General features: G+C 44.5%; 2 protein-coding genes across 2 annotated transcripts; one reads left to right on the top strand and one right to left on the bottom strand.

Annotated features, from left to right (window-relative positions):
* Window positions 1-63,980: 63,980 nt before the first annotated feature.
* On the bottom strand, window positions 63,981-130,986 carry EIF3H (eukaryotic translation initiation factor 3 subunit H). The gene is made up of 8 exons (XM_081012754.1): window positions 130,828-130,986; window positions 117,562-117,718; window positions 78,575-78,742; window positions 75,858-75,957; window positions 72,075-72,224; window positions 69,259-69,379; window positions 67,106-67,238; window positions 63,981-64,266 (listed from the first exon to the last, which is right to left on the bottom strand). Exons 1-8 carry the CDS (start codon window positions 130,948-130,950, stop codon window positions 64,169-64,171), a joined length of 1,050 nt encoding a protein of 349 aa, XP_080868880.1. The 5' UTR covers window positions 130,951-130,986; the 3' UTR covers window positions 63,981-64,168.
* A 972-nt stretch (window positions 130,987-131,958) lies between these two features.
* UTP23 (UTP23 small subunit processome component) lies at window positions 131,959-137,879 on the top strand. Its single transcript, XM_081012851.1, has 3 exons — window positions 131,959-132,179; window positions 134,816-134,990; window positions 137,358-137,879. Exons 1-3 carry the CDS (start codon window positions 131,992-131,994, stop codon window positions 137,748-137,750), a joined length of 756 nt encoding a protein of 251 aa, XP_080868977.1. The 5' UTR covers window positions 131,959-131,991; the 3' UTR covers window positions 137,751-137,879.
* The last annotated feature ends 6,300 nt before the right edge of the window (window positions 137,880-144,179 follow it).

Here is a 144,179-nt window from a genome sequence, read left to right as displayed (position 1 = left end):
GGATGAGAACAGAAATCGTGCAGCAGCGGCGCAGCAGCAGCAGGAGGCCCCATTAGCTAAAGTGGTGCTTCAGGTTAAGAACAGCTTCAGGTTAAGAACGGACCTCCGGTTAAGTACTTAACCCGAGGTACCACTGTAGTGAATAAAAGGGGGAGAAGCAAAGAAAGAAAGAAAGAAAGAAAGAAAGAAAGAAAGAAAGAAAAGAGAGAGAGAATGGGAGGGGAAAGAGAGAGAGAATGGGAGGCGAAAGAGAGAGAATGGGAGGGAAAAGAGAGAGAGAATGGGAGGGGAAAGAGAGAGAGAATGGGAGGGGAAAGAGAGAGAGAAAAAATAAAATAAAATACAGATCCCTCTATCAGGGGTAGATCTTAACCCTCATCTCACACAAAAGGGAGTGGACCGTCCCAGTTTTCACCTGGGAGCTTCCATTTCTTCTCCCAACCTCCCTCCCTGGGAGTTCGAAGAGCACATTCTTTTGCAAAATCCAGCAAAATCTACATTTCCATCATGGGCTGCCACATGTCCAGATTTTCCCAGACATTTCAGCGATTTCTTCCTAGACACTGTTTACTGAGATGTCTTTTACAGAATTAACTTCTGTCACGGCCCCAGCTTAGGTGTCACTTTTCTAAACTAAAAGCCCATGAATGCAAAGGTGCTCCAATAGACTGATTGTTGTGATTACCCACTTCTGCTCTAAAACATGTGTTTTGAGAAGGAGTTACCAGAACTGCACACAGTATTCAGAATACAGTGGCACCGTAGATATGTAAAAAAAAATAAAGTGTCATTTCTCATGCAGTTTATGTACTTATGGATTGCTCAGTCTATGACAGAATCGTAACTTTGTGTTGTTGTTATCTAAAGGCTGTTGGGCTCCTAAAATCACAGAACTGGTTTGTGATATTACTGGGAGTAGAACCCAAGACTTACTGACACTCCAGACCACACTCTCCACATAAGAGGAAAACTCAAACTAAGCAGGAGCAGCAATCAAGTGTGCTTGTTTTCTGTGATGAGAGGGAAGAAATGCCACGCTTCAAAGGCTTTAGTCACAACTCAGATTTGCTGCATCGGCACAAAAGTTCTTGGAATGATGTCAAGGTAAAGGATGCCAGATGCCACTGGACACCTCAAGAGTCCTGGGGGTAGTTTTGTCATCAGGGACCTTATTTTTGGAAGTGTGGGGACTTGGAGGGGGACCTTTTCCTCCTGGAGGAGATGACCTCATCATATGCTTCAAGGCATGCAGTCAAAGTTGCCAGAATGTACAAATTGGGAACCCTGATGTCCAAAACCTTCCACCATTCATGGTCCCAGCAGAGAATAAAAACATCATTCTTCTGCTTCAAATATGGGGGAAGCCAATCATTGCATGTATTCTTCTTGCAAAGTAGCTAACAGAACCTCACTTGCACATCTACTACCACCATTTACACTCTATCTTGTTGGTGACAAAGTGCAGAATCCATCCATCCATTTATTTTTTCTCTCTTCAGATGTCAGCGACTGGTTGGACACAAAGGGATAGTGGGAGAAGCCAGCTGGGCAACCACCAAGAGTATCATAGATTTGTAGAGTTTGAAGGGACCATGATGGTCATCAAAAGATTGCACACTGTTTTTTAGCATTTTGGTTGACCCACAGGTATTTCCCTAATATGGATTATGGGTTTTGTGTTTTGTTTTGTTTTTTGCCTTATGGGCCAAAATTTTCTCTTTTTTGTTATTCTTTCTTCTAGCAGACTGGAGCATCCCCATTCCAAGGGCTCTTTAAACATGCACATGCGGATAAATGCTTACCTAGGAAATCTATGCCCTGTGGTTTCTTTCCATGCATAGATCTAAAAGCCAGCTCCAGCTTATAAAAGGCTGAAGCACAGGAGAATTCAAACAAAAAGTAGGCAGAAGGAAAAGTTCTTCATGTGAGACATATCTGTGCCAACATCGTGTTTATATTATCCATTCAAATCCAGGTCTACAGCAAACTTTTCCAGCACTTGCAGAGGCTGAGCACATCTGGGAAGCCTTCCCAGAAGTTGGGGAGGGGGGATAGGCACTGTCCCCCCAGATCCTGCATACATTTGTAGACCAAACACATTGCAAAGCTCTTGTGGAAAGCCTAGCTTTTCGGTGACTTTTATGAATCTGTTCAGGCTATGCTAGTTGGACACTTATCACTTCTTCAGGCATCAGCTTGAGTCAAAACAACCAGCCACCCTCTTGGCTGACATGCAGCTCCAAGCTGAAAGTACAAGGCTGCTTAAATCCCTGGACAAATGATGCATGGAATGTGAGTCTAATTGTTGCCATGGTGATGCCATTCGGATATTGCTTAACATTCTGTACTGGTTGGCACAGGTCTCTCCTGGTACCCCACTGAGACCATGCTGGCAAGTGACAAAATCTTCAACAAGTTCTTGCTGCATTATGCAATGCCCCATTGAGAAGAATATGTACAGTGTCTCATTTGTTCCAAAGCAACTTTGACTGCCTTGGTGATTTTTCCTTCCCGCCACTGCAGCACGACTTCCATGATGGACAATCTCATACGACCTCAAAAGAACAGCTGCTGCAGCACCTTCTGGTTGTTGTTTTTTAAAGGATCCTGGCAGGGTCTGGCTGAAGCAACAGTGTTCTGAGTTTGGAAACAAGTACCTGGGCCAAATAAGATGGAGCATAGCAGGCAACCGATGACATCAACCATGTAAGACTCCTGCCAAGGAGGCAGAGAAAAGAAAGGAATGGACAGCATAAGAATATAACACACACACACAAAGTTGATGTAGCCTTCACAATTCACAAACATTGCATGATGGAGATAGCCATTCTCTCTTCCTTATTCCCAGCTTCTGATTGGCTTCGCACGGTGAGGCCATTGGCTTAATATGTCCATTTGGCATTATTTATTTGTAATGTGTTGTCTTCCTTCAACAGCGAAGCTTGGCATGCATTTTTGCAACACACTTGCCTGATTGAAGTTGAAATACTGGCTTGCCCTCCAACTCATTGCCAAGGTGGTGGGAAGGAAGACCCAAGATACATTGTGATGCGGAGCCTCTTGTGCTTAATCAGTACATGTTTCTTACATTTTTAGCTCTTGGTGCTAATATGACTTTCCCTCCATGAATTTCTCTCATCCTTCCTTAAGTCATTGAAACTAGCAGGAGGGATCCGGTGATGGTCAACAATAGTAGCTACATACCATCCAATTTATGACCCTTAAATTCAAGTCAGATATTGTTTTGAGGCAAGACAAAGAAATCACATGGTGATATTAACTGCCTTGATTTCATGTGGTTAATAAAAATGAGCAATTGCTTAAGAAGAGCTGGTTCCTAAACTATGGACTCCCTTCATAAATTGGTCCCGAATGAAAATCTTTTTTAAAAAAAACAACGAAGCAAGATTTCTCTTCTTAGGATAATCTTTGGGGAATTCTGGGATCAGAGGCAGCAAGTCACTAAATATCAATCACTGGAGAACAACAGTGTGGGAGGTCTATTGCCCTAATGTCTTTCATGTGGGCTTCCCATAGGCATCTGTTTGGCCAGTGTGGGAAACTGGATACTGAATTATTGGTTTGATCCAATAGGGATCCTCTTATTTCATTTATCTAACTAGCCTAAGCCCATGATTTTATTTTATAAATGTAGTTTGTAGGTTATTTTATAATGTGCAGGGGTGTTTATTTATACCCTACCCTTTTTCTTTAAGGAATCCCAGAGTGGCAAACAGATACACAATCTTAAAACAAAGCAAAAACAGCTAAAGCATTTTAAAAACAATTACTGTATTTAAAAAACAAAACAAAACCCTAAAACCAGTTATCGTTAAAAGAAAAGGATTCAATGATCTTTGGGTTGCCAAGAATAGTATTTTTCAGCCACCAAATGCCTGGGAACACAGGAATGCTTTCAGATTCCTCCTGAAAGTTAATAATGATGGAAACAGGTGCATACCACTAGAGAGAGCATTCCACCACCAGGGAACCACCACTGAAAAGGCCCTGTCTTGAGTCAGTGGCAAGTAGGCAGCCCCCAGAGATGGTGGCACTCACAAGGCACACTTGTTGGTTGTAGGGTACTGGGGAAGGCACTCTTTTTGGTACTTTAGACCCAAGCCAACAACAAAACTGTTGTCCTCCTATGGCTTATTGTTATCATAACAAAAATTTAGATGCCTCCAGACTGCCACTGTTTTGCAGGAAGGATTCAAGTGCATAACAGAAATTTAGGTTTACACAAATAGTGGATTAAAGCATTCTGCCACCCTACTGAAACAAATCCATTAAAAAAGTGACTTTTTGAAGTTAGGAAAATGACGAGGAAATGTACCAATAGATGTGGGGTGGATAAATGAATGATTAAAGGGGAGATGTGCAAACACCCCACAAGTAAATCAGAATGAATGTTCATTGTTGTATAACCACCTTGTAAGCAAATCAGAACAAATGTTCATTGAATATTGGACATAGCCTAACCACCTTGTTGGTTTTTTGCAAGCAAAACCAGGATAAATGCTGAATGAATGTTCCCTGATGATTTATAGTTTTAAGATGACTCTATTTTGGTAAGGATTTGTAAGCTGCTTTGAGTAAATGCAAAATGTCATGCAATAAACCTAAATCACAAGTCCTATGTGGAAAGTATTGACTCATTGTGTACAGAGGGAAGGGGACTGCTTTAAAAATAGACATAGTTCATAGATTTCATAAATCCTAGAAGTAAATTATTGCACATCAATCTTGGCCGGAGAAAATAGCGTAACATCTGGTAAAGCAGGATCAGAAGTGAGTTGATCCAATGGGTTGGCTGAGTGAAAAGACATACTTGGCAAAACAACAATAATAATTTCAAGGCATGCCTAACATTTGTCTTTACCCTGAACCATTTTATCATCATCCCAATAATTTGATTAGGAAATCACTAAGGGATGGGACATAGCTCAAGGGAAGGGCTATATCTCTCTGGAAGAGCACATTGAAGAAGAAGAAGAAGAAGAGAAGAGTTTGGATTTGATATCCCGCTTTATCACTACCCAAAGGAGTCTCAAAGCGGCTCACATTCTCCTTTCCCTTCCTCCCCCACAACAAACACTCTGTGAGGTGAGTGGGGCTGAGAGACTTCAGAGAAGTGTGACTGGCCCAAGGTCACCCAGCAGCTGCATGTGGAGGAGCGGGGAAGCGAACCCGGTTCCCCAGATTACGAGTCTATCGCTCTTAACCACTACACCACACTGGCACCACATTGAAAAGGTCCTAGATTCAATCTCCCTGGCATCTCCAGGTAAGATCTAGGAAAGACTGCTCCCTGAATCCCTGGAGATCAGTATGCTAGTCAGTCTGGAACTAGCTGGGTCAATGGTCTGGCTCCATGTAAGAGAGCTTCTTAGGTTCCTATTTATGAGAAGTTGCTTATGGGTTCTGCTGAGGAACCTGACACACACAAACTGGATGTAGCTGCACAATAAACCACAAAGATGAAGATGAGCATGTACTTTGCATGTGCAGACATCCAAATACACATGGAGAGAGCAGTGGAGATGGGAGAGGAAAGCAGCAGCAGAGAAGGTGAACCTCATCAGGTGACACAATCTCTTGCTCCATCACTGGTGGCTAAGCAATGGAAGTTAATAGATGTGTCTGTTGACATGCAGAGGACTGGGAGGCCAGGTGGCTAGCCCCAGCTGGGCCGTCTCCTTCCAGCCGTCCCGCTGCGTAGACCCATCGGCCTCTGCTCCAATGTAAATCAGCAACCCGGGCTTCAAAGCCAGGGCACACTATCAGCAGATCGAACTGCGCACACAGAATAGGCGTGAGGCTTGTGAAAGCATACTACAACTACAGATTTATTGATCATAAATCAGGACAAAGAAACATGTCGTCTTTCTCTCTTTGTCTACTCAGAGAGACAGGGAAAAGCAAAAGCAATACACACAATGAAAGTTCCCAGCAAGCTGTGCTGGAATGTAAACAGACATGTGACCCACAACAGTTCCACACGTCTGCTCCTGAAGGTGGAATGGAAATCTCAACAGTGTCTAACTTAGGTTCATTAATTAAAATGGGTCTGCTGTGAGGAAGACTTAGCTGAATACAACCCAATGAGTCAAGGTCCAGGGAAGCTTGGGTATATATGTGTGTGTGTGTTTGAGAGGTGTTTAAAGGTTATTACCACCTTGGTCTCATGAACTGCCCAAGGGAGGACATTCAAGAGATTGGATGCTCTCACTGAGAAGGCCTTCTTCCATGATGTCACTAAATGACAATCCACTGGCTGTGAACTGCCCAGCAGAGTATCCTTAGAAGATGTTAGAAACCAGCTTGGTCTGTACCTGCTAGGTATCCTGGACGCAAGTTGCTTTGGGCTTGAAACTCTGACTTGCCATCCTTTTCCACAGTTGTTTTAATTGGGGCTTGAGGGCTTACGATTGCATTTTAAGAATCATGGCCCTGGAGAAATCAAAGCCAAACCTAGATCTCGTTATGGCAATGCAAAGAGTTCAGAATGACATGAAGAATAAGTAAGAGGAAGCAGGGTTCACTTAGAACATCAGTCAGAGAAGGTCCAGCAAAGTCCATAATTGGCATAAAATGAAATAGTTAATGAGCATATTAGATTTAAACGTTGGACCGAGGTTAGCCATGGATGATGGCTTAACTGATTATAATGGCTTCATTGATGCTAATACTTGAGCCTCTAACAAAGACCTATTGCCTTTTTGATTTACCCAATTTTATTGACTGAGGTTAAGAAAGCATTACTTCAAATGAGAATTAAATAAAAGCATAGTAGCAGGCAACCTTGACCTCCAACTATTTAAAATAATTGCTTTGTCCATAGAAAAATTAGTTGCTGATTAATGTTACCTATCTCTCTGGGCTGGTGGATTTTATTAATCACTTCGCCATAAAAATCAGATCGTTCGACCAGGGCTGGGTGTTGAGAAAAAGTCTGTTTTTCGATTCCCACCAGAGAAGAGATTCTTCCACAGGCCAGATTCCCATGGCTGTAACCTGGCACAACAGCAGAAAGATGCTTTTAAGCTTATTATACTTCCCACTGAACGCTGGAGATAGTGTATCTACAGGACATGCATCTGTTATTTTCCCAGTCATGGAACCTAATTCTAAATAAGTGCTAGAAATAAAAAGAACTCAGAATGCACATTACCCAGAATGAGGTGATGGGCTGCAATGTAGGATGTTGGCATAGCATAAAACTCTTAATCTTAGGTCATGGGTTTGAACCCCACATTGGGTAAAAGACTCGTGTATTGCAGGGGGTTAGAATAAATGACTCTTGTGGTCCCTTCCACCTCTATGACTTTATGATTCCATGTATGAGAAAAGGGCCAGCCGCCATGTTGAAGGAGAAACTGAAATGCCTTTCCCTGAGGAAATGGGCCTTCCTTTATTGCAGTCTGCTTTCTGTTCTGTCTTTAGCTCCTAATGGGCCACGTTGTCTCTTCAGTGCTGTCTGAAATCCTTCCTCTTTCAAAAAGCCATTTTTAAATGTGTGTCTTTTTCTCAGTCTGCACTTGTATTAAAATAGCTATTTTGACTGTTTTGGGTTTTGGGGGGAATTCTTTTTAAATGTTTGCATTGTTTTATAGGCAGAAACGTTTTTCATTGTGTTTGCACTTTCCTGGTCTTATGTTGTAACCGTTGTACAGTGGTACCTCGGGTTACATACGCTTCAGGTTACAGATATGCTTCAGGTTACATATGCTTCAGGTTACAGACTCCGCTAACCCAGAAATAGTGCTTCAGGTTAAGAACTTTGCTTCAGGATGAGAACAGAAATTGTGCTCTGGCGGTGCGGCGGCAGTGGGAGGCCCCATTAGCTAAAGTGGTGCTTCAGGTTAAGAACAGTTTCAAGTTAAGTACGGACCTCCGGAACGAATTAAGTATTTAACCCGAGGTACCACTGTATTTATATTATAACAACAACAACAATTTATTATTTATACTCCACCCATCTGGCTGGGTTTCCCCAGCCACTCTGGGCAGCTTCCAACCAAAGATTAAAAATACATCAAAACATCAGTCATTAAAAACTTCCCTAAACAGGACTGCCTTCAGATGTCTTCTAAACATCAGATAGTTGTTTATTTCTTTGACATCTGATGGGAGGGCACCGCTACTGAGAAGGCCCTCTGCCTGGTTCCTTGCAACCTCACTTTTTGCAGTGAGGGAACTGCCAGAAGGCCCTCGGAGCTGGACCTCTGTGTCCGGGTTGAACGATGGGGTGGAGACGCTCCTTCAGGTATATTGGGCTGAGGCTGTTTCTAATTGCATATTTTATTGTTATAACCCAGCCTGAAGAAATCTAAAATAAATAAAATAATAATAATAATAATAGTAATAGTAATAGTAATAATAAATAACAACATCATACCACGTCTTCCTATCTTAGTTGCAAGTTGTTGTTTTAAATCATTTTATTTACATTATATTAATACATGGTGTCAGGGCTGCCTCAAGTCTCAGCTCACAAAAGACCAACGCCTATCTCTTCTTATATACAAAAGTGTTTATTGCAGTTCATTGTTTGCTTCACATCCGAGGCGCGCAGCCCTACGTCTACTACACTTAGACCGCTGAAGTCCCCTCTGAATCAGTCCCTCCCCTGCACCAGTTTAAGAGGCTTGCGCTGCTCCACCTCTTTCTCTCTTTCCTTTTCCGCAGGGTCTTCCTGCCCGCTGGGGTTTCGCCCCTCCTGGATTCCTCTGACGCGGAATCCCCAGACTGCTCTTGCCCCCTCCTGCGGGCTTTGGGACCTGGCCCCTCCTCCGGGCTCCCTGTACTTCCGCGCGCCTCTACATTTGAACTTGGCGCGCGCGCCCAACCTCTAACCTTCCTTTTAACAGCTACACTACTCCCTTCACTACTCCCCTCCCCTTCCGGGAGGGTGGCTTGCTCCGACCTCCCTCCCTTCTCTGCTGCCGGAGCTGCTTCCCCTGATACACTGAAACCTCCACCCCCTTCGCTGCACTCTGGCGGGGAGGCTGGTCCTGACGCCCAGCTGCCACTTTGGGATCCCCCGCTGGCCCCCTGCTCCTGACACGTCCCCCCTGGGGCTCCCCTGGCCTTGACCACCGGCGCACCCTTCTGGGAATCCTCTGATTCGCTGGAAAGACTCATGGAATCTCTTGAGTCATTGTCATCCTCTTCCTCGCTGTCCTGGGATTCATCCCCATCGCTCTCCATCTCCTGCCTACCCTGTGCCTCCGTCCCTGAACCCCTGACACATGGCTACAACATAGCTGTAGCAGAATGTTAACTCTCTCTTAAGCAGCTATGACTGAAATAAGGATCCTTTCTTGCCAAATTATTAACCAAGTTAATTTTAAAGGTCAACTCTCACCACCTTAACAAACTACAGTTCCCAGGATTCTTTGGGGGAAGACATGGCTGTTTAAAATGGCATGATACTACTTCATTGTGTGGTTGCAGCCTACAGCTCCTATCACACCTTACCATTGGCCATGTTGGCAGGGGCTGACAGAAGCAGTAGTTCAACAACTTCTGGAGAGCACCATGTTGACAATCCCTGTGGCAATCTACACGTAACAGAAAACAATTTCTGAAAATTGCCTTACACTCCTAACAACCAATAAATTGTGTTGTCCAGAATGGTCTTGGCTTCCTTCTTTTAATGATATGAGTACATATATTGTCCCATATATCCTAATTCCCAGAATGCTAATATGACTGCAATCTGTGCTCCCTTCAGTAAGCTATTTCCCATAAAGAGACAGGAATTATCAGAAGTAAGCACATGAATCTGCTAGGTAGCATGGAAGACCCTTCATAAAAGCTACAAGTGCCTATTCCTTTGGAAAAGCTTCTTTCCAGAAGGTGGGATGACTCTCACAAGACAATTTTGTAGGCAAGGAATGGCTCATGGGAGCCATCTTGTGCCTTTGAAGCATAGCATTCAGAACCAACCTCAAGTCTTGTTTGCTTTAAAGACCACTGAAGAGCTACCCATGAATAAAAATTAACGATGTGAAGCCAGGAAAGCAGACATTGTCCCTCTGTCACCAGAAAGATAGGAATGGGATTGGAGAGATATCAGCCTCTCTCCCTCCCTCCCTCTCCCACTTTTTATCTCCCTCAAATAAGTGCTGGTACCATAGACCACACTAAAAGTACTTGATAGTTTATGGGAAAGAATAAAAAGGCTGGGCATCTACATAATTCTTCCAGGGATGTTTTCAAAAGCGAGTGTGGGAATCATTCTCAGAGGCTATTTTTGCATTATACTGCACAGCTAATATGAGGCATTTAACGTCATCGCTTAATGGGCATTCCTATGGACCTTCAGAACCTTGCGCATGAGATAGCGACTCTTCTAAACTCCCCCAAACAAAACAGATCATCCCATATCACTCGGCGCAACAGTATGAAAAGCAGCACGTGCTGATAGTGTGTTTTCATAACTACTGGGTTTCCCTTGGGAAGAAGCTCTGAAGGAATCTCTTTCCATTAAACGGAACTACAAACATGCTAGAAACTAATCTCCATTAATAGTGCAATATTTTGTGTGTAAGGGGGGAAAAGGGACATCTTTTCCTCAGGACTGTTTTGAAGAACACTTCCCTGCTCTCTGCAAGGAGAGAGAGAGAGAGAGAGAGAGAGAGAGAGAGAGAGAGAGAAGGAAGGAATACCCTGCAGTGTTTCCTCCAACTATAATAAAGTCTCCAGCTATAATAAAGTCTTCCACTCTACCAGAGTGGAAATAAAAAAGAATCAGGTATCAAAAAGACATGTTGGTAATAAGAGAAATGCTGACTGATTTTTCAGTGGTGCGTTACGTTTGACCGTAAGCCTAGAAGCGCACACTTTTGACTTGTGTTTGAAGGCATGAGACCAACCACTGTGTTTATGGGGCTGGGGTGGAATACAGACACACACACACCCCAGTTAGGGATGGATGGATGGATCAGCCTCCTTCCAGTCTGTGTCAGTTTTTCACATGTTTCTTCACATCTCTGTTCCATCCCCTTTCTGCGTCCATCTGCGGTTTCTTTTAATCCATAATAAAATCCCTAATTAAATACTTTTGTTTTGTTTTTACTTTATTACTATTGCATTTCCACCCCACCTTTCCTTCAAGGTTGTGCAGATTCTTCTTCCCCTTCTGCAGGCTCTGGAACATCAGAAGATCTTCAGAAGAATCCTGCTGGTTCAGGCCAGTCATCCTGCTGTCACATTGCCTAACTAGATGCCCATGGGAACCCAGCAAGCAGGACCTGAGCACAAGGGTACTCTCCCTACTTGCGATTCAAATGGAGCATAATGGAGCATAGCCGTTGAGGCTAGTGGCACTGGAGAACCTCTACGATGGCCTTGGCAAGTGTGCAGTGGTACCCAGATGCTCATTGCAGATTCAGTATCCTGCATAGCTCCCTTTCCCAGACCAGCAAACCAGTCCTGGGATTTATTTGTCCATTTATTTCAGCCTTTCTCAACCTGTGGGTCCCCAGATGTTGTTGAACTACAACTCCCATCACCCCTAGCTAGCAAGGCCAGAGCTCAGGGATGATGGGAGTTGTAGTCCAACAACATCTGGGGACCCACAGGTTGAGAACCGCTGATTTATTTTGAGCATTTCTCCCCCACTCTTCAGCCAAAATATCTCCCAGAGTGGCATGCGTACAAGCAATGAAAGCAAGACTGTCTCTGTCTGCAGGGGACAGGGAGGGAAGAGGACAGGAAGTAAAATCAGGCACCAGTACTTAACAGAGGCATGTCCAAAGTCTGTTCTGGGGGCCTAATCCAGCCTGCTGGTTGATTTAATCTGGCCCCACGGCAGTAAAAATCCTTTAAAAAGCTCAGCAACTCCAAAAAAGGTCAACTTTGGGGGTAAAATTGTAAAAAAAAAGGTCAACAACTTCAAGCCTAAAAAAAAAAGCTCAACAACTTAACTTTGGTTGGCCCTCATCTTCATCAAATCTGGCCCTCTTTGAAAAAAGTGTGGGCACCCCTGACTTAAGTAAAAGCTCTGCTTCTTTCTCTCCATCCCTGGTGGAACTGTTACTGCCTGGTGACAGTTGAATGAGAGGCACATCTCAGTTACACTGTGCAAAAAGAATAATAAAAAGCAGCATATGATAAAGTAACATTGTGCAAATTTTCCAAACGCACATAATTTATGCAGGTTGCAGGGTTTTGCTTTCCTTGGGGCAGAATCTGGATTGCCTAATTAAGGGGCTTTAATTTTTATTTCCCTTTGCAGGGGAGACATAGTTGTAATGCATATCCCCAATCAGTGTCTCTTGTATACTCTTTCTTTACTGGAATGCTGTTTTATACCACTTTACATAGGCTGGCATTTGAAAAAGGATTTTCAGCTTCCACAAAGGAGAGCGCATGCTTCTACGTGCTCACTTAGCTCCTCATCACATCTTACATAAGCTGTTGGGAAGAATTTGCAAGAGAATCTGCTTCAAACTGATTTCTCAGCTGCCCCGAGTTCAAAGCTTTCGTTATCTCTTGTATTAAAAAAATGTCTGGCTTGTCCCTTAGGATGATTTCTCCCCCCCCCCCCCCGCCAACTCCTGATAGGCTTCTTGTCAAATAGGAATTGCCTCTAAAGAGGAGCCTTTGAAAAATGATATGTTTTATGCATTCCTTATTTTTCCATGTAGCGTTTCCAAAGGAAATCAAAGGGAAGAATAGCTTAGTTATAAGGAAAGTGTGAGGTGGATGCCGTACATTCGAAGTTTTATTTTTAATAATAATAATAATAATAACCAATACTGTACATTTTGTTTGCTCTAACAACCCGATTTTAATGAGGAGAGAATGGCTTTAAATAGTATGCTGTAATAGCCTGGCCCAGATCTCTTGGTATCTCCTCACCATGAATGGCAGCCATACTGAACTATATGGTTCAGGATCACAGTGAGACACAAACATACACACATTTTTTACATATGTACGTTTCAAAAGACGTTCCACCTCCTGCCTGCCTCTGAGGATGCTCCACAGCTGCCAACTCAGTAGACTGAAAGCAAAGGCACCCCAAGGCAAGGAATGTTTATTCACTGTACAAATATCTACAGAAATACTGCTTCCTATAGGAAAATACCATGGCAGGGAACAACATTTTTGAAAAGCAAAATAAGAGCTGAAGCAAAATAAAAGGTTCAAGTCACATTGATCAATGGTATACGTAGCTGGGGTCAGACTTCAGAAAAAGGCTTGTGAGAACAAACAGGTACTGAACAAGTCTCTAAAGAGGACGATGGTTGGCACTTGCCTGGTATAAACAAGGAGGGAATTCCTCAAGGCAGGTGCTTCAACACTTAATACCTTGTTCCCGGTGATCAGGGAGAGATGTCAGGAACACTGGAAGGAACTTTATACTGAGTCAGACACATTGGGGCCTCCAGCTTAGTATTATCTCCCTCAGGTGAGGTGGGGGGCGGTCTCTGGAGGCTGATGAATTACAGCTCCTGTCAGGCCCAGTAAGCATGGCCAAAGGCCAGGGAAGTAGGCAGTTGCAGTTCAGCAACTTCTGAAGGGCCAAAAATTCTCCACGCTTGGTATCTACACTGACTGGGAGTGGCTCCCCAGGATTTCAGTCAGGTTTCTGTCCCAGCCTTATCTGGTGATTCTGGGAATGGTATGCAAAGCTGATGCTCTACTATTGAGTATCTCACAATGACTACAGTGTCTGAGGGGGATGCATAAACTGTGGTCTCTAAAGTAGAAGAGTTTGGATTTGATATCCTGCTTTATCACTACCCTAAGGAGTCTCGAAGTGGCTAACAATCTCCTTTCCCTTCCTCCGCCACAACAAACACTTTGTGAGGTGAGTGAGGCTGAGAGACTTCGGAGAAATGTGACTAGCCCAAGGTCACCCAGCAGCTGCATGTGGAGGAGCAGGGACGTGAACCCGGTTCACCAGATTACGAGACCACTGCTCTGAACCACTACACCACACTGGCTCACAAGTTTTTAAGGGCTTTGTATACTAACAAGGAAACCTGAAACTGAGCTGTGTAACATATTGGCGTGTTTCGTTTATTGTGCAATGAAGACTAATGTGTTTCCTCATATTTTGAGCTTGTCTTGTGGCACACTTACCAAAGAGGGGTTAGCCAGCAAAGCCACACAATCTGAAGCAGAATAGCATTTTAAACCTACAGCTCCTAGGTGCATGGGCAGCTTGCTAAGTTTCCCAGAAGGCCTCACTCTTGTGACATCAACAACCTAGTGGTAATGTATACCTACCTACCGCAGAACCAGCTGTTTAGCTGCTGAGCTCATCTGTTTGCCGTACACCTGATAAGACCCACAGCTTGGATAATTTCATAAAAATGCTAAGTTATAAAACTCACTCAGTATTTTGAACATAAGCTGGCCGCTTTTATTTATTTACTTGTCTGTTTGTTTTAAAACATTTCTATGCCACTCTCAATTATTTAAAAAAACAACCTCAGATCAGCAAACGATAAAATAACCAAAAGAGTGCTTTTTGTAATTTACAAAAATAAAAGAGCAGAGGCATCAATCCCTACAATTCAGTAGAATGGATAAATCAATAATCAAGGCTGTGAACAACAGCAAAGAGCTTCTTTGTGATCTCCCTGGCTTTGAAGCTCAAGGCACCTCAGAGCTATGGGGTTTCTTGAGAGCAGGGAAGGAATGCTTTGGAAGCCCGTCTGTCACCAGCCAAACAGACTCTATTTTGTTATTTCCTAACAAAATCTATGGCATTGACCCAAACAAGTTAGACAAATCCTAAGCTAGCACCAAATCAATCAGCCTCGGGCTTTTTTTATTTCAAGATACTTCATGGGGATACGGGTGAGGGGAAACCAGAGGTTGTGTTAAAATAAAACTCAATTTACCATTAAAACCAAATCAGGGGTGGCCTTCTAGATGTTGTTAGACTCCAACTCCCATCATCCCCATTCAGCAAGGCCAACAGTCAGGGAAGATGGGAGTTGTAGTCTTGCAACATCAAGAGGGCCACAGGTTCCCCATCTCTGACGTAGACTGTTGCAACATAAATTATTCCACTAACCTTTATAATTTATATAATCCAGTAATGGCTATATTTCAGTCCTTTGAAATAAGATAGTATGAGTATTCTACTTCTACAGCTCAAGCAAATGTTTAAAAAAAGAGACTCTTTTGTCTAAGGGTACCTACACATCTATGAGGTGAGATACCAGGACTTCCCAGGGACGTGGGTGGCGCTGTGGTCTAAACCACTGAGCCTAGGGCTTGCCAATTGGAAGGTCAGCGGTTCGAATCCCTGTGATGGGGTGAGCTCCTGTTGCTTGGTCCCTGCTCCTGCCAACTTAGCAGTTCAGAAGCACGTCAAAGTGCAAGTAGATAAATAGGTACCACTCTGGTGGGAAGATAAACGGCATTTCCGTGTGCTGCTCTGGTTCACCAGAAGCGGCTTAGTCATGCTGGCCACATGACCCAGAAGCTGTACGCCGGCTCCCTCGGCCAGTAAAGCGAGATGAGCGCCGCAACCCCAGAGTTGTCCATGACTGGACCTAACGGTCAGGGGTCCCCTTTACCTTTTACCAGGACTTCCCAGCTCATAAGAACATAAGGAGAGCCTGCTGGATCAAACCAGCATCCCATCTGATCCCTGTTCTCACAGTGGCCAACCAGAGACTCAGGGGAAAGCACACAAGCAGGACCTGACCACCAGAACAATCTCTTCCCTGTGGTTTCCAGGAACTGGTATTCAGAGGGATCGCTGCCTCCAACTGTGGAGCCAGAGCATAGCCATCATGACTAGTAACTATTGATAGCCTTCACCTCTATGAATCTGTCTAACAGACTTTTAAAGCCATCCAAGTTGGCAAGTATTGCTGCATCCTGTGGAGTTCCATAGTTAGGTCTGTCCTAAATCTTCCAACATTCCACTTCTTTGGATGTACATGAACTCTAATATTAAGAGACAGGGAGAAAAAAACTTTCTCTATACACTTTCTCCAACCTATGTGTCATATTGCCTCTTATTCACCTTTCCTCATTGAGGAGTTCCTGCATCTCCTTAATCATTTTGGTTGCCCTTTCCTGAACCTTTTCCGATTGCACAATATCCTTTTTGAAGTGAGGTGATCAGAACTGCACACAGCATTCCAAATTCAGTTGCACCATAGATTTGTATAACAGCATTATGATACTGGCAGTTTTATTTTCAATCCTTTGCATGGGATTTGCTTCTTTCGCAGCCACCTCACACTGAGTCAACATCTTCATAAAGCTATCCACTACAATGCCAAAGTGTCACTCCTGGTCAAGTCATCATTGCCATTTCAGACCCCATGAACATATATGTGAAATTAAGATTTCTTGACCTGACATGCATCACTTTGCACTCATTTACATTGAATTACATTTGCCATTTTAGGGTCCATTCAGGCAGTTTGGAGAGGTCCTTTTAGAGCTCTTCACAATCCATTTTTTATTTTAGCAAACCTGAACAACTTAGTTTCATCAGCAAACTTGGCCACCTCTGCTCACTCCTAACTCTAGATCTTTTATAAACAAGGTGTTATGTACTGAAGTTCTCACCCTGGGCCAGCAGGGGGATACTGTAGATAGTTTTCACTCAGGTCCACGTCAGTTATTTTAGGCGGGAAACCCTGGGTTGTTGTTGCTACAATGTTGACAGGCGGCTGCCTATAAAAGCAGGCCGGCTGAGCTGTTTGCTGCTCAGTTGTGTTCCAGCTTACAAGATAAAGAGCTGCTTTGGAGAAATCGCTGTGTCGTCTGCTATGTCAACCCACAACTTAACACTGGCGACGAGGATGGGATCGATGGACATCAGAGCACAGCCAGATGCGGCCATCCTCTGAACTGAGCTGAATCACTGAGCTGAATCACAGAGCGAAATCACTGAGCGAAATCACTGGACAGAACCAATTCAGAGCTGACTGTTCTGGCTAGAGCACTGTGTTCCATCCATCGCCCTTCACGCCGGCATCGGAATCATGGCTTCACTTGTGCCTCTACCGCCGTTTGCGCCAGCCTCTGAATCGTGGGACTCCTACCTCGCTCGGTTCGACTGCTACCTCCAAGCCAACGAGCTGACATCAGTATCAAATGAATGGAAGCGGGGCCTATTCCTCAGCCTCTGTGGGCCTGAGGTGTTTGAGACGGCCCGAGCATTGGTTGCACCTGAAGCAGTCCAGGCAACACCATGGGACACAATCCAAGAGAAGCTCCGCAACCACTACGCGCCAAAGCCGTCCAAGATTGCTGCCCGCCATGCGTTTTACCACCGGAACCAGGCAGAGGGGGAGTCAATCAGCAACTACACCACTGTCCTCAGACAGGCTGCAATGCACTGCGAGTTCCGAGACTTAGACAATGCCCTGATGGATCGAATCGTCTGCGGGGTCCGGGACATCCATCTGCAACGGCGTCTCCTCGCCAAGTCAGACCTCACGCTACAGAAAGCCATTGAGGAGGCTGTGGCCTCAGAAGCTGCTGAACGCTCCGCCCAGGAGATCCGCAAGTCCAGCAGCCCGCGTCTTGCTAGGAAGCCAGTTCCAGTGCATCATGAAGAGGCCAGCAGTGATGAGGCATCCTCCAGTGAAGACGATGATGTGCACCAGACAAAGCGGGAGCGCAGGAAGTTCCAACAGAAGTCCAAGGGCCAATCAGAACGTGCCAGCTGCGGAGGCAACCATTCCCGTGCCAAGTGTCGATTCAGAGACGCCATCTGTAGGAAGTGTTCCAGAAGGGGCCACATCGCTAAGGTCTGCCGATCGGCTCCGTCTGACACCCCCCCTTCACCGACTCGCAAGTCCAAGTCTTCACTCCAGTCTGCCAAAGAAAGTTGTTTCACTCTCACCAACTGCCGCTGTCCGTCTGGAACCACGATTGGCCAAACCGAGTCACCTACGCGACGCAAGCTGAACGTCACGGTGCTCATTGAAGGAGCTCCATGTGACATGGAGATCGACACCGGGTCTGCCCTGTCCATCGTGTCTTGGAGCACCATCAAAAGACTGGTACCCAGAGTGTCCAAAAGGCAACTCGACTCTCACCGTGTACACCTGAGAGACTACCAGGGAAACGACATTCCCGTGGTAGGCGTTGGCCGGTTCCGGATCGCCTTCAAGGATTTTTCAGGCCTGCTCCGGTTGGTGGTGGTCGAAGGTCAGTGGCCAAGCCTCCTAGGGCTGGACTGCTTTGATGCCCTCGGCCTGGAAGTCACCGGCATCAACTGCACCGGCATCAACTGCATCTCTAACACAGAGACTGAGGGTCTGGTCAAAGACTTTGCCGAGGTTTCTGACGGCACTTTGGGGCAATATACAGGTACGCTCATCTCCTTTAGCCTTGATCCACAAGTCGCCCCCATCAAGCTAAAGCCACGCCGGGTTCCCTTTGCTCTCAAGGCTAAGGTGGACGAACTGGACAAGCTGATCGCCCAAGGAGTTTTGGAGCCGGTTGACCACGCCAAGTGGGAAACCCCCATCGTCACGCCTGTCAAGCCAGACGGGCCGGTGAGAATCTGCGCTGACTACAAGTGCACAATCAACAAGGCACTTCAGCAGCACGCTTATCCGGTTCCTGTTGTCCAACACCTGCTGCATTCCCTGGGTGAGGGTAAGGTCTTCGCTAAGCTGGACCTCACCCAAGCCTATCAACAACTGCCCGTCGATGATGCCACTGCTGAAGCCCAGACGATTGTCACCCACCGAGGGGCATTCCGTTGCCGCCGGTTGCAGTTCGGGGTGAGTGTGGCTCCTGGCATCTTCCAAAGCCTTATGGAGCGTCTCCTGCAAGGGCTTCCGGGCGTGGTACCATATTTGATGACGTCTTGGTGTCCGCAGACTCACACCAGCAGCTGTTCGAGCGCCTCCGTGCCGTGCTGACCAGGTTCCAAGAGGCCAGGCTCAAGGTAAAGAGGGAGAAGTGCCAGATCGCCGTTCCACAGGTAGAGTTCCTGGGCTATCTTATCGACGCCTCCGGCCTTCACCCGACCACATCCAAGATCCGCGCTATCCAGCAGGCCCCCATCCCAAAGAACAAGACGGAGTTGCAGGCGTTCCTGGGGCTGCTGAACTTTTATAACATGTTCCTGCCCCACAAAGCCATGGTGGCTGAGCCTCTTCACCGACTCCTCAGCACAAAGACGCCTTGGTCCTGGGGTCATTGGGAGACAGCGGCCTTCAACGCGGTCAAGGCTCTCCTTTCATCGGACCGTGTGCTGGTACAGTACAGTGAATCCAGGCCGCTGGTCCTTGCCTGCGACGCCTCACCTTTTGGCATCGGCGCTGTCCTTAGTCACCGTTTTCCAGACGGAAGAGAAGCACCGCTCGCCTACTTTTCCAGGACGCTATCTCCGACGGAACGGAATTACAGCCAGCTCGACAAGGAGGCAGTGGCACTTGTGGCTGGAGTGAAGAGGTTCCATGAATACCTCTATGGCAGGACTTTTGACCTCATCACTGACCACAAGCCGCTCCTGGGCCTCCTCGCTGGTGATCGTCCAACTCCACCGGTCCTCTCGCCATGCATGCTGCGATGGACTGTTTTCCTGGCTGCCTACCACTACCGGCTCGTCCATCGCCCGGGGAAATCGATGGGCCATGCCGACGCCCTCAGCCGTTGCCCTCTTCCAGCATTTGTGGAAGACCCGGCTCCAGCTTCATCGCTCCTCCTGATTGAGGATCTTCCGGCAGCGCCTGTATCGGCTGCCACTGTGGCCTCCGCATCTGCCCAGGATCGCACCATCAGCCATGTGCTCAACTGGGGGTGGAGGGGGTGGCCACAAGGGCCTTTTGCATCGGAGTTCCAGCCCTTCGCAACCAGACAACATGAACTCTTGGCTCATCGCGGCTGTCTGCTGTGGGGAGACCGCGTCGTGATTCCCCAAAGACTCCGTCAACACGTCCTGGAGGCTCTGCACGTTGGCCACCTGGGAATTGTCAAAATGAAGGTGTTGACTCGGTGTTATGTCTGGTGGCCTAACATGGACAATGGCATCACTGCCTGGGTGTCCGCCTGTCAAGCGTGCCAAGAATCGAGGCCTGCACCACCGGCAGCTAAGGGACACACCTGGGAGACGCCAAAGACACCCTGGTCAAGGGTGCACATTGATCTGGCTGGCCCCTTTCACGGCCGGACCTTTATGGTAGTGGTGGACGCCTATTCCAAATGGCTGGAGGTGGCCCTGATGCCCTCCACCACTACCGAGGCCGTCATCCGGGGGCTGCGAGGACTGTTTGCGACGCATGGGTGTCCTGATGTCCTTGTCTCCGACAACGGACCGCAGTTCACGTCAGGCACTTTTGAGCGGTATCTTTTGGGACTGGGCATCCGCCGTGCCCTAACGGCACCCTTTCATCCATCCAGCAACGGGCAAGCGGAGAGAATGGTGCGCTCGGCAAAAGAGGCACTGGCGCGCCTGGACCGGGGAGACTGGCACGAGCGGGTCGCCGAATACTTGTTCGTGCAACACATCACCCCTCATGCGACCACAGGGCGGAGTCCTGCTGAACTGCTTATGGGCCGCCACCTCAGGTCACCGCTCGACCAGCTGCACCTGGACTTTGCTGTGGCCGAACCCCCAGGCTGTGCCAACGCGCCACGATCATTTGTTCCAGGAAACCAGGTCTTTGTCCGGAACTATGTGGGGGACATTCCTTGGGTGCCAGCCACAGTAGTGGGAGTCACTGGACCTCACTCGTACCAGGTGGCACTCGAAGACGGACGCTTGTGGCGCCAGCACATAGACCAGCTTAGGCGCAGGGTTGGGGACTTGGACACTACCGTGGTGCCCCCAACTGCGCTTGTGGCTCCAGAAGAGACACTTACAGATGGCGAGGCCCCACCTACACCTCCCTCGCAAACTGCCAGCGTGGAGCCGAACCAATCCGCTCAGAGGGTCTGCCAGACTTACCACAGACTCAGACCACTCCACTTGCGGAGGCTCCACCCACAGCAGCGGATCCAGGGGATTTGGTTTCAACACCACCTAGGGTCGCACCACAGCCTCAGCAAGAATTGGGTGGCCCCCCGGACTTGGCTACCAGTCCCCGGCGGTCTGACAGAGTTTCCAAGCGCCCAACTTATTTAAAGGACTATGTTGTTGGACATGTATCACTGTTGGTCTAAGTATGGGAAATGTAACCGATATGCTTTTGTGCCTAATTGAACCATTACGTGTAGTGCTGTATATAAGGAAACCATTACGATTGTAACTAACGCCTTATCTCGGTGGGGAGGGGTGTTATGTACTGAAGTTCTCACCCTGGGCCAGCAGGGGGATACTGTAGATAGTTTTCACTCAGGTCCACGTCAGTTATTTTAGGCGGGAAACCCTGGGTTGCTGTTGCTACAATGTTGACAGGCGGCTGCCTATAAAAGCAGGCCGGCTGAGCTGTTTGCTGCTCAGTTCTGTTCCAGCTTACAAAATAATGAGCTGCTTTGGAGAAATCACTGTGTCGTCTGCTATGTCAACCCACAACTTAACACAAGTTATAAAGCAGAGGTATCAATACTGATCTTTGGAGAAGTCTACTTTCTGCCTCCCTCCATTGGAAGAATTGTCCATTTATTCTCATGCTCTTTGCCTCTGTGCTAAACTAGCTCACATTTCCCTAAAAACCTCTCTTTGGGTATCTGTGTATCTTCATTGAAGTGTGTCATGAATCTCTGTCTGTGTAGTGATATGTTCCCCAGAATTCCCCTCACAAGCAACTTAAACATCATTTGTCATTTACATATGTTTTCACTTGATTGAAAAGTTTTTAAAGTCCCCACATTTCATTTCATTTCATTCCAGAAATAAACAATAAACAGAGTCACATATATCTCCCGGGTCTGGTTGAAGAAAAAGAAAAAAAGCCTTTGCCGCAAGATCTCTGGGCCTCAAGAAAGTGATATGTTTTTAATGTTGAAGGGTTAAAAGAGGACACTCTGGGATCATCTGGAAATCATTAACGTTACAAAGCCCCAAGAAGATAAAAGTTTCCATTTTCTAAAATGTAAATCAAAAACATATTCATTAGTATTGCAAAACAAACATGCAAATCTTTGCCACTTCAAGAGCCTGGCTAAATATGTACAAGGGCAAAACCCAAAAATACATCTGCTCCTCGGTTAGGAAACTTGCCTATTCGGTTTTATCTAAAGAGCTTGTCTGCCTTCCACGGTCGGCTTCTTGGAATATAACAGTTCGTAATAAGCATTTGAACTAAAGGATGGAATAAACAAAGATAAAGCCTGTGTCCTGGTGGTGTGGGTGTCTGTGTGCCTATGTGCGTGTGTGTTTATGAACAGTCCTGATGAGATTATTCTTCCATAAGCCTTCATGCATACCAAATGTTTAGGAATCATTTATTACAGGGCTTAGTGGAGATTAGAAGAGTTGTATAATGGTGTCCAAGGACTAAGACGTATGGTTTGTATATAATTGCCGCACACCTTTTTAATCTCCCATTATTCCAGTGTTCTTCTCATTCACTTGCGTCCGTGTGTTATAAGACAGAGGAGTTCCATTCAGCAAGCTGATCAAAGCAAAGGGCTTGTTGTGCCCAAATTTGGATACAGCGTTGGGCACAGGCAATGCCTGACATCATAGCAATGACAATGAGGGGAATGGTTGGCAACGCTTGACTCATTCCCCTTTATGATGATTTACTTACTGTCTGGCAATCTTCTCCTCACATGATGTTTGTTTCCCGTAAACAGTTTCAACATGAGGGAGCGCGGCGTCAAGATAACAAGGGGATCATCCATCATGGCAGAATACCAACCAGGACTGGCAAGAGAACAGGACTATTGGTGGCTTCTCAGAGAGTGTCTGTGAGAGCAACCGTTCCTCAACATCTCACACTGTTTTGCTTGAAGTCCGACAGTCACTTTTTGAGCTGTAGCCCTAATTGACACAAATAAATTGAAAGCAGGCTAAGGTTGAAGACACGCATGGAAAAGTGTCTGCTTCCATGTGGGGAAATGTTCCTCTGAGCACATCAGAAGTACTTGTGGGACGTCACCAGGGTTAAGGCTCCCAATTGTATAAAAACAACCATGCTGTTCTCTGTCACAAAGTAGAAAGATAGTCACCTCTTTAGGCTTCATATCTCAAGGTTCTTGCTAGACAGGCACTGGTGGTTAGCTGATAGTTCCTAGTACAGAGGACAGGAGGGTGACCACCGGTACTTTTTTCCTAGAAAAATAAGTGCCAGTACTCACCATGAAGTTGTTACAGTAAGTGCCACACTTTTTAACAACAAAAAAGAGGTGTTGTTACTGCGTATCCTTGAGTACCTTCTGGGGGGGGGGGACCCACCACTGCTGATCTATATTATAAACTACAGCCACTGTCTAAACTAGAGGTGGAGAACCTTTGGCCTATAGACCACTCCTCTGCATTTGACCCACCAGGCCATTTTGGGGAAGCCATACCACTCGCTTAACATGACATGAGGTTTCAAGTGGGTAAGAATAGGACCTCAGTGGAAAAATCAGGAGCTTAAAGTGGACTTTCAGTTGTTCCATTGCTGTAGCAAGGCATGCTCAGAAGGAAACAGAACGCACCAAAGAGTTCACTGGAAACAGGCAGCATGAAATAGTATGTTAGGCACGTAGCAGCCACCCTTTCCCCATCCTGCTTGCTTCTCCTTTAAGACTGGCTCCTTCTGTAAGTTTTTCCAGTCTCCCTTGCCAACTGTTCCATTGCCACCTGACCCTTCCCCGCAACTCATTGTCAATTGATGAAATCTTCCCCATCATCTACGGAAGACTGCAAGCCCTAAAATGCAAGAAACAGATCGTTTCTGTATTCTGAACCGTGTCTGGCACACACATGATCTGAGATAAGCATTAGATAGGAATACTAGTTGTGGGACCGCCAAAAAAATCAGCCATCAAGAGCTGGAAGGAGCCACCAAGAGTCCCCTGTGGAGGTGGTGTTCTCGCTGTTCATATCTGACACTTAGAGAGGACTATGAGAGATCAACTCTGTGCTAAGGCTAACCTGGGGCTGAGGGCATAAGAAGGTAAGAATGGCCTGTTGGTTCAGGCCAATGGTCCATCTAGTCCAGCAAGCTGTGGGAAACCTGCAAGCAGGATTCAAGCACAATAACACTCTCCCCTCCTGTGGTTTCCAGGAACTGGTATTCATAAGCATTGCTGCCTCCAACTGTGGTGGCAGAGTATAGCCACCATGGTTAATAACCATTAATAGACCTCTCTGCAATGAATTTGTCAAATCCTCTTTTAAAGCCATCCAAGTTGGTGGCCATCACTGCCTCCTGGGGGACTCAGTTCCCTAGTTTGTCTATGCTCAGTGTCAAGAACTACTTTATATTATCTGTCGTAAATTTTCCAGCATTTATCTTCATTGGATGTTTATGAGTTCCATTGTTATGAGAGAGGGATAAAAGCGTTTCTCTCTCCAACTTCTCCATGTCGTGCATACTTTTCTAAATCATGATGCTTTCCCATACACATCTGGGTTGTATCCAGTGTTGGTCCTACTCAGAGGAGACCCATTGAAACTAATGAACCTAATGTAGTCCTGTTCATTAACACTGATGGTTCCGTTCGTAGTAGAGATAGCATGTTCTCCAACCAGAATCCCTGTGGTGGGTTCCTTGATGCCTGAAATATAGGATGTGGAAATTACAGCTCTGTTGGCCAGAGAGATGTAGGCATTTCTATACTAGCCCTGCCAATTGGGAGGTTTCATACTGCCAACCAATCAGAGAGGCTGATGTTGCACACCACTATCCCCTTCTGTGCCTGAGCATCTACAGTCCATGGGAGATTAGCAATTTTAAGCCCAGACTCAGAGCAGAACAATCTGTCATAGTCAATACCCCACTATTGCCCACTGTGACTTGCTTTGGCTCTCCAGAGTGTTTGGCAGAAGTATTTACCATCGCCTGCTACCTCTGGGGTAGGGGCCTGAGATCCTCTGGGTGTTGCTGTATTCTCCCATTGGGCCAGACCACCATGGTCAATGGTCAGGGGTGATGGGAGTTGTCATTCAGGCCAGTATGGTGGGCCGCATGTTCCCTACCCCTATGCTGACCCTATCCTTTCAGCTGCGGATTGGAAATGTCCTCTGGCAGTGGCAGTGGGTGCCCATTGGGATTTGTAGGACAGAAGGCTGGGAGCCCAACAGTAGGTAGCACCAGAACCAATGAGAAGCAGAGCCAACTAATCCTAGTTTTGCTGGCAACATCCTCTCTGTTGAGTCCTATAATGGCGACACTGAGACTAAAGAATAGAAAGCAAGGCTGGTAGAATAGTGTTCCGTTTACCCTAATGGACCAGCATACCCTCCAACACCTAGAAGGCAATAACCAGGAGGCCATCTTTTTGTACGGCATCTTCCTGCTTTTTTCTCACAAGAGAATGGGACTATTTTGGTGCCACAATGTTGTGTGATTTTGCACGGCAACACACACACACCCCAGGAAAAAAGCACTTTTTCTGGCATGGCACCCAAAAATGCATGTTGTGGGAAGCCGCACAAGATTGTGACCCTGTAAAAAAAAAAAGCACTTTTTTCATCTGGGAATCGCAGAGTGAAATCACGCAAGAGCTCAGTGCCCAAACTGGCTGCCGTTCTCTTACAAGAAAAAAGCAGGATATCTCAGTTTTCCCGGGACACTTGCGGGGTATGCTACTGGGCTACAGCCTCTCTTCAAAAGTGTGACCTCTCACAGCAATTCCAAGTGACCTGAAGCAAGAGGCACACACAGGACTAAAGAACAGAAAGGTCCTACCCCATATCCCCCCAGTGATGTTGCTGCCCAGGCGTCACTCCAGAGACAACCTAAGGAAAGAGGCAGAAACAAAGGTATACATGCGGATTAACATACAACTTTTAAGCAAGAGCCATGGGAAATTTGTGGCTTAAAAACTGAGTTATCTGTGTGAGTCCTGGGTGGTCCCGCTACACTTGAGTGCCCTGCTCAGCCCTGAAGAGAACTGTTGATGTTCCCTGCTGGTTGAGGCTTTGGAAGGGAAAAGATGTGGAATGGATTCGTTCACGTATATACCATGCAAAGAGTCCCGGCCATGACTTACGACAAAGCGCCCACAGAGGACCATATGTGCACACAGTTTTAATTTAATTTAATCTAATCAAGAAAATGCAAAAAAAAAAAAAAAAAGTTTTTAAAGAAACAGGCTGCCCAATCATTTGGGGACTTTTGACATTTCTCCTAAAGATTCCTTGGCAACAGCATGCCATCACAATTATTTGTTAAGTCCTCATAATCTTTCCCAGAGACTCAATAATATCCAAGCTCCCTGCAGCACATGGGAAGGCTATAAGTACAGCAGCCAAGCAGTCCTTTCTGGAAAGGGGTGGGAGGGAAATGGGGTCTCTCACACCTGGGTCGGAAGGAGAAGGTGGGCCACTAGCTTAAAACATTTACTGGTATATCCCACCCTTCTTCATTAAACAAGAACAGCCACTGCAGTGACGGTTAGAAATCACGGCATTTTAGAAAGCACTTCCATAAAATGCACAGAAGCCCCATTGGGACTGTGCTGAAGTTTCAGAGATAGAGAAAAAGCAGTTCCTGTGTTCGGTGCCATGTAAGCAGGAACTAAAGTGATTTGGAAACGGTTGCATGGGGGGAATCAGTTCTGGGTGACACTGTCGAGTAAAGGAAGCTAAGAAGACCTGACTAGTTTCGATTTTGTATGAAGTTTGATAGCAGCACACTGCTAAACTAGTTCCCATGATTCTCCATGTCTGTTAAAGTGGTATAAGGGTGCTTTTAATGTGCGGTGTGGATTTGGCCACAGACTGTGAGAATCTCCTTGTAGGAGAATACATGCTAACCAACAGAGAGCTTACAGGGGACCAGTGTTTACTTCATCATCATCAACTGCCACATCAATGCATGCAGCTGATGCATGCTATTTCATTTACCTCCCCTTTACTGGGACATACATACATACATACATACATATTGCCCCTATGTAGGGAAATTGCAACAGGCAAAACAGGTCTCAGGCAACAAGGATGAGATAATTCATCATCAAAGCTGTAGAGAGATTTCACTCTGAATCCTTGCACGTAAGGCACCCAGTAGAATATGGCCAGTCATTCATCGATGCATTCAGTAGGAATGGTGCAGATCCCAACCTTGAGAAGCTTTTGATCTAAAAATTGACACAAGGGAAGCAACAGATAAAGAGGAAGGAGGGGGGGGCAGGAATAAACAGCTGAGCAGTATGTGCACAGATGTGCTCTTCAGCCCCTTCAAGGAACAGGAACCTCAGGCACTTTCCGTAATCTCATTTCTGCAGTTTTGCATGATGTTACTTAATCTGCACATGTACTAGATGATGCTGTGAATGTGCTGCAGAATGTTACATTCTGGCCCCTCTCCCCAGTTAGAGGCCAGGAACAAGGCTACTCATAGGAAAATGCAGAGAATGGGGGGGGGCACATATCTTCATAAATGTCTGCTCTTTTTTGTTCACAATCGTTTTAGGTCTTTTTTATGCATTTTCAAGTATTTTTATTGTTGGTTTTTGGCAGATTTCATGCTGTTTGATAGTCACCATGGGAACTTCAAATCCAGGAAAAGAAAAGGCAGCATAAGAGGGCAGTTTAGGATGCAGCAGAACTCCAGCTCAGCTGGCTGTAAGTCCACAATTCAATCTCCAGATACACTGGTGTACAGGGGACTCCCCTTTTACGTGGGGGTTACATTCCAGCACCCCATGGGCATAAGTGAAAATCACGTAAGTGGGGAGCACCCTCTAAACACCCCCTAAATGCCCTCTCTGCCACTCTCTCTCCAATCCATATCAAAGACACTGTATCAAAAATATCCACAACTGGAATTAAAAGTTCTGAAGCTGGCAGGAGGCTGGAGGATGCACGGAAAAGGGGCTGCTGCCGCGCTACCCCACATATCACCTGTTAGCTGGGGAGGCTGGGCAGCATAAACAAAGTCCTGCTGCAGCTCCAGTTTCTTCTCTACCCTCACTGAAGTCCTCTTTAGGCTCTGGGCATGCCATGAGGACTTTCCAGCTCTCTCCCTCCATTTCCCAGTATGAATTAATGGGCATTTCAGGGGTGTGGCAGGACTAGAGAGGGGGAACTTAGGTTGGATCCTAAGCCCGTTCAGCTCAGTCATGTGACCTGGCGACCTGGCATAAAACACTACTTTGAGGCTTGTATTCACTTTGTGGGCCTTAGGCAGAGCAGCAGCAGCCCTGCTGCTGAACAGAGATTGGATCTGCTGTAACTTTATGCCGGCGTAACTTACACCGGCTTGCTTTCCAACAGTTTCTTGTGCAAAGGATTGTGTGAATGAATAAATAACAGTAGACTGGCAGGGACTGAGGAATGGTTTATTTTATAGTTGTTGCTCATGTGTCTTTTTCTCTAGGTTTTCAGCAGAAAAAAACATATTTTCTGCATCATCTCTCTCTCTCTCTCTCTCTCTCTCTCTCTCTCTCTCTGGAAAGCTGATATTCCCAGGATTCCAGTTATAGGTCATGTGGAGCCTAATTTCCAGGTCCTTCTGCAACCAGTACAAATCATGGGAACTCACATTCTAACTTGCAATCTGAAAATCTGAAATTTAGCACCAGCCCTGTGATGCTTTCCTTTAGGCATGAGTGCCTTTTATCTTTTATTTTAATGCATCTTGCCTTGTTCATCCTTTCCTGCCAATAAGATCTCAAATTTAAAAGTGCATATTTGATTGCTATCAGGCGTTATTATCTGTTTGGCTCCTTGAAAAGAAATCTGGACTCGCACCACAGCTTCTAACAAACAGCAGGGTCCCTCTGGGCATCCTAAGATTGGCAATTAGCTGAAGAGGTACGATCTTTTCTCAGATGGAGAAACCAGCAATCTGATAAAGCTTCCTTGGAGGTCACGTGTCTCCCCCATCCTTGCTCTTTTCCCAGATGCAGACTCTGCAGGTCATGACACTGACTGAGGATGTATCTCAAGGCTCTAGGAGCAAATCCCATTGAACTTTCTCTTAAGCAACATACATGGGGTTTAGCTGCACATTTGACCCATCATTCCCTCTCCCCAGGAAACTCAGAACCAGGGCCAGTCCTATCATTAGGCAGTGTGAGGCAGCTGTTAGGGATGCAAAGCTGCAGCAAGGTATTGGAGGACCCAGCTATGGGTGCCTGCATTCCCATAGGTTGTCTGCTGTCCTGAGGTGCAGTGGAGGTTTCTGTCTTGTCCCCAGTGTCAAAAGAATGTCTGGTCTGGTCCATTTCTGTGCATAGAATCAGAAGGGAAGAGCTCAATCTCTTCCTTTGCCTCAGGCAGCAAAATGTCTTGGACCAGCCCTGATGTCAGGGCTACCCATCACCTCAGATCCTTGTTCCTGATCAGATATGGAGGGCTGTTTAGCCTCCCTCCTATCTAATGCAAACAGCAGCAGGGGATGTGTCAGAGTTCTCCCATGATGCACTTCAAATGTGAGCCAAAAGATGGAAGATGGGGAGGAGGGATTTCTTCTTTTTTAATATAATTTTTATTATTTTTATTAATAAAACATAATAACATTACAATAATCAATCAAATGCATTTGCTCCACCGAGCTCGTGACTTCCCTCCCTTCATCTGGTTTCCTGCTTCCTCATAAATTGTACACGCTTTTCTATTATCAGTTTCTGTCCTTTAATACATATAAAGTCCCTTCTATTGTCTATGGTCAGATACTATTATTACACTGTGTTGCAGAATTTATGTCAATCCTGCTAGTGTATTCAACTTTTTACAATAACCTCTTAAATGCTCTGTAAATTTACTCCAGTCTCTCTGGAACTTCTGGTCGCCTTGGTTCCGGATCCTCACAGTCAGTTTGGCCAACTCCACATATTCCATCATCTTCATCTGCCACTCCTCAATCGTTGGTAAATCTTGTAATTTCCATCTTTGGGCTAGCAAAATTCTTGCCGCAGTGGTGGCATACATAAATAATCTTTGGTTTACTTTGGCAATCTCATCTCCCATCAATCCAAGCAGAAATGCTTCCGGTGTTTTTTTTGGAAGGTATATTTTAACATCTTTTTAAATTCATTATAGACCATTTCCCTAAAGGTTTTCACCTTATCACAAGTCCACCACATATGGTAAAAAATCTCCATCTTTTTCATTACATTTCTAGCATAATTTGTTTTTCATCCTATACATTTTGGCCAACTTAACTGGGGTCAAATACCATCTATATATCATTTTCATTACATTTTCTTTCAAGACCGTACATGCTGTAAATTTTAAATTCTGATTCCATAATTTTGACCATGATTCATACTGGATATCATGCCCAAAATCTGTAGCCCATTTCGTCATTACTTGGTCGGGGGGGAGGGATCTCTTCTAAAAGCTGTTCATCATGGAGAGGTTGGGATGGAGAACCTGTCAATATTTGTTTCCTTCATATTTCAAATCTTAAATGCTATTCTCTACATTTCTACAGCCATTTGCTATTTCTTTGTCACGAAAATTCATCAGCATTTCAGTTCAAATTTTTCCTAAATTTTTTTGTATGTACATCTTTATAAGCACTTCTCCCAAATATAATGCACTTTTGTATGCTATTTTCACTTAGATATTCATTTCTGCACATGTACATTTTTCTTTCTTTTTTTATGAGATATTTATTAAAGTTTAAACATTACAAAGAAAAGAAAAGAAAAGAGAAACAAAAGAAAAATACAAGCAATAAACAATTACAAAACCTCAGAAACAAAAATAAATACAGTAATACAAAACATCAACAATACAAAAAAGGCAAAAAAGAAAAAACAAAAGCATTAAAAAACCCCCAAAAAGAACAAACAAAAATAAAAAGGACCCCTTATTTTCATATCCTTATTTTTCATTTGCTTATTTCCTCGACTTCCTCACACCTCCTTTTTGTATTCTACTTCAATTAATTATTCCAGCAAGTTCTTTCCCTCTTTCTCAAATTTAGTTCCATAATTTATCTTAACGCAGTTTAGCCTTAAATTTACACCTTTACCCAATGTCAATCTATTCATATTTAATTCTTTATAGTATTTCTACTAAAGTCATGTAGCTTCTTTCCAGCATCCTTCTAACATTCATTAATTTTAGAATATTTCTGTAAATATACTTTAAATTTTTTCCAATCTTCTTCCACCGACTCTTCTCCCTGCTCTCGGATTCTGCCACTCATTTCCGCCAATTCCATGTAATCCATCAGCTTCATCTGCCATTCTTCCCTGGTAAGTAGGTCTTGTGTCTTCCAGTGCTTAGCGATAAGTATTCTTGCTGCTGTTGTGGCATACATGAAAAAAACTCTGTCCTTCTTTGGCACCAATTGGCCCACCATGCCCAGGAGAAAGGCCTCTGGTTTCTTTAAAAAGGTATATTTAAATACCTTTTTCATTTCATTATAGATCATCTCCCAGAATGCCTTAATCTTTGGGCATGTCCACCAAAGGTGAAAGAATGTACCTTCAATTTCATTACATTTCCAGCATTTATTATCGGGCAAATGATAAATTTTTGCAAGCTTGACTGGCATTATGTACCACCTGTAGATCATTTTCATTAAATTCTCTTTTAAGGCATTGCATGCCGTAAACTTCATACCAGTGGTCCATAACTGTTCCCAGTCAGCCATCATAATATTATGTCCAACATCCTGTGCCCATTTAATCATAGCAGATTTCACCATTTCATCCTGAGTATTCCATTTCAACAGCAAGTTATACATTCTTGACAAATTCTTAACTTTAGGGTCTAACAATTCTGTTTCCAGCTTTGATTTTTCCACCTGAAAACCTAGTTTTTTATCCTGATTATATGCCTCCATTATTTGATAATAATGGAGCCAATCTCGCACTCTGTTTTTTAATTTTTCAAAGCTCTGTAATTTTAATCTGTCACCCTCTTGTTCCAAAATTTCCCAATACTTCATACTACATTTTTCTAACTATTGTTTGGCTGGGGAACCGCATCACAAAATTCAGAGATGTGTGGATTTTGAAAGAGAGCTGTGTTTCAGTTAATGTATTGGTTTAAGAATTGTGAATCACATTGCTCCATATTAAAATGCAAACAAAACTGAATTTCTCCTCCATCCCTATGAAGGAGAGACAATAAAAATAAACCATTTGACCATCTCTTGGTTTATAAGGGAGTGACTTAGTGGACAGAGCTGATGTTGCTGACCCTTCAGCCCCTGCCGCAGGCAGCGTAGCCAATGGTCAGGAATTATGGGAATTGTAGTCCAGAAACATTGGGAAGGCCACCAGTTCCCTACCCATGGTCTGCATGGACTGACAGTGGCTCTCCAGGGTTTCAGAAAAGGGACATGAGTGGTCCTGCTTGGAGATGCCAGGGGTCAAATTAGGGACACTCTGCATACAAAGTAGATGCTCTCTCACTGAGTTGTGACCATCTCCTGACTATCAGGGATGTGGCTAGATGGAATGGTCCTGTTCCCCCTTCCGTGCATTCAACAAACACATGGAGCAGAACATGTTGAAAGTATAATTGAAAGTCTATTCAATATTGATCCAGAGCAGATTCCATTGTATAGTTAGCAGAGTAACAACTTAAACACGTTGCAGAATTCCCAAAAAATAGACCAGAGGCAATTAATATTACATCCAGCAGAGCTTTACTGCTACTGAAGGCAAATGAGCGTAATGGTCACAAATCCAATACATTCAGGATTGGCACTGTCCATGAGAAATCCATTTGCAGCAGACTTAACTTAAACTTACAATAACTTATAATACTTCTTCTTCTTCTTTGGCGATCACTCGTAGCCGAGTAAGATTGTCTTCCATAAACATGGTTTTAACAATGAGTCCGTAAGTGACTGGGGAGGCCAATTCTGGATCCACACGTCCTTCCACAGTGGGGACATTGGTTTCCAGGCGGGAGTTGATCATGGTGTGGATTTGCCAAGCGTGCCTTCCTCTTAGCACGTTTCTTCCTTGCGTCCTGAGTTCGAGTGTCTTCAAAGCCCATGACACCTTTGGTAAAGGAACCTTAACACTATATACAGAATACCACACCAGATGGCAAAAGAGACAGAAAAAGGAAGTGTGAAACTCAAGCTCCTTCTGGCCTATTATTATAGTCAGCATGACCTTGACTGAAAGAGATAACAGAACCAGTTTAAACCAGCTGTACTCAGCTTCTCTGAAGGAATAACCCAAACATCATGAACCTTCTGCTTGCTTCTTTCATACAGAGAAGCTTCCAGAACCCTCTTGAATTAAGTAGAATAGGAAAGATCTCTGCACATCAGATCAATACTTTCTATACTAAGAAATGCAAACTGAAATAAAGAACTCTCATAACTTTGTTGGAGTCAAAGCAAGTCTAGCTCTGGTCAGTGTCTGAATGGGATATTACCAGGAGAACCCTCGGTATAGTGCTCAGAGCTCTGTTAAGGAAAGCCAAGATCAAAATGAAATAAATGAAATGTTGAGAAAACTTGGGGCTGCTGCAGAGATGTTAAGAGGATGAGGGCACTACACAGCACTTGTCTGTATCTTCTGAAGCATTCTGTCTGCTTTTTCTTCCCAGAAGTAGACTACATACTATAAGGATCTCACAGCTGTATATAGGAATGGAAGCCTACCTCCTAGGTAGTGGTTTTCCACACACACACCCCATGGCATCTCCTTCTGTAGCCTTTTGGAATTTGTCCTGCCTTCAATGGTCTTATGCAATCTGGGTTTAATCCCTGGCTAAATGAATGAAGCACGTGAGTTATAGTACTGCTAGTTAGGTGCTGCATGCACTTTAATTAATTTTTAAGGGGGAAATAGCTGGATTAGCTCATATAAACAAATATTAACACGATCATTGATTGGGACCTGTGAGGTTTGTGTAAAATGGCCTTTGGCAAGCCGGCAGCTATCTGAACTTTCACGACTGTGTATATTTTATGGAATATATGATCCACATGCATAAAATATGCAGGTAAAAATGTAAGAGTTGAGTCTAGACTCATTATGGACATTATAGAACCCCTGGAACTTCACACTTATTATAGGCTTTGCACAGGTCTCTGACTCTTGGCCTGAATCCATGCAATGCACCTGAATTCCATTTTGCTTTAAGGAGGCAGGCTAAGGTTTACTTGAATTGTTCTTTAGCTTTAGCATCTAGGCTTGGATCCTTCAGGCTAAAGGCAGGCTGTGCCCTCAGATTTAATAGGGAACCATAGGAGGAACAAGCCTTCCACTCATCCTCTCCCATCTCCCTTACCCACTTCATGCATGAGGGAAGGAGATTAGAAGCCTCTGGTGCTGGTTTGTGGCAAGCCAGAGTTTGCCCTTCTGTCTGAAGCCACTAACTGATAGTTTGCACAAACCATAGTTTGCTGGGTTTGGACTCAACAAAAAAAATATGGTTTGAAGGAAACCAGCCTCAGAGGCTTATCTTTCCTCATCTTCTTGTGTGTAGGGAAAGGGAGGAAGGAGCAAAGGAAAATAATCATAGATCCATCTCAAAGCTCTTGGAGAAAACTTGTTCACCATCATGCACTTAAGAAACAAGGAGAATGGAAACAGAATTTGGGGTTCACACCACTATGAGTACAGCCACCATGGAAGAATGAGCTGCACTGTGTGGCGATATTAGAAGCAGAAGTAACAAGCATTTTAGAATGCAGTCCCTTAGGAACACCTGTTTCCAGGAAGGAACAGTTGAGCTTCTGTCCAACTCTTGAACATGGACCTTGTGCAGGAGATGTTCCTGATGGACTGATGTTCACAACCCAATCAAGGCCTTATGTGGGCAAAAGCAAATTTTCATATGCATGTATCTGTTGCATGGAGCAAGAGGAAGAAAGAACTACACCCAAATAGGAAATAGGTTAAAAATGACTACAACTTTTACCGGTGGTATTTGACTCCTAGTAAGTTAACAAAAATGTATAGAACAAGTACAAATACCTGCTGGAAATGTAAAGAGGAAAGAAAGTACCTTTTATCATATGCAGTGGTCGTGTAAGGTAACAAAATCTTTCTGGGAGATGATATATAATGAACTGAAAAAAATGTTTTAAAAAAACATTTTGTTTAAAAACCAGAAGCGTTTTTATTAGGAATTATAGGTACCGACATTCCAAAGGAGCAGAAAGGACTTTTTATGTATGCAACAACAGCCACACAGATGCTTCTAGCTCAGAGATGGAGAGAAGAAAGAGTCCCTACCAGAGAGGAATGGCAAACTAAGCTGATGAACTATGCTGAGATGGCAAAGCTGACCAGAAAGCTAAAGAACCAAGAAGACAAAAGCTTCAAGAAAGAATGGGGGGGGGGATATAATTTATTTAGGAGACCACTGTAAGCAGATGAGAACATTAGCAGGATTATTATAACACTTGTAGTGTAACAAATACGGTGGATAATATGGATAGATATAAAACATAGATTACGATACAATATGCAGTTGAAAAAGTTGACATTAGGACCCACTGAGGGGATGGGGGGAAGTCATGAGATTCAGAGAAATCTCTGCATATGGAAATGTATTTGGTTTTGTTATGAATTTACATTTGAAAAATCAAATGAAAAATATGACAAAAAATATATGACTACAACTTTTTATTGGTTGCATCTTATGCAGACTCCCCATTTGAGCATTCAGCCCCGCACAACTCTAATCACATGAGGCAGGAGAGATAGGCCACACATCTGCCCATAGCTGTCAACGTTTCCCTTTTTTTAAGGGAAGCTTCCCTTAAAACCGAATAGGATTCCTCGCAAGAAAAGGGGAAAGTTGACAGCTACGCAACTGCATGAACACGCCCTGTCTTGGCTTCTGTTCAATGTTACCCACACATTGGGGGCATGACTGCAGGGGACAGGCCATGCAAGTTCCCCCAATGCCTTTGCAGAGTGCAGGAGCGTGCATCACCCTGCTCTCTTTACACAATTAGCCTTGTGTGGCTGAATGCCCAAATAGGGCAGGCGTTTGGGATGGCATAGGGCAAAGCTAAACAGCTCTGATGGTCTGGCTTCTGAGCAAGACCATCACCCAGCCTGTATGTTGGATGGAAGGCAAGCTCAGGCATAACACAGTGCAGACCAATTCTGCGGGCTGTCACTGCCGAATCAGGCATGTGGCAAGTATACTAGGCCCCCAAGCTAGGCCAGGTCTTGAAACAGCACCCCAAAAAACTAGCCATCACAGCAAGCTACTAGCAAGGTTCCGGCTATGTTCTACCTCCACTGTCAGAGGCAATATGAACAACACTTGCTGGGAATCACAAGTAGGGAGAGTGCTTTTTGCAGGCTTCCCATAGGCATCTTGCTGGCCACTGTGAGAGCAGGATGTGGGGCTCTGGTGGGCCTTTGATCTGGTGCAGCTGGGTCCTTATCTTCCAAGAAGGTCTCTCAGGGGAAGCCTGCTGTGCATTGTGCCCAGTCAGAACCATTGTAATGAGCAAAGTACATAGAGAAAAGTACGGTGGTACCTCGGGTTAAAAACTTAATTCGTTCCGGAGGTCCGTTCTTAACCTGAAACTGTTCTTAACCTGAGGTACCACTTTAGCTAATGGGGCCTCCTGCAGCCACCGCACAATTTCTGTTCTCATCCTGAAGCAAAGTTCTTAACCTGAGGTACTATTTCTGGGTTAGCGGAATCTGTAACCTGAAGTGTCTGTAACCTGAGGTACCACTGTATTAGAACCCCTTGACTAGGGCTGCTCCCAAAATGTCATACAGATAAGGCCCTCCGGCCTTAGAATTTGCCTGCTTAGGAGTTCATAGCTTGCTGGAATAGGGCTATAGGCTGCTGCCTTGCTTTCATGTACACAGGTGTAAATTGTATGAAAGGCAACAGGGAACTGGGTACAATATCATACCGCTGTAAAAGGATTTTTTGTTCCCTAGTGTCGAGGGGCTGGGTGAGGACAGAATAGAGGTCGGGACAAATAACATTGACTCTGATGCAGACCATATGATCTGCCTGTGGAAAAAGGGGTTTCCTTCAAGGAGGTACAGCAATAATGCAAAACATCTTGCTCCCTATTCTGACGTTTCATGAACTAACCACAAAAATACTGGGATTTTTTTTCCCCTTCCACCACCCCTTCATTAATATTCTATTAGTTAAATGTACACCAGAGACAGGCTGCTCCGGAACATTCCTCTCCCTGCCCTCCCACAACCGCTCCCCACTGCCTCTTGAGAAAACACAGCCAAACAGATACCACAGCTCAGTGGCAGAGCACATGTGTAAAGCGTGTATAAAGGCCTCAAGGTTTACTGTCTCCAGTTAAAGGAACTCAGGTGGCAGCAGAGCCGGGCCCTTTGAAAGGCTTCAGTCACATTCACACCACACATTTAAAGCACTTGTTGCTGGCATCCCTCTGTCTCCAGAGACAATGGAGTGCATCTCTGGGGGTGAAGCCAAACCTCTGTATTAGCAGCACCGAAATAATCTCCCCAGGGCGCAAGCCTGGGCAGTGTGTATGGAGGTCCTGGGCTTCCCTCAGACCTCACTGATGTGGTCCAAAGGAAAGTGGAGCAATACATTTGGCACCAGCTTGGCTGCAGGAGATGTAGAAGGCACCATCCAACTATCCTAGGGACCCCACTCTATATTTGTGTAGGGTTTTACTCTTGCGGAGGTTTTGGATCAGTGTTTTCCTTTTTCTAGATTGGTTACCTTCCCAGCTTGATGAGCCACATCTGACCCTTACTTCTCTCCTCAGCATGTGCAGAAACCGCCTACTTGACCGTTGAACCCACGATTGGTCTCATCCGCTCAATTTGCCAGAGCCTGCCTCCACATGCAGGGGGAGTCCCTAACTCACTGAGGGTTTGAGATCCATCCGCTACCCTCACCTGGTTTAGCTGGCCAGCCAGAGCCGTTTCCTAGAGTGTGACTGATGTTGAATGCTAGCAGCTTCTAGGAGCCACAGGTGAGAGCTGAAAACACTATTGTTGTTGTTACTGTTATTAACAATATATTTATACCCCACTTTTTTCTGCTGGCAGGACTCAAAGTGGCACTTTAAAGAGTCATGGCTCAGCCTCAGAACTTATGCCAGGCTGAGGAGACAAGACTGGGCTCTCGCTTGGACTACTGCAATGCTCTCTACGTGGGGCTACCTTTGAAGGTGACGCGGAAACTACAACTAATCCAGAATGCGGCAGCTAGACTGGTGACTGGAAGCGGCCGCCGAGACCACATAACACCGGTCTTGAAAGACCTACATTGGCTCACAGTACGTTTCTGAGCACAATTCAAAGTGGTGGTGCTGACCTTTAAAGCCCTAAATGGACTCGGTCCAGTATATCTGAAGGAGCGTCTCAACCCCCATCATTCTACCCGGATACTGAGGTCCAGCGCCGAGGGCCTTCTGGCGGTTGCCTCACTGCGAGAAGCCAAGTTACAGGGAACCAGGCAGAGGGCCTCCTTGGTAGTGGCACCCGCCCTGTGGAACCCCCTCCCACCAGATGTCAAAGAGAACAAAAACTACCAGACTTTTAGAAGACATCTGAAGGCAGCCCTGTTTAGGGAAGCTTTTAATGTTTGATGCATTACTGTATTTTAATATTTTGTTGGAAGCCGCCCAGAGTGGCTGGGGAAGCCCAGCCAGATGGGCGAGGTATAAATAAATTATTATTATTATTATTATTATTATTATTATTACCTTTGGGCCAATGCTATGTGGCAGCTTTGTAGGTTCAGGCAGTAAGAATTCAGTTTTACTATTTACTTAATGCAACACGTTGTAGACCCTGGGTGAGATTTGCATACCTGAACCTCAACATGCTGGATTGGCTTCTGTGCCACGTGTTCAGCAATCACACAAAAGCACTTAACAAGATAGCCTGCCCCCTTTACCAACCAGCTGTTTTGGACTACTGCTCTAGACCATGGACAGCTCCAAGTGAGCCTTGTCCTCCAACAAAGGTTGGAAGCAGGCTGAGGCCTTGTAAGTCTCTGTCCCCAGATTATATCCTCTAGGCTCCGCCCACTTGCAGAGAACTTCAGAGCCTTAAAGGGCCAACACCCTGGCCTGAAACTGGGCACCCTTCCCATGTTCCATAGCTTCCCTCCTGGCACACTCCTTGCACTCTCAGACTGATTATGTATGGCAGGAGGCATCTGGTTCCGCAGGGGAAGGCGCTCATGAAGGTCCAGGATTTAACCCTACAATGTCTTGGGGACAGTCTCCTGTCCAACAATCGTCTCCACATCTTCAGCAATCAGCTGTGAACCCTGAACCTGGCCTGGCTCCCCTTCTGGTGTCCCTGCAGCCTCCAACTCTGTGTCCAGATCGCTACTAGATTCACTGGTCCTTTCCAGTGTTGCTTTTAGTTATTAAAGATTTTCTTGTCTAACAAACAAACAAGTTAACAAAGAAGAGTACATATAGTGTATCCACTTTCAATTCGTAGAGTCTTTTTAACAGTTTGTTTATATTTGGCATGAGGCACTGGGAAAAGAGAGGGGGAGAGATGGGGTATAATGATCGTTTGTTTCATTGAGTAGTGTTTGTGCAGGGTTTTTGTGTCAACATCATGTGGGTAGGTTCTTTCTTTCATTCATTCATTCATTCATTCATTCTGCTGGCTGTGCAAGAGATTGGGAGGCCGATTCCAGCGTTGAGGTAAGATATAGCTGTCAATCTGGTTGACTTCTGTATGTCGAATTGTGCAAGGGGAGGGACGCCATCTTGTTTTTCCTCTCAGCCAGCAAAATGGGCTGGCCTTGCCAGGTGGCATGGAAAAAGCCATGGTTGGTTTTCCTTTATTTCTTTTGTTCCATCACCTTCTTCTCCAGTCAAATAGCTTCTGCACGTTGTTATTGATGTTTTCTAAACCTGAACTGAGCAGGTCTCTCTGAACATGATTTATTGAGCCTTAGGAACATAGCAGCAAAGGAAGCTGCCTTATAACAAGCCAGACCATTGGTCCATCTAGCTCAATATTATCCACACTGATTGGCCGCAGCTCCCCAGGGTTTCAAGCAATGAGTTTTGCCCAGACCTAGCTAGAGATGCCAGGAATTGTACCTGGGACATTTTGCATGCAAAGCTCCACCCTTTCCTCAAACTCATTGTAGTGGCAGAACATATTCTTTTTTGAACTTTTTGAAGTGAGGGAATAAAATGTGCTTTGAGCAATTGCACCGACAATGTGGGGCGGGGGGGGGGAACACTACATCTAATCTCATCATAAAAACTGGATGGTGGATATTTCCATTTGAAATGGATCCATTTTTATGAGAAGAATACATTTCAACACGCTCCTCTACGGTTCTCATGCTGGCACCAAAAGCACAGATCGTATTTTAGCAAATCATTGTGAAATATTTTTTAATGAAACCTGCATGCAGTTCCTCCCTCTAAGGAAGCCCGATGTACCAGACTAATATATCAACAGGAGAGGAAAATGAAATGTAGAAACAAATGCTTGGTTAGGACAGCGGTGGGAAATGTCAGCCAGCCGACAGGAAGGGGTGGGGGAGGCAGATTTTTAGAACGCAACTCTCAATTTTAGCGTTAATATAACTCTTGATCATTATTTGATCCAAAGGCAGCCACTCAGGATGAAGTGACACGCATTAATTACCTCTTAGCACATTTTAACCAGCACAAAGCCACACTGTCAATCACATGGCCTACATTGCTACATTCACCAAACACACAAATGGCCATAGAATTGTAGAGCTGGAAGGGACCCGAAAGGTCATCCAGCCCAACCCCCTGCAGGAATCACAGAAAAGTCAAGTAGGTGGCGATGGGAGTCTTGGGGTCTGTTTGACCCTACTAATCTGCTACTGCGATGAGAAGAAAGGCAACATCAGGAACGCAGTAATCTAATCTGGATGTTGCCAGGTCAAGAATTACCATTCTTCAGCTATTGTTGTTGTTGTTTATTGAATTTATACACCGCCATATACCCAGGGGTCTCAGAGCAGTTCACAGAATAAAATCAAGATATAAAACCACAAAATACCTAATAAAAATTAAAACAACTACCCAAAGCCACCCCCCACACACAAAAAAAAACACTTAAAAGGGCATAGGATGTAAATCGGATCAACCAAAGGCCTGGTTAAAGAGGAACGTTTTTGCCTGGTGCTGAAAGGTGTATAATGAAGATGCCAGGCAAACTTCCCTGGGGAGAGCATTCCACAGACGGGGAGCCACTGCAGAGAAGGTCCTTTCTCATGTTGCCACCCTCCGAACCTTTCGAGGAGGGGGCACATGAAGGCCTGGAAGGGTCACAGCTGCCACACAATCATTTCTGGTAATGATTGCTTTGCTGCAGCTTAATCACATAGATTTTAAAAACATATTTTTAAAGATTTGTTATCAGTGCTCCTAACCTGAGATCTGTGTAAGTGCCACTGTACACTCAGAGCCTCCTGGCTGAGCAAGATAACTCATTCACTTCAATAGAGGAAAAAGACTCACCTGCTCGTTCTATTATGTGTATGATGCTTGATCTTTATTGAAGTTAGAGGGATGCATGGTCTTTATGGGCAAGGACGGCCTATGCAGGTACCACTTGCCAATGTCTTTGTTCAAAGGGAGCCTGTAGTGCTGCAGACGATAGACCCTTGTCTCTATAGGCCATGCTGCTGGGAATTGGAGTCCAACAACAGCTGCAGATCCACAGGCTCCCCATCCCTCTTCTGTGGGTAGAGGTTGCGGTGTAGACCAAATAGCCACAATGCACAAGATTCCTCTGATAAGGGCCTCCATGGAACTACCCCAGTCAGTAGGACTGGGGTGGGGGAAATTCAATTCAGTTTGCCTTTAATTTATTTATATAAAAAAAATTATAAACCACTAAGTCATAAATATATATAATGGTACGCAGGTGGTGCTGTGGTCTACACCACTGAGCCTCTTGGGCTTGCCGATCAGAAGGTTGGCGGTTTGAATCCCCACGATGGGGTGAGCTCCCGTTGCTCTGTCCCAGCTCCTGCCAACCTAGCAGTTTGAAAGCACACCAGTGCAAGTAGATAAATAGGTACTGCTACAGCGGGAAAGTATTTCCGTGTGCTCTGGTTTCCGTCATGGTGTTCCACTGCACAAGAAGCAGTTTAGTCATGCTGGCCACATGACCCAGAAAGCTGTCTGTGGAAAAATGCCGGCTCCCTCAGCCTAAAAAGCAAGACGAGCGCCGCAACCCCATAGTGTGTGTGTGTGTGTGTGTGTGTGTGGTTTACAGCAATAATAATTTTATTATTTGTTAAATTTATATACTGCCCTTCACTCAAAGATGTCAGAGCAGGTAAAACATAAAAGGGATGAGGCACATCTGCCTCTTGAAAAGAAGGTGTTAACTGCATAAAGACCTGTCGGTGGGTTGTTAGCAACGAAACAGGAGAAAGCCCTTTGTGTATGAGTACACATCAGGATTGAAACTGACAAATATACATATAACATGCACACAAATATGATCATCTGCAAATGTTATGCAAATTTGCACCATGGCCCTGTGCCTTAAGTCCTTTAAGTACTTAGCCACATCCCTGGCTGCCGGGTCACTCAATTTGACCTTGGTCCGACCAGCAAGCCAGCCAAGGGCAATGCAGGCTTCCTTGGACTTGCAACAGATGCAACTTCTAGATGCAGCGGAACAGATGCTCGCCCCAGGAGGACAATAGCTAGAAGGCTCTTCCTTGGAGGAAAACATGCAGAAAGTTAGAAGGATGGTTGTGATCAAATGCCGCGGAGAACCTGGAGGCTATTTATGCCAAAAAGAAAAACAAAGGCAATTGCCCCTGAAGAATACTCAAGCAGTATCTCTTACATCCTCCCCACCAGGCTGCAACTGATGGTAATTGTTCACTGTTTTCTATTACAACGGTTTCAGTACTCTCTCTCTCCTGTTTTCTTCTTCTCACCACCCCATGCCTCTTCCTAGGAGAGGGAAGGAAAGTTAGCAGGCAGCAATTTTCCATCCCTGGCTAACACATCTCTGCATGTCGAGAACGCTATGAATATATCAAGGCTGATGGAGCCTTTGATGGATGGAAAGAGAAGATCATTCTGTACACGCGGCCACTGAAACATTAGCTTCTGAGAGCAAAGGTTATTTTATCAGGAAATAAATCAAAGCTCCCTTTCACAGCTAGGGTTGTTGTGTTTCTTTCCAGCTCATCTCAGTGATGATGAGTAGGGTGTGTGTTTAGACCACAGGAATTTGAAAAGCCACCAGCTTCTTGCCCATGCTCAAGTACTCGTGGACTATTCTGAAAGGCCCTTTTTTCCTTTTCCTTTTCTGTTTTTGCCCATCTTACTTATTTGGTCTCTTGGCAGTGTGCTTGTTTGGATGTTCTCTCATTTTTATAACCTGGGTGATTACAGCTTGCTTTGAAGACTCGGAGCCAAGGAATCCCTGGTTTTCTTCATGCCACTCGCTGGTGCTAAACTGGGCACAGTCAGCAAGCAATGTAAGGTGCTCCTCGTTCCTTTCTGGATTGTTTATTGGAGCCCAGCAATGAGCTAACACCCTTTTCTCTCACTTTTAAAAACGACTTGCCATGGTCGTTGTACTACTTTAATGGTAATGGTAAAGGACACCTGGAGGGTTAAGTCCAGTCAAATTCGACTATGGGGTGTTGTGCTCATCTCTGCTTTCAGGCCGAGGGAGTCAGTGTTTGTCCGCAGACAGCTTTTCCGGGTCATGTGGTGAGCATGACTAACCCGCTTCTGGGACACTGTGACAAGCGCCAGAGAGCACAGAAATGCTGTTTACCTTCCCACCGCAGCGGTACCTATTTATCTACTCGTGCTGGCATGTTTTCAAACTGCTAGGTTGGCAGGAGCTGGGACAGAGCAATGGGAGATCACCCCGTCATGGGGATTCAAACTTCCGACCTTCCGATCGGCAAGCCCAAGAGGTTCAGTGGTTTAGACCACAGCGCCACCCGCATCCCTATTCTACTACTTCTTCACTGCAAGAGAGCTATGCATAACATAGTTTCAAGTACAATAGGCACTAAGGGATGCAGGTTAAACCACAGAGCCTAGGGCTTGCTGATCAGAAGGTTGGCGGTTCGAATCCCCGCAAAGGGGTGAGCTTCCGTTGTTCAGTCCCTGCTCCTGCCCACCTAGCAGTTCAAAAGCATGTCGAGTGCAAATAGAAAAATAGGTACCGCTCCGGCGGGAAGGTAAACGGCGTTTCCGTGTGCTGCTCTGGTTTCTCCAGAAGTGGCTTAGTCATGCTGGCCACACGACCCAGAAGCTGTACGCCGGCTCCCTCGGCCAGTAAAGCGAGATGAGCACCGCAACCCCGGAGTCATCCACAACTGGACTTAACAGTCAGGGGTCCCTTTACCTTTACAATAGGCACTAGGCACCAGTACATTCTGTGAACCTGATGCCTTTGAAACACTTGCTCTTTTCAGATGTCTAGCCTGCACACATGAGGGCCAGAGTGGGTGGGAGCCCATGTGCCACCTCTATAATACCAGTGTCTCCATGCATTCCAGACATGTCCACCTGACCTTCCCACACTAAGCAGGAAGACCTTCTAAGAATATCTGGCTGGACATGCACAGAAGTGTGCTTGTCCTATCAGGGTTCTTTATTTCAGGGAGACTTGAGACTTTCATACTAAACATGCAAAGGTCTGGAGTTGAGAGAACAGGATGGGGAAGTGCACATGGAGACATTTGTCTAGGGATGGTGCACACATACACACTCATTTTCCCTGCACATGTTAAGAATATAAGACCAAAGGTCCATCCAGTCCAGCATTCTTCTCTCTCAGGTGTCTGCAAGCAGGACCAGATCCCCTCACAGCACTCTGCCCACTTGTGAGTTCCAACAACTGGTCTTCAGAAGCATCCGGCCTCTGACAATGGAGATGGAACAACTTCAGCCGGACTGCCTGAAGGTGCGTCCTGTGCAGCTATTATTTGTATTCCTAGCATTTGTGTTTCTTCAATAAATAGCTAAAAAGAAAAGAGGCGGAAGAGCCAAAGAAGCCGGAGGAAATGGGGATTTTGGAGAAAGTTTGGGAATTGCAAAGGGGCTGGGAAATCAGGAAAAGGACCGCAGGGCTTGGCCCTTGGAGCTTCCACAGCGCTGTGGCCAGAAGCACCACACTCTCTCGAAACCTGAAATAAACATGGACACCACACCTTCAAGAGAAGATACAGTTATTTAGGGACATTCCAGCATTTGCTTTGATGCTATTTCAAACCTGTAAGATATAATTTAGCTTTTGGGGGATGAAATGGGAAAACATGGCCTAAAAAACAAATCTAAGGACATATTATTATGTTTGGTTCCTGTAGCAGAGGCCTGCAGCCAGACCTATTAAACGCTTTTCTGTCTTTATTAAGTTACCTTTTCCATGTTCTGTTTTCTAATGAAGGTTTCAGATGCTAAGAGTTATTGTTTTGTTTTGTTTTTAATTTAAAGAGAATGTCCTTGATTTTTAGAACAAACAAGCAAGGAGCTTGGACTTTATTAAGCACTGAGCGATGGAACAATAGCCTGGTGCGATTAGCAGGCTGTTCAACAGTGGAACAGTCTCCCTCAGAAGGTGGTGGACTCTGCTTCCTTGGACAGATAGATAGATAAAACTTTATTCGCATTAGCCAATGGCCACAGCAACAGTAAAACATTACAGTATACGCAGAAATGGAAGTTTGATATAAGAGCACAATTTAAAGTCCTGAATCAGCAGTCAGTTAGTGGCCCTTATTCTGATTGCCCCTGCTATGGACCTAGCCACCTTTGCTGTTATCTGCTCATTTTGATCTGATAGAAGAAAGGACATTGTGGCAGTGGTTGAGCGCCCTGGGATGGTTAGTACGAGTGGGGTGATGATCTCATTCCTCAGGGCTTTGTAGAGAGTACAAGACGGGAGGACGTGGGCCGCTGTTTCGGTGCTACCATCTCCACAGGGGCAAAGACAGGATCTTTTGGAATCAACCCTCAAGTACCGTAAATGGCAAAACATCCAGTCTTGCAAGTATAAAAGCACATCTGTATTTTGGGATAATAAGTTTGTGCAGATATGGAGCCAGAGAATCAAAATGGAGAGGTGGAAAATGAACATACCAAGGGCAGAATTTCCTTATATTGGCCAGGTTGTTCTGATGCTTGATATCTTTTAGGTGTTGACCAATTAGACTGTTTGCTTTAGTAGGGCCCATAGTGAGTAGGTGTTGTGGGGATAGGCCACAAGAGTGAAGTTTTTGATAGACGGTTTTAAGCCAGGCACTTTTATGGGAGTCTTGAAGTACTAGGGATAGTAAACCGGGGGGGATTTGAGTTTAGGCAGAGCCAGAAGTAAAGAGTTCTTTCTGCTTCCTTGGAGGTTTTTAAGAAGAGGTTGGAAGGCCATCTGTCTTGGATGCTTTAGTGAGATTCCTGTATTGCAGAGGGTTGGACTAGATGACCATTGGGGTCCTTTTCAACTCTATAATTCTATGATTCTATCTCTATACATACATACACATCAATTAGTATACAGGTGATGCTTAAGTATACAGGTGATGCGTAAGTGATCACTCCACGTAAGGCAGTTTCATCTGTTCACAATAAGTGGATTTTAGCAACAGTCTTATCAGTGTGTAGAAATTGTCTCGACCAGAAATACAGCTGCTGTCTGTGATGGGGAACCCGCGATTCTCCAGATGTTTTGGACTCCAACTCCCATCATCCCTGATCGTTGGCCATGCTGGCTGGGTTTGATTTAAGAATGATGTTGACAAGCTGAAACTCTGCAGAGAAGGAAAATCAAGATGATTGAAGGTCTGGAAACCAAACCGTATAAGGAAAGGTTGACGGAACTGGTATGTTTAACCTGGAAAAGAGGAGACTGAAAGGAGATATGATGTTGTTGTTTAGTCGTTTAGTCGTGTCCGACTCTTCGTGACCCCATGGAGCAGAGCACGCCAAGCACTCCTATCTTCCACTGCCTCCCGCAGTTTGGTCAGACTCATGTTTGTAGCTTCGAGAACGCTGTCCAACCATCTTGTCCTCTGTCGTCCCCTTCTTCTTGTGCCCTCCATCTTTTCCAACATCAGGGTCTTTTCCAGGGAGTCTTCTCTTCTCATGAGGAGGCCAAAGTATTGGAGCCTCAGCTTCAGGATCTGTCCTTCCAGTGAGCACTCAGGGCTGATTTCCTTAAGAATGGATAGGTTTGATCTTCTTGCAGTCCATGGGACTCTCAAGAGTCTCCTCCAGCACCATAATTCAAAAGCATCAATTCTTCGGCGATCAGCCTTCTTTATGGTCCAGCTCTCACTTCCATACATCACTACTGGGAAAACCATGGTTTTAACTATATGGACCTTTGTTGGTAAGGTGATGTCTCTGCTTTTTAAGATACTGTCTAGGTTTGCCATCGCCTTTCTCCCAAGGAGCAGGCGTCTTTTAATTTCGTGACTGCTGTCACCATCTGCAGTGATCATGGAGCCCAAGAAAGTAAAATCTCTCACTGCCTCCATTTCTTCCCCTTCTATTTGCCAGGAGGTGAAGGGCCCAGTGGCCATGATCTTTGTTTTTTTGATGTTGAGCTTCAGACCATATTTTGCGCTCTCCTCTTTCACCCTCATTAAGAGGTTCTTTAATTCCTCCTCACTTTCTGCCATCAAGGTTGTGTCATCTGCATATCTGAGGTTGTTGATATTTCTTCCGGCAATCTTAATTCCGGCTTGGGATTCATCCAGCCCAGCCTTTCGCATGATGAATTCTGCATATAAGTTAAATAAGCAGGGAGACAATATACAGCCTTGCCATACTCCTTTTCCAATTTTGAACCAATCAGTTGTTCCATATCCAGTTCTAACTGTAGCTTCTTGTCCCACATAGAGATTTCTCAGGAGACAGATGAGGTGATCAGGCACACCCATTTCTTTAAGAACTTGCCATAGTTTGCTGTGGTCGACACAGTCAAAGGCTTTTGCATAGTCAATGAAGCAGAAGTAGATGTCTTTCTGGAACTCTCTAGCTTTCTCCATAATCCAGCGCATGTTTGCAATTTGGTCTCTGGTTCCTCTGCCCCTTCGAAATCCAGCTTGCACTTCTGGGAGTTCTCGGTCCACATACTGCTTAAGCCTGCCTTGTAGAATTTTATGATAGCCATCTTCAAATATTTCAAGAGCTGTCACATGGAAGAGGGAACAAGCTTGTTTTCTCCTGCTTCAGAGCTTTTAAAGCAGAGATCAAATGACCATCTGTCGTGGATGCTTTAGCTGAGATTCCTGCATTGCAGGGGTTTGAACTAGAGAACCCTTGGGGTCCCTTCCAACTATAAAAAGTAAAGGTACAACAATGACTCAGAATGCAAGATGAGAGTGGGGCACCAAAGGTTGCTGTCACACAGGGCACTGCTGAAGTTTGAAAGCCCAAAGTCCACCACTGCTCACTGGGAACATAAGAATATGGGTAGAGACTGCTGGATCAGGGCAATGGCCCCTCTAGTCCAGCATCCTGTTCTTACAGTGGCCAACCAGATGCCTGTGGCAAGCCTGCAAGGAAAACCCAACCACAGGAACAGTCTCCCCTCCTGTGACTTCCAGCAACTGGTATTCAGAAGCCTACTTCCTCTGACAGTGAAAGTAGAACATAGCCATTGTAGCTATTGATACACAGCATTCCTCACATACGGCCTATAGAAATATTTATTAATGCTTTCTCCCCAAGGGGTCATCACTCTGTGGTTCGAGCTTCAGTTTTATAGTCCGCAAAAGGTGAGCAGAGGAACTGCTGAGCACTTTTAAAAAGAGAGAGATGCAAACATGTATTCCGTACAGCAATAAATGCAGTCAATGTATTTAACCACAGAGCCACCACACCTTAGACTTTACAGGGGGGGAAACACATTTAGCTAAACTTCCAAGTATGACACATTAAGAGAAGCTGAGATGGTGTCTCTGCTCTCTAATCTTTAATAATGTCTTTCTTCCCTATGGCTGGCAGAGCTATTAGGCGAATTCCAGCCTTAACTTGAATTCTGTGTCAAGAGCTGCATTTAGAGAATAATTTGTGGGTGGGTGAGCACATTATATTTTCATTCAAAAGCCTTCTGAGGACTTGCAGATTACACAGTGTTTGGGGTAGTAAGCAGCCATTTGTTTTGGGTGGGACAGGACAACAGAAGCAATATCTTTCCAGGACCAGCTAATGATAAAACCTATGAACAGCAATTTGTAAGTAATGGCAAAATTCATTAGCAGTGTGGGAGGTAAACATCAATAAAAACATCTTTAAAAATGCAGTATAAACACCAACAACTGTGAAACACTGGCCTGCGAGCGCTCCAATTGGAGAACAGCCTTTACCAAAGGTGCCATGGGCTTTGAAGACGCTCGAACTCAGGACGAAAGGGAGAAATATGCCAAGAGGAAGGCACACTTGGCAAACCCTCACCATGATCAACTCCAGCCTGGAAACCTATCTCCCCACTGTGGAAGGACGTGTGGATCCAGAATTAGCCTCCATAGTCACTTACGGACTCACTGTTAAAACCGTGTTGATGGAAGCCAATCTTACTCGACTACGAGTGATTGCCAAAGAAGAACAAGAAACATCAATACCCTACTAACGATTTCTCCTGTAGCAGCTTCCACTCAAAACATTTTAGACCTTATATGCATTACAAACTTATATAGAAGCTTTGTAGCACTCTCTCTAGAATGACTTTCCCAATTCCCAAATAATCTTGGGGACTGCAGATAAGGTTCATTCGCTCTTACAGGACTGCGGTTTCCAGAGATCTCTGGGCTAAAGGGGTGCCTGGTAAACTGGTGTGAAGCCTGCAGTACAGATATAGCATTTGAACTGCAGTGAATCCCACAATCTAGGAATTACTGGGATGAATACAGACAAAGCTTCGGCCTCCACAACAGAGTGGGATTTCTGTTTTCTTAGTGCAGTTTAGGGTGGTCCAGGGTATCTAACTAATGCATCTCATCAGGGCAAGATTTATCTGTACACAGAGAAACTTTCCTCCCTCAGAACCAAGTGTCTCCTAGATCTGTTCTAGGGATTCCCCCAACCCTTGGGAATGGATTTTGGGAGATTGCAAGGTGTGCACATGCAGGAGCATAAATCCCTGCAATGACAGAATATGTTAGCACCTATGTGTTGTAGTGCCTAGAGCAGGAGTGTCCAAACTTTTTTCAAAGAGGGCCAGATTTGTTGAAGTGAACATGCATGAGGGCTGACCAAAGGGCCAACCAAAGAAATTAAACTGCCAGAGGGCCAAATTAGGCCCCAGAAACGGACTTTGGACATGCCTGGCCTAGAGTGTTGGACTGAGACCTGGGAGACCAGGATTCTAGTTCCCACTCAGCCATGAAGTTCCATGTGTGACCTTGGTCCAGCCACTGTCTCTCAGCCTATCCTACCTCACAGGGTTGTTGTGAGATTAGAACAGAGAGGACCACGTATGCCACCTTGAGTTCCTTGGAGGAAAGGTGGGATATAAATGTAATAAATATTAAATAAATAAAATTAGATACTGCTCCGTAGGTCATATTGTCCGTGGTGGGCTGTCAGAGGACAGTGAAGAGCCACACACATATTTCTGAGGTTCATGGTGAGCGTGAGGACTAGTAACTTGGCCATTTTATAAAAGAAACCTCAGATCCGAAAGCAATGCCATATTCTTTCTGCACAGAGTTGCCAATATTTAAGAACGCTAAATGCCACATTTCATTTCCATTGTCCAGAAGCGGAGAATGCGAGCATGTATGTCACTTCGAAAGCCATTGATCTGTAGACTAAATGATCTCTATTGCATAGTACACGTTGGCTGGTGAGCAAGAGGATTAAAATGCTACATGCTGGGAGGAATTAGGAAGTGCAAGTTTTCATAACTCCTATAATTTGTAAAGACCAAAGGGGGTGGGGGGGGACCCTGGTGGAATTAATCTATTTCTTATGCTCATTCCAGCTGTGTTTAATTTACCCTTGGCTATTCCTCTCCTCTGATCAAGGAATGCTGTGCCTTACATTGATTCCCCCCACCCCGTAATACTCACACTGAGCTTAGGGTTGTTTTTTTAAAAAAATTAATTGTTTAAATATGCAATGTTCCAGAGCTGGAGTAACTACGACAGCATAACAGCTATATTCTCCCATCCTCTTTGTTGTCTTAGGGGCCCAGTTGGCACATATTATAACCTCTCTAGGGGAAAAATGGATCTTATTTTGTTTCATTCTGGGGAAGGGGCATAGCTCAGTGGTAGAACATCTGCTTTGCATGCAGAAGGTTCCAGGTTCAATCACTGGCATCTCTAGGTAGGGCTGGAAGAGACTCCCGGCCTAAAACCCTGGAGAGCGGTTGTGAGTCTGTGTCAACAATGCCGAGTTTGATGAGCCAGCGAATTGACTCAGTAGGAGGCAGCTTCCTATGATCTGATTTGTGTTCAAAGGAGGACTGGTGGGCAGTTGATGTTTTGAGAATCAGCTGATGACCCATGCTTGGTGGCTTTTGATGACCAGGAGATGTATCACTTTATTCATATACAGTGGTACCTCAGGCTACATACGCTTCAGGTTACATATGCTTCAGGTTACAGACTCCGCTAACCCAGAAATATTACCTCAGGTTAAGAACTTTGCTTCAGGATGAGAAGCAGCGGTGTGGCGGCAGCGGGAGGCCCCATTAGCTAAAGTGGTCTTCGGGTTAAGAACAGTTTCAGGTTAAGAACGGACCTCCGGAATGAATTAAGTACTTAACCTGAGGTACCACTGTACCGCCTTTCCATTGTTTAAACCAGGCACCCCTAAACTCGGCCCTCCAGATGTTTTGGGACTACAGTTCCCACCATCCCTGACCACTGGTCCCATTAGCTAGGGATGATGGGAGCTGTAGTCCCAAAACATCTGGAGGAGGGCCGAATTTGGGGATGCCTGGTTTAAACCATGCTCAAGGCGGCTTGCAACATGAAAAGATTTACATAATTGCAAACGTAATAAAACTAGTCATAAATAAAACACATCAAAAAGTACACATTCCAACCTGAACCATTTCCACATGGAGGAGTGCCACAGGAAAGAGGCAAAGACTTATGAGTCTGCTGCCTCAGAAGGGAGGAATAAAGCCAAAAGGACTTACCTCAGAGGAGAGGTGGTTTTGGTTCAAGGTTAGGTTCAATATCCTGATGGTAAGAGTAATTTGGCGATGGCTTTGGAAGGGATACTTAGGTGTTCAAACGCTCCATCAAAGAAGAGAGGCAGGATATAAAAATATTTTAAGGATCCAGGGCAGGTCAGCAAACTTTTTCAGCAGGGGGCCGGTCCACTGTCCCTCAGACCTTGTGGGGGGCCAGACTATATTTTGGAGAGAAAAAAATGAACGAATTCCTATGCCCCACAAATAATCCAGAGATGCATTTTAAATAAAAGGGCACATTCTACTCATGTAAAAACACGCTGATTCCCGGACCATACGCGCGCCGGATTTAGAAGGCGATTGGGCCTGATCCAGCCCCCGGGTCTTAGTTTGCCTACCTATGATCCAGGGGGTTGAAGGGGCTCAGCATACAGCCTACTTCCTCCCTCCCACAAACTCATCACAATACTTTAGAAAAACCCACACCATCTCAATAACAAAAGTGATAAAAGTCACAGTAGCTTCAGTTTAAAGAAAGAGCACCCTTAGGTGTGAGAGTGAGGAGGGGCATTGAAATTTTAACCATTAATGTCTGGAGAGCAGACTGAGTGGCACATAGCCTTCTCCACCCAGGTGAGCCCATCTCATGGAGAATAAGGCCATCACTAGCCACTATCTATGATGGCTATGTTCTACCACCACTGTCAGAGGGAGTGTGACTCTGAATGCCAGCTGTTGGCATTCACAGGTATGTGTGTCCCATAGGCATCTGGTTGGCCACCTTGAGAACATGATGGGCTGATCTTAGTGTCTTTGTTGTTGTTTAGTTGTTTAGTGGTGTCCGACTCTTCGTGACCCCATGGACCAGAGCACGCCAGGCCCTCCTGTCTTCCACTGCCTCCCGCAGTTTGGTCAAACTAATGCTGGTAGCTTCGAGAACACTGTCCAACCATCTCATCCTCTGTCGTCCCCTTCTCCTTGTGCCCTCCATCTTTCCCAACATCAGGGTCTTCTCCAGGGAGTCTTCTCTTCTCATGAGGTGGCCAAAGTATTGGAGCCTCAGCTTCAGGATCTGTCCTTCCAGTGAGCACTCAGGGCTGATTTCCTTAAGAATGGAGAGGTTTGATCTTCTTGCAGTCCATGGGACTCTCAAGAGTCTCCTCCAGCACCATAATTCAAAAGCATCAATTCTTCGGCGATCAGCCTTCTTTATGGACCAGTTCTCACTTCCATACATCACTACTGGGAAAACCATAGCTGTAACTATACGGACCTTTGTTAGCAAGGTGAGGGTCTTATATTTCCGTAATTATGACTAAATTTGCATCTAAAGCAGCATGTGCACGTTTCATGCAAATCTGTCCCTCTTCTGACCTCCTTCTGGTGCACGGAAATTATTAGTTGCTTGCAGTGCTATTTTTTTCTAGAAAAAGAGGTGCTGGAGCTCACTGCGAACTTCTCCCCTCTTCTCTCTTAGAATGGCAACAGCGCCTACCTAAGAGGTACTGCAGCTGAGCTCCAGTGAGCTCCAGCTGAAAAAAAGACCTGGTTGCTTGGTTGCCCACAATTTTTTTTATTATTATTCATTTGTGCCCTTCAAAGGAGTGGGGGGCGGGATCTCTTTTGTCATGGCAGCTTGTCTCTGGAGTACACTATCTGTTGAGAGAGACGTGTTATTCTTTATTGCCTTCTTTTGTGTGTCCCTTGAAGTATCCAATGCAATTGTGTGCTGCCATTGTTCTGTTATTTTATTGCAACACTGTTCCTTGTTTTGCTGCGATGTTTATGATCTGTTGCTTTCATTGTGGGCTTTACCAAGAGTAAGGCTTGAAGAGCAGCGTTTAAACATCCTAAGAAATAAAAGACATGGCGCTTTGAGAGAGAGAATGGACAAACTTTTGCGAAGCCTTTGGCTCGTCCACCTGGAAGCGATTTCTTCCTTGCAGTTGGTGACCATCCAAGAAGGTCCTACTTACAAAACCACACTAGCGCCCAGTGTGAAGTGTTGGAAGTCTTCAGCAGAGGCAGCCTCTCATTATCAGATTTTAAGTTGCTTTGTGCAATATCCTTTTGCTTGCTTTAAAAAAACGACAACAACAGCCCTGTCCCATCATTTCCCCTTCCAAATTGGTGCTTTCGCTTCGAATTGACAAACAAGAAGAAACCATGGCTGTGTTGCTTGATTCTCCTCCCAGATGCCCATCAACACCACGGTGCTCATGGTAAGCCAAGCACAGGATTCCAGTCTCCCTTGGCCACAGGTATGTTTCACCACCGTCTGGGCGGCTGCTTCTATTTATTCCACGGCGTTCTAAAAATTGTGCCTTCCAGGTTGGAAGCCAAAACCACTGCCAGAGTCCTTTCTTTATTAAAAGTAACAACTCGAAGGTATTGAAAAATCACAAGCCTTTTGGAAACATACTGAATCCTTTATGGGAGGGGAAATAATCGAATAGACAAGCTGTTGTTAATTTAGGGCCTTAATTTTCAGACACACTTCTTGAGTCAAGAGTACTTCCTGCTCTAGAATTCCTGCAGGGATACAGGTGGTCCCCGTTCGCCATCTCTGTCTACTGTACATTTTAAAAAAAACCCGTTTCTGACTACACTTAAAACAGTTCTGAAATCTCAAGTTTATGTCTAGACTATTTTAATCAGCTAAATGTCATAATAAGCCATACGCGACTCTTGATGGCTTACATATACCAGCCCTGCTCGTAAAGCGTAAGAGGTGTTTTTAAAAAGGAGCCTGTGTTTGTTTTGCCATGGAAATGGTGCTTTTAGCCTATCGTATCGAATGCCCTGGCAGGATTGGAAAGGTTCTTACGTAACGCCTGGATCAAAGCCCTGCTTGGGAGGCTGGAGATGAATTGGCCTGCCCTGCTCTTTCGGCATTTGGGCAAATTCCACACAATTTATGCCACTATCCATGTATAAGAGGGATGGGGAACCTCTGGAGGGATCTGTGCGTGCGTGTGAACACACCCCTACAGTCCTGTCTATCCGGCCCTCAAGATGCTCACCAAACAGTGCTCTCTCCCAAGCCAAATGTCTTCTCTCCAAGCCACACCCCTTACTTTCCTGCTTGATGCCCTCCTTCATTGAGAATGGATCATTAAACAGGAATAACGCTTCATCTCACCCTGTCCACCTGTCATCTGTAGAATGAATGATTATTGAGTTAGTGTGTAGGGTGGTGAATGTAATTACGTTTAGCCTGCAGTTTAGGGTCTTTTTATGTCAGCATTGTTTTATAGGCTGCAATTATTTATAATAGTTTTAAAGATGATTTCTTAATTCTGTTGCATAACACTATAATGATTATGTTCTGTTATGCTGCTGCTGCTGCTGCTGCTTATTGTTTGTAAGCTGCTTTGGGAGTCATTGAATGGGAAAAGCTGTAGAAACTAGAATCTATCTTTTGGTTCCTCTCTCCTTTTCTGATTTGCTTATCTGCATCTCATCTTCTGACGTCTGGGATGTGCCCAGTCTTCTTCGTTGCCCTGAATATATTTTCCCCTAGTTCTGGTTGTTTTGGAAAAAATAGCTCCCCTCAACACGGGCACTGTTTTAGCTACCATCATGTGGAGCTGAAGAGGGTTCAGAAAGGACAACCAGAATGATCCAGGGGATGGAGCAAGTCCATGTGAGGAAAAGTTGCAGCATTTGGGGCTACAAGAGGTGACATGATGGAAAATGCAAGAGGTGACATGATAGAACTGTAAACAATTCTGCGTGGCATGGAGAAAGTGGACAAAGAACAGCTTTTCTCCTTCTCTCAGAACTTGCACATCAAAATGAAGCTGAATGTTGGAAGATTCGGGACAGGAGAAAGAAAGTGTTGACATTTCCATTCTACCTTAAGGAGCAGACATGTGGAATTGTTGCGTGTCACATGTCTGTTTACATACCAGCACAGCTTGCTGGGAACTTCCATTGTGTATAGCTTTTGTTATTTCCTGTTCTCTCTGAGATGACGCAAGAGAGAGAGACAACATGTTTCTTTGTCCTGATTTATGATTAATAAATCTGTAGTTGTAGTATGCTTCCACAAGCCTCACGCCTATTCTATGTGTGCAGTTTGATCAGCTGATAGTGTGCCCTAGCTGTGAAGCCCGGGTCGCTGATTTACGTCGGAGCAGAGGTGATGGTCTTCGTAGCGGGACGGCTGGAAGGAGATGGCCCAGCCGGGGCTAGCCAGCTGGCCTCCCGGCCCTCTGCATGCCAACAGAAAGTAGTTCTTCACACAATGCAGTGATGGCTTTAAAAGAGGATTAGACAAATCCATCTAGTTAATAGCTATCAATGGCTACCAGTTGTGATGGCTGTGCTCTGCCTCCAATCAGAGGCAGAAATATTTCTGAATACCAGCTTCTGGGAACCACAGGAAGGGAGGAAGCTCTTCTGCTTGGGTCCTGCATGCAAGAAGCGCTCTCTCTCTCTCTCTCTCTCTCTCTCTCTCTCTCTCTCTCTCTCTGCTTAAAGGTAAAGGACCCCTGACAGTTAAGTCCAGTCACAGATGACTCTGGGGTTGCGGCGCTCATCTCGCTTTACAGGCTGAGGGAGCCTGCGTTTGTCCACAGACAGTTTTTCCGGGTCATGTGGCCAGCATCTGCTTCTGGCGCAACGGAACACCGAAACCAGAGCAGCGCACGGAAACGCCGTTTACCTTCCCGCCGGAGCAGTACCTATTTATCTACTTGCACTTTTTGGCATGCTTTCAAACTGCTAGGTTGGCGGGAGCTGGGCCTGAGCAACGAGAGCTCATCATGCTGAGAATATTTCCTGTATTTTTCCTTCGCTAGCAATGAATGAGAAAAGAAATTGCCTCTTAAAATTAGCAAAGAGGAGATAAAATATTGGTGAGAATCTCATGGATAGGGTGCAGGCTGTCTGACATGTGAGGTGGCCAAGAGGCGTTTGGGAGTCTCTTTTCTTTCATTCTGCAAATCATCTCAACAACGGTCTGCACTCTCCAGACTTGCCCTGGGAGTGCAGGCGTCTGGGTTTTTCTTTCTTTCCAGATCAGGCAATGAGGGTAGTCAGGGAGGCTATTTTGCAATGACAAAGTAGCTCCAGAGTCCAGTACCCATTAAAGGACTGCCAAAGAGTCCTGAGAATGAGACAGAAGAATGGACGCCTCTTTGCAGAGGAAGAAATTGGAGGACAGAACTTGACGCATCACTAACTATGCCACTTCCATGGCCCTCCCACTTTTCTTGTGTCTCCCCCGCCAAAAATAAAATAAAACCATTGACTAATAATGCATACAATACAATAGTACTTAAGATTAATATACAGTGGTACCTCAGGTTAAGAACTTAATTCGTTCCAGAGGTCCGTTCTTAACCTGAAGCACCACTTTAGCTAATGGGGCCTCCCGCTGCTGCCCGCTGCCAGAGCATGATTTCTGTTCTCATCCTGAAGCAAAGTTCTTAACCCGAGGTATTATTTCTGGGTTAGCGGAGTCTGCAACCTGAAGCGTATGTAATCTGAAGCATATGTAACCCGAGGTACCACTGTGTGTAGGATGATATGTTGAAGGCAACATACTGTTGTACATCATCCTTTTAATTTCAAAACATTAGGAACAGGTTTGTGTCTCTGTTTGTGATAGGGAAAGTCTATTTTTCACCTTTGTAAAGCGCTAAGGCTCTTTTTTTTAGGTGCTTAATATATAATCTCCCATAAACAGAGAGGTAGATTTAGACATTCATTAGTTTCTTGTCTGGATCCCTATTTTTATATTTGGCCCATTGTTTTCAGCACTTTAGGCAACACCTCAAAACATCCGAAACAAATGTATTCCACTGCTTCCCCCTTTTTTATTTTAAAACAGGGATGGGGGACCAGCGGCCTCCAGGTGTTCTTGGACTCCAGCTCCCATCAGCCTCAGCTAGCACAGCCCACAGTCAGGGATGATGGGAGATGGAGTCCAACAACTTATGGAGGACTACAGGTTCACATCCTTGTTTTAAAACAAATGCAAAAGGTGGAGAACGTAACAGATGAAAATTCTCATTCGACTGTGAAATTACAATCTCTAAATACATATATATTTAAACATTTAAAGCACCCATGGCTTCCTGTTTCATAAGAATTATATTTCTAATATTGCTGAAAGCAGTGGATTTTTGTACAGCGGAGACCTCGTTTTTCTCCTTAGTCATCTCTGTATCCAAAGAGTTACAATTCTTCAGAGATCATAATGTAATATCTAAATTTATATTAATGTTTTATCACTGTCCGTCCTCTTGCAGCCGCGACATTTTCTTTGCCAGTGTGGCTGCTGTGCAGGGATGAAGGTAGAAAAGGTAGGGAAGTTTTAACTCTGGAAGTTAGACATTTTAAGTAGGTAATAGAAGGGTCTGTGGGTTAAACCACAGAGCCTAGGGCTTGCCGATCAGAAGGTTGGCGGTTCGAATCCCTGCAATGGGGTGAGCTCCCGTTGCTCGATCCCTGCTCCTGCCAATCTAGCAATTCGAAAGCACATCAAAGTGCAAGTAGATAAATAGGTACCACTCCGGCGGGAAGGTAAACGGCATTTCCTTGCACTGCTCTGGTTCGCCAGAAGCAGCTTAGTCATGGTGGCCACATGACCCGGAAGCTGCCTGCTCCCTTGGCCAATAAAACGAGATGAGCGCCACAACCCCAGAGTCGGTCACGACCAGACCTAATGGTCAGGGGTCCCTTTACCTTTAGAAGGGTCTTGCCAGGTAGTGTGTCTCTGCTACACTAGCCTCCTGCCAGGTGGGGCGCTGTTGCTTATAGAGAGGGGTGCAAATGGATTAGCAGAGCCATTCTGTCTTCCCCATTGCCTCACTTCTCCCCTTCTTAGTAAGCAACAGTGACCTACTTTCTGGGAAGCTGCTGTAGCAGCTTCGCTCCACCTGCCCAGCCACTTCTGGCATGAAGCACACTAGTTAGTCCAGCTTTCTCATGTAACATTTGGAATAGAAGGCTCTCCAGCAAGTGACTCTGACCACATTGGAGCCAGACCTTTAAAGCTGTGATACCACTTTAAACAGTCAAGGAGCACACACACCCAGAGAATTCTGGGAGCTGTAGTTTCTTAAGGGTGCTGAGAGTTGTTAAGCAATCGCTAGTCCCATCACAGAGCAGAACACTGACCATGCTAATGGGAGCTGGGAGTCCAACAACATCTGGAGGGCCACAGGTTAGCGCCCCCTGGTGAAGTGGAGGTTCAAGTCATGGTTCCAGTGGTATCAGCTCTCCTGGGAAACACTAGCTCGGCCTTTGCAAAGTCGTTTTGCAAAGCTCCAGGTGTTTGGGGCTACGACTTTCATCAGACCCCAGCCAACACAGGAAATTTGAGGGGCATCCAAAACAACTTGGGGCATGAGATTGAACAAGGCTGTGCCACAAGAGCTTCATCATAAACGTTAACACCAAGAGGAAAGCAAACGATCCCCGTAACATCTTTCCGTCCAGCAACTGCTGGGGGCATTCAGCTGAGCTGGACATTTGAGCCTTTTGAGGTTCAGCTACTTCCAAGTCCTGAGGGATAAATTCTCATCTCTCTCCCTGCGTGTGGGGCTTTAATTGTGCACGTCCTATTAGTGCTAATGGGACTTGTGCACCTAAAGTCCTCTGTGTGAAATGAGTCCAATAAATCCAAGGTTACAACCTCATTAAAGGCAGAGTTGCTTATTTCATGTGTAATGGGCCTTCAGCCTCCATGATCTGGCAATTCGTGACTTTTACGCGTCTCCTTTGAGAGAATTCTTCAAGGTTCCTTGCTAATAAATATTTTTCACCATTCTTCCTAGGGTGACCGACCCCCTCGTGACTCTAGCCTGGCTTCACAATGCTTGCACCAGCTAATGAAACAAGCTGCTATCAGGTCAGCCAGAAATGTGTAGGAGCATTCCTGAGGGAGAGCTGGGCTTCACCAGCTTCTAATTTCCCATTTGAAATGGCTGGCAAGTCAGCCACCCGCCTCCTCTACTTTTCTGTGGTGCTATTAGCTTTTGAAAATCCAGCAGTATTCAGCATTTTGTTGTTGACTGCACATGCCTTGAGGGAAAACTTTCTTTCCGCACCCAGAGATCTAGAGTTAAGAAGGAAAGGTGTCTCTCTACAGATGGAAAAGCAGTACAGTGGTACCTCGGGTTAAGTACTTAATTCATTCCAGAGGTCCGTTCTTAACCTGAAACGGTTCTTAACCTGAAGCACCACTTTAGGGGCCTCCTGCTGCCGCCGCGCCACCAGAGCACGATTTCTGTTCTCATCCTGAAGCAAAGTTCTTAACCCGAGGTAATATTTCTGGGTTAGCGGAGTCTGTAACCTGAAGCGTATGTAACCTGAAGCATATGTAACCCAAGGTACCACAGTAGTAACCTTGGCTTTTAAAAAATAGCCCAAGAAGAGAAATTGTTTTTTAAAAATGTGGCAGCTAGACTGGTGACTGGGAGTGGCCACCAGGACCACATAACACCAGTCCTGAAAGATCTACACTGGCTCCCAGTACATTTCTGAGTACAATTCAAAGTGTTGGTGCTGACCTTGAAAGCCCTAAACGGCCTCGGCCCAGTATACCTGAAGGAGCGTCTCCACCCCCATCGTTCAACCCAGGCACTGAGGTCCAGCTCTGAAGGCCTTCTGGTGGTTCCCTCACTGCGAGAAGTGAAGTTAACAGGGAACCAGGCAGAGGGCCTTCTCGGTAGTGGTGCCCACCCAAATGAATGACCTTCCATAGACATTTGAAGGCAGTCCTGTGTCAGGAAGCTTTTAATTCCTGGTGCTCTGTTGTGGTTCTTTATATTATGTTGGAAGCCACCTAGAATGGCTGGGGCAACCCAGTCAGACGGGTGGGGTACAAGAAATAAATCATCATCATTACAACTACTACTACCACCACCAAATCATTGATGTCTGGAGAGGCTTTGTTGCAAACAAATCAGGACCAAAACCCAGAACATTTGTAGTCTGAAAAGTTACAGGACTTCAGCTTACAGGATGTGCACTGATTGGAAGAGAAGCGGTATGACCACCCCAAAAAGGTGGGATCATATATGACGTACCTGATAGCACCATGAATGAGCAAGAAAAATGGCATCTGCAGGGTTCCTAGGAGTCTGCGTTTACATCCAGCTATCCAAACAGTTGCTGCAGGGACTTGAGAATGTGCAGGAAATAGTGAAATACAATCAAAGATGGAAGACAGCTCCACCATTTAATTGCATTCCACTCCTGTAATTTCCATTAGGAGTTATGGTTCTTAGATGAGGGTGGGGTTTTCTTCGCTAACTGCCTGGGTTACTAGCACTCAAGGTAAGGGGAAGAGCTGGGTGTTAACATGCTTTGGTATAAAATTATTAACAATGAAGTAAATTCTTTGGTGCTGGCCAAAGTAGTTACAAGAGGGCTTTAAATGTGGAAAAAATGACCAAATTTCTTCTTTACAGCAGTATTAAAGACACATCAGTGTGTCAAGTAAAACAAACAAGGATTAAACATACACTTGTCTATTAAAAACAAAGTGAAAAAGGCCCACCGTTCGCGTTTCACAGCCTAGAAAGCAAATTCTTGCCACAAGAATTTAGATTTTGACTTGTTTCCCTTCAAGTGGGCTCCTTTTCCCAGGTCCCTTGGTTTGCAGATCCATTCACATGATGCATTAGGCTTTCAAATGAACGCTTTCCCCATTAATATAAGTAATACCCTGTGAACATTATACCAAAGTACCCAGTATTTCCAGGAGTCGATGGATGGGATTTCATCTTCAGAGCATCAATAAAACTGACAAGAATGAATTTAAGTTCTCTTGTGCTGAAAAGCGAACTAGGACTTTGCGGGGGTTGTTGTTTATTAAGACTCTCCTAGGTTGGTGTGTCTGAGACTATCACACCAAGCCAACTGCATGGGCCAGGCCATCCAGTGGTCTTGCTACGCTGGAGGCCTTGTGTATTTTGGATACAGTGATCTCCCAGAAGCAAAGTCATTAGCAAAACAACACTGGCTTTGAACAAATGATTGCAGCGTCTTGGAAAACTCTGCTGCCACCCAGCCGTTGCATGGCTGCATATAGACCAACTAGCTCCCGATTCAGCGCAGCTGCAGGAGCAAACAGGTGCAAGACACACACACGATCCGGCCTTCACAATCTCCCATGGTCCAAGTCTACAGACCCAACCTTATAGATCAGGAAGTGGAAGGTGCTTCTTATATAACTGTAGCCTCATGGAGCAGTCTTTGGTGTGCAAGAGCTATTTGGTTCAAATGTCGATGTGGCCTCCTAGACTATTTTCAGAAACCCTGGAGACTACCCCCTCTTGTCTACGAAGCCTTGGTTTTCTATTATAAAAAGCTTTAATTCCTTGCCAAATATATGTAAGAATTTCGCTCAAGGTTCCTGGACGTGATTTCTGTAGAATGGCGGCACTCAAGAGCAGGGCACCGCGCAGCGTAACAGGATATTTAATCAGATTCAACAGTTTAGATAAGCAAGACTGTAGAAACAGTCCACTCTGAACTTTGAAATACCACGGCCCGCTCTGACACTTTGCCAAGCGCCTGAGGTTTGCAAACAATTTGCATATACATTTACATAATGCGAACAATCTCTATAAAGTTAAAGGCTTCGGAGTTGCTGAGGGCGGGGGACAAAAAGTTTCCATTCTGACAACTGGATTTAACACTCTCACAGCTTTATCTCTCTCAAACCACTCCCTGCCTCCCTTTATTCTGTGTGCTTGTCCCCTTTCAGAGTTAATTTGAATTAATCCCCTTTTGACATTTTTGGCCGAGAGCAAAGGCACCCTTAATTTCCCCAATGCAAAATAAATATATCCCCATCCAAAATAACCCGATAATGAATTAACACTGAAACACACCGAGTAATTCTGCTTCTCGCCAATTATCCCCCTCTCCTTTTGAATACACAGGCTTTTGGGGGAGAAAAATCACTGAATATAGCCTTTGCAATCTTGCTATTTTCTTCCCTTTTTTTGCCTTAACCACTGGGAAGAAAGGTGTTTGCTTAAGTGAGAATTCTCCAGTGTTAAAAGCCACTTATGACATTTAGTCTATTCACATTTTAAAAACATGGTCATGGCAACAGCGAGGAAACAGCCAAAGGTGTGAGTCACTGTATCTACCAGAAGCGCCTGTTGTGAGTCCCACATTTTGGATCTGCTATCCCATGATTTTTGCAAACAGTAAATGTAGCTGGGCAGTGCCGCAGGGCAAGACGACAAATTTAGATTGGGGCTGTGTCATTAGCGTTTTGTTCCAGCACCATTTTCCTGACTGCTATTTGTCCCACGGAAGAAAACTTTCAGATAATGTACTATTTCTTTTCACAGGGGTAAAGAGAAACCTCCCGTCCTTCAATGGTGTGGTCCTAATCTGAACTGGGGCCTCACTCATGGCTGCAGACAGTGCTTTTTTTCTTAAAAAAATGTTTAGGGGTATTCTCATTTTGACTCAAGAAAACCACCATGTTGTAGTTCAAATCGGGGAAAATAAATACAGTAAATGGACAAAAGTACAAAGATTCACAAAATGTTTAGGGGTATGTGTACCCCTGCATACCCCCAGAAAAAAAAGCACTGGCTGCAGGTACTATTTTTTAAATATTTTTTTTTAAACCTCACAGGAGATCCAGTTCACAGATCTCTCCCAGCATTACATCCAAGTTGGCCCGTGAACTTTGGGTTTCAGTCGTTTTCAAGCAGTTTTCTTAACTTTTTTTTTTAATGCAAAATGGGAAATCCAGTTCAAAGTAGCCTTGGCTAACTCTGTTGAGAAAGGGTATTTCTTCTGTCCAGTCACCTTTGTCATTGCGCAGAGGAAGGATTTTTTCCCCTACTGCAACGGCAAGTTTAAGTGATCTCTTAGATCAAACACTCATGTGCAAGTTACAGTACGTGGCATGTAAAAAAATCCTGGAGATAGCCGCCCAACAGTCAATAAGAGCACATGCTAAAAAGTTTAAAATTGGTCGTTTATTTATTTATTTATTTTAGAAGAGGGATAACTCTACTCAAAACACACGAGGCAGTCTAGTTCTTGGTTCATTTTGCAACGAGTAATGGAAAATGTCTTAAGCAAAAACGAGCTGAGATTCAGAGCATCTCCTCCCTTGGGCAAGAGACTGTTACACACTTCATCTTCCTCCCTAGTTGTTGTGCTCTTGAAGTGCCTGAGCCATGAAGAGTTTGCCCAGATTCTGCGCAGTGAACTCCTTGATGTTCTGGCTGTAAGTATTAATTTGACCTGCAAATGAACAAAAAGTGGGAAGAGAAAGAGAGAGCGAGAGAAATAAAAATTTAAAAAACTGAACACAAACATTCTCTCGCACTTTATAGCATGACCAAGAAACAGAACTCGAGAAACACGTTTGCAGACAGGAGCTAATATATGTCAAAGACCTGTCAAGTTGGATGGGAGGCAGAAGTTAAGAGGCTGGGAGAGCCCCCAAATTTTCTCCATCCTCTTCCAAACATTTGGCCTCCCCATCTCCACAAACATTTTGCACACACCAAGAAACAGAATGCCAGCATATAGACAGGAGCACCATTGAGTTTTAGAGGGTGAAATAAAAAGGGGTTGCCATGAGGTAACCCAGGGATCAGCAACTTTTTTTAGCTGTGGGCTGGTCCACTGTCCCTCAGACCATGTGGTGGGTCAGACTATATTTTTTTGGGGGGGGGGGAATGAATGAATTCCTATGCCCACAAATACCACAGAGATGCATTTTAAATAAAAGGACACATTCTACTCATGTAAAAACATGCTGATTCCCGGACTGTCTGCGGGCCGGACTGAGAAGGCGATTGGGCCGTATCCGGCCCCCGGCCTTAGGTTGCCTACCCCTGAGGTAACCTGTCCCTTGTTCAGCCCAAGGGACCCCTGGTGTGGGTGGTTGTGTGACATGTGATGCTTTCTGCTGGCCTATGTGGCTCACATTTGTTTGGTTAATTGCTCAACATGAATTGGAGGTTTGCTGTTAAAAAATGCAAGGTTGTGTTTGTTAGAATCCTATCAAGGCAGCACTACTGTATGTAACATGCTCCCAGGACTATGCAGGATCCCACATTATTTGATACGCTACAGGGATTTCTGGGAAGGCTATGAAGAGAAAACTTCAGACTGTCTCTCTCAACTGTGGGCCTGGAAACTATGCTTGCCTCATCCACCTGACATTTTGTGGGTCATGTTTTTGTTAGTTCCCTCACATTATTAGTAATTTCTCAAGCCAGCAGGCTGTGAAGGCTTTGTCTGAGGTGCTGTACAAATCAAAAAAAGTGTCTCCACCACCCCATTTTATTATTATTTTTGTACGCACTCTGCCTCTACAGTTCATTTTTCTAGCTAGTCAGGAAGAGCAAAAGAAAGAGAAAGAGAGAAAGACAAAGCCGGATTATCAAAATTAGAACTGCTTAGCAGACTAACACACTTTCAATTTAATGCTCTACTTTAAAAAGTTTCTAAATGCCTTAGAAGCAAAACCACCCAAGTCTCAGCTTTGATCCCCAACTTAATTCCGCATGCATTAAAATAGTGAACGTTTTCAGGTCTTTTCCTGACTCTGCTAAAAAGAAAAGCATTTTGGCTGAAGGCTGTTAGAGCGTCAATTGGCTGCTGCTTGCTTAACTCTAGAAGATGGTAGAGGTATAACCCACCAGAAAACAGACATAAACTGAAGCATATTTTTTTAAAAGAGCTGGGGTGTGCTTTTTCTTTAACAAGCACTGGGTTGCTGTGAGAATTCATTACCAGAATTTAAACCATGCCCATTTGCAAACAACAACAACTACAAAAAGGTGGGGGGGGGGGTTTGCACTACATGGTTGCACTATAAAATTGTTCACTGTGTGCTATTTGTGAAAAAAAGGGGAGTTGCAGCATTTTTTGTGCGCATTAAATTTCACTCCAAATTTTGTTATCAATGTGTCATCATCGGCCCTTGCTCTTGAGCCAACCTGGGATAGGGGATAGAACTGAAAACATAGCATCATAGAAATGTAAAGTTGGAAGGAAGTCCAACCCCCTGTAATGCAGAAAACATTTGCCCAATGTGGGGCTCAAAGCCACAACCCTGAGATTTAAGTCTCGTGCTCTACTGACTGAACTACCAAGGTGGATAAAAATCGGGATGCTTGGTGGGTAGCTTTCAAACCGCTGGTGCAATTACAGTGGGCGCTAGGGGTTGTGAACGTGATCCGTGCAAGATGCACATTCACAACCCGCAGCGGTGCGTCTGCGCATGCAAGGGTTGCGATTCGGCACTTCTGCGCATGTGCAAAGTGTGATTTAGCGCTTCTGCGCATGCGTGACCGCCGAAACCTGGAAGTAACCCATTCTGGTACTTCCGGGTTTTGGCGGTGGTAACCAGAAAAAATGCAACCTGAAGCATCTGTAACCCAAGGTATGACTAACAGAAAACGGTCCATGTTTCTGCAGCATGAGAAATGGTTCTCTCGCCTTGCCTGTTCATCCCCTGTCCATTTCACAGTGTACCTACCCTTCTGCCTTGAGCTGGGATTTGTGTGCCTCTTTTTTCTAAAGGCAAAATATCAAGAGAGAAAAACCATGCACTACCTGTTGCATCTCACTTTGGCCACTTTGGATGAACAGGGAAAAATGTGAAGATGCTTTTAATCCCAAACACTACAGGCTCAGCTAAACGAGGGAGGGCAGCCCAAGGAACTACTATTAAAACAACTTTGCATCCTTCTGGGAAGAAGGTCGGCATGTTGGGGGGGGGGGGACTAGATCTGAAAATCTCGCTGGGATCACCAGCCTGACGTTAAAGCTCAGTTGTGTAGTTCCAAGACATGGTATGAAGGCACAGGATAAAGCCATCTTGCTAGATGGGGAACATGATGCCTGGAGCTCCATAGAAGAAAGGAGGGGATATAATGAAACGGAAAGACACACACACACACACACACACACGTTATTATGGTTCTCATTTGGATATAAAATCAGGACTCATTGCCCAATGCTGCATCTACTTTGCAGCATTTTGTTGATTCTCATGAAAGCATTACTCAAAGAAGTGCAGGACTGTTGAAAAGTCACAAAGAAAGAAGAAGGCTGCAAGTGTTACCTGCAATCAACAGCGAGTCCATCCTGGGAGGTGGCTGTGGCGGTTTGAACAATTTGTTCATGTCCTCCTCCGGAAGGGGGGGCTCTCCCCTACTTTGACGCTGCAAGTTCTCTTGCTGACGTCTCTGCTGGTACTGGAAAAGGAAAAGAGGAAACATGGTGGTAAGACTCTTTCATCCAAAGGGAACCCATAGGATTTCTCTAAAGAATGCAGAGGAGCTGCCTTTCCACATACTGAGCTTACTTCACGCAGCTTAAGCCGGCTTCAAAACGTTCCATTTTGCTGGCACAAAAATGCTGTTAATTGTTGTTGAGCTTTAAAATGAAGTGGTTCCCATCTTGTTTCTCCCCAGGCTAAGGAACATGGCAGTTCCAACCCCTCTCTCACTGGGTGATCCATCTACCCAACCTAAATCAGCAATGTGGTCTACAAAAGAAATTGGATTGGGTTTGCGGGGTGGGGTGGGGTGGAGAGAGAGGCCATTGCCTAAATTTGCATCACTGGAGATGCTGCTGGACTGGGGGCCTAATCACCATTTGGCCTGGCCCCAGAAGCTTCTGAAGCAAAACAGGCTTCACTGTGTATGCTGCAAAAAGGACTACCGTGGTACCTTGGTTTATGAACAACTTGGATGAAGAACGCTGCAAACCCGGAAGTAGGTGTTTTGGTTTGTGAACTTTGCCTTGGAAGCAGAACATGTTCCGCTTCCTGTTGAGTGTGTTCCATTTGTAAATTGAGTCCCCCACTGCTATGGGAAAGCACACCTTGGTTTAAGAACGCTTTGGTTTAAGAATGGACTTCTGGAACAAATTAAGTTCGTAAACCAAGGTACCACTGTACTGAGACTCAGAAGCCACCCAAACTTGTGCCCAACCTTCTGGATTCCGAGAAGTTCAAAAGCAGAACACAGAATGGGTCCAAGAAGTAGACATTTATGCGAAAATCTTAAGTCCATCCATTTTTTTCTGAACTGGGTTTTCTACTGCCAATTTTGCAAGTCGGTAACTTTTACCATGGGATCAAGAGGCGGAACATTATGATTAGCAGCGGAGAGGGTGGATATTGGGTGGGAATAGAGCCAAGAAGTCACACATAAAACTCTGCAAAATCCTTTGCATCTCAGCGCATGTAACAACTCAATAAGGTTGGAGGAAGGAGGGGAAAGTGGTACAGTTTGCAGTCTGTTTGAGAGAGACTGAACAACTGTTCTGGCTTTAGTTATGTAAAGCATGAATCTAGTAGCAATTCCAGAGCAGCATTTTCAATACACCTTAACCTACTTATTTAGATGCAAAAATGGAGCAACTGGCAGCAAGGGAGACAAGGCAGTTAGCAAAACATTTATTCTCAATCGTCTCTAATCTTTAAAGGAACAATGGTGTATTATTATGAGTTACCTAGGAGAGCAAAAGGTACAAAAACCCCTGGTTTGTGAAGGACTCATAATTTGCTGGTTTTTGCTGCTCAAATGGCATTTTTATTTATTTATATTTTAGAGCTGGGTTCCTTAAAGCTTCTGACTGTTGAGCAAAGAAATGTGTGTAGTGACATTTTATTGCTTGATAGCAGAACCAAAATACCTCCAGATTTAGAAAATATTAGCAAATAAGAGCTTATAGATCTGTATCTCAGACAGAACGAAAGCAGAAAGAAATGGGGGAGAGGAGAGGAAGAAGAAGATGGATATCAGATACATTTATTTTTTATACTTTGCACTGAGTAGGTGCATTATGTACCAAAATTGCTTGCTCTTGCGCAGAACTGTTCTATATCTCAATAATGAACAGGCTTGGTGCAATGAGCCACATTTACAGCAATTACTGTATAAGTTAGGCAAGAATTGGTGGGGTAACAGTCCTGGATTTCCACCACCACCCCTCCTTCAAATCACTTTTTCCATCTCCAAAATCTTCTCATAAATTTGCCCCTGCAGATTTATGTTGGCAAGCGAAGGAGCTGGAAGGAGCCATAGCTCAGCCCTTGCTCTGCATGTAATGAGCGTCTAGGATACAGAGATTAGATTTCCGAACAGGCTTGTGTATTTAGGAGATGCAATTCAAAGATCCTTCAATTTGCATCTATTACAGAAGCCACATAATGTGTCGTTTCACCCCCAAACAGATGTGATTCAGCCCCCCCTCCCCAAAACCAACCTGGTGTTTCTGCTGCTGCTGCTTGCTGGTGTTCCTTAGATAGGTGTTGTATTTGACAATATCCTGGCTCATCTCATCCACTCTGTCCATCAACAGCTGCAGGCTCTTTCCAAGGTGATTACTGAAATACACAAAGAGAGATGGCATGGTAAAGGTTTGCAGCGGTGACGACTGGACACAGTATTTTGCTTCTGCGGGAATATTAATTGATGCTTCTCTGTGAACTCACAGCAAGTTTAAGCCCACTTGAAACCATTTAGGAGAACAGCTCTGGTAATTTAGCTCATGCTCTAAATAAGAAATAGTTGAGTACAACCACCTGGGCTTGATGTATTTCTCTCAATGCACCCTGTACACCACCTCTGTCAGGCCCAGAGGTCATCAGAAACCCTACATCAGTGTTGGCCAGACTTGGGTTTCCAGCCTTTTTGGGACTACAATTCCCATCATCCCTGACCACTGGTCCTGTTAGCTAGGGATGATGGGAGTTGTAGTCCAAAAACAGCTGGAGACCCAAGTTTGGCCAACACTGCCCTAAGTGGTCAGTGGTTACTTCAAGGCCACAGCTAAATGATAAAGCTCCTGATTCGATCCCTGGTATCTTCCGGTAGGACGGAGAGATCCCATCTGAAATCTTGGAGAGCTGCTACCAGTCAGTGTAGACAGCGTAGACCATATTGAGCTTGGGGGGCCAATGATCTGGTTCGGTATAAGACAACTTCCTATGTTCCTGGCTTTGTTACACAGCTCACCGATATCCTATCTCTCCTATGTCCGCTCTCCAATTACACTCTTATTATGCTCAAATACATTATTTCACATAGCCCAAGGCAGGGTCAAGTTCCCACGTTGGAGTTTAGTCTGACTTACACACACACACACACACACACACACAGAGAGAGAGAGAGAGAGAGAGAGAGAGAGAGAGAGAGAGAAAACAAAGAAAGTGACATCACCAGATTCTTGCTCCTAGATTGGCTGAACTCACAACCTGCCCCCAATCACAGCAGCCTTATAAGATCAACTGTCCCATGCTGAGAAAGTAGGGTTTTATGTTGCTGCTGTACCGTATTTTAATTGCTTGGTTTTCTAACTGTTCTCTTCCCCCTCCCACTGCACACGGGTTTATTTATTTCATGCTTTTTATTCTTTGACTGTACGGGATTTAATTAAATCATATTTCATGAATACTGTGATCCAATAAGGGGGCTCCAGCCACTTAGTAAAAGGAGAGTGAAAAGCTAAAATTAAACTAAATTAACTGGGATTCAAAACAGAACCAGGTATGCCTCGAGAAGGAAGCTAAGGCTGCTCCGCATTGTCTCCTATTCACAGGATATTTCCCTTTAAAAACCAATTTCCTGCTCAACCACCTGAGAATCTGTGACATTGCTTGCTTAAGCCAACAACTGATTTTCTAGTAACAGTTCATCTCCCTAAGAGAGGGCCTCAAACAAACAGCAAAACATTCCCAGGACTCAAGAATATGTAGCAGTATTCCACATTTAGTGTTCTTTTCTTATTTAGTGTTCTTTCCCCATCCCAAACTGCCTTTTTAAAAAAGAAAAGAAGGTAGGCTTGTGGGCAGGGTTATTAACCTGATTCAACTAAGGCAGAGGCACAATGACAACAAGTGTCTGTCCACAAGTAGAATAGACTTCCATTAGCACAACACAACTTTTCCTTCCTCTTGCACCTGCCATGCCCCCCCCCCATTCTGCTCCAGAGTAGATGGGGGGGGGCAAGAGGAAGAGGACATTTTGGTACTTAAGCATTATTGGGTGTGCATGTATGTCAAGCTAAGCCTTGTGCACACCACCCAGTTTTGTAAAGGCCTCACCGTAAAATATTCCTGAATCCCATTCCTAATAAAAACCAAGGGGGCTCATTGAAAGGTCCTCCTGAATTAGGAAGTTGTTTCTAGCATAAAGGGAAACTTTCTTCTTCTCCTCTGAAGGAAGGAAGGGGTTGCACAACTAAACCCTGGCTATGCATCAATATAGTGCATGCCGCTAACTCAACTAGCGGGGCATGGAAAACCAGCTCCCCACAGGTGCCAGGGATAAATAAAAGCATTTTGGTCAGCCTGTGTTACTGGAGTGGGTGGCATAGAGACACTGAAATAATTAATATCAGCCTGAAGGGGGAGATATGTTGAGAAGGAAAGAGATACATGAGGAAATCTTTTTTGGAAGAGAGTGCTTAGGGACAGGGGAGGGTGGTTTTGCTATGAACCCTGTGCCACAAAACTACAAACAAGGCTATTCTGCACCAGGAAATACAAAGTGTGATGTCTAGCAAACTATTAAATAATATTCAGTATGTAAGCTGGTCAGGGTGTGTGTGTTGGGATGGGGATTTTGGTTTCTCACTTGCTTTCTCAAATTACAACTGTACGGTCTTTTTTTTTGTACTTTTCTTCCAAAACAATAAATATACAGTCGTACTTTAGAAGCCAAATGCCTTGGAACTCCTACGTTTTGGCTCCCAAACGCCACAAACCTGGAAGTGATTGTTCTGGTTTGCAAACGTTCTTTGGAACCTGAACGTCCAGTGCAGCTTAAGAATGTTTTGGAAGTCAAATGGACTTCCAGAACAGATTCCGTTCGACTTCCAAGGTACGACTGTATACAAAAAATAATAATAATTAATGGGTTAGGCTTTCCTTTCCCACCTTTCCCCAACCTCTCCTTCCCACACCTCCCGGTTAAGTGACGAGGCACATGGATCCTGAAGTATACAAGATGCTGTTCAACAAAAAGAGCAAAGAGGTATGGAAATGCCTCACTGCATTTTCCTTTCAAAGGAGCACTTACTTGCTTGCGAGACTGAGCAGCTCGTGTCTATCTGCCACTCCCGACTTCTTTTCCAGCTCCCAAAGAAGAACGTTGATGAGGTAGGAATTCTTGATAATGATAGGCACCTCTTCAAACATGTTTTCAAAGGCGATGTTTGCTTTTTTCAACCTGCAAAGAGAGAGGTCCCCATAACAAACTTGGCATGTTTGTGCATTGTTGATGGGTTCACCTGGATCGAGGAAAAATACTCCGCAGGTGACTAGGGAGAGTCCCAGCTTTTTTTCTTTTTACCCTTCCAATTCAGCAAACAGTCAAACTTTTATAGCAAACTTGGGAAAGCGTGTGGAAAACCCTTTTTTAAAATTATTCTGGGAGCTTGTGAAATACTTGCGGGAAACAGAGAGAAGCAAATTGGCTTGGATTCTAAATACTGTACAGTACAGCAGTAGCTTTCAAAGCAAGAGTACCTTTTAAGCTCACTAAAGGTCCCTTAATGAGGAAATCAGTAATGGTGGAATAAATGGCTCTGTCCCAATACTGATCATTTCCAACTGCATGTAGTTGCTGGAGTGTATTAGGAGTGTTCTAGGGCCATAGTCTTTAGCAGGCCTGGGCTGTATTCTGTACAAACTAAAGAGTATATGCCCCCAAATCCTCTGCAACAGGACCTTTTCAGTGGTGGCACCGCAGCTTTGGAACACTTTCCCAGAGAGGTTTGCCTGGTATCAAGTTTGTTGCCTTTTATGGTTCAAGAAGAAAACACTACCTTCTCCAGGCTATTTAGACCTCCAATTTGAATTCAGATTTTATCTGGGCAGGTCTGCTCTTGCTTTTGTTCATTTTCACTTACTGTATTTGTTAAGTTGCACAACAACCTGATGTTGAAGTTTTATATGCTTAAAGTCAAGACACTATAATAAGATCCAGTAAAATCTGGTTAAAGGTGCTGGATTGGAAAAAGTTTCTAGCAGGTGCCTAAAAAATTATATAGCAAGGGTGCCTAGGTAGAGAGTTCTAAAGCACAGGTTCCGCCACACCAAAAGACCAACAGCTTGTAGTTAGTGAATGAACATTATGTGGCACCTGTAAAAGATCCAAGTGATCGAGCAGAACACACATAGGGCAAAGCAATCCTTCAGGTAAGCCGATCCAAATCTGGCTTTACGTCGCAATTTATGAACTTGGTCTGGTAGCAAATTAACATCCAGTGCACATCTCGGAGCATGAGGTGTGAGGTGCTGCCAGGATCTAACCCTGTTAGTAACTGAGTTGCAGCTTTCTGAATAGCCACAGTTTCTGGACCAACCACAAAGGGACCCCCACCTAGAGTGTAATGCACTGACTACTGTGGTCAAGGTATTATGGCCAAGGAACAGGTGGTGGCAGGAGTGCCAGCTTGGCCCTGGGACCGTGGGTGCCATGCAGCGTGCATGGCTCTGGCACTGAAATTTGTGGGTGCCCAGCCCCTTCATGGGGAATTTTGTGTGTGCAAGTGTACCCAGGGCCCCAGGGAGCTGGCACCTATGGGTGGTGGAATCTACTTGGAAGTCTACCCAATTACAAATCAGAGAGGCACCATCTCTGATGTCTTTTTGCAGCCTATTGAACACCTTTCTTTTCCCATAAGACCTTCAAAGTGGAGATTTTTATCCTAGCCTGTACCTGTGTATTTGTTTTTATATGTGAATTGGTTTTACATACGTTCTTATTGTTAAATCGCTCGGGATGCTTCACAGGAAATGGCTCACAACTGGAATGAACTAAAATAAGATTAGCCAATATCTGAACATGTTTTCTGGGAGGGTGGTGGTTTCTTTTGCAAAATTTTAAGGTAAAGAGTAAAATGATTTCTCACCATTCTTTGCCATTTTGCTTATATTATCTTCCCAACTTTTCTATTTATTTTTTAACTCAAACAATTCTTGAGACTAGGAAAGAAAAGGACAATCTGTTGGGTTTGGAGGTGGGCAGAGTGCTGTGTAAATATTTGTTTCACAAATTGGAGAATGAAGTGTTGGTTCCATCCTTTTAGAGACTGCAAAAACCATCAGTGTGTATTTGAAGATGGAAAAAAAATGTGGCAGAATAGTAATTGGGTTTCCTTTTGAGAGAAAAAAAGATCCCTTTGGGCGTATTGAACAACTAAAAACATCGAAGAAAATGCAGCTTTCTTCTTAATCTAACACATAATAGAAAGCAATATCACAAGAAGAACGTGTTCTGTAATGCCCATTAAAACACCATCTCTCAACGAGAAAATGTTTTGGAAAGCATATTTACAAATATATTTGAATAGTTTATTTTTCAACGTTTTTCTTTAAAGTGAGGAAATCTGTTTCAAATTCTGAAAATGGGTTGACATGCTGCATAGAGGATAGCTGTTTGGGCAGGGGGTTGTGAGATAGAATGCTGAGATAGAATCTCTCTCCTGAGAACAAGGCAATCTTTTACCCTTTCTGTCCAATATATTTTTACATTTATTTATATTATATCATTTTTAAATTGCATTTATACCCCACCTTTCCCCTAAGGAGGTCATGTCCATTGTTCTTCCCCTCTCCATTTTTAACCTCACAACAAGCCTGAGAGTGACTAGCCTAAGGTCACCCAGTGAGCCTCATGGCTGAGTGAGGATTTGACGTCTGGTCCTGAGCCAACACTCTAACCACTGCACCACAGTGGCTCTCAATAGCTTTTGAGTGGTTGAGATCTGGCAGAATGTCCCAACTTAAACCTTCTCCCACTCCATTTTGAGGCTCAAGATCCTCCATATGGGAGCTGGAACCCAACATCAGGAGATCACTGATTCTGCACCCACGTTATAGACCCCAACATCGGGCCCCTTTTTCTACTTGACTAACAAAAGGCAACCATCAAAAACACACTGCCCTTGGCTTTCTGCAGAGATGGCTGAAGGACTACAAGGTGGGACGATTCTTTGGGGTTTGAGCCATTCAGAAAAAGCACCGCGTCCATTTCTGGAACAGGGCTAGTATTCAATTCAGATTTATTAATAATCCAAAAGCATTTAATAATCACTCTCTCACACATGCCACACGTACAGAAAATACAACAGAAGAACCCATTTCTAATCAAACAGATTTACTGAACTGGGGCTCTAAAATGAGCCTGATTCCCTAGTCCTAATTGTCATCAAGTTCCTAATCACACCGCTAAAATGCTTTGTGTTTAGTAGGGCAAATGAGGCTCCACATCTGGAAATCGCTGGTAAATTGTTGCTATTTAAAAGATACATGATGTGGGCTATTTGCAGTCATGGAACCATTCTGGTCCAAAACGGAAAACAGCCATATCATCCTAATGACTAGATAAAGAAGATATCAGTATATGAAATAATGGGAGCATATACTCAGTATTTCCAGAACTGGAGATACAGAGAGAACGCTCAAGACTAATTGCCTGGAGAAGGACCTACGTAGACCAGTTCACGATCTTATAAGTTGGAACAGTTACAAGAGAAGACACTGCTGCCACAAAGATTTCATAACTCAGCTCTCAGGCTCAGAACCCTGAGCATCTAATTTCCTCTCTTCCCTGCTCAATTTGTTTGCCTTTAACACTCATCTTCTGTTTGGGATGACAGAGTGCAGCACATCTTTCTGCGGCGAAGTAAATGCTGCATTCTTTAACCCTATTCACCTGTGGAGGCCTCGACTATTTGCAGCTACTGAGAGAGTACATGCATCATCCGAGGCTGCTACAGGGCTTTGCTGCGAGGGATTTCATCTCTTCGCCCCCTTTTTCTGCCACCCACATTCCAAAACATCCCCTCACACTTACGCTTCTGGAGAGAAATCCTTCTCTTTGCAAACCTCCATCAATTTAGGTGTCAGCCTGTACGCTTTTAAGGAAAGGTATCCGTGGGCAGTTTTTATAGGATCTAAGAAAGAACAAGAGGAAAGCACAAAAGATACCGAATATTCATCAACAGCACTTTTAGCTGAGCACTTTCCCCTGGGCGGGTTTCATTTCATTTTTAGACATGTTTCTAAAGTTTTGCTAAAGAGGATTTTTTTTTTAAAGTCAACTTTGAGGAACATTGTAATGCAAACTGCATACAAACACACCATGCAAAGTCTTTTCCAAAGACTCAAAGCAGCAGACCAATCAATAAAAACATTTAACAGTGGAAACAGATCCCTCCAAATGAACAGTTGCAAAATCCGCAACCCTTTAATAAGGTATTCAGCAAAATAAAATGAAATAAAAATCCAGATTAAGAGGATGATGAAAAAAGAAGATTTCCTGTAGGCTTCCTTCAGGGAAGAATCTTAATAGTGGAGTTGGTGCACAATTGGGGTGGGGGGTGGAGAATCAGCTCTAAGCCTTAACCTCTCATGGTGGCTGGACAGGAGAAATCTGTTGCTGGGAAATGTTACTGGGCTCAGTGTCCTGGGCTCAGAATGCCGAGTTCTGTACCTCCATACAGCTGTAGCTAAGACTATGCTGCAATTCTGTTATGAGGTGCACAGAGACTATACCGCGGGGATTCCAGTCTTTAGAGCTGCAAAGACAGGCCTGTCAACTGCATGGGCAATGCTTGGTGACAATTCATCTGTTTTGCACCCAGATGGGCCCGGGTTTGGCCCAAGTTATCTCCAGCTAAAAAGAACAGGTAGCAGAGGATGGGAAAGACAGATGTGTATGGCGAGAGGTTGATTAGACTGGGCTAGATGCACACGTAGCCAATCACTGTGTAAGGCAGCGTCTTATGGTTTCTTGGTGATAGCAGAATAGGATCTTTTCTTCCCCAGTGGCCAGAAAGCAAAGACTTCTGTGGTTTGCGTAACTTCTGCCTCTTCCACACGCCTCACATGCTGCTACTAAAATACCACAACAGTTTTGAGTTGTTGTTTTTTTTAAATAACTAATGCCAAAAGCACTGTATCAATCCATCGATATTTACGATTTCCCCCCACAATTTATGCTCTTTCTCTACATAAGAGACTTCTTCCTTGGAATGGCTCCTACATGGTATTCAGCCCAAGATCACTGAATGTATGGCCTACCAGGAGATAAAGCTGTGTCTTAACCTGGGCTAGTTCGGATGAGGTGTGTGTTAAGTGTGCTACGTGACCAACCACTCTTCTGTCATAAACTAGTCCATGCATGTAGAAACTTAGCACTGTCAGGGAGAAACCTGGGCCAGAATATTTATCCCTGACATCTAGTTTCCAATATGTGAGCTGGGGGAAATTGCATGGGAGGAACTCTTAACCGTGAGAGACTCCTACTGCAGTCTGAAGTGGTACAAGCCAGGTACCAGTTTACTGCCTCTGTAAAAACTAGAGTTACTTTACAGTGACAATGGAATAGACCTCCTGGGTCCTGGCCTCAGACCTGCACCTGGTCTGGCAAACTCCTGGTATTCTATTAGGAAAATATTTATTTAGGTAACTGTTTCCAGTTGCATTCATTTTTATTTTTTTTTATGTGTACATAGTTTTCATGCTGACATGCTATCGCGAAGAGTGGAAAAACTGTATGAATAAAAAAACCCTATTTAATCTCTGGACAAGGAGCTTAACATCTGTAGCAAGATAGCAGCCGAAGTAGGCTTGCCAAATAGTAAACTCACTTTTTTTGAGAAAAAAAAGTTAACATTTGTGTTGTCTGAAACGGAACATAGTAAAACCTTTAGCAATCAGTGATAAAACGAAAACCAAAATAGACTGAAACAAGTGGAAAATTCATCAAGATCTGATGATGCAAAGTTTCCAGCCGGTATAAGTATACTTTAACAACTTGTTCTTTACTGTAATCCAATTGTTAACATACTGAAACAATTTTGGGGCAGCTCATAAGATTGATCGTATTCATTAGTATTTTTTCTGACAGATACTCAGGACGTTACATTCGCTTCTCAGCTGGAAACTATATGCGAGCCTGCCAGATATGGCAAAACTGTGAGTGTTTGGGGAGGGGAAGGCTATAAAGCTGTTAAATTGCCTACGGTTCTGATACAGCGCAGAACATCTGGTCTGGAGAGCTTGAGGAAACGCCATTAAAAAAAAAAAACCCGGCAGAAAAGAAAAAAATCTTTGTGCTACGGAACAGGCCAGGTTTTGTACGCTTCTGTCAGATGCATAAAAAGGAGGGGAAGAAAGGGGGGGTTATACTTGGCAAGCTGCAGGATGATTGGTCAGTCACGTACGGAGCCAGACGCTCTAGCAAGCAGGGTTTGTTAAGACATCTGGTCGAGTTCCACCAGCCGCTTCCACGACGGAGGGGAGAGGCGGAGGGATAAAAATGAAGCAGCTACCCCAGCATTCCAAAACGTACACATCAGGGCTCTGATAGCAAGAAAAATAAACAGAGAGAAGGAAACCCTGTCTAGACTTCGCTGCTGCTGAGGCTGCTGCAGACACAGGGTTGGTATTTACTTGGAGAAGGCCTGCCAGGGCTGCTCTTGCAGGCGAGGAGGTGGGGGAAGGCAAAAATAGCCGTAATAATATTGGTGCGCGCGTGTAAAATAATACAGGAAGCGGCACACTGACCGTAAATGAGAACGACAGATTCCTCAATGGCGTGCTGGTAGCTGAACTGGGAATCCAGGAGGGCACGGGTGACAAAGGAACCATAGTAGGTGGACTGGTACCAGCCAACGTGAAGATGGTCGATGTTGACGTGGCGGAGGCTCCTCATCATCTCCATCTGATACTGAACTGGAGGGAGAGAGAAAAAATCAAGCACTTTAAAGGAGAAGCTCAGATTTTCATTACCCAATGTTGGTGAACAATGCACCGAATAAAGGCGATTTGCTACTGGTGGTAGAATGGGCAGGAACTTGAACCAGGAGCATCTTGAGGCTGCACAATTGGAAGGCAAGGAAGAGAGTCATTCTATTCATTCCTGGCATGTTTTTAGGACGAACATGTCTCTTTTTTTGAAATAGGCTTGGGCAGGTCTGCTGCCTTGACATGAGAGATCTAGCAAAAGAAGTGGGGGGTTTGCTCTCAATATTGAGGGATAAACTGCAACTCCGTGGTAGAGGACACGTTTTGCTCGCAGGAGATCTCAGCTTCTGTCCCTGTCGTCTCTGGTCATCGGCCTAGCCTGTTAAAAGCTCAAGAAGAAAGTGGAGGGATGGACCTTTGCTAAGAGTCCTGTGAGCTGCTGTCTGTCAGGCTGCAGACAATACTGCAGCAATGGGAAGCAGGCCCATTCCCTAGGCTCTGCTGAAGAACCAAACCCTGAAGGTCGAAACCCCTCAGGCTCCTTCAACTGCCACCTAGCAGAAACCATTTCATCTGGCTGCAGCCCAGGGAGGCTTGCTCAACTGTGTCACAAGCATTGTCTAGACCAGGATGGCTTCCATTTAAGGAGGTCGTTACCAAAACCCTGCCAGAGTGTGCTGCTTTCCTCTTTTCCCCTCATCCTTTTTTCCTTTTGCGCCACATCTCTTAGATTATAAGCCTGAAGGCAGGGAATGTCTCACCTCACTTGTTATTTATGTCACGTTAAGCTGCTCTGGGAACCTTTTCCACCCAAAAAGCAGGTTAAAACGCTTTAAATCGGGGCTGGAGAACCTGTGGTGCCTCCCAATGTCATTGGACTACAGCTCCCATAGTCCCTGACTACTGGTCTCGCCAGCTGAAGCTGATGGGAGTTTTAGCCCAACAGCATTAGAAAACCAAAGATTCTCCATCTCTGCTTTAAAGAAGTTCCTATTGTGAGAGTGTGCCAATCGAACGGCCTTCCCCATCTGTTAAAAATGACAGCTTCCCTCAAGTATGAATTCCCGAACATGTCAGAAATATAGGATATTGCCTTTTCCTACATGGCTGCTGCTGTTTTTAACCACTGCAATTTTTGGCAGCTTCTTAGTCCCTCTCGCTGCTTTAGTTTTCTCCCAGCTCTATGCTTAGTTCCAGTCAGCATCCTAGACAGTCCACTGCTGCCTCCTGATCTGACCTAGTTATTATATATGCTCCCAGGTCAGGCCTGTGTTTTCACCCCAGCAACACCCTGACTCTTGTGTAGCTTGGTGTCCTTGCCCGTTATATCTGCCCGTCCAACCCAACTCTCTTTCAAGTCCAGCAGCTTCCCCTCTCTGCTTCTATTCTCATTCCAGCCCAGCTTGGATCTGAATTGACCTCGCTACAATCCACCCTTGTGCTCCATCCAATTCTAGTCCAAACCCTGGTCAGGATTCCCATTTCAATTCCGCTGTAAGCTCCGTTTCCTACTGCCCAGAGATAACAGTCTTTCCCTCCTCTCAAAGAAACTCTATGAAGCCAATTTTGTTTTATTCACAGTAGATACTTGTTTAAAATGTACCTGTAAAGTATATGTGCAGGGTGCATACGTTTGTGCTAATCAAATCTAACCCAGGTACAGTGGTACCTTGATTCTCAAACTTAATCCATTCCGGAAGTCCGTTCGACTCCCGAAACGTTCAAAAACCAAGGCGCGGCTTCCGATTGGCTGCAGGAGCTTCCTGCACTCAAACGGAAGCTGTATCGGACGTTCGGCTTCCGAAAAACATTCGAAAACAGTAACAATTACTTGCGGGGTTTTGGCGTTCAGAAGCCAACTTGTTCATCAACGAAGCCGTTTGAGAACCAAAGTTCCACTGTCGAAGCATAGGAATGGGTGGGCAGTCACATCAATAGGAAACCAATGTTCTCATAGCCAGGTGGGTGGAACTTGTGGAAGATGCTTGGAAAACAGTGACACTACTGGCCGTGTGTTGAAAGTGCAGGGCAGTGGTTTTCACTGAGTAGCGTGTGTCTACTAAAAAATACTTAACTTCAGGGGGCCCTCGTGCCAATTAGTACTGGACACAGATATTCAGCAGGGAAATCTTTATTAAAGTATAGTTAGAGCAAGTGTGGGGGAACTACCACATTGGCTGTGCTGGCTGCGTCTGATGGGAATTGGGAGTACGGGCATACAATTTGGGACCGTTTACATGCTTAGATACACTTGGCGGTGCTTTTCTCACTGGTAGATTCCCAAGCTGACCCTTAGCTGTGTTTACAACAGAAAATAAATAATGAAACCAAGCCCTCTACAATAGGAGTGGGTGGGTGGTAGGTCTCCGGTAGACCTCTGGTTGAGCTGTAGTATATCAGCAAGGGGTCCCTTCCAACACCCCACTCTTTAAGGATGGCAATGAGACAACCTTTTCTACTTCAATGAGCCTGCTGACATGAAGAAAATCAACAAGGTGAAAGAAAGGATGGTGAGTTCAGATTGGATCAGATTCTGGGGCGGAAATTACGTTTCTCAGAATATACTCAGAGGCATCCTGCTATTTTATTCTGTGTACTATGGGCAGACCCACACAATACATTTAAAGTACATGACCCCCCCCCCAAAAAAATTCCAATGAACTGTAGCTTTGTGAGAGGTAAAGTTACGTGCTTTAAAATTAAATGTCTATTGAATATGCTGCTGGTGTGACCTATGTCTTTTGCACCTGATTCTGGTTGGAAGGTCATGGGATTCGGGGGGCGGGGGGAGAAGCACCCTTCAAAATAGCTCCCACAAGCCTGAAGTCTACACAAACCTGTTTTACAAAACTTAGGAGGCCTAGCCGCTACAAGGAACTTGGAAAGAAGAAATCAAGGTGCGTGTGAATAACTCAATTTAAAACAGGCAGTTAATATTTTGTGGGGAAATGAAAGAGGTAACAGAGACCTAGGGACACACATACACACTCAGGAAAGGTCAAGACACAGAGAGCAGCACCATCTGTATCACACACTGAAAGCAGTATTATACCACTTTCTCTCCCACCCGCCTAATAACTCTGGGAAACCATGGTTTGTTAAGGGTGCTGAGAATTGTTAGATGGCCCCTACTTCCCTCACAAAGCTATGATTTCTAAAACTGGCATGTCTAAGCAACAATTTGGACCTTTCTCGCCTCCAGTCCCAGCACTCGACCCACTGATTAGTGGCATGCTTTTCAAAAGATGGGGGGGGGGGTGCTGTCCTCTTATTTGTGACATGTTTTCTGGGTTAAGTGCAACAACATGTCTGTGAAGAAATGGTGCTAATTTCATTGTTTCAGGGTGGTGACAATAAAATCAGTTCTCTCAGTGGACAAGTCTTCCCTCAAACTGGAATTTACTTTGCAGTGTTAATAATTAAGTCAACAACAGAAGCTAAAATGTGTGGTAAAGGCCTTCAGCTTCTTCCGCACACAAGCAGGATCCAGTTAGAGAATGGAGACAATTAATATACTTTCATATAATATTCACACATACACACACACATTTCCAAAAGGCTAAATTACATTTTTAAACTATTTGCAGAGGAATATGAAGGCTGAGTATGTGTGCGCTAGATCAGTACCATTTTTCCCTTTGTTAAATATGTAAAATATTAACCTATGTTAAATGTAGACCTGTAATTGAGAAAATGTTTTTAAAATTAAAAATCTGCAATACATCAAAAACAGAGCTTGTTCATCCTTAATTCTTCTTTCATTTCAAATTTTCATTTTTAAGTAAAGGCACTAAAAAAGAATGGCAGGGACTGTGTGTGTTTTCAATTGTTAGCCCTTTAATTTTGAAACTAGCGTGCAAATATTTCCCACTGTTTCCAAACGTTGGTTTGGATGAAACATTAACTTTAGTAAACAAGTCTTGCCGCTCTCAGGCTTTCAGATTCCCCCTTCCTTTTTCTGCCGTGGCCTCAGAGAAGAGTTTGGACAGTTCTGGTTAATCAAAACCATAGCCTGAGCCCAGATAAACTGTGGTTCATCATTACTAGTGTTAAACTAACTTAATGCCACAGTTTATAAAACTGGCTTGTCTCCACTTACTATAGCTAATATTCACCACAACTTGAGCTCAAAGAACATGCTAAACTGTGGTTTACCTAAAATGGGGAAACGTGCATGCCCAGGAAAAAGAAACTAGGCTCATTCTCAATTTTCTAAACAATGGCTTAACATTATGTCTGAATACAGCCAAAGCCTGGGCAAGAAAGATGCTTTCCACCAACAATTTAATGTCCAGTTTGGATATAGCAATGAAGCCAAGATTTGGGATCACCAAATCATGCACACCGTCCCTCAACCCACATCAAAATTCCAGATGTCCCCATTTACCTGGATTAAGAATAAAGTCTCAATCAGTGTATATGATCATAGCTAGGCTAGGTTTAAAGTCACATGTAACACTGGAAGATGGGAAGGAGAAATCACATGAGAAGATGTACGCAATCAACCTACTAGCTTCTATCTAGCCCCTAAATTGTAGTCCCTGTTATGTTCAGACTACTCCAGAGAACTAAAATTCACAGGTGTAGCTTCTCTACAGATGCATTCAGTCCTAAGTAGATTCCTAGAAACATGCTTCAGTAAAAATGAATAGGATTTACTTCCAAATAAATGCATTTAGGATTAGGATGGGTGTATTCAGAAGGTTATTCAGAAAGTAATGAATCAGGGCCATATGGGATCAAGAGTTTGAAGGAAAGGCCTTATAAGAAGCTTCAAGATAACTGGAAGTCTGAAGGATCAGGTACAATTGATTTCAGTGTGTGTTTCATTTGCCTCCGTTTAGGTGAAAGATGCGGAAATATCCTATTTCTAGACTTCGCTAGTAATAATCCGTCTGTCTAGACCTGTGTGTGGCACCAGACTTGTACACAGTCACCTATGGGAAGGAGTGTGTCTAAGCAACCAAACCAGCAAGTTTTACAGAGCTGGTTTCCTTGGCTTTTTATTTTAGGCCATCAGCACACGTGACGTCAGAGGGGGAGGTCTGATGCATCCTACGGCCCCAGAATGCTGTCCCAAGGAGTCAAAGAACTGCAGCCCTCAACTCTCTGTAAAAAGGGTAAGTTTTAAAAGTTTATTGAATGCCAGGACGGAAGACGCCACGCAAATGTTAACTAGAAGAGAGTGCCACAACTGTGGTGCTTATTATTCTTTGCTTTGAGCTTTTCTGAAAACGAAGGAGGTCATAAAGCAATGAAGAATCAAATATCAAGCAAGGCCCGTAATATATTTTGTAATATAAAAGGACCTATGTGTCAACAGTATGGGTAAACCTATGTATTATACAGTTGTCAGTGAACTGAGATTGGTTGCAGCTTCCCATGTGTACATTTGGTGATAAAAGATGAATTTGCTGTTGTTAATCTGTGAGCTTCGGTTCTTAAGAGTACAGAGAATGTCAGTATGTGTAAAAATAACCTGTATGGTAATTTTCTCATAAGAATATCTCTTTTGCTTCGTAAGTTAAATAATGTGCTAAACCGCAATTCAACTTGGAGTACTTGGAGGCCTATTGATATCAATGGGACAGTATAAAGCACATAGTTAACTCTCCAACTGAAAATGGTGGTTGCCCACTTTGGCTAGACCTTTCATCGTACCCTTGAAAGAACTTTTTAAAGTAGTTAATTACACAGAACCCCCAACAAGGAAGCAAACAGGGGTAGAGGAACTGAGCAAGATTTTACTCAAATGAAAAATATTTTCTTTATTTTAGTTTTAAAGGAAAGCTAGGATTGGCTTGCCAATTCTGTTCTCAGCTCCAGGGGATGTAGATTCTTTCCAGATTACAGACTATCACCTTTTTTACCAAAAAAAAGGGGGGGTAAATGCGGCATCATGGCAAGGCATGCAAAATTTTCACAAGGTGGGGAATAACCATACAGTACTAAGATCAATGAAGAGAGTTACTTTCATTTCTGCTACTCTCTTCCTAAAAACAAAAATCCAAAATGTGTAAAAGACGGCTTCTTTTTTTAAGGACGGGGAGTTAAATAGTATACTGTCCTGAGAGTATATAGGAATTGTCTGCCAGATTCTAAGCTGCAGTTCAGTAGTGGTTAAGGAATGGCAACTGAGACTGAGTACCTGAAGTGCTGATTGCACATATTCCACTGGATAGATTCCAAAAGCCATCAAGACTTCTATCCAGCAAAAACATACAATTTCAATGCATGTCCACCCATGGCAAGATTTATCTTCCTTGATCTAATTCGCCAAATATTGACAAAATTGCATGCTTTGCCACATACTGCCAACTTACCTTTGATCCTTAATACTGTACAACATACTTTTACTAAAGCCTACTGACAGCAATGCCCATTCTCTAAGTTTAAGCCTTTGTTTCTGCTTTTCTAATGAACAAACAGATAAAATTAGTAAATCTGTGCTTTACTAAAACACACTGAACAGTTAAAAATAAGATTGAAGACTAGCGCAGATGTCAACACAAAAGTTGCAAGGGTGCAAAATAGCAATATTTTGTCTTTTTCCTGTTCAAGCATAGGTGTTCAAAGCAAAATCAAAGAGAGCCATTGCATGTCCAGACATAGCAGTCACCTGGACCATGAGATCAAAGGCAATGCCACGCCAAGTTGTAGTATAGACTCAGGTACATTCCATGGTCCAAAGAGACAAGCTGGAATTTTGACTCGAAATGCCAGGTTTTATAATAGCTGGCAAAGAGATCATCGCACCATCTCTAACAAGCCAAATGTCAACCTGCAATTCTATTTGGGCCTCGTTGGACCCTCAATAAAAGAAACAAATAAGAAAAACAAAATTTCTCGTTATCTCTAGCAGAGGTGAATCTATAGTGTAAAACACACCACTAATTCAAATTCTATCAAATTATACATCTAATGACCAATATGAAAAAGATTGATTTGCATGAAACACATGCATGGGATTATAGACTCAACTAGCTAACCACAGTGATCTTCTAAGAATGAATGACTTAAGGATGCTATCAACAGCACAGGATGATGGCTTGAGGCCTCATTCAGTAACAGATCTACAAGAACACCATGCCTTCTCTCAAGGTAAAAACGAGATCATCACTGTTACACAATATCATGAATTGTTGGTGTTGTTGTTTAGTCGTGCCTGACTCTTCGTGACCCCATGGACCAGAGCTCACCAGGCACTCCTGTCTTCCAGTGTCTCCCGCAGTTTGGTCAAACTCATGTTGGTAGTTACGAGAACACTGTCCAACCATCTCGTCCTCTGTCATCCCCTTCTCCTTGTGCCCTTAATCTTTCCCAACATCAGGGACTTTTCCACGGAGTCTTCTCTTCTCATGAGGTGGCCAAAGTACTGGAGCCTCAGCTTCAGGATCTGTCCTTCCAGTGAGCAGTCAGGACTGATTTCCTTAAGAATGGATAGGTTTGATCTTCTTGCAGTCCATGGGACTCTCAAGAGTCTCCTCCAGCACCATAATTCAAAAGCATCAATTCTTTGGCTATCAGCCTTCTTTATGGTCCAGCTACTGGGAAAACCATAGCTTTAACTATACGGACCTTTGTAGGCAAGGTGATGTGTTACCCACACAGAAATCATTATGGTGTAATGTACATAGCCTGCAGCGCTGGACCTTGGGAGAACTGGGTTCAAATGCCTGTTCAATCATGAGACTCTCCTTAGTCATGTTTAAGGGTTACTGTGAGAATAGCAGGGGATAAATCTTATTCAAAATATGTTGCCCTCCTTGGAAGAGGGTGGGATTTAAACGTGGCAGGGGAGAAACATTCCAACATGCTATCTCAGCTTAAGATGAGAAATACACAAGACTTGTGTCCATGCTGGCCTTGTAATGTCTCTCCCTCCCTCTCTACTTGCTAGACAGAAAGCAATCCAATAAGTTTCTGCTAACCATAGTTTACTGTATAGACAAACCAGGAAACTGTGGTTATGTGGTTGAACAAGTCAACTTTGCATCATGGCTTAAAATCCTGGCTTGTTTTTTTAAAAAAGAAACATAACCATAGTTTCCTCTACACCCAAACTTGGAAACTATGGCTCCTAAAAACTTCCAGGGTTGACTGCTGTATGCCAAAGACAGGAAAGAAGGTGATGAGAGAACATCTTAATCAAGCCTAAAATGACATACAACAGGGAAAATTGGTGACCTTGCTCATCCGTTAAATGTAGAACCTGACACTAATAACTCACATATGTGACTTCAGCTGACTAAGGAGAGAAACCTAGGATTAAGTGTCGCAATAATGAATTGAAAGGCTTAGCTTGATCTATGGGATAACTCATTTCTGTGTCTGCATATAAGCAGTCTCAGAGATGATTTGTCAGAAAGCATCTAGAATTTATAAATGTGCCATTACAATAGCAGGAAATGCAGACACTTAAAATTCTGTGTAAAGTAATGGCTGTTCACAGGGGGAAAAATTGAACTGCACTAGTCTAATACAAATATAGCTTTTGTTCAAATGCTACTTTATTCAACAGATGGTGAAGCACGACAGGAAGGAAACTCGTTCATGCTTAGGACTCGGCTCACCACCAAAATGGTGTCATCTTTACTAATACAACAATTGGGAAGAACGAAATCGTAACGTATCTTAGAAGTACAAAGTCACAAGAATAGTGAAAGCTGCCTGATACCTAGTCAGGTCACTGGTCCATCAAGCCTAGTGTTGTCTAGCCGGACTGGTAGCAGTTCTGCAGCATCTCCAAAGAGGTTCTTTCCTGGAGATGGCAAGGATTGAACCTGGATCTGTGCCATAGCTCTGTGGGTCAGCATCTGATTACATGCAGGAAGCCCTGGGTTTAATCTCTGGAATCTTCAGTTAGGGCTAGGAACATCTCACCTTGGAGAGCTGCTGCCAGTCAGTGCAGCCAGTACTGAGTACTAGATGGACCAATGGTCTGAGTCAGCATAATGCAGAATCCTGTGTATACAAAGCACATATTCTGCCACTGAGCTAAAGCGCTTTCCCAAACGTGCTTCACAGATTTGCAGGTCATGCTTGCACAGGGTCTCTGTTTCATTCCAATTTTAGTATAAATTAGGGTTGAGGAACCTCTGGCCTGCATGCCAGCAACTTTGGGCAAGCCACACCCAGCTGCCCTATATCTGGCATCATACAGCTTTCTAAATAATAATTTTTTATTTATACCCCGCCCTTCCCAGTTCAAAATCTGGGCTCAGGGCGGCCAACAACAAATCCAAAACACCTAATTGTAAAAGCAGCACAAAATACAGTATAAAAACATGAATAACAATAAAATTCAAAAATATCAATTTAGGGGAAATAAGCATTAGATAATCCCCAGGGCTAGCTGGTTGAATTGGTCATACTTGGGCCAGCTAAAGCACAGAACATGGGGCTGACAATGTCCCTTGCAGTATGGTCCCCTAGTTAGAACTTCAGACAATGGATTTGCACAGGTGGGCTGGAAAACACACCCTTCAATCATGTGGTGCCATGTGACTGACGGGCGAGTGGGCCTGCCAACTTTGGTCTGTGAAACTGATCCTAAATAAGGATCTGGTCCACAGCGCTGAAAGGGCCCCCCACCCTTGGTATACAACAAAGCGAGCAACTCTATTGGAAAACTGGCATTACGGTTCGAGATACAGATTAAGATTTTTCCCCCTTACTTTCCAGAACACCCCCAGTCCCATGGCATGTACTATACAGGAATAAAACTGGAGTGGAGACTCCATATCTTGGATCCCAATTCCAATCAGGCTCAGCCACCATGGCCAATGATCAGGGGTGATAGGAGCTGCAAGAAAGCACCCCAGTTTTGTGGCAAGAAGCCAGACCCGAACCCTTATGAGGTGTAAAAACAGGTGGTGGGGAGGGAAAATGCCTTCCTTTCTGCAAGTCTCAAAAAGCACTGCAAGGGAGGTTTTCAAGAGGCTGGGAAACTGCTGAAAAAGAAAGGGATCACGTTTAATTCGACCATGACAGTACACAAAGGGAGAGAAAACTTTTACAGGATCTATATTTGCACAGCAGGGTTTTAAACTGTGCAGCTTTTGCAACATCACAAGGAGGAGATTGGAGACATCTAAGTAAAGACTTCAAAAAAAGAGAGCAACTGCTATTCATAATATTATCACTGCTCAAGTGCAAAAGAAGTTTTCTAACTTAATATCTAATTTTATTTCCAATGTTCTTTACGAGCAGCACCTAATTTTAGGACAGCAGGGAGTTTTTGCTTTTAGCAGGGCAAAACCAAATTTCCTCGCACTGCCATGCCTGTGAACAGCATTTTCTTATGGGTTTAAGAAACAACAGCCATTACCCCTCGCGCACACATGTACACACAATTTAACACTAGGATGCTACCTAAAGAAAAACGAACATCTGGCAAAACATGTCATAAGCTCGGGGTTCCCAGCTGCTACTATGTTTAATTTCTTTGCTCTACAGCTGTAAGATTTGTTCATAATTCTGAAGAACAAGAAGAATAAAAAGACGACCCCAGATTTAAAGTGCCCTCCCATCACTGGAACAGGCAACCATTTCCCCCTTCAGATGAAATATATTAACAGGGCCCTTCATCTTAGGTTTTTTTTGTTTTTTAGACATTCAAACTAACTAAAAGAGGAGGAAGGTGATTTGTGTAATGTCGACGAGCAATTTAACAAATGTTTCTTAATATGCTCTTTTGAATATAGTTAAGAGCCACATTTTTAAATTTAGATTTTTAGGTCCAAGGCACCAACTTTCATAAACTAAACGAAGGGAACCCAAAAACAAACCACCCACCACTTAATGTTCTGAACTTGACAGCATTGCCAAGCCAATACAAAATAAGCCAAGCTATTCCTCACGGAAGTTTTATAAGGTCTTTTGAGAGAATGCTTAAGTATTAACAATGCATTGCTGAATTTTTAATATTCCCTGCCATAAACTGAAGAAAGTGGTTACAGGCAACAAACTGCTGTGAATCTTGCAGCTGAAAAAAGGCCCTGTAGTGCAACAAGGATATATATATATATATATATATATATATATATTCCTGATTTGGAGTCCCCCAAAATAGGGGGTGTCATATACATGGGGGTGTCCAATACACGGAAAAATGCAGTATATATTTTAAAAAGCAAGCAAAGATTTGCAGAAGAAGGCAACGCACACTTGCATTTTCAAACAGCTGCGAAAGATCACTTCTCTGATGGAGCGGAAATCAATAGGAAGTTCAAAAACATATATAGGATATAAAATATTCCATCTTCTCACATGCTCAGCCACTTGGACAGTATTGAGCACAGGGGTGGGAGGACAGTAGCCTTGTAAGAATACAGGCTAATTGGAAAATGAGTAGGAAATTAGCCTATTGAAAGCAGAAGGAAAGCAAGAAATAAATGTTAGTGGAGTTGTTGCAGCTGTGAATTTATTGTTTTACGATTGTTAAAATCAGTGTTTATAGCCAATTGCATGATTACTAAATGTGAGATATTTATCCCAGTTGTTATCTGCATTGCAAGGCTGGGGGACCTTTGGTCTTCCAGATGTTGTTGGACTACAACTACCATCAGCCTCAGCCAGCCAAGCCAACCATTGGGGACGAGGGGAGCAGTGGTTCGGCATCATCCAGAGAGGTCACAGGTTCCCTAGCCCTGCTGTGCTGGAGTTGAACTGATGCTATACATGTGCTATCATATTAAACTGTGTTTATACATCTTTTTTTTTTTTAAGAATGGCGTATAGATGCAATTGTTTTAAAGGTGTTGTATGCTTTCACTGTAGTGCAAATTGCATCAGGATTCCTCATGGGACACGATTCATAAATGAAGTAATACTCAGAAGAAAGCCCCACTCAATTCAATGGACCTTAAAGGTAAAGGGACCCCTGACCGTTAGGTCCAGTCGCGGACGACTCTGGGGTTGCGGCGCTCATCTCGCTTTATTGGCCAAGGGAGCTGGTGTACAGCTTCCGGGTCATGTGGCCAGCATGACTAAGCCGCTTCTGGCGAAACCAGAGCAGTGCACAGAAACGCCGTTTACCTTCCCGCCGAAGCGGTACCTATTTATCTACTTGCACTTTGATGTGCTTTCGAACTGCTAGGTTGGCAGAAGCTGGGACCGAGCAACGGGAGCTCACCCCGTTGCGAGGATTTGAACTGCCGACCTTCTGATCGGCAAGTCCTAGGCTCTGTGGTTTAACCCACAGCACCACCCGCATCCCTTGGACCTTACTCCCAGGTAAATGTGTATAGGGTTACAGGCTTAACCTAGGAACTGTTACACTTTGCTGTGGGGCCTGCCCCAAATTTTCCTGCGAGCAGTTCTTATTTCAGGAAGCGTGTATGCGTTTTAAAAAGGTCTGCACTGTTACTCAACATGACTGATACACCTGTCCATTAAAGACCGCAGGTCCAATGAGCAGAGTGGTACAGCCTTCCTTAGCTTTGAAATGCCAATCTGGCAACGCAGCTCCTCTACCCACTTAGCATCTGTATTTGTATCTCTTTGGCAGTGACAACTGCTAACAGCGGCGCACCGGGAAGCATCAGTTTCACCGCCAATGCAAAATAGCAGATGGAAGCAGAGGGAGCTCCCATGCACGCACGTTGGCACCAGGTATCATCGTGCCACCTTGCAAACATGTTCCCAGGGGGACTGCGATTAAATTCATTTACAATGAAAATGCAGAATACAAACAAATCGTACTCAAAATAAAGGGCAACTAGTTGGCAAAAGGAACAGGACTAAGACTGTATCCAAAAAAAAGACAAACACTAGCATGGGAGGGGTGGTCTTTTCCGTGTGCCGCAAGATAAAGTCTCCAGGCAAACCTTTCTGGGGACAGTCTTCAGCAAGTTGGGGGCCACCAAAGAGAAGGCCCTCTCTTTGGAATACAAGCTCAGCTCAGATGGTAGAAGCACCCACAGTGTGGTGTAGTGGTTAAGAGCGGTAGTCTCGTAATCTGGTGAACTGGGTTCACGTCTCTGCTCTTCCACATGCAGCTGCTGAGTGACCTTGGGCTAGTCACACTTCTCTGAAGTCTCTCAGCCTCACTCACCTCACAGAGTGTTGTGTAGGAAGGAAGGGAAAGGAGATTATTAGCCGCTTCGAGACTCCTTAGGGTAGTGATAAAGCAGGATATCAAATCCAAACTCTTCTTCTTCTTCCCTGCATGGAACATCTTAATGCTTGAGTAGGTGCATACTGAGACAAGTGGTCCTTCGAGTAATCTGTTCTAAAATGTAAGTACAAAGCTTTACTTACATGTTCCTAAATGACTCTGTCAAGTCTCCCTTGCACCTTAGGATTGCATGCTGCCTCCACACACACACACACACACACACACACATGTATGACCTGGGCGACTGATGTGCACGATTCCAACCAACCTCTTCCTACCCAAAAGTAAACAGCAGGTTCAAAGGGGCTGGGCAGCGTGAACACCGGTGAGCTCAGCCCTAACTATATATATGTGTGGGTGAAAAAGTCACAAGCCCACCACCCCAATCCAAGTTGGGAAGCATGCAAACAATCCCTCAGTGATCTGTGATGCTACAGTTTACTCGACAATGCACATGTGAGGCATTCCCACCTAAAGGCACAAATGAAATTAAAAAACCAACATCCAATCTTTCCTGTTTGCCCAGTGGGAACCCAACTGAACAGGATTTCCGGTTTCTCTTCTCCCCACCCCCTTCTGGTCCCCTACAAAATCAACTCCAGAGGGTCCCCCAACCGGTGTTTCAAATTACCCAGGGGACAGGAGCATTTTGCTACTGGCGCAGGTTCGACTGCAACTACGTGGAGATGACTGGGTGCCAGGCTGGCGACTGACATCTCTCCACTGAGCCAAGTGACTCACACACAGGAAAGGAACGCACGTCTTGTGCTTCTGCGCTGCCACGCGAACCATAGACCCCTTGCTGGGCATCTTAATGCTCCATCATCACATCAAGAAAAGCAAGTGCAGGGCTGAGATTGGATATACAGTGGTACCTCGGGTTACGAACTTAATTCGTTCCGGAGGCCAGTTCTTAACCCAAAACTGTTCTTAACCTGAGGCGTGCTTTCGCTAATGGGGCCTCCCGCTGCCGCTGCACCGTCAGCGCGCGATTTCTGTTCTCATCCTGGGGCAAAGTTCGCAACCCGAGGTACTACTTCCGGTTAGCAGAGTTTGTAACCCGAAGTGTTTGTAACCCAAAGCGTTTATAACCCGAGGTACCACTGTATTTGATTGTGCTGCAGCCTTTCCACAGGACTCTCAAATGGAACTCACAGACCACAGTTTAAAAAACCTCTGCCTTAGTCCGTATTTCACTCCATTTCCATTTCCATTTCCACTGTGTGTGTGTTTCTCCTTCTCGCATACTGGACTACTGAATTGTTGTAAGAGCAAGCTACAGTCAAGCAATGCAGCTGAGATCAAAGAATGGTAGAACTGTAGAGCTGGAAGGGACCCTGAGGGTCAACTAGACCAACCCCCTGGAGAACAGACATTCTGCTGTGATGACTGTAACCTTGGTTTAAGGTGCCATTTGGCACCTAGCTTATATACAAGTTTGTAACATTGCCCCCAACTCACCAGAGCAGATATAGAGGGTGTCCAGGGGGCTGCAGGGGGGAAGGAAAGGAGTGAGAAACCCCCCTGCACATGCCACATTGGATCTCATTCTCCCTTTTGAAATTATTCACCCACCCACCCCCGTGATAATTTGTTTTAATTCTTTTTAATATCGAATTGTAAATTGCTGCAATCCACCTTGGGACATGCTGGTGAATGGCGGGTGATAAGTTTAATAATAAAAAAAATTAATTATAGATAACCTTTGTTGTGGCTTTCCTCCCAGATGATTCTGGGATTAGTAGTTTAGGGAAAGTGCTGGGAATCCCCAGTGAGCGATCCTGAGGACTGCCTGGGTAAATGGAATGTTGGTAGTTTAGAAACGCCATGAATATCGGCAACCAAGAGGAAAGGTGCATGGGAGTTAAATTCCTTTTAGCAAGACATGAAGAACACTGTACAAGTGCCATTTCTTGGTTTGTATTGTTCCTAGAGGGGTGATGGGTATATTGGCTTTATAAGACATCTGTTTCAAAGATTTGCTTTGCTTTTTAACGTTACCGATCCATTCTGCTTCTTTAGCACTACACTGAGAAAGACATAAATTCTAAGTTGCAAGAAAGTACCCTCAATGGTTCCCTAATCCACTTGCTGGTAATCCAACCAAACTGTAAACCTGTTTCGTTGGATCCGGTCTCGTTCCAGAATGCCCTGTAGTTTGCAAATCTCTTAAAACCTCAAATGGGGTCTTTTAAAAATATTTCTCACACTCGCCTATATAGGGAACATATTTCGGTTTTGTGAAATTATCTGTGTTTTCCCTCAAGTCAAATTAAGGGCTACCAGCCTATTTTTCTTAGCACATTTCTTCTCAAGAGATTACAATACAAGCTACCATTTTTCAAGGCTCTGGCACAGTGGCGCTCTCAGTAATAAATTACACATTGTTAGCAATTCAGCTGCTTTTATTTCTTTTGTTCCTTATTAACTTGGATCAATGCCATCTGGTTCTCCTGATTTATTACTAGTTACCTTCGTTTCCACCTGTAGGTCTCCTGTATCAACCACACAGCTGAGCTTCTGCGAACATTCCTACAAAAGCCACACACTAACCACCTGGGGATAGAATCCAAATTGCAGGGCCATTACCTCAAACTCAGGCCTCCTTCCCACAGACATGAACACCCTCAAACAACAAGCCCTTCTAACCAACCCTAAAATAAAGAGATTTACTAGATGCTAATGCTGACGAACATTCCTAAATTATTGCGGCAAACTGCCCCCAAACTACTGAAACATTAGCATGAAGAACCCTATATCCCCCCAAGGGGAGGGGAGATATTTCAATTATTCATTTCAAGGAATCGTTATGGGTGAAGCAGGAATGCTAATTGACATTAGCAATTGTGCAGAAAGAGTTATTCTAAGTTAATAAATTCCCAGACAAGAGCATAAAAATGCAGTCATTAAAATCTATGCATATTGAATTATTTGGGACTCAAGAAAAGTTCATCTCCAGTCCAGTACCATGTGAAACACATACACCCCCCTTTTTAGAGATTTCTCTTTGTAGTTAAAAGCCTTCTATGAGGAGAGAACAGTGTTTTGGATTTACTGCTCCTGAGCTCGTCCGACTTCTCAAAACAGGAGCAGGGTATAGCTTGACCTTCAAAATTATCATTCCAAACTTTCTGAGCTACGGACAAGTGTTCTAACTTTGTGTGTGTGCGCGTGTGAGCACACACTTCGTTGAATGCACAAAACTTAACAATAGCTGCTACCCCGAGACAATCAAGGTTTGCAAGAAAAAGCAACATATGGTATCTTGCAGAGCTTTCTGCACCTTGATTTCCTAGCAAGGCAACAACTGGTGAAGGCTCAAACCAGAACAAGAACAGCAGGGCTTCAGGTATCCCGTTTTGCTCCTTGTGTGCTTTCCAAGGCAGCCACTATACATCTTCCTCCGCTGCTCATTATTTATCCCAATTCAACACCCATTCCCTGTGTGCCCGAAAGTTTAGAATTACTTCTGAATTTTGGAGGCATAATGCATTGGAGGTAAATATAATCGTATTTCATTTTACATCAGGCATGTGGCTGGAATCCAAAGGAGGCTTATGTCTGAAGCACCCGTGGGGAGGTGGACAAGCCGTCTATGGTTATTTGTGCGGTGTAAAATAATGTTCTGGAAGGTGCCTGAGTTTTCAGAAGAAGCTTTTGTGAGGAAGGGGGTGTAGGAGAATAGCAGGGGTCTCCCAAGTGCAAGACCACATACAGTGGTACCTCGGTTTTCAAACGTAATCTGTTCCGGAAGACTGTTCGACTTCTGAAATGTTCGAAAACCGAAAACTCAATAGCCGACAGCTAGGGCTCAGGATCTTGCACTCGGCGGAAGCTGCGTGGCATATTCAACTTCCAAGGCGTGTTCAATTCCAAGGCGTGTGATTACCAAAGCATTTACTTCTGGGTTTGTGGCGTTCGAAAACCAAAATGTTTGTCAATGGAGACGTTTGAAAACCGAGGTACCATTGTATGCCTGTTTGAGAACGGCCAAAAGATCATCATCGTTTCCTACAGCAAAGCAGAAACTCTGGATCATGCCATGCAAACAGTGTTCCAGAAGCAGTGGGAACGTGCTTATGGACTCAGCTGAAAAGAAGCCTTGCCAATGTCCCTAGAGGTTTATTTCTCACAACACCCAACACGAGGACCATGTGTGGTATGAAACGTTGGGCTACCCTGAGCTAGGCTATCAATGACTAAGTTCTGCCACCACTTTTGTAGGTTGAATGCCTCTGAATACATGTTACTGAGAATCTCGGGTGCAGAGAGCGCTCTTGCACTCAGGTTCTGCTCGCAAGGTTTCTCATGGGCAACTGGACAACCACTGTGAGAACAGGATGCTGGACTAGATGGGCCACTGGCCTAATCCAGCAAACTCTTCTTATGTTCTTATTTAAGTACCGTTTCCTGATTTCTTAAGTACATCATTGTCCTCTAAGCTAAATAGCTTATCAGTGCTGCTACACTTCTCTCTCTGGGCAGAATTTGAGCTTCTCTGATGCACATACACCAGCACATAACCCCAGCTACCACTGGCTGCAATTTGCAGTAATAATGTCTCAATTTTCCATTTTTATGAGTATATCCCATCACACAGTCCAAAAGGTCCTCATTATCCCTTTACCCAAGTTTCCTTTCAACACAGTACTTTTATTTAAGTAGCAAACTACAGTCTCCCCCTCGTGCAACTCCTACATGCGATTTCAAACACACAGATCACCAGGATCATCCCCCTAGATAGGCATTTAATATGCTTGTGGAAATCAAAAACAGCTAATTCTCTATTCAGAATGGTATTTGGAGGCATTAAATTTAATAAAATGACCCCAATAAAAGTTAATCAGAAGTGTTTAAATGTATCGGCAATAAAACAAATTTTATGGCCAGCCGAGTCAGTTATCTTCTGTGACAAATTAACTGAGCACTCAAAATGAGATGCATCAGTACCATTTTAATAATGAAAAATGAATGCAAATCAAACACAGTCCGAAAAGGACCTGGGTGCCACTTTGCAAATGGAAATCCTCGCAGAAGAGGATCTGCCCATTATCGCAAAAATAAGGGTCAACAAATTCTGGCTGGCCTTGACGGACAACTGAAAATAGATAATTACCAAGACCTTGTCCCTACCGCAAGCATAGGGGCCTTCTTCTCAACCTCACGCATCTAAAATGGGCTGTGGGGTCAGGAACAACCCCCTGCCTTGCCTCCCACCCCTGTGATTTGAGAGAGGTGGGAATTTGCCTCCAAAGTTGCAGCACATTTCCAAAGGCCTCAAAAGCCCAGCTCAATTGCATAACGGATTGCTCTACTTTTGTGATTTTTTAAATCATAGCTTGTACACTGCACTGTTATACATCTGTGGTTGCCAACATGGTGTCCTGCAGATTTTGCCGGACTCCAACTCCCATCAGCCCCCACCACAATGGCCAATGGTCAGAGATTATGGGAGTTGTAGTCCAACACCACTTTGGAGGGCACCTGCTCTACCTCATATTAGTGAAAACTGAGAATACACTCACAGAACTTTTATGAGTAACTGCTATAAGCAAAACAGATGTAAGAAATTAGGTTTGGGGAGGACAATGTATGTAGTTTTGTATTCCTTGGTTATTTCCCTGAAAAGGGGCAGGACCTTTTGGCCATCTAAGGATCAGTTCACCTTTGGCTTCCAATTCTTCCTTCCTGACCCAATGCCTGAACTACTTATTCCGGGGTTAAGGCTCCATTAATGAAAGGTGAGCTTTGTATCTCCTTTAAGAAGTCCTTCCTTTAAGAAGCAGTTGCATTTAAAACACAGCTTGCATCCTTATTAAGAGAGAAGGTGGATGAGGAGACAACGAGAGCAGGGCAGGGCAGCCTCACACTGAAAGTGTGTGCAAAATCAGAGCCGCTTGAATATGCAACTTGATGGTTATGCTTGGCGGCCTGATCTGCATCGTTGCTTATTAAGAAACAAGGAGAACATTCTCCTGGGAGGATGCAGCAATGGCCAAATGGAACGATTAACACCAATTATCAGTCTTGTCAAGTCTGCAGGATCTAGAGGGAAAGTTCCGTTCATTTCCCTCCTCTCCAACTCCTACAGTTTAGCAAGCTGAAGGTCAACACCGGATTTTGGCAGGCTCCATCTATTAATTGCAGATTCTCTCTTCCGCTCATCTCTTCCTATAAGGATAAACCCAAAGGGAAAGGCTGGCATGTATACTGAAGGCAACACATTTTTAAAAAGACTTGGGGATTTTAGAGAGGTAGTTGATATTCAGATTGAACTGTTCCAATATCTTAACTGCATTGTGATTAACATAGATTCGTCATACTTTCTCCATTACAAATGACCCCCCCCCCCCACCAATTCTGTCACCCCCGCTGAAGATAGTAGAGCCATTATCAGGAACACAGATCCACAAAAATGGAATGCCCAAACACATATGATGGGCAAATCTTTTTCACAGAATTAGGAAATTACTTTTCCCCCTGCATTTTTTTAAAAAACATCATAAAACCAGCCACGTTTTGTCTCATGTACTGTGGTCAAAAAATCAACCTAAATAATTCCTTAATAGAATTCCTTAACAGAATGGTCTGAGGGCATCACAATCCTGTACCAAGAGAAACTGTGAGTTTATTCAAACCAAGTGAAATCTGCACATTCCTACTCATTTTGCATAATCTCTTTTCCCCCTGCTAGTCATGTGGAAGGGCAAGGAGCCCTAGGGCTATTTCTAAGAGCTCCTTCCATGCACGCATGGGAAAGAAGGACTGCACCCAACAGCTTCGCCTCCAATATCCATGTATCTCCAGCTTCGGATGTTCTGCCCAATGCGCAGCTATTGGGAGCAGCATGGAACTAGGAAGTGCACCCTTGTTTCACTTACCATGCGTTGGGGAAAGACCGTAGCTAAGTGGCAAGGAATCTACTTTGCATGCAGAGGGTCCCAGATTCAATCCCTGGTACCTCCGGGTAAGGCTGGGAGAGATCCCAGTCTGAAATCTTGGATAGCTGCTGCCAGTCAGTGTTAATAGTACTGAGATAGATTGACCAATCGTCTGATTCAATGCAAGTCAGTTCCCTATGTTCCTATGCATTGACTATAGGCCTGGAGGGGTGTTCTGATGAATAGCCCTATGAGGTCCTATCCTACTAAATACCCCTTTGGACAAACAAACACACACACACACACACACACACACACACACAATCATGTAGATAGAAGCTTCTGGGATTTTTCTGATTAGATGCCACCCATTCCCTAGAAGCGGCTTCTGTGCAATAAAAGTCGTTCTAAATCAAAGCAGCAATGGGCCAGAAGACAAACAGCTAAGGGCTTGCAAGAAGCGGACCCTCAACCTAGCAAAGGGATGTCTGCCACACACAAGCAGCCTCTACTGAGAGTGGAGCTTCGGCCTAGAAACGCCACACCTTTCCAACCTCAACTCCACAGCCAAAGCCGGTGCAAAAGTTTTCATGTGCTAACAAGTTTCCCCTTTGTTCTGGGGTCAGCGACCGTGTCTGAACTTCCACCTCCTCAGAATGTACACTGGGCTTAGCGTGACACCTTCCCTTTCACAAGCCTCAGTTGAGTTATATCAACCTGAGGTCTAAATCACAAAAGGAATTGTAGCCGTTTAACACAGACAAGTCTTGAAATAATATTGTGATCAAAGTAGAAGGCAGCCTAATAAAACCCAGGTGGCTCGGGCTTATCAGACATGGTACTCATTACTCCAATTGCTCTGTTTAATAGATTGCCTGGTGTCAGCAGAAGGAGGTTTCTGGTATTAATTCCTCCAGTTATAATCCTACATGTGTTTTCTGGAGCTCTCTGATAAATCAGCTTTGTCCAGGAAAAACTTAAGGGGGTGGGGAATCTATTTTAGAAGTTCAGACCTTTTGCCACTGCTGGCAAAACCACAGAAACCACTGTGAATTTGCTTTATTCACTATTAACACAAGGCTAAACAAGGTTCTTTGGGAGGTTCCAGATGACTCAAATCTGCCGAAGTTCTGTGTGGGTTGATGTGTTTTTCTGCCCCGCCCCGCCCCACCCCACCAACCCACATAAAAATGCTAACTTTGTTGCAGGAAATGTTCTATAAATTCCAGATAAAGGTGGCCTGTTATTTTCAAATCTGTCACTCCATTGAGTTTGCCATTTGAGCTGGGTTCGAAATTAGCAGGGCGCCAGGCACCGTTTGCGCCTAAAGATTCTCCATTTGCAAGCACCTCCAAAAATCTGGGTGCCATTTTTTTGCATCTGGCGGAAACTGAAATGTATGTGCTTTGAAACCTCGAAGTGTATGTTAAAGATAGATAATATGTTAAGAAGTTTAACAATAAAGAGTAGAGTGTTTTGAAAACTGAACTATGGTACCAATATTTTTATTGTAAACAACCAAATGGAACCTGTATTATCAATTTCTGTTAAAAATGTGTTATTAACAATGTGTCACTTATGTGAATTGTACATTCATTCATGCTTATCAAAATAAAATAATAGTAAGTGTTGCCAAAAGAATGTTTGTAAACCGGAACAATCACTTCCGGGTTTGCGGCATTCGGGAGCCAAAACGTACAAGTGCCAAGGCATTCAGCTTCCAAGGTATGACTCTAAACACAATGACATTTACACCAACAAAATATTAAGTGAAGAACACACACCTTATAATGATCTGATCCCACACAGAAAGTCATAATAAAACGTAACTTTAAAATGGAACTACATCAAATAAAGTAACATTCAATAATCTATCAGAATATAATAGTACACAATAAAATTAACTCTCAAAACATCAGCAAATAATAACACCAGCCCATATTAAGCCATGTGGACTGGCATGAGATCAGCATGTCTAAAGCCCAGTAGCACACATAGTCCAGGTTCTGGGTTCTATAATTTGCAGTGATGAAAGCGAGGAGCTTTGGAGCAAACTAGAGTTGCGGTCCTGTTACTGCTGACTATGCAAGCTCCTTACGATCAGAGAATATTGAAATGGCCCCTTGGTGCTTCCTCCAACGAGGGAAAGAGTTCTGCAGCAGGCAGAAACCTAGGGAGGGCCAGCTCAAATGCCTTAATCATTTATTTCTGTTCTGCGCAAGTAATCCTGGATGCAGTATTTCTGGTGAGAGGCTACTGGGATCCAAGGCTCCGGGGGTACAACCGTAACTGCCAACACCCCCTGTAAGCTATTCTCCTGAAGGTATTTTTTCCCTGCCCATGCAGAACTTACCTTCTTCACCATCTTAGCAGAGCTTCCTAATTCCCCAAGCAGTGCTGCTTTGAAAAAAAAGGGGGGGGGCCTCTTTATAAGTCTGAACAGCTCCACACACAGTGCTGGCAATGTACATGCAGTAAGATAAAGTGCAGAGACAAAGTGAAAAGCCAAAGAAAAGACTGCCAAGCAGTGCCAGGTTGACCGATTCAGTTTATCCCTTCTGGGATTTTGTGGTGTTGTGTTTTAACCCCCCCCCCCAGCAACGCAACGTGCTACTCCCAAGGATGAACCGTTTTCAAAGCCTCCCAAATAACAAGACTTCCATTTTCAAGGCTGTTTCTTGTTACAACTTTTTTTAAAAAAAATATTTTATATCTATATAAAGGTGCTCTTTAAACTGGCTCCAAGTGTTTCAGGAGTGGCACCCAGTGTCCAAACAGATTACTTACACCAGATTCCTTACTTGGCTCCCAACAATTGTTCCGTTCTATTTCAGCATCTCTCACTTCACCACCTACTGGAAACAATATTGCACGACTCTGTGTGTTCGGAAACACTTTAATATTAGTTTTCATGCATGATACTCAATCAGTAGCATGGGGCTCTTTTTAAAAAATAAAATAAAATCCGGCTCCTTAAGATAAAGAACTCCAGGCTATTCTGGTTAACGTAATAAGATATGCAATTTCACCTACAGTTTGTGCTAAATTCAGAAATAAGGCATAAAATAAGATTACAGACCTTATTTCCATATTTGAGTTAAGACAACACTGGCAAGGTAAATAACACACTGATCTGATGCTAAACCTCAGTATAGTTTCCTAGTATGGCTAAGATACCTACCTGCCTTGAATGAGAAACTACTTCTGCTGGCAAACCCACAAAAGACACTTGCTAACATACAGATGATTTGACTCTACAAAATTTGCAATAAATCAGTTTAGAGAAGACATGACTTTAAGTGGCTATTTTTATTCTGTTCTTACTGCTGTGCTTTAACCCTAAAAATCGGTCCTTCCTAATTTATAACATTGACTTGGTCCAAGGCACTTTCTACACAATAGCCCCCAATTCCAGACACTATTATGCCCATTTTTCTGATAGGAAACTTGTGCTGAATATCTCATTCTCCACAAACGATGAAGTGTTTCGGGTAGTTTTAACACTCTTCACAGCATATCAAACTAAACTGGTCACATTGAGCCTAACTTTCTGCGAGAGAATCCTTTTGAGAGCCACAGGCATCTTTTCAAGCTACACATAAGCATCTCAGAGGCAACACACTGCCCTCTCCTGTATCAATGCAATTTTCTTTACAATCAGTTTATTCACAGAAGGGCTTTTTTCTGTTGCTTTATTTTGTTTTAAGAAAACAGGACAGCTATTCTAAGAATTGCAAAGCATTCATAAATTCACCAAAGTGCTCGTGTTGGACATCCCAGGCACGTTTACACAACTGTGTTCCATACTTTGACACCTTCTGCTGTAAAATAATAATAATAATAATTGTGGTGTCGGGAACAGCTGGCAACAGAGTCAGGAGACCCAAACCCTTTGTGGTGAGTTTGGGTTCCACAACGTAATAGTCTCAGCTTGAATGGCCATAAACACTAATAAATGTTAAATCCATCCTACAACTGAACGCTGAGGACTTCAAATGAAAGTCGCAAACAGCACTGGGTTTTCTTTTTCTTTCTTGTAGGGATGCAAGCGTCTGTACGTGGCAGGCTTTTGAAAACGACAAAAACCTTACTAAAATCTCAAACTTCTCTATAGACTCTGAAGTTTTACTATCAATTCCCAAAACCAGAGTGGGTGGGCGGGATTGAATATATCACTTCTGATATACTATTTTCAAGCTGCACATCACAGATTGGGTCATGTTCCAAGTACTATTGCAGTTTAAGGAATTAAACTAAACATTCTTTTAATATACCTCCAAAACAGATTTTTCAATTCTTTCACTTTTTAATGTGACCCAGGGGCTTTCTTGTTAACCTACCTACTAAAGTGCACCTACTAAAGAGAAGGTGAAGTTACCCTAAACAGCAAACCCTCGCAGGATAAGAAACTGAAAGGGAAGTGTCCTGAATTCAGTTTCAGAAACTAAGGACTGAACTCGTGCTTCTGGGGCTAAATATCCTATACTCCAGGATTCCTACCTGCAACTCAAGAGTCTCCACTTTCTCTGCCAGTAGAGCATGAGACTCTTAATCTCAGGGTTGTGGGTGCGAATCCCAAATTGGGCAAAAGATTCCTGCATTGCAGGGGGCGGATTAGATGATCCTTGTGGTCCCTTTTCCAATCCTATGATTCTAAAGGATTCTATGTGCAGGTTTTTACACGGCATCACAGGCAGCAAATGAGGCTCTCCTAACTTTGGGGTGTAGTTTCACTGGTGGTGTGGTCAACATGTAGTAGTCTAAGTCATACCCTCCAGTATTTTTTATTCTTCGAGTACAAGAGATGTAGTAACTAAAGCTTCAAAATTGTGGTGTTGTCAGACACGTCTTCATCACCCACCTTTTATTTCTATTATCTCTAAACTTTACTCCCTGGGATGCACGGTAGCCAAAAATGGGAAAAGGTGTCAACTGCCATTTCCCCTTGACTTAGCTGAGGCAAATTATACCCTATGGTTCTTACAGAGGTTTACAGCACAATCCTGTTTACTCCTAAATGTCCTATGAAGCTTACTTGCAGGCAATTGGGGTTAGTACTACAGCCCTAGAAGTTGAAAAGTATGGTAAACGTATAGAAACAAAGGATGGTGGTGACACATACTACAGGGGGGGAAATTCCCTGTCTTTAGCTAACAAAAATCAGCCTGCATTAGGTAGCTGTAACCAGAAATTTGATTCTGGTACTCAAGAGTTACGTCTTCCTACCACCATTCCCCAAGTACTGGATCACAGCCTATTTTCATATTTATCAATAATAATATAATTACAACATGTGCACATGTTACTGTATCTGGGCAAAGTGAGTGACTTGTTTAATTTAATTTGATAACATCCAAAATTATGTGCTGAAAGCTATTAGTGGACATCTGAACCTTTATCGGCAAGTTGCCAGGTTAACGGTTGTGCTAACAATTTTGCATGATCCAGGCAGATAGCATTTGCTGGTGTTTGATTCGCCTCCAACATCCTATTAACTAGATTAAATACTGGCATTTACCTGTTCTCCATAATCTGATTGTGCGCATTTTCAGAATACCCTCAACTACTGTGTCATTCGCTTACATCAGATATATTTGTTTGTTGCTCTCGCTTTAAATTGTAACGACTGACTTATCACAGTGAGTGTTAGATGGAGCAGTACAAAGTTTTGTGCAGAGGCTTCTCATTCTTCACAACTATTAAAAGGCACAAGGTCTCTGTATCGTAGCGAATTAAGCAAGTCTAGCCGAGGGAAGAGTTTCTAAACAAGTCCCAATCTCAATCTGCTGCACAGAACTGTAGCTGAACGAGGGCTAATATTCGGCAATATTACAGCTGCTTGGATATACTAAAATGAAGGTATAATCTGGTTTGGCAAGAAAGAAAATTACCTTTGGCCATTTTATTTTATTAAAAAAGATAAAGAGCAATGAATTCCCTTGTCCCTGTCCCTCCCTAAAAAAATGTTCAGAAAAGCTAGTTGCGCTAAAACTCAAGTCTTTTGAAGCAAAGCTTCAACGTTTCCCAAATGATATTTGCACTTTAATTAATTTTCTCTCTATCCCACTGTTTTCCCCCTTTCTAAGTGGATTAATCACATTTCCTTCTACCTCTAATTGGTTAACCATGCCATAAATATTTACTCCTGATATATCCTCAGCTTTTATTTTACTTTACTTTTGCAGAGACCAAGTTCATTATGCTCCACTTGCCACAAAGGTTCCGACACTTATTGAAGCATTCTTATTGCTTCTCATAACAAAGGTCTTGTCATTATTAAAGTCTATAAGAACCCTGGTCTCTTCAGAAGTAGCCTTGAAGATGGATGTGTCAATGGACATAGGCATTTTTTAAAAAAGTGTGCTCGAAGAACTTTGGCTTTTCCCCCCTGAATTTAATTCACACGTTTCATCTTTGGTCAGGGTTTGCAATATTGACATAATGGAAGTTCCCAGTTAATTCATTTGAGTAATTAAATCTCAAGTGGAAGTGGATTCCAAAGGTGCAAAAGGAGGGGGGGGCGGGACAAAGGTGTTGAAGCTATAGTTGGGGGTGTACATAAATCACAAACAAAATAGATTCATAAAAACCTGAAAAATATCATATTTTAAGAGACAGCCTGCGAAGTGTGGTGCATGAAAGAATAAGGAAAAGCATGTTCGTAAGTCAGCTTTAATTTCTTCATATATAAAACTGCCAGACATCCCAAATATATAAAGGTAAATAAAATATATATTTATATTTTGCTCAAAAGCAACTGCTGGGGAGGGGAGCTTTTTCAACAACAAAAAAGGGGGAGAAAACTAAGACAACAGCTTGATTTAGGCAAAATCCAGCTGATCCTTACAGAATGTATTGTTTCATATTAAAACTAGTATAAACTGAAATTATATGTCCTTCAACTGACAATTCTGAAATTCACTTGTATGCGCCCTGTTTCTCTGATCTCAAATTTGCTCTAGAAAGGTTATCATTAAATCCTAACACCCACACCTTATGGTTTCTGGGGAAAAAAGAATTTTTGAATTTCAGCTTTGGCATTCTAACTGAATGTTAGCAATGCCAAATCTGAAAGTATTTTAGATCAACCTAACAGCTGGACACTTCATAAATCTCAACCCTGTAAAATATTTTAAGTTTGAAAAACCAAGTACATTTTTTTAAATAAAAAAGCCTTACCTTATGCAGCCATGTATTAAATATCAGAATACACTTACACTTTGTTTTACTATGAAAGTGATATTTTAATGTTCCTAACTTTTAAATAAATACAACCATATAAAAATGTACAATCCTTTCCTTTTAACATATTCACAGCTCAAGTATGAACGGATGCAAGAGAAAAGCCATTAATATTACTCTTGATACGTCATATTTTAGTTTCAACCCTCATATTTCAACTTTAAGTTATCTCAGCTGCTGGAGACTAAAAGGGTTTATATATTTTAAATTTCAGTTAAACGGTGCCAAGGTCTTTCCACAACTTATCAGAATAACCTACAAATGGAACATTCAACACATTTCTTACCAGGAACGTTCAACCGTAAGCCAATAAGCCATAATAAGTTAACATTTTCAAAATATTGCCATACGCAGCAGATGCCCACACAGGACCGAAAAATATTAATATTACATATATATTGATTATCTCTAGTTACACACCTGCACCATTTCCTATGCTTTTTCTCCAGAGATTCATTCTATCAATTTAGGGAAAATGTGGGGTTTTAAAAATAATTTAGAAGATTAATAGAACATTGGAGTTTTTTCCCCATAGAAGCACAGCCACAGAAAGGTGATGAAGTTTTGTGTTAGCGTTTTAGACCACAGGAAAAACTTTTTTTTAATTAAAAAAAAAGGTTCTTAAACAGCTGTTTGTCTTGTAAGCTATAAAATGCAAACAAAAATTCATAGAGTACACCGCAGGCTTGTATGTCATATAATTATGACTAATGGGAAGGAATTTAACTTAGTTGAGACAAGCATGCTACAGAGGCAAGACCTGCAGGCTGTTAATTTGATGAGAACATGCATATACTGCAATGGAATCAAATGAAAGATACCAACACTCTGAGAGGCAGAGTGAGTGGATAATTCTTCCAGAGGGGTGACCATTTTCAGCTTCTCTCCTTTTAATAGACAAGGCAAGGGCATGGTCCTTTATGCCTAAAACAAATGCTAAGGATGGTGTACCCCTTTCAAAACAGGCTCCCAATCCGGCCATTTTGTGTCATCTTCCATCCTCTCTCCCTTGCCACTTGCACAAAGGAAGACTCAACTGGCAGGTGACAACCACAATACAGGGAATTATTTTAACCGCACCTAATGGCTTATGTGGGGACGTGGCTGGCGCTGTGGGTTAAACCACAGAGCCTAAGACTTGCCAATCAGAAGGTTGGCGGTTCGAATCCCCACGACGGGGTGAACTCGCATTGCTCGGTCCCTGCTCCTGCCAACCTAGCAGTTCGAAAGCACGTCCAAGTGCAAGTAGATAAATAGGTACCGCTTTACCAGGAAAGTAAACGGCGTTTCCGTGCGCTGCTCTGGTCCGCCAGAAGCGGCTTAGTCATGCTGGCCACATGACCCGGAAGCTGTACGCCGGCTCCTTCGGCCAATAAAGCAAGATGAGCGCTGCAACCCCAGAGTCGGCCACAACTGGACCTAATGGTCAGGGGTCCCTTTACCTTTAATGGCTTATGTGTGCCCCCCCACAGGAAACTGCCTTTGCTGCGTCAAATTGCTTATCTTACATCTCAAAAGATATAGCCTGTGGATCGGGAGCTCCCATTCAAAGCACACACAACTGCAAGGGTCCGCCAGCCTAGCTGCACACTAGGGCTGTGGCCCCACAGTCTGTATTAGCCCCAGACAGCACAGCAATTAGTCGAGGGTGACGGGAATCGCAGTTCAACGTCTGAAGGGCACCAGGTTGGCATTCGCTGGTCTCTGCGTTACGAAATCATATGCCAGCTGCCAAATGGCATTTCTTCCGCATCATGTGAAAATGGCTACATGCTTTTTATTCTTCATTTTAAATGTCTTAGCAATATTCCTGTTCACATCCTTATGGCAATGCTTATTAGCTTTAAGCACCCATCACATATTCCTGCACAATACAGACTGAAATTTTGTAAAATGAGGACGGGCTGAGAAAGGAAAATCTGATGCTCGCTCAGACAAGTTCCGCGAGCCGTCTAAAAATACCAGCGAGCGGTTTATGGAACCTAAGGAAGAATAGTGGAGATTAAACATTAAAGGATGACGTTAATGTTATTCTGGTGCTAGGATTCTGCAGTAAAGCCTAACACACGTCTAGTTAACGCCCGGAAAGAGAATCACCTGGTAATCTGCAAAAGGCCCGTTCCTCTATTTTCTATAATGCGAGTAGGATTTGACCACTTTTGGAGGCAGTATGCCTTTGAACAGCAGCTGCTGGGAACCACAGACAAGATGAAGGCATCAGCACTGGGGTTGCTTGTGGACCTCCTATGGGCATCTGGGTGGACTAGAGGGGTCTCTGACCTAATGCTGCCTGGATAGCTCAGCTGGTTAGAGCAGGCTTCCTCAGCCTGGGCCCTCCAGAAGTTTTGAGACTACAATTTCCAGCACCCCTGACCACTGGTCCTGTTAGCTAAGGATCATGGGAGTTGTAGGCCAAAAACATCTGGAGGGCCGAGGTTGAGGAAGCCTGGGTTAGAGTGTGGTGCTGATCACACCAAGGTTGCTGGTTCAGTCCCCACATGGGATAGCTGCATATTCCTGCTTTGCAGGGGGGCTGGGCTAGATGAACCTCAGCGTCCCTTCCAATGCTATAATTCTAAGATTCTATTATTCTTACGTTCTTATGAATGCTGCACAGCCAGTTATAGATGAAATGCAAAAGCAGCATTATAATGCATTATCTGAAATAGGCTACTTATCAAAGGAAAAATAATAATAATACGGACGTCACTTAAGATCCAAAAGAGGTGTTATGAAAAGGATATTGGCTCCTCCCTAGTAACGCCTATGAAAGCCAATGCCTGCTGTGATATCACCATGCTCAGAATTTCCAAGCCTCCACAAGCAGCAGCCAGTAAGGGACAGGGAAAGCGGAGTGTGATGACTTCACGCTTTTTAAAAGCAAATGCTACTAAGAATAGGTTGGGCTGCTGCTCTCAGTTGCAGTTAATGTGTACCTTGCAACACCAAGTTTGAAATGGTCACAGGTCAGTGGAAGAGTGCATGAAAAATGGCCCCAGCTTTAATCCCTGGCATCTCCAGGCAAGGCTGAAAAACCTCAAGAGCTGCTCCCAGTCAGTACAGACTGTAGACAGTTCAGAGCTAGAAGGACCAATGTTCAGGGTTAGAAACTCAGATATATAAAAATAAAAAAAATCCTTCCAGTAGCACCTTTAAGACCAACTAAGTTAGTTCTTGGTATGAGCTTTCGTGTGCAAGCACACTTCTTCAGATACTTCTTCGCATCTGAAGAAGTGTGCTTGCACACGAAAGCTCATACCAAGAACTAACTTAGTTGGTCTTAAAGGTGCTACTGGAAGGATTTTTTTTATTTTGACTATGGCAGACCAACACGGCTACCTATCTGTACTCAGATATATAAGCTAATCACCAAATGGCACCCTTAACCTAGGCTATGGTCACCAAAACGGAATGTCTAGGCACCTTTTTTCCTCCAATGAGATTTATTATTATTATTAATTATTATTATTAATTTCATTTCTGTTTTAAAGAAAAAATTTGAAACATCAAATAAAACAATCCAAAATAAATCAAATTCAAGCTTCAAGGAAAATATTTCAGATCCTTCTCTAAGTGACATTTTTCTTTACCCATATTCATTTACCTACTTAATTCATAGACCTGTCCCATAGAAGTACTCTAGGAAGCCAGTGTGGTGTAGTGCTTAGAGTGTCCGACTGGGACCTGGGAGATCAGGGTTCAAATCCCCACTCAGGATGTTCAGTGGGTGACCTTGGGACACTCTTAACCTACCTCACAGGGTCGTTGTGAGGATTAACTGAGGAGAGAGGTAAACCCTGTACTCCCAGGAGAAAAAGGTGGGATATACTGTATTTTTCGCTCTATAAGACGCACCAGACCATAAGACGCACCTAGTTTTTGGAGGAGGAAAACAAGAAAAAAAATATTCTGAATCCCAGAAGCCAGAACAGCAAGAGGGATCTGGCTTCTGGGATAGCCTCTTGCTGTCCTGGCTTATGGGATAGCCACGCGCAGCCACTCCTGGGAAGGGGAAGCCTTCATCCCCCTGCCTGGGAGAGGCTGCACGCGGCTAAGGCAGAAGCCAGGACAGCAAGCCGGATCACTGCGCAGCCATCCCGCTTGCTGTCCTGGCTTATGGGATAGCCCCGCAAAGCCTCTTGAGGGCAGCGGAAGGCTCCCCCAAGAGCCACACTTCCTTTAAAGAGCTCGCGGAGCGTGTGTGCGGCTCTTTAAAGGGAGCACTGAGCAGAGCCTCCCGCCTGCATTCGCTCTATAAGACGCACACACATTTCCCCTTACTTTTTAGGAGGGGAAAATTGCGTCTTATATAGCGAAAAATACGGTGAAAGCAATAAATAAGCTCTCCTACTTACCTGCTTAAGAAAGCTGGAGGGGCCAGGCAGATGGAGATGTTAGTCGCCAATGTGGCACAGGGTCAGCATTGGACCCACATCGGTTGCAAAATGTGCCTGGCTAATTTTGAACACTGCCGATGATTTCATACAGTAAAAGGCAGAGTCCTGTGTTTCTACTATCCTCTGACAGAATCGTCAGCATTGGAAGGGATCCCAAGGGTCATCTAGTCCAGCCTCCTGAAGTGCAGGAATCCTGCCCACCACCATCCCTGGGTGGGCTTGAGCCACTAACCTTCTGGTTAGCAGCCAGGCGCACTAAACCACTGTGCCACCAACCCTACAGCCCTTCCCCACCACTAGGTTTCGTTCAGCTTGTGATGATACAGTACAACTGTAAGGTAAGGTAATGCTAAGGTAAGATCTTGAGACTGAAGCAAGATGGAAATTACAGTGGTTATTCATTTGCGGAGGAACAGGTGGCGTCTGATGAACCCATGGTCTGTCCCTAAAGGGGTTTATTAGAGCAGAGTGGAAAAACTGTGTTGGGTTTTACACAGAGTTCTGAGATAAATGCACACTGGTTTGCAGAGATTACCTTAACCACCTGCGCTTTCTAAGCTAGCAGAGTTTGCCTGAAAGGACAGCCAGCAAATTTATCAGACAGATATTTAAATCAATGCGCTGTGTATCATGCTTACAGAACCTGGTTGTATAAAACAGTAGTCGAACCTTAGCAAATGAAAATAGCTCTCCTTTTCCCGCCCCGCTCTGCCGGCACCCGTTTGCGAGCCTCACTCCTAACACAGCCAGCATACACAAATGAGACGTGACTGGTTTTAAGCTGGGTAACAGTGCCCCCTAATGGGGCTTTTAATAAACAGCCCATTTTTAAAAAAACAACCCCACCTTGTCTCAATTTTCCTTTCAGTTCTTATAACAGCCTTGCTTAATTGCCCGAAATAGATTTATTTTGTAGCTTGTCAAGTAAAAGGAATTGTAGCAGATGAGCCTTCATCTTGAGGGGAAAAGATCCCAATGGAGGCATGTGAGAAAATAATTCAAAGTAATATGCTTTTGAAGCCCCACAGAAAAGCCTTTCCGTTAACAACATAAAAGATAAAAGTTTAAATGAAGAATTATATTGTTTGTTCTAGATTTATTGTCTGCTCTGTCTGAGGAAATTCACAGAGCTGATACATCTCATTCCCGCTCTCTTTGGCAAGTTCACAGTGAGAGTTGACTCCTTATACCCCAAAGGGTTCACAATCAGCAGATGAAAAGCTGAAGAATACCTGCTTGGCATCAGGTTCTTTGGAAAGCCACAACGAAAGCCTCCATGGGGTAGCCTAGTACAGTGGTACCTTGGGTTAAGAACTTAATTCGTTCTGGAGGTCCGTTCTTAACCTGAAACTGTTCTTAACCTGAGGTACCACTTTAGCTAATGGGGCCTCCCGCTGCCGCCACACAATTTCTGTTCTCATCCTGAAGCAAAGTTCTTAACCCGAGGCACTTTTTCTGGCTTAGCGGAGTCTGTAACCTGAGGTACCACTGTATTGGCCATGCATGTGCAGCAGGCTGTCTCCTAAACCACAGAGCCACACCAAGAATGGACAGACATCACTAAGAAACAGGCCCCAAGTACCTGAGAAACCACTGCCTTCCTTATAGACTACTACACTTAACCTTTCCAATCTGAGAGCAGCCATTTACAGGTACAAGCCACAATTGCCAGCACAGTGTTAATTTAAGACTGCAGGATAAAGAGGACAACACCACACCATTGAGTGGTGGCCTTTACGGTCATACCCCGGGTTACAGACGCTTCAGGTTGCGTTTTTTCGGGTTACCGACCCGCCAAAACCCGGAAGTACCGGGTTTTGGGGGTCGCGCATGCGCAGAAGCGCTAAATCGCACTTTGTGCATGCACAGAAGTCCCAAATCGCAACCCGTGCATGCGCAGACGCGCCGCTGCGGGTTGCGAATATGCATCCCGCATGGATCACGTTCGCAACCTAAGTGTTCACTGTCCTGCATTGAGTGCAGTGTGCTTTTAACATAGGAATAGACAACATGGGCTATCCCTCTCCGTAAGCTGCTGCTGGACTCCATCCAGAGTTGGCCAAGGGTCAGGGATGGTAGAGTTGCAGCCCGACCAAATCCGGGTACCGCACACTGGCTGCTACCCCTGTTTTACAGTTACAAAAGCTTTAAATCTAGTTCCTTGTAGGAGTTTTCTACAGTTTTGGAGAGACAAGTGCTCACTTAATAATCAGGCCAATGTGGGTTTGGGGTCTTGGGAGAGCAGTGTCGGAGGAGATGATTCATCTGAATAGATGATTCATTTCTCAGAGATGATAGTTTTAACAGTACAGTTCCTAAGATCACCATCAAATGGAGTAGAAGGGTTTTTCTTGCGAAGTCTAATCTCAGTTTATATAAAAGACTCGCTGCTCAAGAGCTCTAAAAGGCAGTGTGAACAGAACAGACACAGAACTGCATTACAAAGTTAGCACCTCATAAGCATTTGTGCTCCTGAGGACTTCAGCATCCTTCACATTCATCTCTGCCCACTTCCCATCAGGCAAGTTAGCAGTCCTCGGGATATGGGGAGAATTTAAAAACCAGCAAAGCTTGCCTACAGACATTTCTGGATTCAAAAAGTGGAGCCATGACCTCCTCTCCCCCCAGTACCCCCCCTTTTTTAAGTACCCATTTCTCTTTTTCAACCTCTATCTCTACATGGTAAGGCCTATAGATCTGCTTCTGTATGAAATTTTTGATTTAGTTCTGTACCTGAAGTGTTATTTCATGCCCCAAAATGAAGGGTATGGCTCTGTGGTCTAGAAACATGTTCCACTTACATGTCTGATGCAACCTTAACAATTCAGATTGCACTGTGAAGATTGAAACAGGACGGTTTGCACACTCACATCAAACCATAATTAAAAAGAAATAGTGGCTCAATGTGAACATGCAGACTTTTGCCACGTGAACAATTTTACTATAAACGTATGGAAGGTTTGCTTTGATTTTTCCAAGCGTTCTGAAGCTGCTCAGGCTACTTTCGTAAGTGCCAGGATCGAAAGTGATAAGTGCATACAGCAGGAACCGAGAGCCCGGAGTCAACAAATGCTGTGGCTCCATCACCCCTGATCACTGAGCATGCTGGCCGGTGCTGATGGGAGTTGGAATACAGCAACATCAACCGGGAGGATGGAACACAGATTTGCCACCCCCCAGTGTACAGCTGGAGCTTTGCTAATGCTTTCTGCCTCAAAGCATTTCTATTTTCTGCCTCACATGCAGATACCCCCCCCCTTCCCCATTGCCAAGGGAGTTTGTCTTCCTCAAGTGTGAGCATGCACACAGATACTGCCAGGTGCTATAAGTTCTCTTCACTGTCTTCCTCTCTTCTCAGCTTATATAAATAAATACACTACCGAGATTCAGATTCTGCTTAATAAAACAAAACCCAAGTGGTTTACAAAAATGATACATAACACTACTAAGAGAGTGCCAGTAAAATCAATGGGCTTTGGAAACAAGTAGACAAAACAAAATTATCAAAATAAAGATAAAACCAACAGTTATATACATGTGGCAGGTAGGCTTGCCTAAAGAGAGAAGTTTTTAGCAGGCCTTGTAAACAGTACAACCAAGGCGACTGCCTAGGCAGAGAGTTCAAGAAGGTTAAGCTACTTGGGTGCTATTCAGAGAAATCATTCCATCAGACAAGGATTTTTGGCTGTGCAATGGAACTTCCCCTCTCCTTCCTCTTCCCACATGCCTCCAAAATCTGTCCTCCCAGATTTCTCCAAGCCCTTCAGAGCAGATTTGGGGAAGGCGCAGCACATGTGTGTAGAAAATGGGGAAAAAATAGTGGTGCAATTGACTTCCAACAGGCACACAGAGTGCGAACAAAACTGAGTGTATGGCAGGGGGGCTCGTTTAATTTCACTGCACACAGGTGGTGTAGTGACAATAAAGGTTTTTTATTTATTTTATTTAAAAGTGGAGGGAGTTATGTTGAGTATGCAGAAATCTTTATGCTAATGGAGCATCTACATTGGCTACCAGCCTTAGTCCTTCCTTTCAAACTTCTCAATCATTCCAATCTACCCTCCCTTCCCCATCCCCCATATGCTGCTCCTCACAATATTTGCTCTAAGGCAGGTACAACCTTCTGCTTGCACCTAAGATTGCCCTCTGTACTCCTCTCTCCCAAATCCCTTCTCCCTAGCAGAGTCCTTCCTACATTACAATTGCTCCTCCACCTGACACTGAATGTTATTATTACACTGAAGTGCCTCCCTGAGACACATCTGGCCGCTTCATTTTGCTCTGCTTTCCTCCCAAACATGCCCCATTTCTACCCTGAGCCTGCAAGCCTGGGGGCAGGCCGTTGGACTTGCAATGTTTGCCCCTAGCGATTTTAGGGATCGTCATCATCTATCTTATTCTTAACCATTTGCCAATAGGAAGAAAGAGCAATCCAAAGTATCTGCACGGAGCTGAAATCTGAATAGGAGATGCTTAGATTTTACATAAAGCTGCACATTAGGAACCCAGGGCTGAATTACAGTACAGTGGTACCTCGGGTTAAGTACTTAATTCATTCCGGAGGTCCATTCTTAACCTGAAACTGTTCTTAACCTGAAGCACCACTTTAGCTAATGGGGCCTCCCGCTGCTGCCACACGATTTCTGTTCTCATCCTGAAGCAAAGTTCTTAACCCGAGGTAATATTTCTGGGTTAGTGGAGTCTGTAACCTGAAGCGCCTGTAACCCGAGGTACCATTGTACTGTGGTGCATGCCTACCCGGCTGAAATGGGATTGGTTACCCTGCTGATACTTTTCTAGGGCCTTCAAGGCCAAGACAGAATCTGAAAGCATGCAGCTTTCATTTTTTTGAGAAGTCACAAATCCTCTTGACTGCAGAGGCATATTTTAATAGGCAATGGCACATTTGGAATGTATTTCTCAGTGTCAAACAAGATACCCACCCCTAATTCTTACAGTTTTTATGTATGTGATTTTCTCAGCTTATGCTAGAAAACCTTGAGTTAAGAATTTATCAGAGCCCAGGAGATAAATTTAGATACAAGACACAACACAGTAGGGAAACTGATTGTGTTGGAGTAACAATAATTTTTAGCAAAGAAGAACAATGGTCCACAGAGATACTAAGAAAGACGCAAATGCTTTCTGATTTAGGAACAAGATATAAAATGCTAGCTTTTTTTAAATCAACAGGTATAAGCAAAGTTAACCAGATCTTTAGAACAGCAATATGAATTTTCTTTGTAAATGCCACCTATATTTATCGTTTGGCACTTCAAAGCTCAAAATGTACAAAATTTATAAGGAATAATAGTATTTATAACACACCATACCTTCTTTATTTCAATAACAATTATAGCAGTTAAGTAAAGTAGAACAGTATTAGCCCCATAGGTCGGGGCAGCAACTAAGGTTGAGACTTACCTAAAGCCATCTTGTGAATTCATGGCTTCTAAACTGAGGTGGTTATGGTAGAAACTGAAGCAGAACACTTTTGGCTCTGCCCACCACTTGTCCACCTAGGGTATCCAACATCTGGAGGGCTCCTCCAGATTTGTTCATCCAACGATTAACAAATATTCTTGTTAATCTGATCTCATGGCAATACTACCATACGGATATAGATATTGTTGGAGCTAAGAAACTGAGATCATCCTCTGAGGCCCTTCTTCATGTGCCTTCCCTTTGAGAGGTCTGGAGGGAAGCAACATCAGAGCAGGCCTTTTCTGCAGTGGCTCCCTGTTTGTGGAATGCTCTCCCCAGGAAGGTCCAGCTGGTGCCTTCATTATACATCTCTTCAACCAGGGCTTTGGCTGATAGACATCAGGTGCCCTTTTAAATGTGTTGTGTGTGTTATTGGTTTGTTTTTGTTCTTATTTTTATTACTTTTTTATATATATTGTAATTTTATGTTGTTGTTGTTTTATGTTGTGAACCGCTCTGAAATCTACCTTTCAGGGGTAATAGACCAATTTAATGAAGAAGAAACAACTGAACTGTTCATACAGCTTCTGATGAAGGAGACTTCTCCAAAATGCATTGGGCTAAATAAACAGTGCATTACCAGAAGAGCTGGAGATTGCCTTCTTCTTGTTGCCATTTCTTTGATTCTTGCTCCCTCTTCCTGCCCCCGCAACCCTGCTTAAAAACAAAAGAATTCCTTCTGGACCAAGCTTCACCCAATCCAACATGCTTTTCAAGTGGCCCAATAACTAGCAGGCAGCACAACAGAATGGGCCAGCGATACACCAGAGGACCTTAGTGTGGTTTTCTACCTGTCCCTGCCTTACATTACATATACCTCTCAAACAGAGCAGAGGCAGCCAATGGGGTGTTCTCCCGATGCTGCGGGACTACAGCTCCCATCATTCCAGACCACTGGTCGTGCAGGCTGGGCCTTATGGGAGTTGGAGTCCCAGCTCCACTTTGGTAGCCACCACATTGGCTACCCCTGTACTAAAGACACTTATTTCTGTCAGCATCGCCCTAGAGCCAGTGCACCAACTGGACTCTTGCACCTCAACCCCGACTGGGCTAGGCGAGCTGGGTAGCACCGCCAGAGACCTCCTTCTCACAGGAAACGGTCACAGTGCTGTGGACTCACAGCTCAGAGCTGAGAGCACCGGATTCACTGTCTCAATAATACAGTCGTTGCGCAGCAGAGTTTTGCAGAGTCTTGCAGAGTATAAACCACTCGGAGAGCAGCTCTGTAGAATATCTTCCTTTTATTCTGTAACTACAACTATGATACAAAGCTATATACAGAGCTGAATATTCTAAGCATAAATCAATGCTACACTGAGAGTCTGCAGCTGCTCTTAGCAGCAATCTTATCTCTAGGATCTCTAACACTCTCACTCTCTCCGATACACTGACTGACTGACTCTCACTCACAAACACAGACTGATATGTTGCTGGGCAGAATAAGTAGATAGGCAGGACACGCCTCCTTCTCTCTGGAGAGTCAGCAGAGACCATCAGGAGATGATCAGGAGATTCTTGTGTATGGGAGGGGTGAAATCTCCTCAATTTCCCCAAGGAGAACCTACCTAACAGAACGTATTAGTGGTAGGTTCCTTCTCCCATATGGTCTCCAATTTACAGTGTTTTCAGCAGGCATGATAGCCCCAGAGCGAGACTTTAAACATGATTATTGTGAATTGTTACCTTCATCAAAGTCGGCATCATCCTCTGTATGCTGGGGGAACGGAAAGCAGTTGGTGATTTCGAGCCTGTCTTCCACCACTAGCCCCAGCAGCACACCCTGGACCACTTCATTGCCCTGGCCTTCTTCCTGGTAATGCTTGATGATCTTCAGCACTACCTGAAAATACAGATTCCAAGAGCCTCATTTAGAACAGATCATTCGGTTCAACTAGCAGGTAGTTTCCCAAGAAATACAGGGGACAGAGCCAAACATGAATAATTGAAGCATTCCACTGCCCAAAGTTTGACACCACGTCCAGACAATCTAAATATACTAATAAAATTAAGAAGAATAAGAGCAGGTCCAGGAGATATGAATCAAAGAGACGTTAAGACATCCCATGTACTTTGTCCTACATACTTGCTCAAAACAAGAATAAAGTAGAGGATTTGAAATTTAATTTTTACCTTAACTATAGGGTTAGGAAATGGACTTGCTCTAATGGAAAAGCAACACAGAAACATAACATGTCAACTACATGGAGATCAGTCCTCACGAGGGTCAAGGAATCAAGCAAAGGTAATCATAGCGAGAGCAGATTTTCTTTTCTGAAAAGCCAACTCAAGAGTCACATATTCTACTCAAGCTGAACTAATTGCCAAGCGGAAGAGCAGGTTTCATTAAGTATTTTTTTTTATGAGGATTAACCTTCTGCTCAAATACCCTGTTAAATGAAACAGGCAATTGGTATGCAACCCTGTCATAGGATGTGCTTGTGCATTCCCATAGAAACGATGTCACTTTCCCAGTCATGGCCACCAATCACTGAAGTAGTCTCTCAATGTTAAGCATTTTGTGCCTGGCTATTGGCCACTTGCAACCAAGTGAAGATGCCCAGGCGCCAGGATGGCACCTGAAGTCTCCACCGGAGATGCATGCCTGATGATCCTTGGATCCTGGTTGTTTTCACACAGTAGCAACAAATCCTGTAGAATTCTATCCATTATATTTTATCTGCACGATCAGAATGAATTTCAGGAACCAAAAAGTCATATTGAAAAATACGACTTTCAAGCCATCTGACCCCAAAATGGCAGCTAGGCATTCTGTTTTGGCAACTGCAATCTTGGTTTAACAAGCCATTTGGCGCCTAGTTTATGTATCTGAGTTTCTAACACTGCTCACACAGCTAGCAAATACTGGAAACAGAGTTCAGCTCAACGTGAAGAAAACAGCCCCTGTAGCCTGAGAGTCAGAGGTGATGGATGCCTGCCAGAGTGTTCTCCCAATCTCAAATCCCCAGAACTCTCCTATGAGGTTCATACAATTTCTTATTAATCGCCCCAGCCCCTGCACTGGTGGCATGCGTTTTAAATCGGCTAAATTACAACTTTCAACTTAAACTGGAACCTTATGCTTGGAATTAATTTGGCAGAGCCATCTAGCCCCCTAAAAAACATTAGGGGCAACACAAATTGATCCTGTTACATGACAAACTGGGAATAGTGAACTTGTCTAGTAAGAAGGATGGCAGAAGGAGGCTCCAACCCACCATTTTCACTCAGATTATTTATTTATTGTTTATGGAATTTCTACAACACCCTTCATCCGAGCATCGCAGGGCGATTTACAAGATAAAAACCACAAAAATGCATACCATTGTAACAAACAAAGGCAATAACCTCCCCCCACCCAAGTAGATGTCTGCATAAAGCAGCAGTAGGAACCCTGCGGCCCTCTAGATGTTGTTGACTAAAATGTCCATCGTCACCACTAGTTATGCTCGCTGAGAATGATGGAACATGGGGGTCCAAGATCATCTGACAAGCCACAGGATCACCAGCCCTGGCATAAAGGACAATGTGTGAACATACTTGAATCAAATCAGGAGGCAACATGATCCTGGAAGTTAACGGTACTGTACGCATGTCATGAAGAAATGAGTTTTGCTCCCTCTCTCCTAATGCTGTAACTCATGAAGGTTGGAAGATTTAGGACAAAAGAAAGGACTTCTCCGCACAGTGCATAGATCAACAGGAATTAGCTCCCACAAGAGGCAGTCCACCAACTTGGATGGCTTGAAAAGAGGATTAAATAAATCCCTGGAAAGTAAGACTATCAATGGCTACTAGCTTCACTAGTTTGACCTCCACTTTTTGGAGGCAGTCATGTTTCTGAATATCAGTGGCTGGAAACCCCAGGAGGGGAGAGTGATGTGGCATTCAGGTCCTGTTTGTGAGATTCCCACAGGCATTTGGTTGGCCACTGTGAGCGCAGGATGCTGAACTAGATGGGCCATTGGGTTGATTCATCAGGGATCTTCTTACGTTCAAGCAGCTGTCCCAGAACTGGCTCCATGCCTAGTGTCAGGGAACTGCCATCGGAGCCAGGGGGAGAGGGAGGGCTCCAGAGGGATTCCGGAGAGCGTCCCGGGAGGGAGAGAAGCAGCACATCTTCTGGGGAAGGAAATCAGCGTAGCACCAGTGGAGAAGGGGGGCAGATGGGGGAATCGGCGAGGTGGCTCCATGACTCTTCGCCGGGGACCAGCGGGGAGAGCACGGGTCCTCCGCTGCCCACACCCTCCCTGCGCAGAAGGCTTCCACGCAGGGAGACTAGGCGTCAAAGAACTTTTGTGCTGGAAGAAGTTCAAGAAACGGCCACTGACGGATTCTGCCAGCGATTGAGACAGCCATGGGCGAGTGGCTGTCCGGACAGGAAAGGTTCACTCAGGCAACCCAGCCAGGTGGGGCGCCGATTTACGCACGAGCAACCCCTAGAACCATTACACCTAGGGACCCCACCGCAGCCCCGTTGTTCAAGGATGACGCTTCCCGGCTTGTGCAGTGAGACAACCAAGGCTTTCTCCATGCAGCCGAACCTTGAGCCGTATGCATCACAGCCCCAGCCAATGAGCTGCAGTGGTGGTCCCCACAGAGGCACGAAGCGCACATGGGTGGTGGGAGGAATAGCTAAAAGGGGGAAAGCATCTCCTCTTTGCCTCGCCCCTGCCCAGAAGTTTTTTGCAAGTCCCCACTTGCAAGCTATCTAACATTGCAACATGACAGCGGCAAGACATTTTTACATTCTCCAAGCTGCATCGCTATCAATCACTTTTACGCTCCCTTTGTAAGTGCCTAGGTCTGCAGGAAATAAAGCTATTGAGCTTTGTACCTTTACAACATGTGCTATTAATCTTGTGTAAGCAGCACTGAAGGGTTATTGATCTGTCAAAGAAACCAGGTACGCAGACGGAAGGCCGGGAGCATTCTTTTTTCCTTTAAGGGCATCCGTGTCCTTAACAGGGCACCGCCATGGCCTGTGAGACCGCGAGTCAGTCTGCACTGTGACAAGCACAGGCTCTTACAATCCTTAGGGTGGTTTGACCAAAATGAAGTTTAAGGTTTTGAAAAGCAGCGCCGAAAGCGGCTGATCTAAATGTGGAGTGCCATTGTAGCCGTTCCACGAGGCAAGTTTATTGCCATGGAAACTGCCGAACAATTCCACTGTAGAAACATTTCTGAAACAGGTGCCCTGAGATTCCAATTCTCCGAGCTCCAGAGAATGCGGGCGCTCAATACCGTTACACTGCAACCATCAGGGCACAGTAATAAAATCCAAGAATTTCCTAGCCGAGCTGTTGGTGGTTCTTTCTCCCCTTTCAACCTTAAACAAAACAGGTTCAGAGTTTGCATTGTTAAAAAAAACAACAACTTATGATGGCTTTCTTTAATCAATGTATCACTGTTTAAATTCCGCCTTTCTTCCAAGGAATTCACATTGACAGACATGGTTCTCCCCCTTCAACCCTCCATATTTTATCCTTTCAACAAACATGCGATGTCAATTCAGCTGGGAGATAAGCCTCCCATCCACTCCAGAATATCCCACCACATGTTATCACTGAATATTTCAGGGGACAGTATCTAAAAAGCCAGAATGAGCCTCGTGGCAGAACAAGGATTGCACCTGTTTTCCTTGGTCCCAGTCCAGTACTCTATCCAAGGGGTGGAGACTCTATGGTCCTCCAGATGTTGCTTGACTCCAACTCTCATCAACCTCTGACAGCATAACCAATAATCAGGGATGAGGGGAACTGGAGTCCAAAATCTGGAGGTTCTTCACCCTGCATTATCCACTACACCATACTGCCTGTCCAAAACAGATGACAAAAATACAGTCTCTCTGATAACATATTCTCAAACATGAGAAGATGAGGCTCCTTAAACATTGGAGGGGAGGTTCCTATTTTATTCTCCAAGACTTAGACTCTAAATTTTAGAAACACAATAAAGAAATGAGCATATAGTAAAACCAACACTTAGTATACAGCTAAGGAAGACAAACAAGGAGGGACAGAGTCAAATGGGAAACCCAGTAAGTGTTTTTTATAAAGGACAGCCAACGTTAAAAGGCTAGGGAAGGTTGAGCCTCGCAAAAATAATTATTTCTCATGTTGCTTCTTGTTTTCCTGTTTGGATCATGACTTTCCCACCAGCTGCTGGAGGAAAAAGGTGAGTTGGGGCAGAAGGAGGAACAACACCTATTGTCACAATGAAAAGTACATTCACAACAGGAATTCTATAAGTGATTGGGATATAGCCTCTTTCTGTACGCAGAAACTATCTCCTGGCAGGGCTACAGCTATGGAAGAGGAGAAACCATACAAATATATGATTTTAAAAAGAGGAGTCCCCAAATGCATGTTACAGTTAAAGGTGGATCCCTTGACTGAAAACACTGAAGGCTACTGGCCTAGAGGGCTTTAAGCTCTACCAAGGAGTAGGTCAATGAAGCACCAAGTTTCTTAAGAAGCAGGTGTCCATAAACTAAGAGTTCCTGGGTTACCAGCAGTGCCTAGAAATGTAATTCTATCAGGAAAAGCTTCTACTAAATTCTGCCTGAAGCATAACAAGAAGCTGAAAAAACAGAGGCAGAGTATGTTTCTTTCAAAACAGAATCAGGCTGCATCCTTTGCCAGGACACAACAGCAGTGTCCTACAAGAGGCCCATATGCTGCCTTCCTCCCAGTTGGAGGGCTTCCATCTTCACAGTCTCACCCTCAAACCAATGGATTCAAACTCTAAGAAAGGAGATTCTGAATAAATATCAGGAAGAGCATTTCTGACAGTAGAACGGACTCCCTCGGGACGTTGTGGCTTCTCCTCCATTAGAAGTTTTTAAGTAGAGGTTGAATAAGCTATCTGTCATGGTTCCTGCATTGCAGGGGGTTGGACGATGACAAATGGGGAGTCATTCCACACCCACAATGCCACAATTTTTCCTACAAGATTAGGGGTTCCAAGGTTGAACCTGTGTCCTCCTTCAGCACTGGATGCCCAACTTTTAAAAAAATCTTTTAAAAAACAGTAATATACTGCTTTCCTGAATTATTTTTTTTACACCATTGCAGATACAGTGGTACCTGAGGTTACAAACACCTCAGGTTACAAACACTTCGGGTTACAGACTCCGCTAACCCGGAATTAGTACCTCGGGTTAAGAACTTTACCTCAGGATGAGACCAGAAATCGCGCGCCGGCGGCGTGGTGGCAGCAGGAGGCCCCATTAGCTAAAGTGGTACCTCAGGTTAAGAATTGTTTCAGGTTAAGAACGGACCTCCGGAACAAATTAAGTTTGTAACCAGAGGTACCACTGTACTCCAATTGTTGCCAACAGCTGGAACGAGCCTCCACTCACAGAACACGACTTCACATTCCTCTCCTTCCCCTGTGACCCTCCAGAGAATAGTTTGGAGGCACATTGTGGGGCAGGAAAGCTGCAGGGAGGAGGAGAAAGGTGAAGTCCTGTTACATGAGAAGCGGTCTGCTTGTGCTACGTTGGGTTCCACCCTTACCTCTAAAAACCAATACCTAATATATTGTCACTCCAGTCATAGTCCTACCTGGCAGCCCATTCTCATCACCCACATATTTAGTACATATGAGCGTAGGTCACCTAGTAGATTCGCAGTTATGTCAAGCCATGAACCAGAACCTTCCTAGTCCACAGCCTGAGCTGCTATGCTACATCATCCAAGGGCAGAAAGTGGAAAGTTCTTTCCTACTCAGATTGTATCATCAGGCAAGCCTCTGTTTTCTGATGCACTCAAGACACATCAAAATTAAGCTAGGGACAAGTTGACATCCCTGTCTCATACTGTGAGAAGCCTCACTATTTCACAGCATACATGGAATCTTAAACATACCACATAATTTGCTTTTTGGAAACTTTAGAACTGCTATTTCGTCTTCAACAGTCTTCTGTTGAGTAACTAAGAATCAGAATTTCAGCTGACAGCTGTACACTGAGATGCGTTCTGCTACCCTACTGAAATACCAGCCTTCAGTTATTATTATTTTTTGCTGTACTCATGAGCTGCTTACTACTGCCATCTGTGCATAAAAGCACTACTCTTCAGGCTTCAGCTCCCAGCAGTCGCATGTGTGAATATTTTGAGATGACAGCCAAGTGCAGCAGCAGTTAACCTCATCATCATTCAACAAGCCATTTTTCACATGGATTTGAGCTGAATTTCTACTGTCATTTTGAATTTAGAGGAAAGAGCCTGCAGGGAGGGGGCCGGGAAGCATTCTACATATAATCTGGCCATCAGAAATGGTTGGAGCGGAAGGCAGAAAGCAAGTGCTGCGACTGATGTCTGAATGATCTATTTTGGTTAGCCTAAATTTAAGCATGCCTTAGCCCATCTTAGGATCTCATCCACAACACGGCAATTTAAAAAACAAACAACCCCAGAGCAAAAATACAAGTTAGCCATTGGCTATGCCAGTCTATCTTAAAACAGGATTTCAGCCTGAATTCTGAAAGAGCTGTAAAAGCATTATGATAAGATGCACCAAGTCCTCTGAAGTTCATGGTCTGATATAACATGAATAAGCCTTGAGTTCACATGCTCTTTCCACCCTCTACTTCTCATGCTTCAATCAGTTACTTTGGCTTTTGTGCAAATCCTCCAAATCAGGATTGCAAACCATGATCAAACCATGGCTAGGAAGGATCATGCAAACCATAATTTGCCTGCTGAAACGCAATGGCAAACTGTGGTCTCTGAAAAAGAAACTAGAGAAGGGTGCATCTGGAATAAGTCCCACTGACTTCAATGGTGCTTACTTCCAATTAGAAATATGCAACTGAACTGTAAAACTGAATTGTAAATAATTTCAGGGGAAAGCCCACAAGCACAAAATTCTCTAATGTGACCTAGACGTCACATAAATGAAGACATAGTAAAGAAAATACCCATCTAGCCTAATGTTCTGGCCATTTTAATAAGAAGGATGGCCTGCAAAATAAGAACAGAAAATAAAGACGTGGATCTGTGTCCCCCACTCCCAGAAAAGGAATTGTTTTACCTTTTCAACTATTGTTCAAGAATTCTTCACAGGATTTTACAAGCTTGAATATTGCTTTTTGAGACACTGCACATCAAGGCACGTCCCCAAGAGACACTAAATGAATAGTAGAAGGGAATAATTTTTACGTCAAATCAAATGCATACAATCTTCTAATTACAGAATGAGGGAAGCTGAACTGCTGCTTTTTTCATCACTTGTGAAAACTGCTGAAAATAAAGACCCCTATATCCTGGTCTAAACCAATCCATGTGTGAAATGAGCTACTCTTGTGTTCAGCCAACTGGCTCCTCTGCCCACCTTTTGAGGAAAAGCTCTATCTACACTCCAGCCCAACATCACAAAGAGGCTGTAACTTGAGACCAGAAGTGGGTATGGATACAGGAAAGAGATGCCATTACAAACAGACAACGGAAATCCCTATCCATATTAGACAGTTTGATGTTGTCGTGCATGAAACAAGTGGCTGGTGCTACAGATGATTCTGCACGCAGCAAAGGAACTTCCTCAGGCAATTGACAGCTTCAAATATTCCATAAAGTTAAAAATATATTAAAAGAGTTGGTCTGGGTAAGTGGCAAGAGCTATTGTGTGCCTCTGGAGTCTGGATCATTTGCTTATACCTGCATTTTAGAAGCAGGGGTCCGTCCCCCCATTTCCCAATGAAGCAACAATTCTACCTAGCCAAGAGATAGGAATCCTTTGGCCCTCCAAATTTTGTCAGATTCCAACTCCCATCAGCCCAGTATAATCAATGATCAGGGATGATAGGAGTTGTAGCCCTCCAGATGTTGCTGGACTCCAGGTTCTCCATCCCTGACCTTCCTCAATACGTTAGTTGTAGAGAGGACACACCTCCATGTGACCTGACATCACACTATGAAACATCTGGTAGATGGCAGTTTCCCCCCATTCTTTCTGTTCCCTGTTAGTGTTCTAATTAAGGGTTATATCCAAGCTTTTACTCAGAGTAGACCCTCTAGATATCGTCCATTAATTTCAATGGGTCTACTCCAAGAACAAACACCACATTCAACCCAAATGCTTGACTTTTAACCATCACTGATGGGTCAAATGACTAAAGGAAGTTTTGACTAGTCAAAAAAGCTAACTCTAGAGTGACTTGTATTTTGACACTGTTTATCTAGATGATATAAATACTGCCCCTTGCATAGGGCGGTTTATAATAAAAGCAAGTAAACAAGAATACATAAAACACCGTCCATTAAAAACGTACAACAAACCACTCAACGGCAACTCCTAATTGCACTGCAGGTCACCATACCATACTTTTAGAACTTGCAGACCACCGGCCACTAAAAGAAAAGCACTTGTAGACATAAAAAGAAGCCCAAAATGGCACCCCTACCCAATACCAGGCCACTCTTGAAAGGGGGAGGGGCAGAGTGGTGAAAGAGAAAGCATGCTACCCTTTCCATAATGTCCTATAGTTGCAAGAACTACCGTATTTTTTGCACCATAACACTCACTTTTTTCCTCCTAAAAGGTAAGGGGAAATGTCTGTGCGTGTTATGGCGGGAATGCCTACGGGTGGCATGCCTACAGATTTTCCTCCTCTAAAAACTACGTGCGTGTTATGGTCGGGTGAGTGTTATAGAGCGAAAAATACGGTATATGGTACTTCCCAATTCAGTTGTACTGCCTGCCTCCCTCCACATCTCCTACAACTATAATCAGTAAGAGAAGTGTGCAAGAGTCCCCAATTGATCTCTGCAGGGTCTCAAAAGCTCTTCCTTCAATCCTTGCAGACCCTGCAACACTCTCGCCACTGAATGCCATCTCAAGGCTGATCTGTCATGAAACAAGCACTAAGCAGGAGAAGACTCTGGCCTTAAGATGGCCCCAGCCTCGGACTTAATTGGGATCAGCTTCTTGTGAGCTTTGCACAAGGTTGCTTTAGCTCAGCAGAGCCTTTTTCCCCCTCCTGGAGAAAAGCAGAACATATCTGCTAGTGGCAATGAGAGGATTAGCTGCTAAGAAGAGTGCCTTTTAAGAGAAGTGCATCACCAGCATACCCCACAGTGCTTTGTGGATGTAAGTGGAAACACACATTGTTCACGGCATTTGTAAGTAACAGCCCGACAAACGGGCACCAAGAGACCAAACTCCATCAGCCTTTTCAGCTACGCATATATAATCGCAACACAAGGGACCCATCCGATGAGAGAAGTAATGAGAAGCCCAACTGTTAAAACCACAGCGGCACAGACAAGACGACCAGTTGCCAATTTTCCCTCCAAACAGGAAGCGCTATTGTCAGGCAAATTCCATCCATGAACCTTGAAGTACGACACGTAGGCCTGATGCTAGCTCACTCTTCAATGGGGCGCTAGCTTAATCATGCCAAATGGTACCAGATGTTGCTCTTTCAAGCTTTTTTGCTGCTGCATGTTTACCAATGGCATCATCCTTTGAGGAGGCGCTGTGCTCTTTGGCATACAGCAATAAGGATGCGGAGACTTTAACCTCCAGATTGAAATGGAGACAAGCCAACCTAGCCTGACAGATTTCTTCAGTGGTTTGATTGCCTTGCCTGAAATATCCTGGATACTGTCTATCCCAAGCACAACAAATATCCTCCAATGTGCTTGCGTCAAAAGGTTAGGAGCACTTCAGCACAACTCTGATCTGTATCCCCCCCCCCCCGCCAAAAAAAATTGTTTCTTTGCCATTTGATCCCAGAGGGAGAGAAGGTTTTAGGGGATTTTACTGTATCTTGCGTTTTGTTCAGTTGTTTGGCTATTTACCCTTCACCATTTTTGTTTACCTATCATATTTCCTGACATTCTGGAGTTGTTGTTTTATTACATTTTTTACTTGCCATTCTTGAATCTGCCATTCTTTGAAACAACAACAACATAAAAGCAAGTGGCAACAGCAGCCTAGAGTTACAACAACAACAACAATAAAGGAAGTGGCAACAGCAGCCTAGAGTTAAAAATGATGTTCTTATGGTAGAAATCTCACCAGCCCCTGTGGTTTGCAGAAGGCTGTGCTTTTGAAGCATTACAACCCTTCCTCAAACAAAACCAATCGGAGCAAAAGGTGTGCATTCAACAGGGTGAGCTAAACGAGCACAGACTGAGAAACGAAGCCGAGAAACAAAATTCCATTCCTGCTCCTTCCCCCAAAAGTCTATGAAAAAGAAGAGTAAGATGTGTCCAAGAAAACTTGCCCAAGGCTAGCAGTATTTGGGAATCTCAAACATTTTTATCTTACTCTTCCTCCAAGCAACTCAGGGGTGCAATACACTGTCTTTCCTCCAGCCCTCTTTATCTTCACAACAACCCTGAGAGGTAATGTGAAGCTATGAGATAGTTCAGGTTCACCCAGTGGGCTTTAGGGCTACAGGGATTCTAATTTAGGCCTCCCTGGTCCATAGTTACTCTCTAACTGCTACACTGAATCTGCTTTCTTGTTGTCTAAACTGAAATAAATTAAATAAGCTTGAGAATGGTTGCCCTCACTCTCATCTCAGGCTCAAGAAACTGAAAGAGAAGCAAGCACAACGCTGGCACTATCTACTAATACTGAGGAAAAACTATTGGAAGAGCCCAGGAGGATATGAAAAATCAAACAATTCAACATCTGAATGCCTATACACAAAAAAGCAGCTTTTGAGAAGCAAGGATTGGCCATACTGACCTCCAAGTATGTCGCTAAACCCAGGGAGAAGCTACAGTCTGCACAACTGTTCGTCTTGTAATGATTGGGAAGGCCAATAGTGGCAAAAGGAAAGAGAGCCTGCGAAATTCCTAGACAGTAGCAGGATGTCCCAAGGTATGTGTGTGTCCTGCAGTGCATCCCAACAAACAGCCAGTGTTGGTTAGAGTATTAGACCCTGGGAGACCAGGGTTCAAATTTCCATTCATCCATGAAGCTCCCCAGGTGTTCTTGAGCAAGTCACAATGTCTCAGGCTAATCTACCTCACAGGGTTGTTGGTTTGTGGGTAAAATGAGGTGTGGAGAGAACTGTGTACTGCTCCTTTGAGGAAAAGGTGGGATTTAAATGTAAGAATAAATAAGAATAAATAAAACTTTGGATCTCCTTGCCAAAAGTATTGACCACCACAGATTCACATTTACAAAGAGCCATTTAGAAGCAACTATAACAGGTCAGTGCATCTTTCCATCCAATGACAGGGACCTGCCCCACTATAATGGCAGTGGGCACTTCATGGCACAATCCTATGTCTACTCAGAAGCAATCCCACAAAGATCAATGTGACTTATTCTCAGGTAAATGGAAACAGCACTGCAGCCCAAACTCTGCTGATATCTGGATAATTAAGCATGGGCTTACTAACTTGCTAGCAACACATTAGAATAATCCATTCTGGTTTTACACTTGAGCTCATTTGAGATATACCTTAACATACATATGGTTACTTACACAAAATGCCCACCTGAACTTGCAACTCACAGCATTTGCAGTACCTGAAACAATGCATCTGATAATCAAATTGGCAGCTATATGCATAACGCTGTCTATCACAATTCAAAGGAATCTGTGATATATAGAGAGAGATAGAAGTGGGATCATCTGCTTTGTACGCAGCAGGTCCCAGGTTCAATCTGGCATCTCCAGGGATGGGAGATGCTCCTGCCTGAAACAATGGGGAGTCACTGCCAGTCAGTGTAAACAAAACGGAGCAAGTTGGACCAATGATCTGACTCCATATAAGGCAGTTTCCTATGTTCCGCTAACTCCGGGCAGCCCAACTTTACATACTGCAAGAGTACTTCAACACGGAGCCCACGGGGCACACACTGCTTTGTCGCAGAGGGGGAAGGGAGAGAGGCCAAAAAATGACACCCCAGTCCTTGCGCCACCTTCCCAAAGTTAAGTAAGTGTGAAGCTGGGCTTTGGGAAATAGGCATGCGGCTCTGGCAGGGTCCTAGAGCTCTCCCACCTCTGAGAAAGCCCTAACTAGGTTTGGGAAGGAGGTGGGAGGACTCTAGGATCCTGTCAGAGCCCTCACACCTCCTTCCCAGAGCCCAGCACCTCCATACCCAGCTTTGGGAAGGCTGTGCAGAGGGAAGGGGAAGGAGGGGGGGCGTAAAATGTTGCCGACGGTCACCCAAAAAGACCTCAGGTCCACATGCAGCCCTCCGGCTGCGCGTCGGACCACTCTGCTCTAGCTGAACTGAGATTGCATTTTTAATAATACCTAGACTGCATCTTCGCAGTTTTGTCCAACCTGTCAGACACCTGTACATCAGCCCAGCCAATATGATTTCAGTAAAATGATTAAATTGCCTTATAAGAGGTGAGCACTCTTTTGTTTCCGTGCCGGTCACAGGGAAAGAGAACCACCCTCTTCTGCCGCAAGCAGAGAAATACAGGCTATTATTACCAAGTTATAGGAATGCAGGGCGTCTTCGTCAATTCCAGCTCAGAGTCTAGCAATTCTTGGCTCTTCTTTCCATTCCGTCTGGTCATTGCAATACCGTGGTACCTCGGGTTAAGTACTTAATTCGTTCTGGAGGTCCGTTCTTAACCTGAAACTGTTCTTAACCCGAGGTACCTCCTGCTGCTGCGCCGCCGCAAGATTTCTGTTCTCATCCTGAAGCAAAGTTCTTAACCCGAGGTGATATTTCTGGGTTAGCGGAGTCTGTAACCTGAAGCGTCTGTAACCCGAGGTACCACGGTAATTCTGAAATAAAGGCCGGTGCCAGAGCTTGTCTTCCCCCTCCCCCCCATCTTTTTCCTTTTATGTCATGTATTTCAGATTATAAGCCCGGGGGCTGGGACTGTCTGATCACTGACATTTGTAAACCATTCTGGGTTCGGCTAGATGACCCTCGGGGTCCCTCCCGACCCTGTGAAGAACACGCGGCAGCCCGCCCGGCGGCTCAGGCGCCTCTCCCGGCTTCCCTTCCCTCGCTCACCACGCCGTCGATCTGCACTTGCTTGACGGCCGAGTCTCCCGGGGCCGCCTTCGCCTTGGCTTTGACGGCAGCCGAGGAAGAAGCGCCGGCGCCGGGGGCGGGTGTCTCCTTGCGCGACGCCATCTCTGGGAGAGGAAAACGAGAGGGAGAACGCACACCGGCCGGAAGAGGAAGAGATCGAGGGGAACCGGAAATGGATCCCACTCAGAACACCTTCCGGGCGGAAACCGGAGGACTTCCGAAACACAACCCCAAACATGGTTCCGCTTTCATGTAGTTCCTATAGGACTCTTTATGTTTGCATTTTGCTTTTCCTCTGCGCCGATGCAGTTTCGTCCGATGGGAGCTCGATCCCGGATAGCTGCCATTAGCCCACCAGGAAATATAACCCGCCTAGTAAATCTATGGAGTGGTAGTTTATGGACTGCATTTATTCCCTTTCTTCCTCCGATGAGCTCGAGGTGGCGCACGTGGTTCTTCCTCCCCCCCCCATCTCATTTAACTCCCCCTACAACAACCCTGTGGGGTAGGCTAAGCTGAGAGAAATAAGGAAATATGCAGCTATCTCATTTCTAAAAGTCATCTGAAGGCAGCCCTGTTTAGGGAGTTTTTCATATTTAATGCTGTATTGTTTTTAACACTCGATTGGGAGCCGCCCAGAGTGGCTGGGGAAACTCAGCCAGGTGGGCGGGGTACAAATAAATTATTATTATTATTATCGTCCAGTGCCCAAGCGAGAGCTTCATGGCCGAGCGGCTTCCCCCAGAGCCCCAGCCCGATCCTCTCAACCACTACATCTAGCCTTGATTTGCTTTATCCGTGTATTATTCCTGCACGGCAGGGGGTTGGACTAGATGACCCTCAGGAGTCCCTTGTGGGTTCCATTACAACCGCATTTTCATCATGCTTTCTCGGTCGCAGCAATAACGCCAGTAATTCAACAAAAAGAAAGCATCTGGGGCGAAGAGTCAGAGCGTGATCGCTCCTGGACGCGTTACACATCCCTAAACACGTGGTTTCCCCGTCGGCTGCTGCACTGCGCGTGCGTCAACTTTCGTTACGGTTGTTGCTTTAAAAAATAATAATCCGGCAAGGACTTCCGGCGGAAGTAGTATAGTATTGCGCCCGCCTTTCCGTCTCTATGGTCCTCCTCCGGCCGCCGCTATGAAGATCAAGCGGCAGAAGCACGCCAAGAAGAACGTGGGCTTCTACAAGCACAACTTCGGCTTCCGCGAGCCCTTCCAGGTGCTGCTGGACGGCACCTTCTGCCAGGCCGCGCTGCGCAACAAGATCCAGATCCGAGAGCAGCTGCCGGGATACCTGGCCGGGGCCACGCAGCTCTGCACCACGCGGTGAGCGCGGGTCGAATGGGACGGAGAGGCGCGTGACGTCAAGGGGGGAGCCGTAGCTCAGCGCGTAGGGCGCCTGCCTGGCAAGCAGAAAGGGGGTCCCGGGTTCGATCCCCAGGGGGGGCATCGCCCCCACCCCGAAATCCCGGAGGGCTACTGTGTTAGACCAGCCCGAGGTTCCTCCTGGACCACAACTCCCATCGTCCCTGACCACTGGCCCTGCCAGGTGTAGGGATGGTGGGAGTTGTAGTCCTAGAATCATGGAGTTGGATACCCAAGTATCATCTAGACCCGTGGTTCCCCAACGTGGGGCAATTTGATTTTGGGGGGGGGGGGGCAATTCGAGAATGAGTTAGGCCAGGGGTCTTTTTCAGCAGGGGGCCGGTCCACTGTCCCTCAGACCTTGTGGGGGGCCGGACTATATTTTGGAGGGGGGGGGATGAACGAATTCCTATGCCCCACAAATAATGCAGAGATGCATTTTAAATAAAAGCACATATTCTACTCATGTAAAAACACCAGGCAGTCCCCACAAATAACCCAGAGATGCATTTTAAATAAAAGGACACATTCTACTCAGGTAAAAACACGCTGATTCCCAGACTGTCTGTGGGCTGGATTTAGAAGGCAATTGAGCCGGATCCAGCCCCCGGGCCTTAGTTTGCCTACCCATGAGTTAGACCAAGTTAATGGCCTTCTAGGCTTCCTCCACGTGAATAGGAGTCCACTTTTTGAATAATGCAAATTATATGTCACGGGTGGGGTGGGGAGGGCATCAGGACTTTAGAGATGCTTATGTGGGGCATGGCCAAAAAAAAATGGTTGGGAACCACTGATCGAAATCAACCCCCTGCAATGCAGGATATCCATGAAAACCTGTGGCTGTACATTTCGGTTTGCCTGTTCAGGGATGGGGCTGAACCATGGCCACTGCTCTCTGGAGTGTACATCTGCCAGGAAAGCTTTAGCTCAGCAACTTTGAAGAAGGCTCCCCCCCCCCCAAAAAAGCTCACAACTTTGGTCAATCCAAATGGTAGATCACTTCCAGTTTTGTTATATAGTGGGAGTAGATCAGTCTCTTGGGAGCTGGACATGCCTGCCATAAAGCAAGACTCCCATTGTGAATCAGGTGGGGAAGAGAATCAGAGGGTGGCTGCCGGCCAAGTGCATAAGCGAATGCGCAGGGTGCATGACCCCAAATAAATAAAGACCAACCATACCTGGGGTCCCAAGCTTGAGAAAGGCGGGTGCAGCAGTGCTGAGCCAGGTGGGCTGTGAACAAAGCAGCTTCCCATGTATCCTACTTCGGGTGCGTGTCAGTTACTCAGTGGGCAGTGCGGTGGGAGACAATTGGCTGCTTGGTCCTCATAAAGGCGGAGGAGCTACCAGCGTGAGCAGGATGGGTCAAAGAGGCATTTAGGGCAACACTGGGATGTGTGTGAAAGGACTGCCATTTGGAGATGCAAACTCATATGCATAGGTGCAAATGTAGAAGTAATTTGAATTCGAATGCATCTTGCCATAGAAAACCAGACTAGGTGACTTTGTAGGTAGACGCAAAATTCATAAACAGCTGGTATCTTTTAAATAGAAAATACAGTAAGGTAAAGGCAAAGGGACCCCTGACCATTAGGTCCAGTCGTGGCCGACTCTGGGGTTGCAGCGCTCATCTCACTTTATTGGCCGAGGGAGCTGGCGTACAGCTTCCGGGTCATGTGGCCAGCATGACTAAGCCGCTTCTGGCGAACCAGAGCAGCCCACGGAAACACCGCTTACCTTCCCGCCAGAGCGGTACCTATTTATCTACTTGCACCTTGACGTGCTTTCAAACTGCTAGATTGGCAGGAGCAGGGACTGAGCAACTGGAGCTCAAACTGCCGACCTTCTGATTGGCAAGTCCCAGGCTCTGTGGTTTAACCCACAGCGCCACCCGCATCACAGAAAATACAGTAAATATCACTAAAGTGGGGAAGACTATGGCAAGGTGGTCTGTGGCTGCCAAGTCTGCTGTACAGGTGCTGCTACAGGCAGACAGAAAACCTTAGGGCTCTTCCTTCACCTCAGTGTTCTTTAGTTTTAAACCACACTTGTGCCTGAAAGCCCCTTCAACTAGAGGACTGTCCTCTGTAAAGCTAGGTCACCCTATAGAGGGAACCTATGTATATCCTTTGTGCTCAGTTGGCGAGGCCAGGCAACCAGCAGGCAGAGTCGCCGCATTAAGAGCTGTTTAAATCCCCAAGTGAGCTGCAAACCTTGGTTGACTTCAAATCCCTCTCATTCCTTCAGCTTACTTGACCTCACAGGATGGTGAGAGGGTAAAATGGGGCCCGGAGTAGACCATGTATATTAATATCTCTGGCTCCTTTGATGAAGGCCTGCAGTTCCTGGCTTTGCAAACTCCATATTCATGCTTGCCTCTAAGGCAGCGCTTAGCAAGCATCCTGCCAGCGTGAAAATTTCTGCTTGGCAGTGGGAATTGCCCCCTCCTCCCCCCACACGCCATCAAGTCTGTTCTGGGGTTCCCCCAATCTTTGTGCATGGGGTAGACTTGCATACAAGACGTAATGGGAAACTTTTGTTCAGAATTTGAAATGCCTGTGTTGAACAAGAATCTCTGCTGTTATCTTTTCTTCTTCTAGATGTGTCCTGAAAGAGTTGGAATCCTTAGGGAAGGAGCTATATGGGGCAAAACTAATTGCACAGAGATTTCAAGTTCGCAATTGTTCTCACTTCAAAAATCCAGTGAGCGGCTCAGCCTGCCTCTTGTCCATGATCGAGGATGGGAATCCACACCATTACTTCATTGCTACGCAGGTAATGTTCTTTCACTTAAGCTCACGCGAACAAAATGCCTCATTTCCTTCATATTTTGGAATCTGGCCAGTTGTTAATGAGTTTTAAGAATTACATCCACGCTTTCTCCTTCGGCGCTGTGGTGGGAAAACTTCGGCTTATGCAAATTTGAACGGCACCTACACGTTTCCAGCGGTACAAGAGAGTGTTCAAAACACTGCCTACAGCCTTGTTTTAAAAGAAGTTTACTTGGAAATGAGCCTTGTTGCGCTTGAGAGGGCTTGCATATGCCTTGGGTGGCAAGCTCTCCTGCAGCAAGCAGCCCAGCATAGGATTAGAGTTGCAGAGGGAGGGCATTTGTAGATAACAGTTTTATTTCACAAAGAAAGGAATGAAGATACTTGGCAGCTTGTTCGCACACTGTAATTAATGTCTTAGTTGCTAGATCAGGAGGCAAGGCACGTCTAAGCATCAAATAAAGTTCTGGGCTTAGAGTGCATCTGAGAAAGGCAAGTCTGCATAGAACAGGAATGAAGAAGTAACCATGCCCAGCTCTCTTTACAGAATAAGTAGCAGGGATGCGGGTGGCGCTGTGGTCTAAACCACTGAGCCTCTTGGGCTTGCTGATTAGGTCAGCGGTTTGAATCCCCGCGGCGGAGTGAGCTCCCGTTGCTCTGTCCCAGCTCCTGCCATCCTAGCAGTTCGAAAGCACGCCAGTGCAATTAGATAAATAGGTACCGCTGTGGCGAGAAGGTAATTGGCGTTTCCATGCGCTCTGGTTTCCGGCACAGTGTTCCGTTGCGCCAGAAGCAGTTAAGTCATGCTGGCCGCATGACCCGAGAAGCAGTCTGTGGACAAACGCCGGCTCCCTCGGCCTGAAAGAAGAGCGCCGCAACCCCATAGTCGCCTTTGACCAGAGACCACATAACACCGGTCTTGAAAGACCTACATTGGCTCCCAGTACGTTTCCGAGCACAATTCAAAGTGTTGGTGCTGACCTTTAAAGCCCAAAACGGCCTTGGTCCAGTATATCTTAAGGAGCGTCTCCACCCCCATCGTTCTACCCGGACACTGAGGTCCAGCACCGAGGGCCTTCTGGCGGTTCCCTCACTGCGAGAAGCCAAGTTACAGGGAACCAGGCAGAGGGCCTTCTCGGTAGCGGCGCCTTCCCTGTGGAACACCCTCCCACCAGATGTCAAAGAGAACAACAACTACCAGGCTTTTAGAAGACATCTGAAGGCAGCCCTGTTTCGGGAAGCTTTTAATGTTTGATGTATTATAGTATTTTAATATTCTTTTGGAAGCCGCCCAGAGTGGCCGGGGAAGCCCAGCCAGATGGGCGGGGTATAAATAATAAATTATTATTATTATATTATTATTGACTGGACTTAACCGTCCAGGGGTCGTTTACCTTTACCTTTTACAGAATAAGTGACTGTCTCACAAGATGTCTTGCCACTTCTGTCTTGCCCCAGAAGGATGCTCAGAAAAGTGAACTGCAAAAATGCTTGAGTGTTCTTTAGTAGCATTTATTTATGATGTTTGGGTTCTCTTTTATAGCTCCAAAAAGCTTTCATAGCACTTCAGAATAAAAGTCACATGAAAAGCTCTTTGCCTACGTTATCTCAGAAAGCACTTACTTCATCCCATGGTATGGAACCCAATTACCACACAAGGTCATTTCCCCCAAACCATTAGATGTGGGACAGTTAAAGCCATAGGTACAGAGGAACAATTGGGAGCGTGTGCTCTTTATAATTCCTTGGCAAAGAGGACTCGCTCTAAGAGCCAATCCACTGATGGGTAATGACAGGAAGCCCAACAGTTTGAACTCCATTTGCAGATGGTTTGTATTCAAACAACTTACCAATTGACTTCATAGGTCCTAACTTTATTTCTCAACCAGCTGTTTGGTACAGAAAGCCTTTCCTGTGGTCCACAGCACAAAAGGGATATAATCTTGCTCAAGAAATTGTAGTCTGTTTGCTGGATGAAACGAAGAAAATAGGGATTTGCATCGTTATTATGTATACAAATTTATATACCACTTGACTATTTTATTTTATTTTTAAATGCATTAAAGAATCCTTAAGAATACTTGGCATTTATGCCTCTAGCCTTCAATAACTTTTCCATATAGTAATTGACCACATTGTAGATTTTGCATTTTTATAGAATGTTAAACTAGTTTACCACTATAGCCTTCAGCAGCTTGAGCAAAAGTTGGTAAAGCAAGCAACAGGGACAAGAAAATTGGGTGTTTCCTGCCACTTTGACAGTGTTCTTTTCCAGGGTGAAGTAATCTGCTAGATTTTCACTGCCTTGAGTTTTACTTTGTAAAGAGTGCATATAGACTTACTGTTTGTGTCCCCCACCCCCATTCGATAGGACCAGGATCTGGCAACGAAAGTAAAGAAAAAGGCTGGAGTTCCTCTTCTCTTCATAATTCAGAACACAATGGTTCTTGACAAACCTTCCATGAAATCTTTGGCTTCGGCACAAGCAGCACAGACTAACCGGCTTATTCCGGAGCACCAGAAACTAAGCATCAAACTTCTCAAAGAGGAGCAGGGTTTGGCAAAGACCTCGGAACCAAGAAAAAAGAAACGAAAAAGGGCCAGTGGCCCTAATCCTCTCAGCTGCCTGAAGAAAAAGAAAAAGGGACAAGAGACCTTGCAGCCTTCAGCAGCTAAGAAAAAGGGGAATAGGAAACGCAAGAAAAGGAAACTGGAAGCAGGAGGAGAGACTGTGCCATCAGGGTCACAGAATGTGGAAGCATGAAACCATCCCAGAAAACGGGTGGGCTCGTCTGTTCCATGAACTTTGGGTAAAGCCAAGGTCTATGACTAAAGCAGTGTGATAATCCTTGCATTTAATCATTATTTTATTAAAGGTCTTGTTTTAAAGGTCTTGGAGTATTTGGGTGCTGGGTCAAAGTGAAACACACACACACACTTTTGATATCATTTTAAATTGTTAAATTGGGTCTTAAAACTGCACAAGAACAGCCCTTATAGCTAGCTTATCCTTACTGATATCCTTAACTAAGGAGGATGGCAAACTGATAATCATGCCCAAAGCACGACCTGTTTGTGTCATGCAGTGGAGCACATGAAAGATACCAGTTACCTCTTAGTAGAGCAATCAAAGGGGCAAGACTCATCACCTGCTTTGAAAGGAAGCATTTCACAAATCAATCCTGCCTTCCAACCAGGCTTTCTTTCCTGAAGTCTTGCTCACACTATCCCAGATACATGGAAGCTAACTGCAGTTAGTTGCTGGTGAATTCAAAAATGTTCTAGTACAAAACCAGATTCAAGAGTGTGTTTTCAAAAGTGGTTAGGAGAGTAAAACCCACATTTAACTCTTTTTATATTTTCATTATATTGAGTAATAGCTACTTCTGTAATGTCTTCGTTTAAAGTAGAAGCCCTTTGAAGCATTCAATTTATTTCTGCCACTGAAGATTAATTTTCAGTGCATTATCAAATGTAACCCCAAGGAGTTAAAACGTAATCCCATTCCATATCCAGTTTGTTTAATTGCAAGATCTGAAATGGATAAAACCTTTCGCTGGAAATCCTTTATCTTTCCCTATTAGCTGGCTCCAATTCAGTCAGGTTCCTGCCCACTGGGGACTGAGCAATTTCCCCGAAATACCTATTTGTAGTGCGGAATGACAAATCCTGGAGCCATATGATAATCTTTGGAAAATTCTATACATATCACTTGGCCTCTCAGCCAAAAAAGAAAAGGAGGGGTGTGTGATTAATGGGCTGTCCATGGTCTGGACATGATCCCTGGTATTAATTACTGCAGAAGGTTGAAAAAGGCAAATACTGAAATGATTACAAGGGTACAGCAAATGCTGAGAGAATGAGAAGTTTGGAGCAGGTAGATTTTGGGTTGGAGTGGGGAGCTGATTATGGATCAGAACCACTTCAGTTAAAACTAGTAGCCATCCTAAATCATGGTCGGCAACTAGAGCTGAGGTTGAATCCTGACAAGACAGAAGTACTGTTTTGGGGGGACAGGGGGCGGGCAGGTGTGGGGGACTCCTTGGTCCTGAATGGGGTAACTACCCCTGAAGGAGCAGGTGCGCAGCCTGGGAGTCATTTTGGACTCATAGCTGTCCATGGAGGTTCAGGTCAATTCTGTGTCCAGGGCGGCTGTCTACCAGCTCCATCTGGTACGCAGGCTGAGACCCTACCTGCCCGCAGACTGTCTCACCAGAGTGGTGCATGCTCTAGAATCATAGAATCATAGAGTTGGAAGAGACCACAAGGGCCATCGAGTCCAACTAGTTATCTCCCGCTTGAACTACTGCAATGCGCTCTACGTGGGGCTACCTTGGAAGGTGACCCGGAAACTGCAATTAATCCAGAATGCAGCAGTTAGACTGGTGACTGGGAGTGGCGGCCGGGACCATGATGCTGACCTTTAAAGCCCTAAACGGCCTCGGTCCTATATACCTGCAGGAGCATCTCCACCCCCATCGTTCAGCCTGGACACTGAGGTCCAGCTCCAAGGGCCTTCTGGCGGTTCCCTCATTGCGAGAAGAGAGGTTACAGGGAACCAGACAGAGGGCCTTCTCGGTAGTGGCGCCCACCCTGTGGAAAGCCCTCCCTTCAGATGTGAAGGAAATAAGCAGCTATCTTATCTTTAAAAGACATCTGAAGGCAGTCCTGTTTAGGGAAGTTTTTAATATTTAATGCTGTATTGTTTTTAACACTCGATTGTGAGCCGCCCAGAGTGGCTGGGGAAACTCAGCCAGATGGGCGGGGTATAAATAATAAATTATTATTATATATTATACATATTTAAAAGAAAGCCCCATTGAGTTAAAATGGACTTGTGCCCTGGTAAAAAGATTGTAGAATTGCAGTTTTAGCTGCTTAAAAACTGCCTATGCTGCCTGTAGTTAAGTGATGAGACTTGGTAGAGATATCCAGGAGGAAGGCTCTTCCAAATTCTAAGCACAAAGGGTCCTATCTTCCATAACCACCTTCCATACTTCTGTTGGCAAGCGTAGCCCCAGCAGTCTCCAGAATGGATCGCAATACTTGCCCCAGTTGGTATGGGTGGAAGCAATCCTTGCTTGTAACATTACACCTGTGGGAGAGGTCAACGTTTCCCCTTTTTAAAGGGAAATTCCCTTATTCCGAATAGGATTCCTCGCAAGAAAAGGGAAAAGTTGACAGCTATGGTGGGAGGGAGAAAACATTCTTGGCCCTGCTGATATAAGTTCACACTTGAAACTAAGTATACAAATTTAATAAATAATGATGATAAAGTATACAAATTTAATAAATAATGATAATATGTCACTTATTTCTCTAATCTTTGTAGCTGTGCGATTGATGCCTGGCAGCTGACTATGTAAATGGGCTCTGCTGTAAAGAATTATGCCTTAAGGCGATGTGACACAAAATGAACTGGATGCAAGAACTGAGGTAGCGCCGTGCTTGCCGCATAGAATCACCCCTTTGTGAAATGGATCATCTCACTGTATGGTTCCAAAGAGCCTGTGGGCTAGCTCAGAGCTCTGTGGCTCTGAGCGCCTTGTAATCGCGCTACGGTTTGAAGCAAGCCCTCATCGCTACCTGGACCTTAACTCTTGCAAAACACTGCCCAGAGCAACTGTATGACCCCAAGTTGCTGCACCCGCGCAACGTCGGCGAGGTGAAACGCCACATCCGTTATTTGCCGCACTGTGCCCTTGCACGTGTTCTTTATCCACATCCTGCTTTTGCACAGTTAGGTCACAGAAGCCAGCTGTGATCTTGGAGACGCTATTGTCACAAGGCTTAATGTAAAGGGGTTCTGCTTTTTGAACAGCCACACAATACGAAGGACTAAAGTTGATGCCCTCCATTTCTTACACTGTGTAGAAACATCAATGTTTCCCATTGTTTCAACCGCAAGCCCTTGGCAGTTGTAGCTGCAGTTGGCTCGTATATTCTTAAATCAAGTGGTCAGATCAATATGCCATTCCTTTGGAGCAAACTACATTGGCACCTCGGGTTACATACGCTTCAGGTTACAGACTCCGCTAACCCAGAAATAGTGCTTCAGGTTAAGAACTTTGCTTCAGGATGAGAACAGAAATCGTGCTCCACTAGCACGGCGGCAGCAGGAGGCCCCATTAGCTAAAGTGGTGCTTCAGGTTAAGAACAGACCTCCGGAACGAATTAAGTACTTAACCCGAGGTACTACTGTAGCAGCTTGGAAAGATGTTCTTTTCTCGTTTCTTTTTCTGCATCTTAACAAGCACTAAGCAACCTGGGCCAAGAAAGAGCTCTTTGGAAAACTGATAAGGATTCATTTAATTCTAAGGTTGCAATCCTATACCTAGGTAAAGGTAAAGGTACCCCTGACCATTAGGTCCAGTCGCGGACGACTCTGGGGTTGCGTGCTCATCTCGCTCTATAGGCCGAGGGTGCCAGCGTTTGTCCATAGACAGCTTCCGGGTCATGTGGCCAGCCTGACTAAGCCGCTTCTGGCCAGAGCAGCGCACGGAAACACCGTTTACCTTCCCGCCAGAGCGGTACCTATTTATCTAGTTGCACTGACATGCTTTCAAACTGCTAGGTGGGCAGGAGCTGGGACCGAACAACGGGAGCTCACCCTGTCGCGGGGATTTGAACCGCTGACCTTCTGATCGGCAAGCCCTAGGAGTAATCCCCTTTGAATGCAGTTAGACTTGGGAGCAGACAAATTTATTTGGATTTTCCTTGAATGTAGCTACTGACAGGGGTGCCAACTTGAATAAAATATTGGGTGGCCTAGGTAAGCACCGCCCTGAATAACTGATCACATGACACAGTGCACACACCCCATTTGAATGGCAATGGCCATCAATGGCCGGGGTGGGGGGCTCGAAGATGCCACAAACCCTAGGAGTTGACTGCTATGGACAGCACCTCTGCTCACACAAGATGGGACACCTGATTCTTATTTATTTCCCCTACCCATTCATTATAGTCCTTTTGCCCTCTGAAAATCTTCCAGTGAGGGCTGGGGAGGCCCAATAGAGCAGTATGGAATCCAGTATGGAATCCACTTTGACGCTGGCTAACACAGCTGTTTATCTTCAGCCCCTGAGGTACGCTTCATTGTCTCTTGAGACAGACGGATCACAACACACAATGCTGCCAAAATGGAAAGCTTTTGGCAAGGGGGAAGCTACACACAGCGGATGCACGTATCTTCACACAGAGTACAAATGGTTACTGAGAGTTTCCTAAACAGCAAATGGACAAAACCCAAATAGAATTGCCGCATCCTGCCCCAATGAGCACCATTTGCGTCAGGTATTTATTCAAAGTGAAATAAGGCAGCTTTAAGCTTCAGCAGGTCTTGAGCCCTTTAAAAAGCAAATGCTGCACGTTTCCAAATTTCCTCTGTCGTTTCCAGTACTTCTGCAAGGCTACCCAGACTTTCTATGCAGTTGCATAGAACAGTGGGCCACAGCTGACAGCAGCATCCCTAAACCATCACACTGCAGCTTGGCTCAGAAAGAGAAAGCTGCCTCTGCAAGCAGAGGATTGCTCCTGACAGATGCTGTAATTTAGTGCTCACAGGTCCCAAGGTTTCCTCAACTCGTTTCAAGCTCCGTAAGCCATCAAGACAACATAATCTGCCTTCTTAAATAGCTTTTAGAGAAGCATCTAAGGTTTGTTTTCTGTTTTTAAAGGGGGGGGGGCAGGTTCTACAGAGGATGCAGAGCACTTACTTCTTAACAAAATCCCTTCTGCCATTAGGTTGACATTTAGAAAAACGAGATACAGCAGCCTAGAAACAGACTTGTGCAAACAGTTGCTTCAACTTTTGGAATCTCAGCAGCAAGGCTGAGAGGGATCTGTAGCAAAATGTCGCAGTAAGGTGTGCTCTCTGATCCAGATTGGGGTGGTGGTGGTACAGAATAGTTCAAATAATGAGCAATCGGCATTTTATGGTCATTTTCCTGGGGGTTGCCCCTCACTCCCAAGGCTCTTTTCTGAAAACTGCCCCTCTCATGTGGGGACAGTGACATAAGCATCAGAGCATGAACATCGGAAATAGTTTGATATTCAAGATGCTTTGCTCATAAGGAGCCCAGGATGCATATTTTTAAGGCTCATAAATATATCTCTTAACATCCAGAAAAGGTACAAAAGGTGGGGATGCAAAAATGATCAGGCTGCAGCATTTTCCCCTGTAAGATGATGATGATGATGAAAATTTGTATCATCTGAGCATTGTAGTTTAGAAAAACCTGCAGTTAAGAGGAGTGGCAGTACGTATATAATTGAGGTTTGTAAAATTATCCACGGCATGAGGAAAGTGAGTAATTTTTTCTTCCTGTGATGCATGTATGATGCTGCTGGGGGTGGTCTTGGACTCCCACCTTTGTTCTGGGTCCTCCTCCTCTCTCCTGCAGGTGGGGGAGCACCCTGTTGCAACAGTCAATAAAGATCAGGCTTACTAGCTGCTTTGCTTCTCAATTTCTCTGGTTGGTCTGTTATTTTCTCCTACCGATACAGAACCTACAAAAGGACTCTATATGGGCTCTTGGGTACCCCATAAAGGAAAAGGAGCAGTTTTTTTACTTATAATACTCACGTCCCAATTTGGGTTTGGATGCATTTCTTCTTTGCTGTTTGGCTATGGCCCCCTTCCTGGCGATGCTCCCCTTGCAATTGGCAGTTGGCACACATTGGTTCAGATGCAATGGGGCAACTCTGATGGCACAAGGGGCTTTTTGTGCATGCAGAACCTCCTCTTCCTCTCCTGTCCTCAGGACCTTTGTGTGCCCTCGAAATCAGCTCCAGAGGTTTGTGGGGGGGACACCCTCCAAAGCAGATTTGGGAGATGTGTGCACATGGGGAGGACCCACTGAGCCGGTGAAACCCTGCTGGTGCAGGCTGGGTACCACACCCAAAGGCTCCTACATTCATTCACTGTCTGCGGGCTTCAAAGAGACACCTGGTTGGTCATGGGGGAGTGTGTCAGTCTGATGCAGCAGAGCTCTGATCTTATGCAGCCAAAATGTCATCACAACATCACAAACAACAGGGAGGTATCAGCAGGTTGCAAAGGTACAAATAAACTAGCGAAGGGGGGAGATGAGCGCAATAAAGAAATAAAACTTATTTAGGACGATGACTCGCTCAACTCAGATTCAGGTAGGTGGCCGTATTGGTCTGCCGTAGTAGAAACAAAACAAAA

Source organism: Podarcis pityusensis (assembly GCF_964106645.2).
Source record: "Podarcis pityusensis genome assembly, chromosome: 7".
In the NCBI taxonomy this organism is placed as follows: Eukaryota; Metazoa; Chordata; class Lepidosauria; order Squamata; family Lacertidae; genus Podarcis; species Podarcis pityusensis.
The sequence above is the reverse complement of the archived record's forward strand: the minus strand, read 5'-3'. Positions and strand labels throughout refer to the sequence as shown.

What these genes read in the sequence shown, in the direction of transcription:
- EIF3H (XM_081012754.1), bottom strand. Translation starts at nt 130,950, where the DNA reads ATGGCGTCGCGCAAGGAGACACCCGCCCCCGGCGCCGGCGCTTCTTCC. An exon ending in TGATGCCGACTTTGATGAAG is followed by an intron (nt 78,743 to 117,561) that starts GTAACAATTCAC and finishes CTCTCCCTCCAG; the next exon opens with TTCAGTATCAGATGGAGATG. An exon ending in GGACTCGCTGTTGATTGCAG is followed by an intron (nt 64,267 to 67,105) that starts GTAACACTTGCA and finishes GTTCATTTGCAG; the next exon opens with GTCAAATTAATACTTACAGC.
- UTP23 (XM_081012851.1), top strand. Translation starts at nt 131,992, where the DNA reads ATGAAGATCAAGCGGCAGAAGCACGCCAAGAAGAACGTGGGCTTCTAC. An exon ending in ACGCAGCTCTGCACCACGCG is followed by an intron (nt 132,180 to 134,815) that starts GTGAGCGCGGGT and finishes TTCTTCTTCTAG; the next exon opens with ATGTGTCCTGAAAGAGTTGG. An exon ending in ATTACTTCATTGCTACGCAG is followed by an intron (nt 134,991 to 137,357) that starts GTAATGTTCTTT and finishes CCCATTCGATAG; the next exon opens with GACCAGGATCTGGCAACGAA.